This window comes from Anolis sagrei, chromosome 2, assembly GCF_037176765.1.
Source record: "Anolis sagrei isolate rAnoSag1 chromosome 2, rAnoSag1.mat, whole genome shotgun sequence".
Lineage (NCBI taxonomy): Eukaryota > Metazoa > Chordata > Lepidosauria > Squamata > Dactyloidae > Anolis > Anolis sagrei.
In genome coordinates this window covers 172,477,104-172,590,001 of record NC_090022.1, presented here as the reverse complement: position 1 = coordinate 172,590,001, position 112,898 = coordinate 172,477,104, and the positions used below count along the sequence as shown (strand labels likewise).

Genomic DNA, 112,898 nt, shown 5'->3' with positions numbered 1-112,898 from the left:
TTATTTACAACATTTATATGCCACCCTTCTCAGAGCGGCTTACAACTTATATGTAAATACAATGTATTATATTATTAGCAGAGCACAATATTAGTACCATATTGTACTACAGCACTAGACTGTAATATTGTTAGTAATACCACATGTAATATGAAATATATTGTATTACATTATAATATTATAATCAATATTATATGTGTATACAATATATTATATTATTTGCACAGGACAATATTGTACTACACCACTATACTGTAATATTGTTAGTAATACCACATGTAATATGAAATATATAATTATAATATTGTATTACATTATAATATTAGAATCAATATTATATGTGTATACAATATATTATATTATTTGCACAGCACAATATTGTACTACACCACTATACTGTAATATTGTTAGTAATACCACATGTAATATGAAATATATAATTATAATATTGTATTACATTATAATATTATAATCAATATTATATGTGTATACAATATATTATTAGCGCAGCACCATATTAGTATTATATATTATTATATTGTACTACACCACTATACTGTAATATAGGGATGAGCTTGCAGCACTGCGTAGGTTGGAAGAAGTCAGCAATGCCATCAGCCAACAAAAAAATAACAACAAAGCCAGCGGACCTGATGGGATCCCTGCTGAAATCGTTAAAGAAGGGGGACCTGAGCTGACACAACAACTCCACCAGCTCATTGAAAAAGTTGATTTAATCAACTACCAAGCTTACAAACTCTGTTTTGTCTGTTTGTTAAAAAATTGTTTAAAATGTAATACAATTGTCTGGTTGATACTGACACAATAAATAAATAAATTGAAAAAGCGTGGGTGACCGAGAAAATCCCAGCAGATTTCAAAGATGCCACCATCATCCTTGACCCATGGAAGCCTACAGAAGAAGACTAGCTAGGACCTCATCACACTACTAAAGCATGGATCCACTCTAAAGCCAGTTTCTGCCACCTGCAGAATTCTGGGGTTTGTAGTTTAGGGAGGGGCTTTTAAACAATGCAGCCAGAGAGGTCCTGGTCCTCACTAAACTGCAAACCGCAGAATTCTGCAGAAGGCAGAAACCGGCTTTAGAGTGGACCCATGCTCTAGTGCAGCATTTCTCAACCTGGGGGTCGGGACCCCTAGGGGGGTCGCGAGGGGGTATCAGAGGGGTCACCAAAGACCATCAGAAAACAAAGTATTTTCTGTTGGTCATGGGGGTTCTATTTGGGAAGTTTGGTCCAATTCTATCATTGGTGGGGTTCGGAATGCTCTTTGATTGTAGATGTACTATAAATCCCAGCAACTACAACTCCCAAATGTCAAAATCTCCCCAAACTCCACCAGTGTTCACATTTGGGCATACTGTGTATTTGTGCCAAGTTTGGTCCAGATCCATCATTGCTTGACTCCACAGTGGCTTCTGGATGTAGGTGAACTACAACTCCAAAACTAGGAGCCCCCGGTGGCGCAGTGGGTTAAACCCCTGTGCTGGCAGGACTGAAGACCGACAGGTCGCAGGTTCGAATCCGGGGAGAGGCGGATGAGCTCCCTCTATCAGCTCCAGCTCCTCGTGCGGGGACATGAGAGAAGCCTCCCACAAGGATGATAAAAACATCAATTCATCCAGGCATCCCCTGGGCAACGTCCTTGCAGACAGCCAATTCTCTCACACTAGAAGCGACTTGCAGTTTCTCAAGTAGCTCCTGACACGACAAAAATACAACAACTCCAAAACTCAAGGTCAATGCACACCAAACCCTTCCAGTATTTTTTGTTGGTCATGGGGAGTTCTGTGTGCCAATTATGGTTCAATTCCATAATTGGTGGAGTTCCAATGCTCTTTGATCCAATGCTCTTTGATAAATCCCAGCAACTACAACTCTCAAGTGACAAAATCAACCCCCTCCCCCCAACCCTGCCAGTATTCAAATTTGGGCATATTGGGTATTTGTGCCAAATTTGGTCCAGTGAATGAAAATGCATCCTACATATCAGATATTTACATTACAATTCATAACAATAGCAAAATGACAGTTATGAAGTAGCAATTAAAATAATGTTATGGTCGGGGGTCACCACAACCTGAGAAACTGTATTAAGGGGTCGCAGCATTAGGAAGGTTGAGAAACACTGTTCTAGTGTGATGAGGCTGTTAGCGTGCATCTACACTGTGGAATTTATGGGGTTTAACACCACCACTTTAATACAATGCCAAGAGCAGATTTCCTGAAAGAAGAACCAGGAAAAGAAGATTCTGATTATAAATAGAAGGTCAGCTGCTGTCCTCACCTTTTTGCCTTGTTTTTTACTCGTGTACTATTTTGAAATGGTCATATGACTGATCAAATAAATAAATATTATTATTATTATTATTGTTATTATTATTATTATAAACTTTGTGTTTTTAAAAACATTTCAACCGTACCCTTGATTTGCTTCTGATACGACAAATAAATAAACATAACTGTGCCTGCCATGGCTCAAAGCTCTGGACTTCTGAGTTCCCTTCTACGCAGCCATATAAAACCCAGAATATCTACTTTGAACTGGATTATATTACAGTGTAGACTCTCAGGACCCTCCTACTTCCAATATAATCCTGATTATCAAAGCAGATAATCCACATTTTCCGCTTTGAACTGGATCATATGAATCTACGCTGCCATATAATCTAGTTCAAAACTAAGTTCTGGATTTTAGAGGGCAGTGTAGAAGGGCATCTGTGAAGGAACTATACATGATCCTGAAGTGTCACAATCTATATAAATAAAAAGGTAATGTTCGTTTGTGGGATTAACAGAACTCAAAAAAGCACTGGACGAATTGACACCAAATTTGGACACAAGACACCTAACAACACAATGTATGACCTTCGCTCAGAAAAATAGATTTTGTCATTTGGGAGTTGTAGTTGCTGGGATTTATAGTTCACCTACAATCAAAGAGCATTCTGAACCCCACCAACGATGGAATTGAACCAAACTTGGCACACAGTTCTCCCATGACCAACAGAAAATACTGGAAGGGTTTGGTGGGCCATGTCCTTTGGTTTTGGAGTTGTAATTCACCTACATCCAGAGATCACTGTGGACTAAAACAATGATGTTTTAGTCCAAACTAGAGTTTGGACTATGCCCCTACTTGAGCAGCTACAATGGCTTCCGACAATTTTCTAAGCTCACTTCAAGGTGCAGGTTGTTACCTACAAATCCCTATATGAGTTTGGGCCAAACTCTACACGAATACCCAATATGCCCAAATGTGAACACTGGTGGAGTTTGGAGAAAATAGACCTTGACATTTGGGAGTTGTAGTTGCTGGGATTTATAGTTCACCTACAATCACAGAGCATTCTGAACCCCACCAACGATAGAATTGGGCCAAACCTCCCACGCAGAACCCCCATGACCACCAGAGTGGGCCACTGCAACGCGTGGCAGGGGGCGGCTAGTCTAGCACTAAATATTAAAATGAGTACAGCAAAGCCTAGAGAAGACAATTATGCTGGGGAAAGTAGAAGGTAAAAGGAAGAGGGGCCGACCAAGGGCAAGATGGATGGATGGCATCCTTGAAGTGACTGGACTGACCTTGAAGGAGCTGGGGGTGGTGACGGCTGACAGAGAGCTCTGGCATGGGCTGGTCCATGATTTCACGAAGAGTTGGAGACGACTGAACGAATGAACAACAATAGTCCATTCCCAGGTTCCCAACCACTGGCCCCCAAGGTGTTTTGGATTTCAGCTCCCAGAATGGCTGGAAACTGTCCAAGCTTGGTGGGCAGTCTTTGACAGCAGTCTTTGGCCGATAAGGTTTAAATCGACCTTGTAAAACTATAATTCCTATGATAATTCCTATGATTCTTTTGCAGGCATCCTCATACTGTAGCTTCCCAGCTGTTTGAGCCTCCAACTTCCAGAGCCTTAGCCAGCTTGTTCAATGATCAGGAATTTTGGGAGTTGGAGGGCTGCAATTTGAGGATGCCTGTTGTAGAGCATTGAGTTGCAGCACTTACAGTTGTATCAAACTGTGTTAATTCCGCACCCCAGGAGGAAAGAGAGAAAAAGACTAAGATGCAAATTCTGAAAAGAGATATGAGACGTAGTGCAGCATCAAGTTATTAATAGAATGAAATCCAGCTTCAGATCCCTACTTTTCTAGTGCATATTTTTGGGATAATCAGTATTTTCCATTCAACCCCTTCACAGATTGGCTATGACGATTATGAAGGGCGCCGGGGGGGGGGGGGGGGGAGTGCCCTGCTGCCAAGCCAATCCTGTTTGTATGTACGTGTGTGCTTCTGTTTACTTTGGTTTGGCAACTAAAGAAATAGGAACTTTGTATAGATAAGTTTCATAGACATGCACAATGGATTTCAGAAGTCCATTGTGCTTTCCCCATATTTTGAACTCCCTAAAAAAAGTAATTATGTCTATGTATTAAATTCTTGTCTGTTTAACTAACATGGATACCGCTAGTTTATCGGTTTCTATAGGTTGAACTGGCCCAGAAATCAAAATCTAATCAAACGGGGTGGAAATGTTTGCATTTGACAAGTGCATGACTCAGTTTCCTGTCTTCCGACAGGAAGCTGAAAGCATGAGTTTGGCGCTGCTGCTAACGGATATTAGAGGAACGCTTCTGCATTTCCATTCGCAGTGGGCTAAAGACACAGTGTTGTAATGTTTACTTGAAAATAACTCCTATTGCAGTGTTTCTCAACCTGGGGGTCGGGACCCCTGAGGGGGTCGTGAGGGGGTGTCAAAGGGGTCGCCAAAGACCATCAGAAAACATAGTATTTTCTGTTGGTCATTGGGATTCTGTGTGGGAAGTTTGACCCAATTCTATTGTTGGTCGAGTTCAGAATGCTCTTTGATTGTAGGTGAACTATAAATCCCAACAACTACAAAGCCCAAATGTCAAGGTCTATTTTCCCCAGACTCCACCAGTGTTCACATTTTGGAGTATTAAGTATTCGTGCCAAGTTTGGTCCAGATCCATCATTGCATGAATCCACAGCACTCCTCTGGATATAGGTGAACTACAACTCCCAAACTCAAGGTCAATGCTCACCAAACCCTTCCAATGTTTTCTGTTGGTCATGGGAGTTCTGTGTGCCAAGTTCGGTTTAAATCTATCGCTGGTGGAGTTCAGAATGCTCTTTGATTGTAGGTGAACTATAAATCCCAGCAACTACAACTCCCAAATTACAAAATCAATCTTCCCCCCAACCCCATTAGCATTCACATTTGGGCATATTAGGTATTTGTGCTCAATTTAGTCCAGTGAATGAAAATACATCCTGCATATCAGATATTTACATTACGATTTATAACAGTAGTAAAATGACAGGTATCAAGTAGCAACGAAAACAATATTATGATTGGGGGTCACCACAAGATATGGAACTGCATTAAGGGGTCACGGGATTAGCAAGGCTGAGAACCACTGTCCTATTGTGTGCAGTGGTGTTCACTTTCAGGGAAAATGGCATAGCATTGTGTCCTAAAGAAGTGCATCCACACACAAATGAATACAGTTGATTTTACTCTTAATTGCCATGGTTCGGTGGTATGGAATCATGGGAGTTGTAGTTTTGCCTTTTCTGCCAAAGAGTGCTGGAGACTCACCAAACTACAACTCTCTGGATTCCATAGCATTGAACCATGGCAGTTCAAATGGGCCCAAAAGCATTAATTATTAACAGTGTAGATGCACCAAAGCTCCCAAATCCAGGGCTTTGGTGCATCTACACTGTTAATAATTAATGCAGTTTGGGCATTGCTAGGACTTTCCCAAGATGCTACTTCAATTACTGGCCAGCATTTAATGCTTAAGATAACAGGCAGTCCCTGAGTTACAAACATCAAACTTCCAAACAACTTATAGTTAAGAACGGGGGCGAGACTGTACTGATTTCAGCTAGGACCGTGGTTAAAGAGTCCATGCTTGGTGAGCGTATGCTAAACCTGATAGACCAGGACAGAGAAACCCACCAGGTCAAAGACAAGCCACAGAGGTTTCCCAAGCTTGCAAGTGCAAGTAATTCCCAAGGTTGCAAGTACAAGTAATTTGCTTCAAAAGGTGCAAGAACAAAGATAGGCTATTTTTCCATATGGCTACGGCGGCGAGAATGGTCTTCGCAAGAAAATGGAAGCTCAAAGAGACACCAACCTTAGACAAATGGACGCTCAAGCTATTAGATATTATGAACATGGACAATTTCACTCAACTTCTGAAAACTAAACAAAACACAGATCCAATTGCTACAGAATGGTCTTCAATCAAAGGATACTTCAACCTCAACTAACCACAGCCCCGAGAGGAGAAAAATTCGTCAATCTAATACCACTACTAATAGCCACAAGGGGGAAAATGAATAAATACAAATAATACTAACCTTTCTTCACTCAATTCCGGCCACACTCACTTAACCGCTCCCCCTCACTTTACCACTTTTTTTTCTCTTCCCTTTTCTCTCTCTCTTCCCCTTTACTCCCTGTTGCAACCCAGAGCAGGAAACTGGACCCTCAGACAACAATCCACCACACTTGACTTCAGGAAAACAATCCTTTTTATTGATGAAAGATGAATACAAAATAGAAGAAATATGCAAAGGTAAAAAGTCACAGTAAAAATCAGGAACAAGAAATGTCCACAAACAAGATCCTGAAATCCACAGCAAAACTGCTGAATCCTGGAACCTGTTAGCAATCCACTAACTGTACTTGGGACAACTAGAAAACCACCTGAAGGCCACTTGAATCAGGAGACCTGGAAAAGCTTGCACATGAATCTGGAACGATGCTTGGTCTGAAGCTGCATTCAGGCCAGGCATACTTAAGGCCGAGAAATCTATTGCATGACATGCCTGAAGTTTTTGTTTGCATTTCTCTCAATCTGGCTGACCTACGTAAATTTTGTGCTTCACCCCGGCTCTGCCAAATCTGCCCCCGCCTATCCTCATTAGGGAGACCAGGTGTTAGATTCTCTGGAGAACTAAGACTGGGAGGAAAAGGGAGTGAAATGTCTCCGCTCGGCTCAGAATGCATGTTCTCATGGGAATTCTGACTTTCATTTTCCAAGGCTGTAGGATTTTCACTACTCAAACCATCATCATCTAAATTGGCCTCAGAATTCACATTGACATCTACAGTGGCATCAGGAAATACAATCAAAGAATCAGGTTCAAGTTCACACACCCCAACACTCCCTTCGTCCTTTCACCTACCCCCTATCCCAACCCCAAAACTTTTAACATAAAAATTGGAAATGCTGATGATTAACAACCCTTCAGATGTACTTTTGAAAAACTATAATAAAAAATGTTTTTTAAAACGTGCAAACTTAAACATACAGAGAAGTGCAAGATATCTTATACAGTGCTGACAGCCATTCAAATCTCCCTCTCTCCCTCCTGATTGGTTGAGAAAGAGGCTGGCAAGGATCTGCACAGGGATTGGCTGGGGGTTCCACCTCTAGGCGGGTGTGATCCTGGACTCATTGCTGAGCCTGTAACCTCAGGTTTCAGTGCTGACAGGGGAGCATTCGCACAATTAAAACTTGTGCGCCAGCTGTACCCGTACCTTGGGAAGTCTGACTTGACCACGGTAGTCCATGCTCTGGTTACATCCCATACAGACTACTGCAATGTTCTCTACGTGGGGTTGCCTTTGAAGACTGCTCGGACGCTTCAAATGGTCCAGTGTTCAGCAGCCAGGTTGCTAACAGGAGTGGCACTCAGGGAGCATACAACTCCTCTGTTGCACCAGCTCCACTGGGTGCCAGTTTGCTACCGGGCACAATTCAAAGTGCTGGCGTTAGCCTATAAAGCCCTAAACGGTTCTGGCTCTACTTATCTCTCCAAACACATTTCCTCCTATGGACCAACTAGGACATTAAGATAATCTGGGGAGGCCCTGCTCTCTGTCTCTCCTGCATCACAGGTGTGCCTGGCGGGAACAAGAGACAGGGCCTTCTCAGTGGTGGCCCCTTGGCTGTGGAACGCCCTGCCTACATATATCAGATCGGCCCCCTCCCTGTTGGCGTTTCGGAAGAAAGTGAAGACCTGGCTGTTCGAACAAGTATTTGATTAAGCAGTGTAATTGAATATAGGAATACGGAATAATGGATGATGAGATTGGATTCTGATTTTACTAATGAGACGCTAATGATCGTTATATTGATGTTTAATCGTTGATGATGCTACTGTTTTTAACTGTCCCATATTTGTTTTGTGATGTTTTTGCATTGAATTTTGCTGTTGTTAACCGCTTTGAGTCGCCTGAGAGCTGAGAAAAGCAGTATATAAATGAAGTAAATAAATAAATAAATAATTCCCAAGGTTGGGGAAAACATCAGCCAGGGATTGCTCTATGCAAGGAGCCAATCAGCTGCAGAGGTGCCCTCGGGAAGGGCGCAGTCCATGAGAAAACAATGGTACAGATATGCTGATGAATTTTGAAATTCCAGTTCCGTGCAAAATAAAAGGTGCCGGGCATAAAGACAAAGGTGTAAGGCTCGAGAAACAAGTGTCAATTTTGGACAATCAAGGACTTAGCTGCCACTATAGAATGTCAATGTGTGTTCTGAGTCCTCTCTTCTGTGGGAGCAGCAGATTCTCAGCCTCAGTTTATTTATTTATTTATTTTTAAATAGTTTTTATTGTGCATTTAAGTGATATTTACAGCAAAAGTGGGGAGGGGGGGGACGGGACATTTCATTGTAATAGTGAAGAAAAGAGGAATGGGACAAGAAGGGGAGAGAAAGAGAGAAGAGGTAAAAGCTTAGAAGGAAAAAGAAAAAGAAAGAAAAGAAGTTTAAATGACAAATATTCTGAGTGTACCTGGCTGATGGAGCCCCCGGTGGCGCAGTGGGTTAAAGCACTGAGCTACCGAGCTTGTTGATCGAAAGGTCGCAGGTTCGATTCCGGGGGAGCGGCATGAGCGTCTGCTGTCAGCCCTAGCTTCTGCCAACCTAGCAGTTCAAAAACATGCAAATGTGAGTAGATCAATAGGTACCGCTCCGGCGGGAAGGTAACAGCGCTCCATGCAGTCATGCCGGCCACATGACCTTGGAGGTGTCTATGGACAACGCTGGCTCTTTGGCTTAGAAATGGAGATGAGCACCACACCCCAGAGTCAGACATGACTGGACTTAATGTCAGGGGACTACCTTTACCTTTACCTTTTACCTGGCTGATAAAGTTTAAATGACAAATATCCCGAGTGTACCTGGCTGATAAAGAAGATCACCTATCTTTACCTACACTCAATTGTTTTGGTAGTTATTTGGCTTGGGAAATAGCCAGAGGGATTTGACCAAGTCCTTGTTCCCAAGAGATTATGCAGACAGGGTCACAGGAAGGTGGCTGCCTTCAAGTTCCATTTTAGATACATATATAAGAAATACTTCATGTCAAAAAATGATACAGTGTACTGTAAGAAAGATACAGAAACAATCAAATTGATACAATTTATCAAGGGTTAGAGTAGACACTATAGAGTTTATGGAATACAGCTACTGCTACATCTGTTCCCAATCTTAAAGCTTTGAAATTTCACAACTTCTAATCTCCGGAAAAGGTTTGTAATAAAAAGTATGTGTGTGTGTGTGTGTGTGTGTGTATACACACACACATACGTTTTTTGATGGGGGGGGGGGGAATACCGTAGCTTGATTACAAGACAACAGGAAGTGAGAGAAATCTACTCCTAGACAGGGATGTTCACTCCTGGAAGAGCTGTCATGGGGAAAAGCTGTCTCAGAGCCCTTCCAGAGAGGCCCTATATCCCAGGATCTGATCCCAGGTTTTCTACTTTAAACTGGATTATATGAGTCCACACTGACAGATAATCTGGGATAAGCAGAAAACCTGAGATCAAATCCTGGGATATAGTGCCTGCCTGAAAGAGACTGGAGCTTTCTCACCAATCCTTGTTTCCACAATAAGTTAATTTTTTTTCAAAATCCAATTATCACAGGGATACAAAGTGAAGGGGCACAGAGAGCAAAACAAACACTTCAAAGGTGTTAACATTCCCCTATTATATCCAAAGCTTACATAGACACACACACTCTCACACACATGCTCGCATATATATGGCTCGAGTTACACTTAAAAGATGTATATGTTCTGACTTACATACAATTTCAACTTAAAGAACAAACCTACAGAGCCTGTCTTGTGTGTAACTGACTATATTTGTGTGCATATTCAATTATAACTAAAGTGTTCAAGAATACTTTCACAAGTTGTTATTAGATTCAAGGCTCACAGATCATAATAAAAACCTTTTACAAATAAGAAGCATAGGACTGCAAGCTAAGGGTAACTTTTAGGTTTGTAATGTGAACTTAATTACTTACTTAGGCGATCCCTTGTTGTCTGAGTAAGAGTGCCATCCAAGATCACTGTACTGGAGGTGGGTCCGTAGGTGACTGTGGAGCTCTATTCTTGATCTGCATGTTCTCCCGCAGTGAGGGCATCAGTTTCCAGGTGGAAGGCGGTCTCGGTCAGGGTTGGCTTGACGTACCTTCCTCTTGGCACATTTCTCTCTTTCACCCTCCATTCGTGGCTCTTCAAATTCTACAGCACTGCTGGTCACAGCTGACCTCCAGCTGGAGCACTCAAGGGCCAGGGCTTCCCAGTTCTCAGTGTCTATGTCAGAGTTTTTAAGGTGGGTTTGAGCCCATCGTTAAGGTGTATAGCAGGGTTGGGAGGACAATAGCTTTATAAACAAGAACACTGGTATCCCTACGGATGTCCTGATTCTCAAATACTCTTTGCTTCATTCGGAAAAATGCTGCACTCATAGAATCAAATCATAGAATCAAAGAGTTGGAAGAGACCTCGTGGGCCATCCAGTCCAACCCCCTGCCAAGAAACAGGAATATTGCATTCAAATCACCCCTGACAGATGGCCATCCAGCCTCTGTTTAAAAGCTTCCAAAGAAGGAGCCTCCACCACACTCCGGGGCAGAGAGTTCCACTGCTGAACAGCTCTCACAGGCAGGAAGTTCTTCCTCATGTTCAGATGGAATCTCCTTTCTTGTAGTATGAAGCCATTGTTCCATGTCCTAGTTTCCAAGGAAGCAGAAAATAAGCCTGCTCCCTCCTCCCTGTGGCTTCCTCTCACATATTTATACATGGCTATCATATCTCTTCTCAGCCTTCTCTTCTTCAGGCTAAACATGCCCAGCTCCTTAAGCCGCTCCTCATAGGGCTTGTTCTCCAGACCCTTGATCATTTTAGTCGCCCTCCTCTGGACACATTCCAGCTTGTCAATATCTCTCTTGAATTTTGGTGCCCAGAATTGGACACAATATTCCAGGTGTGGTCTAACCAAAGCAGAATAGAGGGGTAGCATGACTTCCCTAGATCTAGACACTATGCTCCTATTGATGCAGGCCAAAATCCCATTGGCTTTTTGCCGCCACATCACATTGTTGGCTCATGTTTAACTTGTTGTCCACGAGGACTCCAAGATCTTTTTCACACGTACTGTTCTCGAGCCAGGCATTGTCCCCCATTCTGTATCTTTGCATTTCATTTTTCCTGCCAAAGTGGAGTACCTTGCATTTATCACTGTTGAACTTCATTTTGTTAGTTTTGGCCCATCTCTCTAATCTGTCAAGATTGCTTTGAATCCTGGTCCTGTCCTCTGGAGTATTGGCTATCCCTCCCAATAGAGCTCAGGTGGTGTTGTATTTCAGTATCAATGTTGACTTTGGTGGAGAGGTGGCTGCCAAGGTAGCGGAAATGGTCAACATTTTCTAATGTTACACCATTAAGCTGTATTTCTGGCATTGGAGAGGAATTGGCTGGTGACAGCTGAAAGAGCACTTTGGTTTTCTTGATGTTAAATGACAGACCAAGCTTCTCACATGCTTCTGCGATGGTGTTTAGAGTAGCTTGTAGGTCTTCTTCTGAATGTGCACAGACAACGTTGTCATCAGCATACTGGAGTTCTATAACAGATGTTGTTGGTTTTGGCTTTCAGACTGCTGAGGTTAAAGAGCTTGTGGAGACCAAAATCCACTGACTGTGGTAATATGAAAATAACTAAATTAACCCAATGTATATATTACAAATACACATATAAAAAAACTGCCACATTCACATTAAGTAGAAACAACTGGTTCTTCTCTTGAAGTATAAAACAAAGTCCTCGTTTGAGAAAATGTCCTGTTCTTTATTACATATGAGTAGACTCCAGTAGTCACATGAATTGACTGCAACCTGCAACCGGTTTCAACTCACAAGAGCCTTCGTCAGGCGGTTGGGTTTAAATTATCAAAAAAAGCTCAACTTTTGAGGTGAGAAATTCACCAACAGTCTTCTGGAGGGGTGGATCAGCTATTCTTTGTTGAGCAATATACCCTGCAATGAGTTTTATTCTGTGGCAATGGTGTTTAGAGTGGCTTGTAGGTCTTCTTCTGAATGCACATGGACAACGTTGTCATCAGCATACTGGAGTTCTATAACAGATGTTGTTGTAACCTTGGTTTTGGCTTTCAGTCTGCTGAGGTTAAATAGCTTGCCATCTGTCTGATAGATGTAGAGAGAAATTTAAACTACAAAAATAAGAATTGTTGTGAAGTATAGAACATTGATTATACGAAGCTATAGCCCTTTTTGAGTTGTTCTGTTGAAGTGTGTGTGTGTGTGTACATATAAACCTGGAACATTAACTGCAGTTGCAAGGCCCAGCCAAAAACAGTAATATAGTATGATCCTGTTTCTCAAAACTAATTATTAACTAGGAAATTGTTACCAGCAAAAACAACTCCAATGTAAATATACAGGCCACAGCTTTACAACTAGATAAATATTATTAGTAACAGTTATACCACATACGGGATAATGTTGTGTCTCATTAAGTTACAATTTTATTATGTTTTGACAGGATAAGGCTGCAATATCAAGTGGAAAAAACATAAACGAAAGCTCTCCGTTTCCAACAGGGGGCAGCCCGAGTACACCAAAAATACACTCAAAAATACACTCTACTTCCAACAGACCTCACTACCTCTGAGGATGCTTGCCATAGATGCAGGCGAAACGTCAGGAGAAAATGCCTCTAGAACATGGCCATATAGCCCGGAAAACCTACAACAACACACTCAAAAGACATTTAATCCCTATCTACAATTTCTTTGTTTCTTACTAGTTAAGCACACCCATTCATTATGCACATTTAGAAAAGACTGCACACCTTGATTCTTCGTATGGAAATAGCAGACATGTGGCTTCAGGCTGCATAATTCAGAGCTTGGAAGGAAATGATAGCAAATCGCTTGTTGACTGCAATTATTGCCTTCTATGGTGAAGTTACACCCCAAAAGCCTAATGTAATGTAATGTTTTTGGGGTTATTTCTGCCCAGGAGATATTTTATTTTAAAACAAGTGATGCAAAGTCACTTCCTTTTACAGAAAAGACTCCCTTTGACCCAATAAAAATGTATATATTTATTCATTACCTGGAGAAATTAGGAAAGACCCTACCCTAGAAACCTTTAAAAAGAACCTTAAAACCTGGCTCTTCCGCTGCACCTTTGGTGAGTAGGTATACAACCTCACACTATTCCTTAGCCTTAACGTTTTGTCATTGGAGTCTATGTCCCCACTCCGCTTGTGGGAAAGTTTGATTCCACAACCCCCGTTTTAATGAGCCCCCCTCCGCAAATAACCTGCTTCTCTGTATTGTCGAAGGCTTTCATGGCCACGCTCTGATTACATCCCGTTTAGACTACTGCAACGCTCTCTACGTGGGGTTGCCTTTGAAGACGGCTCGGAAGCTCCAACTAGTCCAACGTGTGGCAGCCACGATACTAACAGGAGCGGAGCGCAGGGAGCATACAACTCCTTTGCTGCACCAGCTCCACTGGCTGCTGATTTGCTACCGGGCTCAATTCAAAGTGCTGGCGTTGGCCTTTAAAGCCCTAAACGGTTCTGGCCCAAGCTACCTATCCGAACGTATCTCTGCTTATGAACCCACCAGGACTCTAAGATCTTCTGGGGAGGCCCTGCTCTCAATCCCGCCTGCATCACAGGCACAGCTGGTGGGGACGAGGGACAGGGCCTTTTCTGTGGTGGCCCCTCGGCTGTGGAACGCCCTTCCCATGGACATTAGATCAGCCCCTTCGTTAATGGTGTTTCGAAGAAAACTAAAAACCTGGCTGTTCGAACAGGCATTCGGTTAAACAATTGCAATGTACACGATGAATATAGGAAACGGAATTATGGAAGACGAATTGGATCATGGTTCTAGTTACGAGACGTTAATGTGTTGTTATTGATGTGTCATTTTGTATATTATGCTGTTAATGGTTTTTAAATTTTGTATGCTGTTGGATTGACTTTTGCTCTTGTTGTAAACCGCGTTGAGTCACCTACAAGGCTGAGAAATTGCGGTATACAAGCAAAGTAAATAAATAAATAAATGGCCGGAATCACTGGGTTGTTGTAGGGCATTTCAGGCTATATGGCCATGGTCTAGAGGCATTTTCTCCTGATGTTTCGCCTGCATCTATGGCAAGCATCCTCAGATGTAGTGAGGTCTGTTGGAAGTAGGAAAATGGGTTTAAATATCTGTGGAATGACCAGGGTGGGACAAAGGACTTTTGTCTGCTGGAGCTAGGTGTGAATGTTTCAACTGACCACCTTGATTAGCATTTGATGGCTTGGAAGTGCCTGGGGGGAATCCTTTTGTTGAGAGGTGATTTGATGTGCCTGATTGTTTACTCTCTGTTGTTTTGCTGTTGTTATTTTTGAGTTTTTTAATACTGGTAGCCAGATTTTGTTCATTTGTTCATAATCAAGGTGGTCAGTTGAAACATTCACACCTAGCTCCAGCAGACAAAAGTCCTTTGTCCCACCCTGGTCATTCCACAGATATATAAACCCATTTTCCTACTTCCAACAGACCTCACTACCTCTGAGGATGCTTGCCATAGATGCAGGTGAAACGTCAGGAGAAAATGCCTCTAGACCATGGCCATATAGCCCGAAAAAACCTACAACAACGCAACCTGCTTCTCCTTTATCTCACCCGAGTTCTTAATCAGTTTTTAATTAGTTTTTCTTTTAATCATTACATGTAGCCTGCCCATTGTCACTGTGATTGAGTTTACTGTAATTTTATATCGTTATGCATTCATATGTTTTATGTAAATTATGATGTTGTTTATTGCTTTTGTTTTGGGTTTTATTTTGCTGTAATGTGTTGTTTGAGCTTGGCCTCATGTAAGCCACCTTGAGTCCCCATTGGGGAGATGGTGGCGGGGTATAAATAAAGATTATTATTATTATTATTATTATTATTATTATTACTAGCCGTCCCCTGCCATGCATTGCCGTCGCCCAGTCTGGTGATCTGGAAAATAAAGGAATGGTTTCTAATATATGTAATTCCTTTATGCTTGTGGGTAAACAGTATTCCTTGTTTCTATGTCGGTGTTGATGTGGAGATTGTCTGGTTTGCCTACTATGGAACATGCGATATATAATTGTCCTTCTTTAGGGGTCCCTTTAAAATCTATGATACTATATCTGTGTGTGTGTGCCTGAACCGTTTAGGGCTTTATAGGTCTTATTGGTCTTTTGCCACAACACTTTGGCATTCTCGTACAGGAAGCCTTTAATTTAAAGTGTTTGTGGTTTGTGTAACCACGCAAAGTCTGGGAATGTATCCCCCATGAATATGGAGATTGTGCCATAGTGAAAGGGTCTTTGAGTGAATTTTGCAAATGCTAAGCAAGGGGCTTTGAATGAAATTAACAGCAAAAGAGAAATATACCCTTTCTCTGTAGAAAAGGAGCAACACGGAAAAAAATGTTTTTAAGAAACAAGATGTGACATGTAGAGGTCATACAAAGTTCAAGCCTACATAGGAAGTAGTTGTGTTGTGGTTAAGTTCAAAGGTTGTGGTTAAGCGCAGAGTCTGCAGGTACAAGAAGGTACTTTCCATCAAAAGGTCAAGGGAGAGGGGCTGGAAAGAGAGTACTTTCCATGACCTGTTACTTGAGTATAAAAGTCAGCAGAAACAGAGGAGGGGCACGGCAGTCTTTGAAAGCACAAACAGAAGTGCTTCTGTCCATGTCATGTTGATCAGCTTGATTAAATGGTGTCTTACATGAAACAATTGGATTTCTTCGAAAAGGGACCCCGCACCCTAAACCCGTGATCCCTTACAATAGTTTCAGAAAATCATCAAGGGTATATCCTTAAGTATTTTTTAAAAAACTGAATATTCTCCTCTCATTTTCTGTTTACTCACACCTGTTTCTGGGATTCAACACAGGAGTTGGATTGAGACTCCTGCCTGACGTTCCCTCTCATTCTTACACTCCCTGTTCTTTGGCCTCTTGTCACATTGACCCAATCACAAGACCTGGGTGGCAACAGGTTCTGACATGCTCGTCAATGAACCACTTGGAGCCCTGATCGAAGGCAAGGCATTATGTGGCATCATGTTGGTAGTGCTGGCATGTTATAGCTTGCCCACTGCAGAAGAAATTCCGGTAGGCAAACATTCGTAATGAATCTCCCACAAATCTTCAGGTGACCCAAGACACGTTGCTGTCTGAGGTAGAATAGAAAATAGCAACCTCATGTACACACAAGTTGCATAGTACCATAACACAGCCAAATTATTTTGTCACCAGAAAATAATACAGATGTGAATGCATCTCCCTCTATGAACCGGCACGGACACTAAGATCCACCGGGGAGGCCCTCCTCTTGCTCCCACTACCATCTCAAGCCCGGTTGGTGGGGAGGGGGGAGAGGGCATTCTCGAACTAAAATAGAATTGCATCCAACCTTGTTATTGTTGAGACTACCAAAAGTTAAGTTTTAAAACACTACGGATTATGGGGCTTGCTGCAAAAATGCTATATGCCCCTAAATGGAAGAGCACAGACCTACCCTTAAAGAGACAACTGCATTGTAAAACTGATGGGGAATAGCTGAAATGGATAAGCTATCTGGTTTGAAAAAAGGGAATGGCTAGGAACATTTTATGACTTCAATAAAAAGAACCATAGAATCATAATAATAGAATCACAGAGTTGGATGAGACCTCATGGGCCATCCAGTCCAACCCCCTGCCAAGAAGCAGGAAAATTGCATTCAAAGCACCCCTGACAGATGGCCATCCAGCCTCTGTTTCAAAGCCTCCAAAGAAGCAGCCTCTACCACACTCCAGGGCAGAGAGTTCCACTGGTGAACGGCTCTCACAGTCAGGGAGTTCTTCCTCATGTTCAGATGGAATCTCCTTTCTTGTCATTTGAAGCCACTGCTCCATTGCGTCCTAGTCTCCAGGGCAGCAGAAAACAAGCTTGCTCCCTCCTCCCTATGACTTCCTCTCACATATTTATACATGACTATCATGTCACTTCTCGGCCTTCTGTTTTTCGGGGTCAAATTATTTATTTATTTATTTACGACATTTATATGCCGCCCTTCTCACCCCGAAGGGGACTCAGAGTGGCTTACAAGGTATATATACATACAATATATTATTAACATAGTACAATATCAGTTTTAAATATTGCTATATTGCACTATATCAATTATACTGTAATATTATTAGTAATATTACATGTAATATAAATATATAATTATAATATCATATTATTATTAGTAGTAGTATTATATTGTATTACATTACAATATTATAAATACTATATGTATATACAATATATTATATATTATATTATAACATTATTAAAATAGCACAGGAGACAAGGTGGAACTGTCCCCTGGCCCCCCTTTCTTCACTCTGGCCCAGAGCAGCAGTTGGTGCTCTTTAAGCCGCTCCTCATAGGGCTTGTTCTCCAGACCCTTGATCATTTTAGTCACCCTCCTCTGGACACATTCCAGCTTGTCAATATCTCTCTTCAAAGAAAAAGTAAAGGTGCTAGTGGGATTTGTAAATTAAAAATTCTTGAGGATAAAATCACAATGTATAAGTAACATGCATATTTTTAACATAGAATCATAGAATCAAAGCATTGGAAGAGACCTCACGGGCCATCCAATCCAACCCCCTGCCAAGAAGCAGGAATATTGCATTCAAAGCACCCCTGACAGATGGCCATCCAGCCTCTGTTTAAAAGCTTCCAAAGAAGGAGCCTCCACCACACACCGGGGCAGAGAGTTCCACTGCTGAACAGCTCTCACAGTCAGGAAGTTCTTCCTAATGTTCAGATGGAATCTCCTTTCTTGTAGTTTGAAGCCACTGCTCCATTGCGTCCTAGTCTCCAGGGCAGCAGAAAACAAGCTTGCTCCCTCCTCCTTATGACTTCCTCTCACATACTTATACATGGCTATCATGTCACCTCTCAGCCTTCTGTTCCTTGGGCTAAACATGCCCAGCTCTTTAAGCCACTCCTCGTAGGGCTTGTTTTTGACAATCAGATGTTTCTTGTAAAATATATTCTTTAAAACAAAAGGTTTATTCCCCGGGCGTATAAGCTCGAAATGCAAAAGGCGAGATAGTAGATAGTGTTAAAATCAAGCTAGGAAAAATATAGTGACTGGACTGACCTTGAAGGAGCTGGGGGTAGTGACGGCCGACAGGGAGCTCTGGCGTGGGCTGGTCCATGAGGTCACGAAGAGTCGGCGACGACTGAACGAATGAACAACAACAACAGGAAAAATATGCCATCAAAATGGAGGTGATCCGCCATCTCACGGATACTGGGGCCCCAAAGGGGAGACTCAGTATCCGCGGTTTGGCTGAGCGCAGATTCGGCCTCCCTGGAATGCCAGGAAGGCATCCCGGGCAGGCCTGCAGTCTCCCGCTTAGTTTCATTAGTTTCATGCACTGGGTTAGTTTCAGGCAAGAAGAAACACAAAGTATCAAGCTAGAGAGCCAAAAAGTTGCAATTTCGTTAATCTTTATTTGGGGATTTGTTATAAAGTTGGGACTAGGTAGGAAAGTGAAAAGGGAGAGAGAATAGGGCTGTGTTGAGTCCCTGGTTGAGCTTGCTGTTGGGGCACATTTCATCAGTTTGGCCCAATCTTTGCACCCAGGAACTGCGGAACTCCCTGCTGCATGTCAAATAAATTTAAAGGCAGGGGTCTGAGCAGTGCTCAGTATCATAAAGATGATGTGTAGCACATTAAATATTATGATAGTTATCCTTTAGCAATCAAAATAGTATTTTTAAAAAAGTGATTTAGGTACCTGAAGCCAGCGATTCTCACAAGTGCCTCTTGCAGGATTTTAAATAATAATAATAAATTAAATAGTTGGCAATTTGTTGCTTCACTATGGTGTCCGCCTCCAAGAACTGTCTCTCTAGTGAAAGGGTCACCACCATTCAGAATATCTCATGGTTCAGCCAAGATTGCTGTTAGACAGAAGCTGCATGTTCTTGCTTCGACCCTGTAAAGGCCAATTGACACAGCCAAACTGGCATATGGAAAATCTTAATAGAGTCCAACACGGCTGAGCTGAGCTATGTAAAAAGGCATGTCTGATTCCATTCGGATTTGTATTTCAGTGCCAAAAAGGGATATTGTGAGACAGAAGGTCCCACTGTTATACGCTTTGTTCTCAGCAGCAGTCAGCATGGGTTTCTTATTCGGTGCTGGGAATTGCACTAATCATGCCAAGTAGTCTTTCCAAAGTATTCTGTTGTTGACAAGTAAAGAATATGTGATAAACAATCACCAGTCTCTCTAATGAATTACAATGTGTTGAATTAATATTTCCCTTTAAATCGTTTATTGGTTTCCAAGGAGTCCTCTGAGAAACTGGTAACTAGAGCAGCTTTTCTCCTATTAGTCAGTGTTGGGGATTGAGAACATTATGCATGTTACAAAGTTTCTGTTAGTTTCCTTTGAGTTATAAAGTTTTCAGAGTTGTGAGATCCTCTGTAACAGTGTTTCTCAACCTGGGGGTCGGGACCCCTGGGGGAGGTCACAAAGGGGTGTCAGAGGGGTCCCCAAAGACCATCAAAAACCACAGTATTTTCTGTTGGTCATGTGTGATTCTGTGTGGGAAGTTTGGCCCAATTCTATCATTGGTGGAGTTCAGAATGCTCTTTGATTGTAGGTGAACTATAAATCCCAGCAACTACAACTCCTATTTTCCCCAAACTCCACTAGTGTTCACATTTGGGCATATTGAGTATTTGTGCCAAGTTTGGCCCAGTCCACAGTGCTCTCTGGATGTACGTGAACTACAACTCCCAAACTCAAGGTTTCTTCCAATATATTTCTGTTGGTCATTGGAGGTCTGTGTGCCAAGATTGGTTCAATTCCATTGTTGATGGAGCTCAGAATGCTCTTTGATTGTAGGCGAACTATAAATCCCAGCAACTATAACTCCCAAATATCAAAATCAATCCCCCTTCCCAACCCCACCAGTATTCAAATTTAGGCATATTGAGTATTTGTGCCAAATTTGATCCAGTGAATGAGAATACATCCTGCATGTCAGATATTTACATTACAATTCATAATAGTAGTTCTGAAGTAGCACCAACAATAATTTTTATGTTTGGGGGTCACCACAACATGAGGAACTGTATTACGGGGTCGTGGCCTTAGGAAGGTTGAGAACCACTGCTCTGTAATATTCTGAACATCTAAGTCGATGGTTTTCAACCTTTGGTTTTCCGGATGTTTTGAACTTTAGCTCCCCATCAAAAGCAATGTTATTTTGACTTATTAGACTTATTTTGCATAGAATTAAGGAAAAAATAGACCCATGTCTGATTCCACAGCAAGCTGGCTTCAGGAAAGGCAAAAGCTGTACATCGCAAGTGCTGAACCTGACTCAGCACATAGAAGATGGCTTTGAAAGGCAGCAGATCACAGGAGCCGTCTTCATAGACCTGTTAGCAGCTTATGATACTGTAAATCACCACCTCCTCCTGAGAAAAAGGTATAATATCACAAAGGACTACCATCTCACCTGCCTCATAGGAAACCTTCTACAAAACAGGAGCTTTTTTGTTGAGTTCCAGGGCCAGAGAAGCAGATGGTGGAAACAGAAGAACGGCCTGCCTCAGGGAAGCGTGCTTGCTTCATCAATGTTCAACATTTACACAAATGACTAGCCACTGCCAGAAGGGACAGAGAGTTTCATCTATGCCGATGATCGTGCCATTACCGCTCAAGCAGGGAGATTTGAGATGGTTGAACAGAAGCTCTAGGTGCTCTTACTGCCTATTACAGAGAAAACCAGCTGATCCCTAATCCATCTAAAACACAGACATGTGCTTTTCACCTTAAGAACAGGCAAGCATCCTGAGCTCTGAGGATTACCTGGGAAGGAATCCCACTGGAGCATTGCAGCACACCCAAATACCTGGGAGTCACCCTGGACTGTGCTCTGACCTACAAGAAGCACTGCTGAACATCAAGCAAAAAGTGGGCGCTAGAAGCAATATCATACGAAAGCTGACTGGCACAACCTGGAGATCACAACCAGACACAGTGAAGACATCTGCCCTTGCACTATGCTACTCTGCTGCTGAGTACGCATGCCCAGTGTGGAACACATCTCTCCACGCTAAAACAGTGGATGTGGCTCTTAATGAGACATGCCGCATTATCAGGGGTGTCTACGCCCTACACCACTGGAGAAATTACACTGTCTAGCCAGTATTGCACCACCTGACATCCGCTGGGAAGTGGCAGCCAATAGTGAAAGGACCAAGGCAGTGACATCTCCGGCCCATCCTCTGTTTGGGTATCAGCCAGCACGTCAACGACTTAAATCAAGAAATAGCTTTCTAAGATCTACAGAGACACTCGCTGGAACACCCCAGCAAGCGAGAGTCCAAAAGTGGCAGGCTCAAACCCAGAAACTCAATCAATGGATGATACTAAATGAGAGACTCCCTCCTGGGCACACAGAAAACTGGGCAACTTGGAAGGCGCTGAACAGACTGCGCTCTGGCACCACGAGATGCAGAGCCAACCTTCAGAAATGGGGCTACAAAGAGGAATCCATGTCATGTGAGTGTGGAGAGGAGCAAACTACAGACCACCTGCTGCAATGCAACCTGAGCCCCGCCACATGCACAATGGAGGACCTTCTTTCAGCAACACCAGAGGCACTCCAAGTGGCCAGATACTGGTCAAAGGACATTTAATCAACTACCAAGGTTGCAAACTTTGTGTTTCGTCTGTTTGTTTCTTTGTTTTGTTAAAAATGTAATACAATCTGTCTGGCTGCTCCTGACACGATAAATAAAATAAGCTATGTTGGTGGAGGCTTCTTGGAGTAAAAGTACAAAATAGTTGGAGGACTGAATCATAGAGTTGGAAGGAACCAACAAGGCCATCCAGTCCAACCCCATTCTGCCATGCAGGAATTCATCATCAAGGCACTTCTGACAGAGTTTGTTGAAAAATCTCTAAACAAAGAGACTCCGGTGGGTCTATATTGTAGAATTAGCACAGGATTATGTTATCAAACACAGGAACCCCACCCCACCTCCCCCCCCGCCCAAAGATTTATAGTTTCCTAAAGGACATCAAGCTAAAATGTTGGAATGAAGGGTAGTCATATCATCCAGTTGGAGCAAAATTCGTGTCAGGCCTCCGCACTTCTGTAGGCAGAGAGGGTTGCTGTCTTATCCTTTGTCTCATCTTGGACAGCTCAACTAGACACTTAGTGTGATAATTTGTACCAATGATGAAGATAGCAATCTTCTCTCCAACTTTTCATGTGACTGTCAGATCCCCTGGTCGCGCAGTGGGTTAAACCCCTGTGCTGGCAGGACTGAAGACCGACAGGTCACAGGTTTGAATCCAGGGAGAACATGGATGAGCTCCCTCTATCAGCTCCAGCTTCTCATGCGGGGACCTGAGAGAAGCCTCCCACAAGGATGATAAAACATCAAAAACATCCGGGCATCCCCTGGGCAATGTCCTTGCAGATGGCCCATTCTCTCACACCAGAAGCAAATTGCAGTTTCTCAAGCCGCTCCTGACATGACCAAAATAAATAAATAAACTGACTGTCCAGGGTTGTTGAGATGCCCATACTATCATTTCTGTTCATCCCGCTTTATTTTATTTTGGTTCATTAGAGTAGATTACATAGCAAGTTTGGCAGAAGCGGGTGCCAAAGCTCTCCAGAGGACTCACACCCTTTGATAATGAATTACACAGTGTGCTGGTATGGCTGTACCAGGAGCTCCAACTTTATTTGCTTTGTCTTAAACAGACTGCTTGCAGTCCAAGGTTTCAGGGATTCTGCAGATAGGTGGCTTCCTTTGGTTGCAGTCATAGGGCAAGTCACCTGTCCATCATAATTAAGCTTTGGTTCCGCCCCTTGTTCAGGGCTCTGGGAGGGAAAGGAGCCATTTTTGGGGCAGTCTCACACAAGGAAGCTATACTATAGGATGTAGACCATCTCGTCCCATAGAAAAGCTTCTTTTCTCAAAAACATCTGGGAAAACAGAAATTACAGGCAAAAGGTCCCAAGGCTCTGGCTGAGAGCTCACAGCCTCTCAGCCTCACAGCAATCAGAGGGAAAACAGCCCTGAAGTTTCAAAGAATTCTCTGAGGGAGGACAGCACTACAGATCCACGGAACTCCAGCTGAAATATTATCAAGCCTTGGCTGGTAGGTCTACTCAATACCCAGACACATTTGGAATCGGTAGTAGGACCCACACCGATGAGGCATAGATAGTAAACAGCCTGGTGTTGCAGTCATTAGGGAGAAAATAATTATAATTTAAATGAATTTAAAATGAACAGTAAAATCTTACCTTAATGCTGGAGCTTGAAGGGAGATTTTTAGAGTAAGAGAAAATCCACAGATGGTATGAGTCAATAAGAGGTCGGGGTAGCTTGCTCCATAAACAAATATTTGAAGAAGCCAAAGGCTAAACATAAAAGGCCAGAGGCCTAATGAAAATCGATAATATTGATCTAAGACTGGAACATCTAAGGTCATATAGTAAGAGAGCGCCATCTCCTGTCTATTTGATGTAAATAGCAGGTGATTTTAGACGCATTCTATAAACTGACAAATTCCAGTAAAACAAGATTATGAAAATAATTACAGAAGAATTAATAAGGAAATTACTTTGAATAAGTTTATGTTAAAAACATATATATGAAGTTATGATTCATTTTAAGATCTAAGAAAATTAGGAACACGTCATCTGGGGATAAGGCTAAAAGGTTGATGGAGAGACAAATATTTGGGGTCATGATGATTTGCCAAAAGTGTTCTTATATAAGAATTCTGTTAATGATTATGTATTGTGTATGTGGCAGAGTTGATATACGCATGTGCAAACTGGTAATTCTCTCTATAAATACCGGGCTAACTTGGACAGAGCTTTGTGCTTCATCAGCCATCTTGAGGAGCTAAGCACCCTTACCCGGGTAAGAATAAAATACTGGAATTCTGCCAAGCTGTCTCTGTCTTCTTCCTTCCCCATCGAAACCCATGGAATCCTGGTAAATGGTTACCCTGCTGCAACACTGGGAGAGGTTAAAAAGGTTTTTTTTTCTACAAAGAAAGTACAGTTAATCAAAGTCAGGTACCAGTCCATTGAGGACTAGACTAAGAAAGCCTTGAAGTGTTGTTTGAACCATTGAAGATTTATATTAGAGCAAGGTCGGAGTTGCAACCTTTTGCAAAGGCGCTCAAGACTTGGCTGTTTGGTTGTGCATTTAAGTAACCGGATCAAATTTTGCCATAGTCACTGCTGAATGTTTTTATGTTGAATGTTTTTATATTGAATGTTTTATATTGTGTATAAACTGTTTTAAATTGTAAGTCGCCCGGAGCACCTTGGTGGAGAGCGACTAGTTAAGAAATAAAGTGATGATGATGATTTGTTGTTTGTTCCATAATAAAGACTTTGTTGTTTCATTAAAGACTCTAAAGACCATCACTTCAGGAAAATCCTTGAGAACCTCTCTTTGAGGCACCCCTGGCTTCCTGCTGGACTTAAAGTATACGTCCTATAGAAAAGTACAGCTGTTACAGGCCCAGCGCGTGACAGAACATACAGGGTCTTGAAGGAAGAAATGTAAGCAAACAGAAACAGCTTGTTAAAAAATCACAAACCTTTAATGTATAGATATTAAAAGATTTATTTGTTTTTTTAAAAAATATTTTCTATTGCATAACTGCACTGCCAGGCATGTCTAAAGCAACTTCTCATGCTACTACATTTTCAGTCTTCACGTTAAAAGGCTCAAAGGGTCACCTGCAGTTTTTCCGAGTACTGTACATGAGCCCTGTCCTCTCTTGTATCAGGTTAGTTAGCTCATAATCAGGTCGCTTTCGAAATGGAAACAGCAGAAGAACGAGCTTTATTTCATTTCTCGTGGTGTCTCTGGAGCATCAGACTCTCATGTCACATATCACTCTGAACTATGGGTATGTGAAGAGTATGTGAAGAGTGTCCTTCGTCCTTATCTCTGAAACAGACAACCTGTACCAGGATGCACCAGAAAATAGGTGGTAGGACAACAGGCAACTCAGCACCTCTTTGCATATTAAGAGTAGGTGGCAGTACTGGATGATAAAGAGCTTTGGAGACTGTGCATGGTATGCCACAAGCTTGCCTGTTAAGTAAATACCAGGCTTTCTGAACACTGCAAGGTTGGGCTTTCTAGGTATGACATGGCCTTTGGCATGCGTATCTCTATAGGGATTTTCTTCCATGTGCCAATGGATGTGACTCCTAAGCTGTGTTAAGCGCAAGCCTTGCTGAAGTGCTTGTCCAACTGCATCCTGTGGACACATGCACATTCCACATCACTTTATGTTTGCACACAGCATGCAGAGCACATGACACTCTCCCCAGAATGGTTGCCAGTGCGCTCCGGGGTTGTGCCACATCAATGCTCGGCCATGAGAATGCTGTGAAAGGCTGCACAGATATATTAAGAACTCAAGGACACACAACAGATAAGATGGGAAGCAACCACGTCTTCTTCAGCAAGCAATTTAATGTGTACCTTTCTCTTTCATTTATTGCATCTTGCGACCTGCTCGAGAGAAATCTGAGTGTGCTTTCTCGCTTCCTTCTCCAATATTTTTTTTTTGTCAACAGTAATTTTATGAGGGTGAGTTAAAAATTAGGCACAGTCTTGTCATGTTAAAACTTTTCAGTGTTTTCCAACAAGATGGCTGTCTTCTCAGTCTCTGCTGTGCAGTTTTGAAAGTGTTGTGTTGGTTTATTTGTGACTGTGGTGAAAGAAAAAATGGCTGTCCTCTTGGAGATTTGTATGAAAGAAGATCTTCCAGGAAGGCCCTCCTTTCGCTCCCACCAGCGTCACAAGCATGGTTGGTGGGGACGAGAGAGAGGGCCTTCTCGGTGGTGGCCCCTCACCTCTGGAACTCAGCATAGATGAGAGTTTCATCTATGCTGATAATCGTGCCATTACTGCTTAAGCAGGGAGCTTTGAGATGGTAGAACAGAAGCTTTCCAAAGCTCTAGGTGGTCATACTGCCTATTATAGGGAAAACCAGCTGATCCCCAACCTATGTAAAACACAGACATGTGCCTTTCATCTCAAGAACAGACAAGCATCCCGAGCTCTGAGGATCACCTGGGAAGGAATCCCACTGGAGCATTGCAGCGCACCCAAATACCTGGGAGTCACTCTGGACCGTGCTCTTACCTACAAGAAGCACTGCCTGAACATCAAGCAAAAAGTGGGTGCTAGAAACAATATCATACAAAAGCTGATTGGCACAACCTGGGGATCACAACCAGATACAGTGAAGACATCTGCCCTTTCGCTGTGCTACTCTGCTGCTGAGTATGCATACTCGGTGTGGAACACATCTCACCACACTAAAACAGTGGATGTGGCTCTTAATGAGACATGCCAGATTATCACGGGGTGCCTGCGCTCTACACCACTGGAGAAATTACACTGCTTGCACCACCTGACATCCGCCGGGAAGTAGCAGCCAATAGTGAAAGGACCAAGGCAGTGACATCTCCAGCTCATCCCCTGTTTGGGTATCAGCCAGCACGTCAACGACTTAAATCTAGAAATAGTTTTCTAAGATCTACAGAGACACTCGCTGGAACACCTCAGCAAGCGAGAGTCCAAAAGTAGCAGGCTCAAACCCAGAACCTCAACCAATGGCTGATACCAAATGAGAGACTCCTCCCTGGGCACACAGAAGACGGCGCGACTTGGAAGGAGCTGAACAGACTGCACTCTGGCACCTCAAGATGCAGAGCCAACCTTAAGAAATGGGGCTACAAAGTGGAATCCTCAACATGCGAGTGTGGAGAAGAGTAAACCACTGATCACCTGATGCAATGCAACCTGAGCCCCGCCACATGCACAATGGAGGACCTTCTTGCGGCAACACCAGAAGCACTCCAAGTGGCCAGATACTGGTCAAAGAACATTTAATCAATCTACCAAACTCACAAATTTTGTATTTTGTCTGTTTGTTTGCTTTGTTATGTTAGAAATGTAATATAATGTAATCGATTGGTTGCCCTGACACGATAAATAAATACCTCTGGAACGCCCTTCCTGGAGAAATAAGACAGGCCCCATCCCTCTCCTCCTTTTGTAAGTCACTGGGATTGTGGCACAGCTGGCTGAGTGTCAGCTGCATTAAGATCACTCTGACCAAAAGGTCATGAGTTCGAAGCCAGCCTGGGTTGGAGTGGGTTTCCAACCAATTGTGTGTAGCCTGTTGTCGACCTTTGCAACCCGAAAGACAGTTGCATGTGTCAAGTAGGAAAATTAGAAACCACCTTGAAGTGTGGGGAGGCTAAATTAACTAATTTATGAGACCATAAAGAAGACTCCAGCAAAGCATTCCAGCGGGGAAGCATGCGGGGAATGCGGAAGTGCTTCATCAGCGTCGCAGATGGACGATGAAAGTGACAGCTCCCCTGGCGGCCAGAAAAAGTGAAATAGCCTCTGGGTATGTCTGTATATGTTGTATGTCAAAATTGGCATTGAATGTTTGCCATATATGTGTACACTGTAATCCGCCCTGAGTCCCCTGCGGGGTGAGAAGGGCAGAATATAAATGCTAATAATAATAATAATAATAATAATAATAATAATAATAGAGCCTGAAGACCTGGTGGTTTAAACAAACCTTTGAGAATGACTAGTTCTAGCTCTGCCCCAGATATTGTTGAAATTGGCCATATCTTCTACCAATTACCCAAGTCACTTTCTTCTGGAAATGTACAGCCATAGACTCTACTTAATTTCCCAGGCCCTTTAAAATCGCACTAGCCTGGCCCGGCCTTTTGAACTGCCTTGAACAGGCAGGATTATTTTAATATATGTGCTATTGTGGTTTTAATGCTTGTATTGTCTTGTTAATTTTATGTTTATGCCGTTTTCTTTGTATGTATTGATTATGTTACTTGGAAACCACTCTGAGTCCCCTTGGGGAGATAGAGCGGTATATAAATAAAGTTTTGTTTGTTTGTATATAGTATATTCGTTCAACACTCAATAGTATTCATTACACTGAGATGCTTACTAAAGAGCTAAAGTTTAAAATTCGGACAAAATGTGTCCGAATCCTTGTTATCCAAGGATGTTGTGTTATTTCATGACAATGCACATCTGCACACCAATGCCCATGCTGTCAACACTATCCAAAATCTTTCTTCTGAACTGCTAAAGCATCCTCACTATAGTCCTGATTTTGCCCCATTGGACTCTTGAAAGAAGGTCTACGTGGAGGAAGATTCATATCTGATGAAGCGGGGAAACAGTGGTGCGTTTGTGGCTCACAACTCATAGAATCACAGAGTTGGATGAGACCTCATGGGCCATCCAGTCCAACCCGCTGACAAGAAGCAGGAAAATGGCATTCAAAGCACCCCTGACAGATGGCCATCCAGCCTCTGTTTAAAACTCAGGCTAAAACATTTTAAATAGAATCATAGAATCAAAGAGTTGGAAGAGACCTCATGGGCCATCCAGTCCAACCCGCTGCCAAGAAGCAGGAATATTGCATTCAAAGCACCCCCGACAGATGGCTATCCAGCCTGTTTAAAACTCAACCTAAAACATTTTAAATAGAATCATAGAATCAAAGAGTTGGAGAGACCTCATGGGCCATCCATTCCAACCCCCTGCCAAGAAGCAGGAATATTGCATTCAAATCACCCCTGACAGATGGCCATCCAGCCTCTGTTTAAAAGCTTCCAAAGGAGCCTCCACCACACTCCGGGGCAGAGAGTTCCACTGCTGAACGGCTCTCACAGCCAGGAAGTTCTTCCTCATGTTCAGATGGAATCTCCTCTCTTGTAGTTTGAAGCCATTGTTTCGTGTCCTAGTCTCCAGGGAAGTAGAAAACAAGCTTGCTCCCTCCTCCCTGTGGCTTCCTCTCACATATTGATACATGGCTATCATATCTCCTCTCAGCCTTCTCTTCTTCAGGCTAAATATGCCCAGCTCCTTAAGCCGCTCCTCATAGGGCTTGTTCTCCAGACCCCTAATCATTTTAGTCGCCCTCTTCTGGACACATTCCAGCTTGTCAATATCTCTCTTGAATTGTGGTGCCCAGAATTGGAATGCAAAATTCCATGGAATTCCCATATTGGAAATATGGGAATGCAAAAGCTTGCCGATTGATGGATAAAGTAATTTGAAAAGCAGAGAGATAATGCTGAAAAATTATGTATTTGTTGTTTCTGAACGTTGATTATGATTACCATAAATTCTGGAGCCCCCGGTGGCGCAGTGGGTTAAACCCCTGTGCCGGCAGGACTGAAGACCAACAGGTCACAGGTTCGAATCCGGGGAGAGGCGGGTGAGCTCCCTCTATCAGCTCCAGCTACTTATGCAGGGACATGAGAGAAGCCTCCCACAAGGATGATAAAAACATCAAATCATCCGAGCGTCCCCTGGGCAGCGTCCTTGCAGATGGCCAATTCTCTCACACCAGAAGCGACTTGCAGTTTCTCAAGTCGCTCTTGACACGACAAAAAACAAAAACAAAACATGAATTCTACAGCCAGAGTGCGGATAATTTTTTACTCACCCTCATATGTTTTTTGTTTCATTTCAATGCAGAAGGAAGCTAGGTAAGCCAAGCCATGCTCATTAGCAGGGGCATGCTGTGTCTATGGCCAATTGAGAGAAGGTGAAATTGCCTGCCAAGAACAATATGCTTTCTGTTGCAAATGAACAAAAATCTGTATATTATAGCCATTTTATGGCATTGGTTAGCATGTTTAGTTGCATGCAACACACAAGAACAAGTGGCTCTTTCAACCCACATGTCTCCCATACAGCTTGCCAATTCTGTGTTTGCACATGACAGCTCTCATGCAGGTTGTGGTTGGCACTAGCAGAGTGAAGAATACTATTGCATGATGGATAGCTGACCAGAGAAAAGGGGCACCAGCCTGGGTAGTCTCAGGGTGGCATGAGGCACCAATGGAGTTGGCCGGGTCCAAAGGGTTGTGGGGCCATTGCATAGGCCAGGGAAGGAGCAGAATAACTAGTGTTGCTTAGCTGTGTAGGCCAGGAAAATATTCAGCAGCAGCATGGAACGGGCAGCGGTGAGAAGGGGCATTGGGACAATGTTTTTCAACTTATTTCCAAAGATGTGTCCTCCAAATATGTTGGGCCACTAATGTTGTGGCTCAAGACTTTTGGAGGGCACCAGATTGGGAAACGCTGCTCCACAAGTATCCTTAAGGGGGGGAAAAACCAATGAAAATAATTATTTGAGATTTCCAGCAATGGTAGACAAGCTTCCCTTGAACTGTCCATCACTACCAATAATCAACTCCGCTATATGGTGTAGTCATGGGGGAGTGTCTTCGATGTGTTATAGTGTGTGTGTTCCAGTTTTTAGGGGACAACAGTGAATTCCAGTTTCATATGAATTGAGTGTACCCCTTAAAACAGGGGTCCTCAAACGTTTTAAACAGAGGGCCAGGTCATAGTCCCTCAAACTGTTGGAGGGCCGGATTATAATTTAAAAAAAAAACATGAATGAATTGCTATGCACACTGCACACATCACATTTGTAGTGCAAAAACCACTTAAAAACAATACGATAATTAAAATGAAAAACAATTTCAACAAATATAAAATTATTAGTATTTCAATGGGAAGTGTTGGATGGTCATGATTTTGGCTGATGTGATAGGATTGTTGTTATTGTTGTGTGCTTTCAAGTCGTTTCAGACTTAGGTTGACCCTGAGCGAGGGCCAGGTAAATGACCTTGGAGGGCTGCATCCGGCCCCTGGGCCGTAGTTTGAGGACCCCTGCCTTAAAAGATGGTTAGGGAACATGCTGGTCCTGCAGAACTTGTTGGATTGCAACTCTCCTCAGCCTTAATCAGGGTACTCAATGGCTGGGCATGATATGATTGGCAGGCATATCATAGGACACAGGTTTCCCTGTCCTGTACATGTCCGAGAGCCTTCAGAATCACACATGGACCAAAATTTATATAATCCCAGAACACATTAAATGTATAGTATGCTCACATCACACAATCCCTACACTGAATTGCCCCAAGGTGTTCATATATAGAATCATATATAGTCCTGATTCCTATAGTCCTGATCTTGCCCCATTGGACCGTATAGTTTTCTATAAATAGTTTTCTAAGATCTACAGAGACACTCGCTGGAACACCTCAGCAAGCAAGAGTCCAAAAGTGGCAGGCTCAAACCCAGAACCTCAACCAATGGCTGATATCAAATGAGAGACTCACTCCTGGGTACACAGAGGACTGGGCGACTTGGAAGGCGCTGAACAGACTGCGCTCTGGCACCACAAGATGCAGAGCCAACCTTCAGAAATGGGGCTACAAAGAGGAATCCTTGACATGCGAGTGTGGAGAGGAGCAAACCACAGACCACCTGCTGCAATGCAACCTGAGCCCTGCCACATGCATAATGGAGAACCTTCTTGCGGCAACACCAGAAGCACTCCAAGTGGCCAGATACTGGTCAAAGGACATTTAATCAACTACCAAACTCACAAATTTTGTATTTTGTCTGTTTGTTTGCTTTGGTCTGTTAGAAATGTAATATAATTTGACTGGTTGTCCTGACACGACAAATAAAATAAATAAATTGGACTGTTGAAAGGTCTACGAGGAGGAAGATTCATATCTGATGAAGTGGGGAAGACAGTGGTGCATTTGTGGCTCACAACTCATAGAATCATACAATCACAAAGTTGGAAGAGACCTCATGGGCCATCCAGTCCAACCCCCTGCCAAGAAGCAGGAATATTGCATTCAAAGCACCCCTGACAGATGGCCATCCAGCCTTTGTTTAAAAGCTTCCAAATAAGGAGCCTCCACACTCTGGGGCAGAGAGTTCCACTGCTGAACAGCTCTCACAGTCAGGAAGTTCTTCCTCATGTTCAGATGGACTCTCCCTTTTTGTAGTTTGAAGCCATTGTTCCGCATCCTAATCATATGTGTATAAATGGCTGACCTCCTATCCCAGACTGTGCATTTACATGCTACTCTGTGAACCTTAATGAGGTAGCACATGAGCAATGGTTGCATATGCTGAACAAAACTGTTACACATTGCCCATAAAAATGACTTCACTTGTGTAGTCCAACATTCACCTGCATAGCAGGTTTCTTCTCATAGGGTCCCTGAGTAGATACCAAAGAGTTCCATTCAGTATATGAGTCAAGATGGGAAAAGTTCATTGATTTCTCGAAGTCTGCGATCAAAGGTGCTTAAGGCTGCAGACACAGTTCTTGCACCAGCAAAATGATTTTTTTGCAAGCCTATTAAGTAGCTTTGGTTACAAAAGTGGAACTGGCCCACTTTTTCCACTGTGCTTCCAGGCTGAGTGAGGCTTCACATTTATGCCCCCCCCCCAGGCATGTAGCCGGGGGGGGGGGCTTGAGAGGCTTCAGCCCTCCCCGAAATTCTCATGGTGGTTCGCGAAAAGGCCTTACTGGTGCATTATTTAAACTGTTATGTTTATTCATATCATGATCTGATCACCATACTCAATATAACCCATATGCATGGGGGTATTGGGGTAACGATGCAAAAGGTTTGCTAGGGTAGACCCTCTTTCACTCAGACTCAGCCCCCCCCCCCCGAAACAAACTCAACACCCTCCCAAATCGAAATCCTGGCTACGCCCCCCCCCCCCCCCAATTCTTATCCACACTGGCATTCAGTGAGTTTGCTGAACAGAGAGCCAGAGGTCATTTGTTTCAAAGCACCTAATTCCACAGTGATTCAAGAGTTGTGTGTCTGCCATGGAATATTTGCATGTTGCAGAGAAATCTGGGCCTGGATTGGTACCAAGTCCCAAATTCCTGTTTGTCTTTTCCTAGCCCTGTGGAAACTGAAAGCTAACTCTAGAACACACCCGACACTCCTCCACTACAGCAACATACATTGTGGGCAACTGGTCTGCCATTGCTGTTGTTTTCATTGAGGGGACATCCACCCCATTGAGTTCTTTCTGAAGCCCAAGTTTCTTAGAAGCAAAGTCTTTAAAGCAGGGGTCCACAAACTTTTTAAACAGAGGGCCAGGTCATAGTCCGTCAAACTGTTGGAGGGCCGGATTATAATTTGGAAAAAAAATATGAACGAATTCCTGTACACAGTACACATATCTTATTTGTAGTGCAAAAAACACTTTAGAACAATACAATAATTAAAATGAAGAACAATTTTAACAAATATAAACTTATTAGTATTTGGGTTGTTGTAGGTTTTTCGGGCTGTATGGCCATGGTCTAGAGGCATTCTCTCCTGACGTTTTGCCTGCATCTATGGCAAGCATCTTCAGAGGTAGTGACCTCACTACCTCTGAGGATGCTTGCCACAGATGCAGGTGAAACGTCAGGAGAGAATGCCTCTAGACCATGGCCATACAGCCCGAAAAAACCTACAATAACCCAGTGATTCTGGCCATGAAAGCCTTCAACAATACATTATTAGTATTTCATTGGGAAGTGTGGGCCTGCTTTTGGCTGATGAGATAGGATTGCTGTTGTTGTTGTTATTGTGTGCTTTCAAGTCGTTTCAGACTTAGGTTGACCCTGAGCGAGGGCTGGGTAAATGACCTTGGAAGGCCGTATCCGGCCCCCGGGCCGTAGTTTGAGGACCCCTGCTTTAAAGTATTGTGCTAGAAGATTGTCATCCAAGAAAGCTGGGAGACCACAAAAAGGGGGTCAACCCCCACTGCAGTCTTGTGGGGTGGGTATGGTTAGCATCAGAAGAATGAAAGTGGGGAAGATGGTATTGAGTAGTGGGGGTATGGAGAGAGACTGGAAACCATCAAAGATACCATTGCATAGTGTGGATGTGAGGCATGTTGTGTGGGCGGAGCAAAATGAAAGTTACCATTGCATAGTGTGAATGGAGGTGGGGGTGGAATCATACTGCATAGGTCCGGATGGGGGTGGACAGTGCCATTGCCCCAGGCACTGAGTAGTTCCCAACGATGGCTGCAGAGAGCTGGGTCTAGCTTCGCCTTTTCACCTCCATGCTCTTTCCTCTCCCTGGGTCTCCCTTCTGCTCTTCCTCCTCCCCCTGGCCCATGCAGACACCCCACAGAGCCCGGGACAGGCGTTCCTTACTGGGTACCAGCCAGGGACCAGGGACCAGGTCCGAGCGTAATTTCCGGCTCGGCCTGGGGGAAAGGAGCTTGCTGCTCTCCTCCCTGCCCTCTGAGTTCTTCCCTGGCTCCCGCTGTCTCCAGCCCCGTTCCCTGTCTTCTTCTTCCTCGACCTGAACCTTGGTGGATCCGTGGTGCTGCCGGCCAGACGGGCGTGCTTTGAGGAGCTGCTGTCTGCCACTGGGTGAGGTCTCCTGGCCACCCCCATCGCAGGGGCTCTGTCCCTGGTATTGGGGGCCCCCGGCCGGGTTTGATCTCCGGTGTCGGTGCCTGACTCTCTCCTCAGCTTCTGGCACCTGCAGTGTCTTGGCGGGGCTCTGGCTGTACTCGCGGTCTAGGAAAAAGATGGGGTGGGAAGGTAGAACAAGAGAGATCAGGGTTTCAGGAGGAGAGGACATGAAGCATTTGGGTTTGAGAACAGCAAACACCTTCACCCCTAAACCACACCTTGCCTCTAGGTAGAGTTGCCAAATTGCAATTTCAAAAATGCTGGCATTGTGCGGAAGACCTGGAACCGGAGCAGGTGGAGCCTGGATTCACACTGGCTTCTTCAGGTACATGGTTCTTTCCAAGAGCATGGATTTACTGCTCAAACCAACTAGAGCAGTGGTTCTCAACTTGTGGGTCTCCAGACGTTTTGTCCTTCAATTCCCAGAAATCCTAACAGCTGGTTAACCGGCTGAGATTTTTGGAGTAGTTGTAGGCCTATTTATTTATTTATTTACGACATTTATATGAAAGAATTGGCCGTCTGCAAGGACGTCGCCCAGGGGACGCCTGGGTGATTTTTGATGTTTTATCATCCTTGTGGGAGGCTTCTCTCATGTCCCCGGATGAGGAGCTGGAGCTAATAGAGGGAGCTCATCCGCCTCTCCCCGGATTCGAACCTGCGACCTGTCAGTCTTCAGTCCTGCCGGCACAGTGCTTTAACCCACTGCGCCACCGGGGGCTCCAATATCATTGCTATATTGCACCATACCACTATATCGTAATATTATTAGCGTGCTGGAAGAAGCAAAGACCACCAGCATTGAAGTGATGGTCCTCCGCCATCAACTCCGCTGGACCGGCCACGTAGTCCGGATGCCCGACCACCGTCTCCCAAAGCAGTTGCTCTACTCCGAACTCAAGAATGGAAACAGAATGTTGGAGGACAGGGAAAGAGATTTAAAGATGGGCTCAAAGCCAACCTTAAAAACTCTGGCATAGACACTGAGAACTGGGAAGCCCTGGCCCTTGATCGCTCCAGCTGGAGGTCAGCTGTGACCAGCAGTGCTGCAGAATTTGAAGAGGCACGAAGAGAGGGAGAAAGGGAGAAGCGTGCCAAGAGTAAGGCGCGTCAAGCGAACCCCCCCCCCCCCCCGAGACCGCCTTCCACCTGGAAACCAATGCCTTCACTGCGGAAGAAGATGCAGAGCAAGAATAGGGCTCCGCAGCCACATATGGACCCACAAGAATATTGGAAGACAATCATCCTCGGAAAACGAGGGATCGCCTAAGTAAGTAAGTAAGTAAGTAAGTAAGTAAGTAATATTATTAGTAATATTACATGTAATATAAATAAATAATTATAATATCATATTATTATTATATTGGAGCCCCCAGTGGCGCAGTGGGTTAAACTGAAGACCGACAGGTCACAGGTTCAAATCTGGGGAGAGGCGGATGAGCTCCCTCTATCAGCTCCAGCTCCTCATGCGGGGACATGAGAGAAGCCTCCCACAAGGATGATAAAAACATCAAATCATCTGGGCGACCCCTGGGTAACGTCCTTGCAGACGGCCAATTCTCTCACACCAGAAGCGACTTGCAGTTTCTCAAGTTGCTCCTGACATGACAAAAAAAATTATTATATTGCATTACAATATTATAAATATTATATGTATATACAATATATGCCAAAACACCGGGGGACCCATAAGTTGAGAACCACTGACCTAGAGGTTGAGCCATCCTACCTGCCTCTAAGAAATATGCTTCCCTGGAAATCCACACCCCACAGGACTTTCTATATGATCCTTCACCCCTGAATCCTGTGAGACTTGGGCAGCTCTCTAAAAGCTGTTGAGACCAAAAGTCCTCAGTAATGAGGAATGTTGGAACTCGCAGTGAAGTCCAACAACTTCACTGTATGACCCCTTCAACTTGACTGAAGGAGATCTGCTGCCTCTTGGGGTACTCAACAAGGGCTTCTGGGTTTTTCAGCCCACTGAGCCTTTGGTATCTAGAGATGGTAAAGTGTGGTCCACCAAATGTTGTGGGATACCACCTCCCAAGAGCATTGCTAGTTTAACCAATGTGGAACAAGAATAGGAGTCAACACCAATAAAAGTGGAAAACCAGCACTTTACCCTCACCCTAATCCAACCTCTAGGAAGCACTGCAGTTTAATTATTTTGTGACACCAGCTCTGGAATGATTCCACTGAAGAGACAGCACTAAATGTAACTATCGTGGCTTCCCTCCCAAGCAACCTTGGGGAACAGAGCATCCTAAGCTCCCTGAAGGGAAAGATATAGTTTCCAAGCTTCCTTTCTGATTGTGAGATTTCCAAAGGCCTTTGAAGCAAGGGACTTTCCAAACTGCTCTTCTGTCGTTGTTGTAGGTTTTTCGGGCTATATGGCCATTTTCTAGAGGCATTCTCTCCTGACGTTTCACCTGCATCTATGGCAAGCATCCCAGATGTAGTGAGGTCTTGTCGAAGGCTTTCATGGCCGGAATCACTGGGTTGTTGTAGGTTTTTTCGGGCTGTATGGCCATGTTCTAGAGGCATTCTCTCCTGACGTTTCACCTGCATCTATGGCAAGCATCCTCAGAGGTAGTGAGGTCTGTGGAACTAGGAAAAGGGTTTATATATCTGTGGAATGACCAGGGTGGGACAAAGGAGGAAACCATGAAAATGAACAGAATCTGGCTACCAGTATTAAAAACTCTAAAATTGCAACAGTACAACAACAGAGAGGAAGCAGGCAGGGACATATAATTACCTCTCAACAAAAGTTTGCTCCAGGCACAGTCAGCCCATTGTATGCTAATCAAGGGGGTCAGTTGAAACATTCACACCGAGCTCCAGTAGACAAGAGTCCTTTGTCCCACCCTGGTCATTCCACAGATATATAAACCCTTTTTCCTAGTTCCAACAGACCTGGGATATTTGCATGTTGCAGTGAATTCTGGGCTTGGATTAGCACCTAGTCCCAAATTCCTGTTTCTCATATCCTAGCCTTGTGGAAACTGAAAGCTAGCTCTGAGGATGCTTGCCATAGATGCCGGCGAAACATCAGGAGAGAATGCCTCTAGACTAGGGGTCCTCAAACTTTTCAAACAGAGGGCCAGGTCACAGACCCTCAAACTGTTGCAGGGCCAGGTTATAATTTTTAAAAAAATGAATGAATTCCTATGTACACTGTACATATCATATTTGTAGTGCAAAAAACACTTAAAAACAATACACTAATTAAAATGAAGAACAATTTCAACAAATATAAAATTATTTGTATTTCAATGGGAAGTGGGGCTACTTTTGGCTGATGAGATAGGATTGTTGTTGTTGTGTGCTTTCAAGTCATTTCAGACTTAGTTTGACCTGAGCGAGGGCCGAGTACATGACCTTGGAGGCCGCCTTCGCCCCCAGGCCTTAGTTTGAGGACCCCTGCTCTAGACCATGGCCATACAGCCCTGAAAAACCTACAACAATCCAGTAGTGAGGTCTGTTGGAACTAGGAAAAAGATTGATCCAGCAATAACAAGCCACACCAAACAGCCAGGCCATCAAATGCTAATCAAGGTGGTCCGCTGAAACATTCACACCTAGCTCCAGCAGACAAGACTCCTTTGTCCCACCCTGGTCATTCCACAGATATATAATCCTTTTTTCCTAGTTCCAAGGGACCTCACTACCTCTGAGGATGTTTGCCATAGATGCAGGCGAAACGTCAGGAGAGAATGCCTCTAGAACATGGCCATACAACAATTCAGTAGTGAGGTCCTTTGTCCCACCCTGGTCATTCCACAGATATATAAACCCTTTTTCCTAGTTCCAACAGACCTCACTACCCTCTGAGGATGCTTGCCATAGATGCAGGCGAAACGTCAGGAGAGAATGCCTCTAGACCATGGCCATACAGCCTGAAAAAACCTACAACAATCCAGTAGTGAGGTCTGTTGGAAGTAGGAAAAAGATTGCTCCAGGCACTAACAAGCTACACCAAACAGCCAGGCCATCAATGCTAATCAAGGTGGTCAGTTGAAACATTCACACCTAGCTCCAGCAGACAAGAGTCCTTTGCCCACCCTGGTCATTCCACAGATATATAAAACCCCTTTTCCTAGTTCCAACAGACCTCACTACCTCTGAGGATGCTTGCCATAGATGCAGGGCGAAACGTCAGGAGAGAATGCCTCTAGACCATGGCCATACAGCCCGAAAAAAACCTACAACAACCCAGTAGTGAGGTCTGTTGGAACTAGGAAAAAGATTGATCCAGGCACTAACAAGCACACCAAACAGCCAGGCCATCAAATGCTAATCAAGGTGGTCAGTTGAAACATTCACACCTAGCTCCAGCAGACAAGAGTCCTTTGTCCCACCCTGGTCATTCCACAGATATATAAACCCTTTTCCTAGTTCCAACAGACCTCACTACCTCTGAGGATGCTTGCCATAGATGCAGGCGAAACGTCAGGAGAGAATGCCTCTAGAACATGACCATATAGCCCGAAAAAACCTACAACAAACCAGTGATTCCGGCCACAAAAGCCTTTGACAATACATTGCTCTTCTGTCTTTGGGTGCTAACATAGGCCACTGTCAAACAAACAACTTGTTTTTATTTATGTTGACGTACCCAGTTTGTTGAGTGTGGTGGTGGTGGTGCAGGATAGGTTTCTAGAGGTTGGAGATGCTACTTAGGGAAGTTTCACTGGGGTAATAGGGAGAGGAGGGGTGTGGGGGAGTCCAATCTACAGACAGGGGTCCATAATGTTTCACAATGTACTAACAAGTGGAAGAAGGGTTCCAAATAAACCACTGAGACACGGAGAACAAGGAAGGTAATTGGAGTTAATGGTAGCCATGGGCAGAGACAAAAATATCACAACTCTGCACCATGAGTTCTGAATTATGCAAAGCTGCACATTTAAACAGCATAATTCATTCCACCTTGAGTCAATGACTCAAGCAGAGCAATGAAATTTCACCTTCTTGCCATAGGATATTTTGCCCAATGCCTTTTAAGATGGTATCAAGCATTGCTCACATATTTTAAAACCCTATCTTCCAAACCCTAAGGCAGTGGTTCTCAACCTTCCTAATGGCGCGACCCCTTAGTACAGATTCCTCATGTTGTGGTGACCCCCAACCATAACGTTATTTTCGTTGCTACTCCATGTAATGTAATTTTGCTACTGTTATGAATTGTAATGTAAATATCTGATATGCAGGATGTATTTCAGTCACTGGACCAAATTTGGCACAAATATCCGATACGCCCTAAATTCGAATACTGGTGGGGTTGGGGTGATTGATTTTGTCATTTGGTAATGCTGGAGTTGCTGGGATTTATAGTTCACCTTAAATCAAAGAGCCTTCTGTACTCCATTTAATGATGGAATTGAATCAACATGGCACACAGAATTCAAATGACCAAGAGAAAATATTGGGAAGGTCTGGTGGACATTGACCTTGAGTTTTTGGAGTTGTTTTCACCTATACCCAGACTGTGGACTCAAGCAATGATGGATCTGGATCAAACTTGGCACAAATACTCAATATGCCCAAATGTGAACACTGGTAGAGTTTGGAGAAAATAGACCTTGCCATTGAATTGTAGTTGTTGAGATTTATAGTTCACCCACAATGAAATAGCATTCTGAACTCCACCAATGATAGAATTGGACCAAACTTTCCACACAGAACCCCCATGACCAACAGAAAATACAGTGTTTTCTGATGGTCTTTGGCGACCCCTCTGACACCCCCTTGCGACCCCCACAGGGGTCCCGACCCCCAGGTTGAGAAACACTGCCCTAAGGGCTAGAGACCTACTTTTTAAAAAGAAAGAAAACCACTAGTTGTGAAGACTCATGATAAAAGGTCTGGAGAACAATCCCTATGAGGAGCAGCTTAAGGAGCTGGGCATGTTTAGCCTGAAGAAGAGAAGGCTGAGAGGAGATATGATAGCCATGTATAAATATGTGAGAGGAAGCCACAGGGAGGAGGGAGCAAGCTTGTTTTCTGCTTCCCTGGAGACTAGGACGCGGAACAATGGCTTCAAACTACAAGAGAGGAGATTCCATCTGAACATGAGGAAAAACTTCCTGACTGTGAGAGCCGTTCAGCAGTGGAACTCTCTGCCCCGGAGTGTGGTGGAGGCTCCTTCTTTGGAAGCTTTTAAACAGAGGCTGGATGGCCATCTGTCAGGGGTGATTTGAATGCAATATTCCTGCTTCTTGGCAGGGGGTTGGACTGGATGGCCCACGAGGTCTCTTCCAACTCTTTGATTCTATGAATGGGCCTTCAGTTATTAGAAAAGGTAATGTGATGCCACTGAGTATTATCAATTAGTGGAATCAGCTAAGAATATAAGGAACAAGTAATTTCAGAGCTCCGACCTGAAAAATATTAAATCGGTTTGGATTAAGTAGCATGAAGAAGGGCAACCAAATAGACCCAAAAAAGTCTAGTCTTCGCAGCTAATTCCAAATCCTGGCTTTTCTGATGCACTTCTGGAGAGTAGCCATACTATCATACATAGTTGCTCCCCCTCAATGCTTTTTTTTTAATCCCCAGAGTATGTTTCCCCACTTGTATGAAGGTCTATATTTATGACCCCGTTCCTTTACGAGTTTCTCCCTCACAAACAATCTGCTCCATCCCTGTCTCATCCTGATTTTAGTATCTTTAGTATTTTAGTTTTTTATCTCGAACATGCGGCCTGCTCATTGTTATTTTATCGTGTATGATTTTGTATGTTGTATGTATTTTATTGTGTTGCTACTGTGTTTTGGTTTTATTTTGCTGTAATATGCTGTTGGGCTTGGACTCATGTAAGTCGCCCCGAGTCCCCATTGGGGAGATGGTGGCGGGGTATTACATAAAGATTATTATTATTTTTACTAGCCGTCCCCTGCCACGTGTTGCTGTGGCCCAGTCTGGTGATCTGGAAAATAAAGTAATGAGAAAGTGTGGTTCCTAATATATGTAATGTCTTTCTGCTTGTGGGTAAACAGCATTTCTTGCTGTTTCTTTGTCAGTGTTGATTGTCTGGTTTGCCTACTCTGGAACATGCAACATATCATTGTTTTTTAGGGGTCTCTTTCAAATCTATGATACTATATGTGTGTTTGAATCATATCTATCTATCTATCTATCTATCTATCTATCTATCTATCTATCTATATCTATGACTAGATAGCTCTTTGTCAGGAGGGCTTTGATTACATTTTCTTGCCCTGGTGAAGGGAGCTGGAGTCGATGGCCTTAAGTATTTTCTGTTGGTCATGGGGGTTCTGTGTGGGAAGTTCCCCCAATTCTGTCGTTGGTGTGGTTCAGAATGCTCTTTGATTGTAGGTAACTACAACTCCCAATTTTCAAGGTCTCTTCCCCCCAAACTCCATCTGTGTTCATATTTGGGCATATGGAGTATCCGTGCCAAGTTTGGTTCAGATCCATCATTATTTGAGTCCACAGTGCTCTCTGGATGGAGGTGAACGACAACTTCTAAACTCAAGGTCAATGCCCACCAAACCCTTCTAGTGTGTTCTGTTGGTCATGGAAGTCCTGTATGCCATGTTTGGTTGAATTCCACCATTGGTGGAGTTCAGAATGCTCTTTGATTGTAGGTGAACTATAAATCCCAGCAACTAAAACTCCCAAATGTCAATGTCTATTTCCCTTAAACTCCATCTGTGTTCATATTTGGGCATATGGAATATTCGTGCCAAGTTTGGTCCAGATCCACCATTGTTTGAGTCCACAGTGCTCTCTGGATGGAGGTGAACTACAACTTCTAAACTCAAGGTCAATGCCCACCAAACCCTTCTAGTGTGTTCTGTTGGTCATGGAAGTCCTGTATGCCATGTTTGGTTGAATTCCACCATTGGTGGAGTTCAGAATGCTCTTTGATTGTAGGTGAACTATAAATCCCAGCAACTAAAACTCCCAAATGTCAAGGTATATTTCCCTTAAACTCCATCTGTGTTCATATTTGGGCATATGGAGTATCCGTGCCAAGTTTGGTTCAGATCCATCATTATTTGAGTCCACAGTGCTCTCTGGATGGAGGTGAACTACAACTTCTAAACTCAAGGTCAATACCCACCAAACCCTTCTAGTGTTTTCTGTTGGTCGTGGAGTCCTGCGTGCCACATTTGGTTCAGTTCCTTCATTGGTAGAGTTTAGAATGCTCTTTGATTGTAGGTTAACTACAAATCCCAGAACTGCAACTCCCAAATGAAAAAAAATCATTTTTATGAGTGATGGTCACTCCTGGGGTTAGTAGGTGTCTTGTGGTCAAATTTGGTATCAATCCATCCAGTGGTTTTTGAGTTATGTTAACCCCACAAACAAACATTGCATTTTTATTTATATAGGTAAAGGTAGCCCCCTGACATTAAGTCCGGTCATGTCTGACTCTGGGGCAGTGTTTTTCAACCTGGGGTCCCCAGATGTTTTTAGCCTTCAACTCCCAGAAATCCTAACAGCTGGTAAACTGGCTGGGGTTTCTGGGAGATGTAGGCCAAAAACATCTGGGGACCCCAAGTTGAGAACCACTGCTCTAGGGTGTGGTGCTCATCTCCATGTCTAAGCTGAAGAGCCGGCGTTGTCCGTAGACACCTCCAAGGTCATGTGGCCGGCATGACTATATGGAGCGCCCCTACCTTCCCGCCGGAGCGGTACCTATTGATCTACTCACATTTGCATGTTTTCGAACTGCTAGGTTGGCAGAAGCTAGGGCTGACAGCGGAAGCTCACGCCGCTCCCCAGAATCGAACCTGCGACCTTTTGATCAACAAGCTCAGCAGCTCAGTGCTTTAACCCACTGTGCCACCGGGGTTTTATTTATATAGATTATTATTATTATTATTATTATTATTATTATTATTATTATTATGTAAAATTGCACACCCCTGGCTATGGGGAAAGGCTCATTGGGGAGATGGTGAGGAAAGGGAGCAGGGGGACTATGGAAAGGAACTCAATGTTGGGGTGAGGGGAAAGAGGCAGAATGGGGTGGCTCCAGCAGGATCATCTCCCCCTAGAGAATGAGGCCTCCCCTACTACCTGTGGCAGAACTGGACAGTGGTTCCCTGGGGGACTAAGGGAGAGAAGGGAACTGGGCAGAGCAGTGTTGTTGGTCTCCATGGGAGAGGGGACTGGGCACCCACCATTTATGTTCGACCCGTCCCACGAGGCAGAAGCAGGGCTCCCCCCGGGGGGAGTTGGTCACGCAGAGAGCCAGGCTGGCCAGCGGCTGCCCTGTGGGGCGGAGACAGATGGAGACTTGGGGGAGAGGAGGGGAAGGGGGAGTTACAAGGCCGGCACAGAACAGGGGTAGGGGTGGGGGATGAAGCCATCACAGACCAGAAAGGGAAAGCGGACCAGAGAGGTTAAGACAAAATTGGCACAGATTGGAGGGGGGTTGGCGGGTGGGTGGGAAATCAGACAGCACCATAGACGGGTTGGAGTAGCATATGAAGGGTCAGACAGACGAAGGACAACAGGGAAGGAAAGAAAAAGAGAAGAGGAGAGAGGGATGAATATTGAAGACTGAGACTCTGCCTCTGCAGAGACTCTCTGAGGGGAAGAGGCAATGGAGTACCCATTTGTAGGAGACGTTTGTTACAAGGTCTACCACCATGGCTCATCTCATCTGTCTTGCAAATGGGGGCTGTCTTCCCTCCTTTTGGAAGAAATCAATTACCTGGGGGAAACAGTTGCTCAAATGCAACTCAGAAGTGCAAACAAAAGTGTGAAGGGACCAAAGATCTCACATCTAAACTGCAACGACTGGTGTAATGGTTGGATAAACAGCAGGGTCAGTTTGAGTCTTTCTCCTACTTTTACTCTGGAGGGTAAGAGGGAAAGGGTTGAGAAAGGAGAGGAGGCACAGACCTACCATAGTCGGGAACAAATCCGTTGCCTCTCTTCAGCACCAGGTGTATCCGGCTCCCTCCGTTGCGGATGTGCTCCACAGCTTGCGCATGTGTCATTCCGGATGTAGACTCCCCATTGATCTCTACTAACTGGTCACTCACCTGCCATGCAGTAAGCATAAAATGGACTATCGTGAACATGGGATCTACTTACAACTTGATGTCTATTCAAGGACACATCACCACCATCATCCTCGTATTTAACATTCATGTAGTGCAGAGGTCCACAAACTTTTTAAACAGAGGGCCAGGTCACAGTCCCTCAAACTGTTGGAGGGCCGGATTATAATTTGAAAAAAAAAATGAATGAATTCCTATGTGCAGTGGACGTATTTTATTTGTAGTGCAAAAAACACTTTAGAACAATACAATAATTAAAATGAAGAACAAATTTAACATTTTTTTTTGTCGTGTCAGGAGTGACTTGAGAAACTGCAAGTTGCTTCTGGCGTGAGAGAATTGGCCGTCTGTAAGGACATTGCCGTCTGCAGGGGACGCCTGGATGTTTTGATGTTTTATCACCCTTGTGGGAGGCTTCTCTCATGTCCCCGCATGAGGAGCTGGAGCTGATAGAGGGAGCTCATCCGTGCTCTCCTCGGATTCAAACCTGTGACCTGTTGGTCATCAGTCCTGCCGGCACAGGGGTTTAACCCACTGCGCCACTGGGGGCTCCATTTTAACAAATATAACCTTATTAGTATTTCATTGGGAAGTATGGGCCTGCTTTTGGCTGATGAGATAGGATTGTTGCTGTTGTTGTTGTTGCTGTTGTTGTTGTTGTGTGCTTTTAAGTCTTTTCAGACTTAGGTTGACCCTGAGCGAGGGCCAGGTAAATGACCTTGGAGGGCCGTATTTAGCCCCCGGGCTGTAGTTTGAGGACCCCTGATGTAGTGTATGGTACTTCTAGATCAAAGGTCCTCAAACTATGGCCCACGGGCCACATGCGGCCCACCAAGGACATTTATCCAGCCCGTTGGGTGTGGAGAAGGGTGTGGAGTCCCCCACCTCCCCAAGATGTGCTGGGCCTCATCAAACAAGTGAAGGAGGAAAATTTCTGCCGTCTTCCCACAACTCAAAATCTGTTAACGGAAAAACTATTGGTTGCATTCTTGGATTTGTTGCATGTGTGGATTTACTGGAAAAGTAATGCATTTGTTGTACATGATTTGGGATCAGGTAATTTGAAAGATTCCTTTCAGATAATTTGAACGATTACTTTCTTTCAAATGAACCAACAAGATTGAAGATCTTAGCTTGGTCCTGTGACAATTTGAAACAGGATTGGCGGTGCTTTACAAACAGAAAATGTACTAGCTGTTCAAAAGTAATCTCTATCGTGATTATGTCTATTGGAATTTTATATGATTATTATTTTATTATTATTTTAATATCATTTTGATAATGTTGTTGTTGTTGTCTGATGTATATGCTTTGATTTTATTGCTGTATTATGTTGTCCGGGCTTGGCCCCATGTAAGCCGCTCCGAGTCCTCATCGGGGAGATGGTGGCAAGGTAGAAATAAAGATTATTATTATTATTAGTAGTAGTATATAATTTAAAAAGAAAAATGCATATAAAAAGCCATTTTTACAGTTTAGACTCAATTTACTTCTTTATATAATGCAACCTCTACAATTTAATACCTATCTCTACTTATGTAAGGATTGTATGGTTTCCCAGCGCTTCTCTTCTATGTCATTTTAGGAGCTTAAGTGTTTTGCCCCAAACAATGGACAAATATCTAGGCTGCAGACAGTCTTGTGTTTTCAAAAATAAAGTCCCACAATTTCTTCCTTGCCTCTGTATGCATGACTGACCAATAACTCATTCAGTATGTAATCTTCATTTTGGCCATGAAAACACGGCCCCAACCCCCCACCCCTGACTTTTTTATGCTGCCTAGCCTCAGGAAACGTTCTGGGGAACTTGATTGCTTGCTCAGGTTTGAGGAATTTTACCTAATAAAGGTATTGCCTGCCTGTGGATTTTGGTTTTGTTCTGTTCTTAGGGACGAACAGAACTACCTTTGTTTATATCCAAAACAACCCTGTAAACCTCAGGAACCCGTGACCTTCCCGAAAGCTGAGGACAAAGAGACAACTTTTTGAAAAGGAACAATTTCTGTCATTGGCTAAAGAAGAAAACTCTGGTTTCATAGCAAAAAACCAAAAACAACAACAACAACAACAACAAAAAACAAAACAAAACAACACCCCAAAACAAACAAACAAAAAACAGGATTTCTCAGCTTTGTTTTGTTTTTGGAGAACTGTGGAACATCATGCTGTGTGTTCACATATGTACTACAATATTAAATTTCTTCATAATTTTCCCACTACTACTTTGAGAAAGAGAGAAAATGGAGGAGGCAAATAAAACTGGGGGAAAGTGAGCAAAACATGAATTAAAAAAGGAAAATGCCTGCTTAAGCTTCTGGAAGCACAGGTTAAAAAACAACAACCTAAAAAGCTCCTACCCAAACTATAATCTCTTTCTGATCAAATGCTATATGATAGTAATATGATAGTAATATGATAGGATTGTGGCGCAGCTGGCTTAGTGTCAGCTGCTTAAAGATCACTCTGACCAAAAGGTCATGAGTTCGAAGCCAGCCCAGATTGGAGCGGGTTTCCAACCATTGTGTAGCCTGTTGTCGACCTCTGCAACCCGAAAGACAGTTGAATCTGTCAAGTAGGAAAATTAGGTACCACCTTAAAGTGTGGGGGAGGCTAAATTAACTGATTTATGAGGCCATAAAGAAGACTCCAACAAAGCATTCCAGTGGGGAAGCATGCGGGGAATGCGGAAGTGCTTCATCAGCATCGCAGATGGACGATGAGAGTGACAGCTCCCCTGGCAGCCAGAAAAAGTTAAATAGCCTCTGTGTATGTCTGTATATGTTTGTACGTCAAAAATTGGCATTGAATGTTTGCCATATATGTCTACACTGTAATCCGCCCTGAGTCCCCTGCCGGGTGAGAAGGGCGGAATATAAAAGCTGGAAATAAATAAATAAATAATGTGTTTAGCTTTGGACAACCAAACATGAATCCTCTAACACAGGGGTGGGGAGAGTGTGCAGTCATCCAAAAGCCATTGGACTGCAACTCCCATGCTCCTTTGCATTGGCCAACACTATCTGGAGGGCCACATGTTCTCCACTCCTACAGCTCAGAAGCAGAAGGTTTCAAGGGAAAGTAAATAAAGGAAATAAAGAAAACTGTCTATTGCAGCCCCTCTGTTGACAAAATCTGAATATATTCCTGCTGTCTTTTGCTCAGGACATTCAAGTCTCCTCTCATTCAATGACAGCACATCGATGGGCTCCATCTACACTGCCATATAATATAGTATTACAATATATTTTAACTGCATTCAAGTGATTAATATAGAATTAGGCTCATTAAAAAATTTTCGGGCTGTATGGCCATGTTCTAGAAGCATTCTCTCCTGACGTTTCGTCTGAATCTATGGCAGGTATGCTCCGAGGATGCCTGCCATAGATGCAGGTGAAACGTCAGGAGAGAATGCTTCTAGAACAGGACCATACAGCCTGAAAAATCTACAACAACCCAGTGATTCTAGCCATGAAAGCCTTCAACAATACAACGCCATTAAACTGCATTACGAAACTGCACTATATGGCAGTGTAGATAGGGCCTACGACTCCTCCCAGTCATATCACATCATTGGGTGCTCCCAAGTCTTCCCCGAGACGACCACATACTTGGATCTTGCCACACTGCTGGGCTGGTCCACCCTCCATGAGAGCTAAGACATAGATATCCATGTTATATTCACTTCCACCTCTCAGGCTGAAGCCAAAGCCATTGGGTCCTCGGAACAGCTCCACCGAATATTGGCCCATCTCCTGTGGAGCAGAGAAAGGCCACAAACAGATCAATAATGCTGGTCAGTTATTTTGATATATTGTCTCTAAATCATGGCGCTTCTAGGAGCTTGCAAGTTTGGGTCGATGTGATGCCCTACTGCCTCTTTTTTGCTTTAAGGCAGTGTTTCTCAACCTGGGGGTCGGGACCCCTGGGGGTTTCAGAGGGGCAGGGGCGACTCAACCCATTACGCAAAGTAAGCATTCGCAGTACAGTTGATTTTGCCCAGGAGCGCTCTTGAGGCGTTATTGGGGGAAAATAGACCTTGACATATGCGAGTTGTAGTTACTAGGATGTATAGTTCACCTACAATCAAAGAGCATTCTGAACTCCACCAATGGAAGGGAGGGAAGGAGGGCCCATGCGAGGCCCCGGCATGGCAGAGGAGGGTAGGTCTAAAAGCACGGCTCGATGCTGTGGGATCCTGGGATCCGTAGTTTGGCGGGGCACCAGTCCTCCTCGGCAGAGATAGCTTCAGCAAGGCCACATGAAAGTACAGCTCCCAGGACCCCAACACATTGAGTTAAAAGTGGGGCCAAACTGCATCTGTTCTACTATGTGTATCTGAGCCACAGCCTGAACCCATGGCTAAGCCTCACTCAGTGCCAGCAGGGATTGCCAGCTTGCAACGGATAGTTGGTGCATTGTTTCTCCTTTGTGTGTGTGTGTATGGGGGGGGGGGGGGAGACATTTGTGCATGCACTGTTACATATTCTTGGTTTTGGGGTTTTTTAATTTCTTTCCAGTTTATTTATTTATTTATTTATCTTTTTGAGTGAAGGACATACATTGGTTTAGTTGGTGTATTGTGGCCAAATTTGATGTCAATTCGTCCAGTGGTTTTTGAGTTATGTTAATCCCACAAACAAACATTGCATTTTTCTTTATATAGATACTAGCCATCCCCTGCCACGCGTCGCTGTGGCCCAGTCTGTGTATATGTGTTTTTGTGTGTATATATGTGTTTATGTGTGTGTATATTTGTGTATATATGTGTGTTCGTGTATATATATATGGGTGTATATATGTGTGTGTATATATTTGTGTATTAATGTGTTTATTTATATATATATATATATATATATATATATATAGTTTTATCATAGTTATTACATTTGTTATACATTTGTTTATAGCAGTTACGTATTATTCAACACACTCTTTAACATATAGTCTTATTATTCTGCTTAAGCATTCCCCCCCCCTTTTTTCCCACCACTGTGCTCCCCTCCCCCCATCTCAAGCCACAACTTTTACATATCATCTGTCCAAAATCTCATTTCTTCTTGTGGCGGTAACTTTCCTTCTTTATTTTTTAAACCATTTACAACAATTTTTCCCCATACAACATCAAAATCACTTTGTTTCCATATACCTTTTTTTAACTTTTAATATACATGTAAGCTTATCATTTATTGCCAGTTAATGTGTTTATATGTGTATATGCATATTGTGTATATGTGTGTGCATGCGTATATTTGTGTGTCCATGTGTATATGTATATACATATGTATGTATGTGTGTACATGTATATTTGTGTGTGCTTGTGCATATATATACATGTGTGTATGTATGTATGTATGTGTATATGTGTATATGTATATGTGTGTGCATGTGTACATGTGTATATATGTATATTTGTGTGTGTGCTTGTGCATATATATATGAATGTGTGTATGAATGAGTGTATGTATATATGTATATATGGTGTATTTTGGGGTTTTTTAAAGTCTATTCCGCTGGGGGGGGTGTTGTGTCTGCTTTTAGGGGTGATGGACAGTCGTTGGACTGTTACGTGTATTGTGTCAAAATTTCATGTCAATTCGACCCATGGTTTTTGAGTTCTGTAAATCCCACAAACGAACATTACATTTTTATTTATATAGATGCTGCTCATCAATATCCCCTCTCCCTGCCTCTAATCAAACTGGAATTTTTGTAACTTTTTATATTGACAATTTTAGTATAGAAAATCTGGATTCCAGTGTAAACGAAGCACTATAATAATAATAATAATAATAATAATAATAATAATAATAATATAAACCTTTATTTATACCCCGCTACCATCTCCCGAAAGACTCGGTGTGGCTTACAAGAGGCCGAGCCCACATACAACAGTAAAAACAACAACAATACAGCAAAATAAATCAAAACAAAGCAATAACATTAACAACACACAATGATGCAATTAAAAACTATGGCAGGGCCAAATGTAATAATTAAAATTAAAAAGTGCTGGGCATGACTAGGAGAAAAGGGTAGGTGTTTGGAGAGGGATGGGTCTGCAGATATCCTGAATCTCTGATAAAGTGCATTGGGGACAAAATGCTTGGAGTTTCCTTATTCTGGGAAGGCACACTGGAACAGCCACGTTTAAGCTCCTCCTAAAAATTGCCAGCAATGGGGCTTGCCTGATATCCTTAGAGAGAGAGTTCCAGAGTCGAGGGGCCACCACCGAGAAAGCCCTATCCCTCGTCCCCACCAATCTCGCTTGCGATGCAGGTGGGATCGTAAGTAGGGACTCTCCAGATGAATGAAGAGATCGTGTGGGTTCGTATGCAGAGATGCGGTCACGCAGGTAGGCAGGTCCCAAACCGTTTAGGGCTTTGTAAGTAAGAACCTGCACCTTGAATTGGGACCGGAAAATGAAAGGCAGCCAGTGGAGCTCCTTAAACAGGAGGGTATTTAAATCATCATGGCATGTAGTCACCTACTCCCCAGAAAGCCCAGGGTTTGGGTGGGTTGGTTTAAACAAGGACCCGTACCAACAGGCATGTAGCCGGGGGGGGGGGGGGGGGGCTCGGGGGGCTTCAGCCCCCCCCGAAATTTTCATGGTGGTTCGCGAAAAGGCCTTAATGGTGCATTATTTAAACTGTTATGTTTATTCATATCATGATCTGATCACCATACTCAATATATCCCATATGCATGGGGATATTGGGGTAATGATACAAAAGGTTTGCTAGGGTAGACCCTCTTTCACTCAGACTCAGTCCCCCCCCCGAAACTCAGCCCCCCCCGAAACCCCCCCTGAAAAAAAATTCAGCCCCCCCCCCGAAACGAAATCCTGGCTACGGGCCTGCGTACCAAAGAGAGTTATTTTAACCTGCTTCGCTGGGGGTTTTAGGGTTGTGTAGAAGCTGCCGAGACACACAAAACTCTCTTTGGACATAAAAAGTAGAGCTTGAAAAGTTACTTTTAAAGAGGAACCAGTATTGTTACTTGTCAATGGAATTTGCCCCTCAATTTCTCATTATGTTGCTCCTGACTTTCCCTTCTGGTACTTGTGGAGCCCGGGGGTGGGATAAATCTATCTAAAAAAGTAAAAAAAATGCCTACAATTTGGACACAGGAATGTTTATCCAAAGTATGCGAAAAATAACAGTTAAAAAAGAGGACATTGTTGCTTACTGATTTTAGCAGTTTGATTTTTTTCTTGGCAAAAGGAACTCCATTCTTCCCTCACTGCCCTCAAAAATAATGTGCGCCAGATAACATTGTTCCTTGTGAAGTATTACTTCAAAGTTCTGATAATAAGGAAGTAACCAACATCAAAAAGCACATTCTTGTCCATAATCCCAAACCAGGGGACAGACATTCCTCTCGATTTTTCTAAAAAATAGGCATGCAATCTAGGGCAAGGACTTGTGGCTGACTGTTGAAAGACATTGTAGATCTGATCCCAGTTTATACCTGATCAGAAGCATTTTATTTTTCTGTGTCGACTGGTTTTGATTTCTAGTTCACTTTGTTACTAGGATTAAATTACAGTTCTGAGTTCCATTGAAATTGGCATGGGTGCTCAAAACAGTTCAAAGTATAATTCTAATTGAAAAGCAGTTCTTTAATATCCCAAATGAAACTGAGGCCCCTTCAACAATATTCTTATATCCCAGGATCTGATCCCAGATTATATGGGAGTGGAGACTCATATACCGTATATTCCGGTTTATAAGACTATTTTTTAACCCAAGAAAATCTCCTGAGGATTGCCAGCATGGGGGCTTGCCTAATGTCTCTGGGGAGTGAGTTCCAGAGCCGGGGTGCCACCACAGAGAAGGCTCTATCTCTCGTCCCCAAAAGTCGCACTTGCGATGCAGGCGGGAGCGAGAGAAGCGCCTCTCCGGAAGATCAAAGAGGTTGTGTGGGTTCGTAGATAGAAATGCGGTCTACCTTTACCGGACTCAACCTGTCTTCCACTTCCCCTTTCTGTTAATACTGTCTTGGGCTCTATTTCTGATCTGATCTGGCCATGGTGGTCCACCCTTTGGTTACATCCCGTATAGACTACTGCAATGCTCGCTACGTGGGGTTGCCTTTGAAGACTGCCCGGAAGCTACAACTAGTCCAACGAGCGGCAGCCAGACTACTAACAGGAGCAGGGTACAGGGAGCATACTACTCCTCTGTTACGTCAGCTCCACTGGCTGCCAATCAGTTTCCGAGCACAATTCAAAGTGCTGGTGTTGACCTATAAATCCCTAAACGACTCCGGCCGAACAGATTCTCCCCTATGAACCATCAAGGTTATTACGATCTTCTGGAGGGGCCCTGCTCTCAGTCCCACCACCCTCGCAATCGCGTCTGGTGGGGACGAGGGACAGGGCCTTCTCGGTGGTGGCCCCTCGGCTCTGGAACTCTCTCCCACTGGAGATTAGAACTGCCCCTTCTCTCCTGACTTTTAGAAAGCTGGTGAAAACTTGGCTCTGGAATTTAGCATTTGATGAGTGAGTCAATAACTCTTGACCACACGGACAGATGGTGTTGAATTGTGATTTCATTCTGATGACTTGGTCTTATGTAATTATATAATTGTATTTTAATGTATTTTATGTATTAGTGCATTATGTGAGGTGATATTATGTGAGGTGACTATTGTTTATGAATCTTTTGTTGTGAACCGTCCTGAGTCCCTCTGTGGAGGTTGAGAAGACCGGTATATAAAAATTCTAACTACACTTGGCATCCAACATATCTCTTTCCCATCCAAGATTCCCATAACTGTCCATTCTTTCAATACCTGGGGCTGAGGGAGGCGGTAGGTGGGGCTCCGGGGACATTCACCCACATCAATATCAGCTGTGTTCATATCGCTGGAAATTCCTGGAAGCAAATAGAGAGAGTCAGCCTGAGGAGGAGATCCTATCTGTTACCCTTCATAGAATCATAGAGTTGGAAGAGACCTCATGGGCCATCCAGTCCAACCCCCTGCCCTCCTTCTCTTTCCTTCCTTCTTTCCTTCTTTCTCTCTCTCTCCTTTTTTCACACCCACCCCCTCCAGTGCGTCCCCTTCCTCCTCCCTCAGGCCTCTGGCTTCTAACTTCCCTGCCCCTTCCCAATGTTCCTGTTATGATTCCAACAGTCACCACCACCGGCAGACTCCTTTCCACTCACAACTTTTTTGCCTCTGCCCTTCCCTTCTACCAAAGTCCCCTTCCCCATAATCACTCACCTGTGTCTTTGCGATTTCGGATTTTCATTCGCACCCGGCTCCCCGCCTGCCGGAAGACTCCCCCAACGTCAGTGTTGGACAACCGTGCCAAAAGCCCACTATCTTCTTGATGGGAGAGGCCTTCCTCCTGATGGGGCAACAGGGAGCTGGCTGGGAGGAAAGTGCAGATGGGTCAACAGAGATGCCCCCCATTCTTTACGTTCCAAAGTTTAGAACAGCTGTCTTCCACCACAAGTATTCCAAAACTCATCTTTCTGGTGGCAAAGGCTCAATTCTCTACACGTTTTTTGCCCAAACATGTATTTGAAGACATCTAAATATATATAAATGTATTGTCGAAGGCTTTCATGGCCGGAATCACTGGGTTGTTGTAGGTATTTTGGGCTGTATGGCCATGGCCTAGAGGCATTCTCTCCTGACGTTTCGCTTGCATCATGGCAAGCACCTCACTACCTCTGAGGATGCTTGCCATAGATGCAGGCAAAATGTCAGGAGAGAATGCCTCTAGACCGTGGTCATACAGCCCGAAAAAACCTACAACAACCTATATATAAATGCTCTGTGCATAATGAGTACCTTAAAAACAAAAGAACCAATGAACGAAATCACACCAAATTTGGCAACAAAACATCTCACAACACAAGGAGTGACCATCACTCCAAAAATTATGATTTTGCCATTTGGGAGTTATAGTTGTTGGATTTATAGTCCACCTACTATCAAAGAGCATTCTGAACTCCATCAGCGATGGAATTGAACCAAACTTGGCACACAGAACTCCCCTGACCAAAAGAAAACACTAGAAGGGTTTGGTGGGCATTGACCTTGAATTTGGGAGTTGTAGTTCACCTACATCCAGAGAGCACTGTGGACTCAAACAAGGATGGATCTGACCCAAACTTGGCATAAGCACTCAATATGCTCAAATATGAACACAGATAGAGTTTGGGGAAAATAGACCTTGACATTTGGGAGTTGTAGTCACTGGGATTCACAGTTCACCTACAATCAAAGAGCATTCTGAACCCCACAAACGACAGAATCGGGGCAAGCTTCCCACACAGAATCCCCATGACCAACAGAAAATTCTTAAGGCCATCCAATCCAATTCCCTTCATCAGGGCAAGAAAACGTAATCAAAGTTCTCCTGACAAAGAGCCATCCAGCCATAGATAGATAGATAGATATAGATATGATTCACACACACAGATATAGTATCATAGATTTGAAATGGATCCCTAAAGAAGGACAATTATATGTTGCATGTCCCAGAGTAGGCAAACCAGACAATCTCCACATCAACACTGACAAAGAAACAGCAAGAAATACTGTTTACCCACAAGCAGAAAGACATTACATATATTAGAAACCAACACTTTTTCATTACTTTATTTTCCAGATCAACAGACTGGGCCACAGCAACGCGTGGCAGGGGACAGCTAATTTTTTTTTCTTAATATTTTTTTTCTTAATATTTTTTATCATGAATTTGCTTAATGGTAGCACAGTTGATCTGTTTAATGGAATGGATCATGATACATCAGTTGAGGACCAGAAGAACAGCCTCTCTCTTCCAGTAACAAGAAGGCAGGACCAGCTCTTTCACCAAAGGTGGTCCCCAAATCATTTGCCCATAAGACTAATTCAAGATTGTTAGACTGGCAGTTTTGAGGGCATTTTCTAAAGACATTTCTCAAAAGCAGGAAACATTACAACAAGTGCTCCATCATCACCTCTCGCGAGATCCAGATGGCGGTGTGGCTCTTGCTGCTGGAGAGAGCTGGCCAAGCATGCCGTCTCTGAGGGCACCAAGGCGGTCACCAAGTACACAAGCTCTAAGTAAGCCTTGCCCCACTCACTGAATCCAGATAGGGAGCTTCAGTTCTTACTAGAGGAAAGTCCCCAAATCTCAAGGCCTGGACCAAACATAGCAACATCCTGCATATCAGATATTTACATTATGATTCATAACAGTAGCAAAATTACAGTTATGAAGTAGCAACAAAAATAATTTGATGGTTGAGGGTCACCACAACATGAGGAACTGTATTAAGGGGTCGTGGCATTAGGAAGGTTGAGAAACACTGTGTTAGAGACTTATGGTTGTCTCTCATTCATAAGGTGACCAAAAGTCAAAGCCAGCTTGAATGCAAATGGAAAGACCCCTCCACATTCACAAGGGTTAGGGACACAGAACTCCACAAAAGTGAGAAAACACAAATTAAAACACTATTTTTTATCTGAGAGGACACCTCTCTAAGAATCTCTAGATCCTCCAGTGCAATTCTATAGTCTGCTGGAAACTGACCACTGAATTCACATTAGAGGATCTGCAAATGCCTAGAGAAGTGTTCTGTGTAGGAATATCTAGTTCTACATCTCCAAAACTACAACTCCAAAACTCAATGCCCACTAAACCCCTCAAGTATTTTCTGTTGGTCATGGGAGTTCTGTGTGCCAAGTTTGGTTCCATTGTTGATGGAGTTCAGAATACTCTTTGATTGTAGATGAACTATAAATCCCAGTAACTACAACTCCCAAGTGACGAAATCAACCCCCCACCCCCCAAACCCACCAGTATTCAAACTTGGGCAAATCAGGTATTTGTGCCAAATTTGGTCCAGTGAATACATCCTGCATATCCGATATTTATATTACGATTCCTACCAGTAGCAAAATTACAGTTATGGAGTGGAAATGAAAATAATTTTATGGTTGGGGGGTCACCACAACATGAGGAACTGTATTAAGGGGGCGCAGCATTAGAAAGGCTGAGAAACACTGCTCTACATGAACTGGACATGAACTGGACAGGGAGCAAAGCTATCCTCTTGCCCCTGTTATTTAACATCTATGTCCGGCCACTTGCTGGACTGGTGCGGAGCTTTGGCATAGAGTGCTACCAGTATGCAGATGATACCCAGCTACTCTTGTGTCTCGAACCTGGGACAACCGCGATTCCTGAGAACTTTAGGATGTGTTTGGAAGCAGTGATGAGTTGGCTGCGAGCGAGCAGACTAAAAGTGAATCCTGCAAAAACTGAGATACTCTGGCCTGGCCAGAATTAACCCAGTCTCTGCCTGATTTCGATGGGGAAGCTCTGGTTCTGTCTGCTACTGTTAAAAGCCTTGGGGTTGTGTTGGACTCATCGCTGACGATGGAGGCCCAGATCACTGCCATAAGTAAGCAGGCCTTTTTTCATCTTCGCCAGGCAAGGAAATGGGCATCCTACCTTTCGGTAGAAGCATTGGCAACAGTAATCCACGCAACAGTCACCATGAGGTTGGACTATTGCAACGCCTTATATGCTGGCCTTCCGAAGTCAACAACCCAGAAGATTCGGATGGTCCAAAATGAAGCAGCCAGGCTGCTAGCGGGATCATCTCTTAGATTCCATATTACACCGATTCTGCAACAACTGCATTGGCTACCAATAGAACATCGGATCTCTTACAAGATACTGATCCTGACATTTAGAGTTCAAAACGGCCAAGGCCCTTTATATCTTAGGGACCGCCTCATTCCTTTTCTCCATCAATGGTCACCTCGATCCACCCAGGAAAATCTCCTATACATACCGGGCCCTAGGGTGTTACACCTGGAAGCTACAAAGCGTAGAGCTTTTTCGACCTATGCTCCAATTCTGTGGAACTCATTGCCTCCATACATTAGAGCAATGTCGGAGTTGCAACCTTTTGTAAAGGCACTCAAGACTTGGCTGTTTGGTTGTGCATTTAAGTAATCAGATCTAATTTGCCAAATAGTCACTGTTGAATGTTTTTATGTTGAATATTTTTATATTGTGTAAATGCTATTTTAGATTGTAAGTCGCTCGAAGCACCGTGGTGGAGAGCGACAAATTAAGAAATAAAGTGAAGTGAAGTGAAGTGAAGAAGCAATGTCTCGGGCTAGTCCTGATTCATACAACCCAAACCTAACCCCACAGCTTGTTTCCTGGGCCTTTTTTTCATGTGCCTAACAGGCTTCCGGCTAGAATGCGGTTCATTCCTAAGACATTTTGGTGCTGGAGGTGGAAAATGCAACATGCTATTTTCCTCACAAAGTAAAGCTATTTACAGAAACGAATCAGGTGAAAAAACACACACGCATTTTCAAGGGCTTTAACAATCACTCTGGGATCTCCTCCTGCGTCCCTGAATGTGAATAACCAAAGTTGACAGATTCTGTTTTGCTTGCGTTAAATATCACCGCACCCCCTCAAGCTTGTGTAGACGAAGATGTCCCAAAAACTGCCAACTTTGGAGGTTGTTCAATATCAAACTGTCCTGTCACTAGGCTCTAAAGCAGTTTTTCAAACTGTGTGTCACAACACATTAGTGCCCTGATGGCGAACCTATGACACGCGTGTCAGCACTGACACGCGTAGCCATTTTCTATGACACATGCGGCTGCATACAGAAAGGTATAGGGCAGGCATCCTCAGAGGTTTGTTGGAAACTAGGCAAGTGGGGTTTATATCCCTGTGGAATAACGTCCAGGGTGGGAGAAAGAACTCTTGCCTGTTGGAGGCAAGTGTGAATGTTGCAACTGGCCAGCTTGATTAGCATTGAATGGCCTTGCAGCTTCAAAGTCTGGCTCCTTCCTGCTCAGAGGAATCCTTTGTTGGGAGGTGTTAGATGGGCCTGACTGATTCTTGTCTGGAATTCCCGTTTTTTAGGGTTTATATATCTGTGGAATAACGTCCAGGGTGGGAGAAAGAACTCTTCTTGAGGCAAGTGTGAATGTTGCAATTGGTCAGCTTGATTAGCATTGAATGGCCTTGCAGCTTCAAAGTCTGGCTCCTTCCTGCTCAGAGGAATCCTTTGTTGGGAGGTGTTAGATGGGCCTGACTGATTCTTGTCTGGAATTCCCGTTTTTTAGGGTTTATATATCTGTGGAATAACGTCCAGGGTGGGAGAAAGAACTCTTCTTGAGGCAAGTGTGAATGTTGCAATTGGCCACTTTGATTAGCCTTGAATGGCCTGGCAGCTTCAAAGATTGACAGATGATGTTAGTAGCACTTGTTTGGGATTGAAGTGTACAAAATACCAACCTTCAATTGAACATTTAGTCAATGAAATTCAGCAACAAAAAAGTCACTAATAGGCAGCTTAGTTAAAGAATTTCTCCTCCCACTCAGTTATCTTAGTTAAATAATATCAAGACCAACAAAAGAAACCGACTGAAGGATGAACAGAGAAGTCACTAAACAGGTAAGTTAAATAATTAGTTTTTGGGTTATTGAATACCGTGATATATTGCAATTCTGCATTTTTGTTATATAAACTATAAATATAGCAAAATTATGGTTTATTTCTCAAAGTGGCACCCCACCTGAATTATGCTCGGTTTTTTGGCGAATTTTGACACACCAAGCTGAAAAGGTTGCCCATCACTGCATTAGTGTGTCAGCTACAGTGTGCAGGTGTGTCATGCGAATCTAACTAGAAATGACAACGATCTTGGAAACGTATCTTATCACCTTATATATCTATATATATAAAAAATGTAATGTTCGTTTGTGATATTAACAGAACTCAAAAACCACTGGGGGAATTGACACCAAATTTGGACAGGACACAGCATTCAGAGCAATCTATGTCCTGCACTCAAAAAAATTCCTCCCAAAAAACAGCAAGACCTTAAATTTTAAAAGAGAACATTGCGCATGCGTTCAAACCCATTCTCTTCCCGCCACACCCGTCGCGCAAGCACAGCCAGCGCGATAGGCACCAACGGCATGCCCAACCGGCAAACAGGCGAGAAGGCGTCCCGCAGCCATGGCCCGCGCCTGGCTCCGAGGATCCTACCTTCCAGCGCCCAGGCAAGAGGTAAAGAAGGGAAGGAAGGGAAGCGGCAGAGAAGAAAGGAGAGAGAGAAAGAGGGAGAGAAAGAAAGCAGGAAAGAGAGAAGGAGGGGTGGAAGCGAAGAGCAAGGGAAGGAAAGGGAGATAAGGAAGAAAGGAGAGAAAAAAGGAAAATAAAAGAAAAAGGGGGAGGGAGGGAGGAAAAAGAGAAAGAAAGGAAAAAAAAGGAAGGAACGAAGGAAAGAGGAAGAAAAGGAAGGAAGGAAGGCGAGAGAGAAAGAGGGATGGAGGGTTGGCCACAGCACCTACTAACCCAAGGAGTGTCCATCACTCAAAAATTATGATTTTGTCATTTAGGAGTTGTAGTTTCTGGGATTTATAGTTCACCTACAATCAAAGAGCATTCTGAACTCCACCAACAATGGAATTGAGTCGCCCTTAAAGGGCTGAGAATTGCGGTATATAAGCGCAGTAAATAAATAAATAAATAGAACCAGTCTTGGCACACAGGCCTCCCATGACAAACAGAAAACACTAGAAGGGTTTGGTGGGCATTGACCTTGAGTTTAGGAGTTGTAGTTCACCTACATCCAGAGAGCACTGTGGACTCAAACAATGATGGGTCTGGACCAAACTTGGCACGAATGTTCCATAAGCCCAAATATGGACACAGATGGAGTTTGGGGGACATTGACATTTGGGAGTTGGAGTTACTGGGATTTATAGTTCACCTACAATCAAAGAGCATTCTGAACTCCACCAACAATGGAATTGAACCAATCTTGGCACACGGGACTCCCATGACAAACAGAAAACACGAGAAGGGTTTGGTGGGCACTGACCTTGAGTTTGGGAGTTGTAGTTCACCTACATCCAGAGAGCACTGTGGACTCAAACAATGATGGATCTGGACCAAACTTGGCACGAATGTTCCATAAGCCCAAATATGGACACAGATGAAGTTTGGGGGACATTGACATTTGGGAGTTGTAGTTACTGGGATGTATAGTTCACCTACAATCAAAGAGCATTCTGAACCCCACCAACGACAGAATTGGGGCAAACTTCCCACACAGAACCCTCATACCGAAGGCCATCCAGTCCAACTCCCTTCACCAGGGCAAGGAAATGTAATCAAAGCCCTCCTGACAAAGAGCCATCCAGCCATAGATTAGATAGATAGAAATTATTCACACACAGAGAGATATAGTATAGATTTGAAAGGGACCCCTAAAGAAGGACAATTTCCATGTTGCATGTTCCAGAGCAGGGAAACCAGACAATCTTCACATCAACACTGATATAGAAACAGCAAGAAATACTGTTGACCCACAAGAATAAAGACATTACATATATTAGAAACCAACACTTTCTCATTACTTGATTATAATTTCTGCATGTGTCTGTATCTCTTATAAGGAGTTCATTTAAGTTCCAGTTTACTGGTAAAACAGAATTACTGTGTTGCAAAATGATGCAAGTTTCACCAACATGAAGTGTTTGGAAAGCTCTTCTCTAAAGCAGTATCTTTAGCATGCTAGCCCAGCGCACCATTTCCTCCACTGTCTACTTTCCAGTCAAACTGGGATTTGTCAGTTCCACAAATACAGTCAAAGTTTTTGACAGGACTATGTTGACTTTTCCTCTCTCCACAAAATACTAAGAGCCAAAAGAAAGCAAAATCAGTGGATTCCAACATGCACCTCTCTGTCGCAGATAACACAGGTGCCCCTGGCAGATTGCATATTTGTTCAAGTCAATGTTTACCTCGGGAATATTTAACTCAGTGGGGCACTGGAGGGGGAACATACCCGACCACATAACCACAGACAAATTGATAGTGGGCACTCCTAAAAAGACACCTCTATATCCTTAATGAAAGAAATAAATCTATATGCACCCACTAAGATCCACTGTCATTTAAAAAATATTTTTATTGAGATTAAAATATTCCAGAAAAGATTCCAGAGAAAGAAAAAAAAGCAATAATAATTATCTATATAAATAAAAATGTAAAGTTCATTTGTGGGATTAACAGAACTCAAAAACCACCGGGGGAATTGACACCAAACTTGGCCACAAGGCACCTAACAACCCAATGTATGTCCACTCAAAAAAAAATTTGTCATTTGGGAGTTGTAGTTGCTGGGATTTATAGTTCACCTACAATCAAAGAGTACTCTGAACACCACCAACGATGGAATTGAACCCAACTTGGCACACAGTTCTCCCTTGAAGGGTTTGGTGGGCAGTGTCCTCAGCCCCCCCCCCCCCCCCCGCTACATGCCTGGTGTCTTGTGTCCAAATTTGGTGTCAATTCGTCCAGTGGTTTTTGAGTTCTGTTAATCCCACAAACGAACATTACATTTTTATTTATATAGACCATCCGTCCCTTGCCACGCGTTGCTGTGGCCCACATGGGGGGTTCTGTGTGGGAGGTTTGGCCCAATTCTATCATAGGTGGGGCTCACAATGCTCTGTGATTGTAGGTGAACTATAAATCCCAGCAACTACAACTCCCAAATGTCAAGATTCTATTTCCCCCAAACTCCACCAGTGTTCACATTTGGGCATATTGAGTATTCGTGTAGTGTTTGGTCCAGATCCATCATTGTTTGAGTCCATAGTGATCTCTGGTTGTAGGTGAGCTACAACTCCAAAACCAAAGGACACTGCCCACCCAACCCTTCCAGTATTTTCTGTTGGTCAAAGGAGAACTGTGTGCCAAGTTTGATCCAATTCTATTGTCGGTGGGGTTCAGACTGCTCTTTGATTGTAGGTGAACTATAAATCCTAGCAACTACAACTCCCAAATGACAAAAAAAATTGAGTGAAGGACATACATTGGGTTGCTAGGTGTCTTGTGTCCAAATTTGGTGTCAATTCGTCCAGTGGTTTTTGAGTTCTGCTAATCCCACAAACGAACATTACATTTTTATTTATATAGATTATTATTATTATTTTAGGTCCCAAAACTGAGTTTAACATTCTCCCGCACACAAATCCACTCCTGGTTTTCTTCATTACACCAGCCTAGGTTAAGAACTGGAAGGAAGCCTGATTGTTTGTTGTTACAGTTAAACAATTGGCAATGAAAAACCCTGGTTGATTTACGCAAATGCTTGCGGAGAGCAACAGGTAGATCCAGATCAACATTCTGCCCTATTCCTGGGCTGCGACACCTGATTTATTTATTTATTTATTTCAAAGTTTTATATACCGAGCTTCTCACCTCATAAGAGGGACTCAGCCCGGTTTCCAACCATAAAAACACATACAATCGGTAAAATATCAAAATACACATTACAATAAGACATTTAAAAAGCACATATATTTAAAACTACAGTAGTCAGTCGTCACACTAAAATCGAATATACACCGTCTTCCATACAGATCATTGTCTCATTCTTCGAAAGCCTGTCTCCACAACCACGTTTCCTGAATGTCAGGATTGTTGGCGTGGTTCTAACCTCTGGCGGAGAGAGTTCCAGAGTCGCGGGGCCACTACCGAGAAGGCCCTGTCCCTCGTCCCCACCAGCCGTGCTTGTGAGGCCGGCGGGACCAAGAGCAGGGCCCCTCCAGATGATCTTAGTAATCTTGATGGGGAGATATAGGGGAGAATACGTTCGAAGAGGTAAACTGGGCCGGAGTTGTTTAGGGCTTTATAGGTTAACACCAGCACTTTGAATTGTGCTCGGAAGCTAACTGGCAGCCAGTGGAGCTGGTGTAACAGTGGAGTGGTGTGCTCCCTGTACCCAGCGCCCGTTAGTAGTCTGGCTGCCGAGCGTTGGACTAGCTGCAGCTTCCGGGCAGTCTTCAGAGGCAACCCCACGTAGAGAGCATTGCAGTAGTCTAAACGGGATGTAACCAAAGCGTGGACTACCGTGGCCAAGTCAGCCTTCCCAAGGTACGGGCGCAGCTGGCGCACAAGTTTTAGTTGTGCAAAAGCTCCCCTGACCACCACCGAGACCTGGGGTTCCAGGCTCAGCGATGAGTCTAGAACTCCCAGACTGCGAACCTTCACCTTCACCCCCAACATTTACCCTCTCCATCGCTTTGGCCTCACCCCAACTTCCAACCAGAAAGTGTCCCCAACCAGAAGAACCAAAGAGAGTTCCTCTCCCAAAGTAGGGCACTTGTGACTCAACACTGAGACATCACCTCCACACACACCCCTGCACATTCTTGGTGTGAGCCAATATGCCACCACCCCGCCACATAAAATCCCCAAAACAACCATCTTCCACCTGTGCAACAAACCACAACTATTCCTGTAGTCTCCCCAAATCATAAGGAAGAAAGGGAGAGGCCCCTCCATCTCCCTTTCCTTTATGGGAGGTAGAACTCCCACCCTCACCCCATAACCTCCAAGGCAAACACATCAGCAAAGTTGGTATTTACGCTTGAAGTCCTGGATGTGGCGTAGAAAGGTCTGGACTTGCTCGAACATTTTCAGCGTGGATGGAGAAAGGGGAGAGTGACCAGGAAATAGGATTAGAAAGGGAGCAGGGGATCTCTTCCCTCTGTGCCTGCTCTCTCTTTCTTTCCACTCCTCTCTCTGTCCCGCTCTCAGGAATTTCTCCCTTGCCTGATAAGCCAAGGACTTTTAGGGGAGGGGATGGAGTGGCTGAGGCTTAACCTGTTCACAGCCAGGAAGGACAGGTCCTGCTGTTGTGTATACATGGAGAGTTCCTGGCTACTCTGATCTCTTGAGTCCAAACATTTCCTGTTCCCCGGCCAAAAAGCTGTGGGTTTTTTTTAAAGAGTGCAGTGCTTCCTCAAATTATCCAAAACCAACTCTACCCAAACAGGGGCAGTAAACAAAGAGCCTATTAAGTCCACAAAGTTAAATTGATACTGCTGTTCCCAAGGAGTTCTGAAAATAATGATAAAGTTGCTACTAACTGTGCTTTGCTATCTCTATTCTACTCCCCCCCATCAAAGAGCTGCAGTTCCCAGGGTTCAGTACAGATGGATGTTAAATCGGTTGGATCAGCAAGGCATCTTGGGGAACTTTGAGAAGTAAACTATGTATTGTGGTGTAAATATTTGTGGGTGAACATGTCATAAAACGAGGGTTATCAGAAAAGTAAGGTTACAAGGGTTTCTTTCAAAATACAAAAAATTAATATCTATATAAATAAAAATGTAATGTTCGTTTGTGATATTCACAGAACTCAAAAACCAATGGGCCAATTGACACTAAAATTGAACACAAGACACCTACTAAACCAGTGTTTCTCAACCTGGGGGTCGGGACCCCTCTGGGGGTCACAAGGGGGTGTCATAGGGGTAGTCAAAGACCATCAGAAAACATAGTATTTTCTGTTGATCATGGGAGTTCTGTGTGGAAAGTTTGGTCCAATTCTATCGGTGGGTTCAGAATGCTATTTCATTGTGGGTGAACTATAAATCCCAACAATTACAACTCCCAAATGGCAAGGTCTATTTTCTCCAAACTCTACCAGTGCTCACATTTGGGCATAATGAGTATTTGTGCCAAGTTTGATCCAGATCCATCATTGCTTGAGTCCACAGTGTTCTCTGGATTAGGTGAACTACAACTCCAAAAAATTCAAGATCAATGTCCACCAGACCTTCCCAGTATTTTCTCTTGGTCAAGTGAATTCTGTGTGCCAAGTTTGATTCAATTCCATCATTGGTGGAGTTCAGAAGGCTCTTTGATTTTAGGTGAACTACAAATCCCAGCAACTCCAGCATTACCAAATGACAAAATCAATCACCCCAACCTCACCAGTATTCAAATTTGGGCGTATTGGGTATTTGTGCCAAATTTGTTCCAGTGACTGAAAATACATCCTGCATATCAGATATTTAGATTACGAATCATAACAGTAGCAAAATTACAGTTGTGAAGTAGCAACGAAAATAACATTATGGTTGGGGGTCACCACAACATGAGGACCTGTACTAAGGGGTCGCGGCATTAGGACGGTTGAGAACCACTGCTCTAAATGGTTCAGGACCTGCCTATCTGCGCGACCGCCTCCTCCCTTACGAGCCCACATGGTTCTTAAGATCTTCCGGGGATGCTCTTCTCTCACTCCCACCCCCATCACAAGCACGGTTGGTGGGAATGAGAGAGAGGGCATTCTTGGTGGTGGCCCCCCATCTCTGGAACTCCCTCACCCAGGAAGATTAGGCTGGCACCCTCCCTAGCCACATTCTGTAAGGAATTAAAGATGTGGATGTTAGAACAGCACAACAACAGAAAACAGCACAACAACAGAGAGGAAACAAACAAGGACATCTAATCGCCTCTCAACAAAGGGTTGCTCCAGGCACTGCCAGGCAATCAAATGCTAATCAAGGTGATCTGTTGAAACATTCACACCTGGCTCCAGCAGACAAGAGTCCTTTGTCCCACCCTGGTCATTCCACAGATATGTAAACCCCTTTTCCTAGTTCCAACAGACCTCACAACCTCTGAGGATGCTTGCCATAGATGCAGGCGAAACGTCAGGACAGAATGCCTCTAGACCATGGCCATATAGCCCGAAAAAACCTACAACAACCCAGTGATTCCGGCCATGAAAGCCTTTGACAAAAAATTATTATTATTATTATTATTATTATTATTATTATTATTTGTAGTACAAAAACACTTTAAAACAATACAATAATTAAAATGGAGAACATTTTAACAAATTTTAACAAATATAAACTTATTAATATTTCAATGGGAAGTGTGGGCCTGCTTTTGCTGATGTGATACGATTGTTGTTGTTGTGTTCTTTCAAGTCATTTCAGACTTAGGTTGACCCTGAGTGAGGGCCGGGTAAAAGACCTTGGAGGGCCGTATCTGGCCCCCGGGCCTCAGTTTGAGGACCCCTGCTTTAAAGCATGTTAAGCAAACATAAGAAATCGTTTCAAAGCACATCATTAAGTGCAAAACCTAGAACTTCTGATGAGCTGGAACACAGACTGTTCCCTTCTCTGCACTTGTGGGCCTTCAACACATCCTCACCTCCTTTGCTAATTCCACCTCCGTCCGTTGCTATGGCTGTGCTGCTGCATCCAAACTCTTCTCGAGGACCATCCACACTTCCTATGGGGTCCCCAGCGCCTCCTGCTGGCCTGGGCCTCCTTGGTCTCTGGGAACAATGTGCGGGACACACAAGTACATCACGGGGCTCAGGGCCCACAAAACTGGTCACAGCTAAAGTGTCCCCTGAGGGACCTCCCCACGGGTTAGGAGCATCCCGAGGAACTCTCTTATTGTGAGAGGAATCTGGCAAGAGGTTTTCCCGTCGAAATGTGCAATTTTCCTGGGTATGTCTCCTGGAGTGATGACCTGTACGGACAAGAAGAGAGCAGATGTATTAGTAGTGAGTTGTAGTAAACTGATCTCCTCTCCTTGGCTCACAAAACTACTACAGGCCGGAGGTTTAGCACAGCTGGTAAATAATCAGCAACTATAAGATCTATCAATCGAAAGGTTGCAAGTTCGAAGCCCCAGGTCGGCATGAGTGGCTGACCGTCAGCCCTGCTCACTGTTTACCTAAGCAGTTCAAAAACAGCTTTAGCTGTAATTAGAGAAATTGAGTACCGCTAAAAGTGGGGGAGGTGTTTTACAACACCATAAAGAAAAAGAAGATCAGAAAATGCTGGAATGAGGAAGTCCTGACGGCTCTTCGTCATAGAGGATGAAGCGACAGTACCCCCTGTGGAGATTATTGTCATGCTCTGACCTACAAGAAGCACTGCCTGAACATCAAGCAAAAAGTGGGCGCTAGAAACAACATCATACGAAAGCTGACTGGCACAACCTGGGGATCACAACCAGACACAGTGAAGACATCTGCCCTTGCGCTATGCTACTCTGCTGCTGAGTATGCATGCCCAGTGTGGAACACATCTCACCACGCTAAAACAGTAGATGTGGCTCTTAATGAGACATGCCGCATTATCACAGGGTGTCTGCGCCCCACACCACTGGAGAAATTACACTGCTTAGCCGGTATTGCACCACCTGACATCCGCCAGGAAGTAGCAGCCAATAGTGAAAGGAGAGACATCTCCAGCTCATCCCCTGTTTGGGTATCAGCCAGCACGTCAACGACTTAAATCAAGACATAGTTTTCTTAGATCTACAGAGACACTCACTGGAACACCCCAGCAAGCGAGAGTCCAAAAGTGGCAGGCTCAAACCCAGCACCTCAATCCATGGGTGATACCAGATGAGAGACTCCCCCCTGGGCACACAGAAGACTGGGCGACTTGGAAGGCGCTGAACAGACTGCGCTCTGGCACCACGAGATGCAGAGCCAGTCTTAAGAAATGGGGCTACAAAGTGGAATCCTCGGCATACGAGTGTGGAGAAGAACAAACCACTGACCACCTGCTGCAATGCACCCTGAGCCCTGCCACATGCACAATGGAGGACCTTCTTGCAACACCAGAGGCATTCCAAGTGGCCAGATACTGGTCAAAGGACATTTAACCAACTACCAAATTTGCAAAATCTGTGTGTTTTTCTTTTTCTTTTTAATCTGTGTGTTTGCTTTGCTCTGCTAGAACTGTAATACAATGGTATGGTTGCTGATGACACGATAAATAAATACCCCCTGTGGATTCGAGCCCAACCATCCATAGCATTGAAACAACACCTCCTTCTGTGCTGTCTGTCTGTGTACTGTCTATACAAACGGTATTTAATGTTTGCCGTGTATGTGTACTTGTGATCCGCCCTGAGTCACCTTCGGGATGAGAAGGGCAGAATATTTATATAAATAAATTTGTAATGTTCGTTTGTGGGATTAACAGAACTCAAAAACCACTGGGGGAATTGACACCAAATTTAGACACAAGACACCCAACAACCCAATGTATGTCCTTCACTCAAAAAATTGATTTTGTAATTTGGGAGTTGTAGTTGCTGGGATTTATAGTTCACCTACAATCAAAGAGCATTCTGAACCCCACCAACGATGGAATTGAACCAAACTTGGCACACAGAACTCCCATGATCAACAGAAAATACTGGAAGAGTTTGGTGGGCAGTGTTCTTTGGTTTTGGAGTTGTAGTTCACATACATCCAGAGAGCACTGTGGACTCAAACAATGATGGATCTGGACCAAACTCAACACGAATTCTCAACATGCCCAAATGTGAACACCGGTGTAGTTTGGGGGAAATAGAATCTTGACATTTGGGAGTCGTAGTTGCTGGGGTTTGAGGTCTCACAACCTCTGAGGATGCTTGCCATAGATGCAGGCTAAATGTCAGGAGAGAATGCTTCTAGAACATGGCCGTATAGCCCCAAAAAACTACAACAACCCAGTGATTCCAGCCACAAAAGCCTTCAACAATAAATCTATTGGTTTCAGGATGTTTAGGCAATTGATTCCTGCATATGTGTGTAAGTGCCTTCATGTTGTCTGTCGATTTATGATGGAAGAATTTCACAGGGTTTTCTTAGGCAAGGAATATTCAGAGGTGGTTTTTCCAGTTCCTTCCTCTGAAATATAGCCTGCAGGACATGGGTGGCTGTTACTTTGCTTCCAAGATCAGATGGGATCTGGTGCCTTTAGGGCAGGGGTCCTCAAACTTTTTAAACAAAGGGCCAGGTCACAGTCCTTCAAACCGTTGGAGGGTCGGATTATAATTTGCAAAAAACAGGAACGAATTCCTATGCACACTGCAAATATCCTATTTGTAGTGCAAAAAACCATTTAAAACAATACAATAGTTAAAATGAAGAACAATTTTTGTGCAGGTACAACTGCACCAGGAGCTCCAATTTTGTTTGCTTTGCATTGAATGTTTGTTGTAGTCCTAAGTTTCAGGGACTCTGCAGATAGGTGGCTTCTTTTGGCTGCAATCATAGGGCAAGCCACCTGTCAATTATAGTTAGGTTCCTTGGTCCTGTCCCCTTTTTGGGTTTTGGAGGGAATAGGAGCCAGTTTGGGTTCAGTCCACACAGAGAAGCCTTTCGTGCAGGACATAATACCAAGAGCTCCTGTAGAAAGCTACAGCTTGGCCGGGGTTATACAGCCCACAGCTTGGCCGAGGATCATTCAGCCTTACAGCTCCTTTGCTGAGGGACTTCAGCCAGCCATCACTGAAACCTGAACTCCTTTTTCCCTGGAAGTCTACAAAGCTCTGCTTGGTAAGGGTCGCTCGTGGAAGCCAGACGCAGTTGGTACTGGGTGTAGGGGCTCCACGCCAACAGAGGCAAAGAAAGACTGCCCAGATTAGAAGTTAAGGATTTCCCCATTAGTTAAAATACCAGTCATAAAGATAGTGCCTGTTCCCTGTGGACAAGATTGAAAGAGCCAATAGACTGTTAAGAAAGCCTTAAAGTACCTGTTTGTTTTCATTAATAAAGAACTTTGTTGAACCTTTAAGCATTCTAGAGACTGTGTTTTAAGGAAATCCAAAGGCCTTTAATCTGAGGCAGCCCCAGCGTCCCGTTGGGCACACAGAATTTATGTCCTGTCTACAGTCTGATGCACAGGCCCAGCGTGCGACAGCACAATTTTAACAAATATAAACTTATTAGTATTTCAATGGGAAGTGTGGGCCTGCTTTTGGCTGGTGAGATAGGGTTGTTGTTGTTGTATGCTTTCAAGTCATTTCAGACTTAGGTTGACCCTGAGCGAGTGCCGGGTAAATGACCTTGGAGGGCCGTATTGAGGATCCCTGCTTTAGGGTATTTAGATGTATGTCCATATCTGTAGAACTACCAGTCTGCATGCGCTTAGCACCAAATCTATCCTCCACATCTTTCCTACTTGTTCATACCACCCAGCTTTGCACACTTGTGATGTCTTTGTTTAAAAATATGCTGTTTCATTGGACACATAACATTTTCATTTCTGGATTTTTGTTCTGTCATTCTTCCCTCCCACAGACAGATCAGACTTCCTTTGGCACAGATGCGACTGTATCTTGCCTGTTCAGGCCTTCTGCCTGAGCGTATGCTTGATGAATATTTGATATTCCACATCAGCACTCATCATCCAGTGATCTTTTCAGAAGCTGTCAGACTTGGAGTACCAGTCAGCATTTGACAGCATCTGGCAGCTGACATGTAACCAACATCACAGAGTTGGCAGTATGTGACAGGTAACAAGCTACATTTGACTGGAGTCTGCTCTGAACAAAATGTTAAGCCAGCCCTCACCAACTTGGTGCCCTCCAGATGTGTTGGTCGAAAATTCATCTAGTCACAAAATAATCCTCATCATCTTCAGCAAGCAATGTCATCTGGGATGACGCACATTGCAGTCTAAACACCAACTCAGATTGTGGAAATCTTTACAAGAGCAACATTTTATTGAAAGGATGGGTAAAGAGCCTTTTCCTCTGTGGCCCCCCGACTCTGGAACTCATTGCCCGGAGAGATTAGGAAAGCCCCTACTCAAGACCTGGCTCTGCTGTTGCGCTTTTGGAGAGTAATCACATAATTTTGTGCTATTGCAGACGACACCAAATTGGGAGGGATAGCCAATAGTCCAGAGGACAGGAGCAGAATTCAAAACGATCTTGACAGATTAGAGAGATGGGCCAAAACTAACAAAATGAAGTTCAACAGTGACAAATGCAAGATACTCCACTTTGGCAGAAAAAATGAAATGCAAAGATACAGAATGGGGGACGCCTGGCTCGAGAGCAGTACGTGTGAAAAAGATCTTGGAGTCCTCGTGGACAACAAGTTAAACATGAGCCAAGAATGTGATGTGGCGGCAAAAAAAAAGCCAATGGGATTTTGGCCTGCATCAATAGGAGCATAGTGTCTAGATCTAGGGAAGTCATGCTACCCCTCTATTCTGCTTTGGTTAGACCACATCTGGAATATTGTGTCCAATTCTGGGCACCACAATTCAAGAGAGATATTGACAAGCTGGAATGTGTCCAGAGGAGGGCGACTAAAATGATCAAGGGTCTGGAGAACAAGCCCTATGAGGAGCGGCTTAAGGAGCTGGGCATGTTTAGCCTGAAGAAGAGAAGGCTGAGAGGAGATATGATAGCCATGTATAAATATGTGAGAGGAAGCCACAGGGAGGAGGGAGCAAGCTTGTTTTCCGCTTCCTTGGAGTCTAGGACGCGGAACAATGGCTTCAAACTACAAGAGAGGAGATTCCATCTGAACATTAGGAAGAACTTCCTGACTGTGAGAGCCGTCCAGCAGTGGAACTCTCTGCCCCGGAGTGTGGTGGAGGCTCCTTCTTTGGAAGCTTTTAAGCAGAGGCTGGATGGCCATTTGTCAGGGGTGATTTGAAGGCAATATTCCTGCTTCTTGGCAGGGGGTTGGACTGGATGGCCCATGAGGTCTCTTCCAGCTCTTTGATTCTATGATTCTATGATTCTATGATTCAATGTTCTTGCCCCAGGAGTTCTCCCCACGCCCCCCCCCCCCCCCCCCGCCCCATGTTTGAACTTTTGTTTATTTTTCTGTCTCCCTATGAGTTCTCCCCTACAAATAGTTCTGCCCCTTTATCTCACCCTGTTTTTAAATTATTTTATGTACATGCGGCCCACCCTCTGTCATTATGTTTGGTCTCTATGTTTTGTGTATATTGTTTATATGCTTTGATGTTTTATACTTTGATGTTGTGTTGCTTATTTTATTGCAATTTGTACTTTTTGTATTGTAATTTGTTGTTCGGGCTTGGCCCCATGTAAGCCGCTCCGAGTCCCCATCGGGAGAGATTGTGGTGGGGTATAAATAAAGATTATTATTATTATTACTAGCCGTCCCCTGCCATGCATTGTTGTGGCCCACTCTGGTGGTCATGGGGGTTCTGTGTGGGAGGTTTGGCCCAATTCTATGGTTGGTGGGGTTCAGAATGTGATTGTAGGTGAATTATAAATCCCAGCAACTATAACTCCCAAATGTCAAGATTCTAGGTTCTTGTGGGTTTTTTCGGGCTATAGGGCCATGTTCTAGAGGCATTTCTCCTGACGTTTCGCCTGCATCTATGGCAAGCATCCTCAGAGGTGAGGTCTGTTGGAAATAGGACAATGGGTTTATATATCTGTGGAATGGTTGGGGTGGGGCAAAGAGCTCTTCCTTGCTAGAGCTAGGTGTGAATGTTTCAACCTTCATTAGGCTCAGGCAGGCCTTCAAATGCTAATGGAGGTTGAAACATTCACACCTAGCTCTAGCAAGGAAGAGCTCTTTGCCCCACCCCAGCCATTCCACAGATATATAAACCCATTGTCCTATTTCCAACAGACCTCACCTCTGAGGATGCTTGCCATAGATGCAGGCGAAACGTCAGGAGAAATGCCTCTAGAACATGGCCCTATAGCTCGAAAAAACCCACAAGAACCTAGTGATTCCAGCCATGAAAGCCTCCGACAATACACGTCAAGATTCTGTTTTCTCCAAACTCCACCAGTGTTCGCATTTGGGCATATTGAGTATTTGTGTAGAGTTTGGTCCAGATCCATCATGGTTTGAGTCCACAGTGCTCTTTGGATGTAGGTGAACTACAACTCCAAAACCAAAGGACACTGCCCACCAAACCCTTCCAGAATTTTCTGTTGGTCATGGGAGAACTGTGTACCAAGTTTGGTTCAATTCCATCGTTGATGGGGTTCAGAATGCTCTTTGATTGTAGGAACTATAAATCCCAAGAACTACAACTCCCAAATGACAAAATCATTTTTTTTGAGTGAAGGACATGCATTGGGTTGTTGGGTGTCTTGTGTCTAAATTTGGTGTCAATTCCCCCAGTGGTTTTTGAGTTCTGTTAATCCCACAAACGAACATTACAATTTTATTTATATAGATGATGATGATGATGATGATGATGATTATTATTATTATTATTAAGGGGAGCCAGCATTATGTTTTGGTGGTTTGAGCATCAGATGAAAATTTTGGAGACCAGAGTTTGAATCCCTGTCCAGCTATCAAAACTCATGGGCTTACCTTGGGCAACGAATATACATGGCTTATTGGCCTATGCATTTTGACTAACCCTGTATTATCAGTTGTTCTCACCTGTGGTGAGAATGGTGACTTGCCCATACTCTGTTATTCTCATCACAGGCGAGAACTGGCACTGTCCGTTCCCAGGCAAGTTTGGAGAGGCAGGTGTCCCACAGCGGCCACTAAATCAGTTCCTCCAATAATCATAATCACCCTCATCCTGTGTGTGCTGGTACGGCTGTACCAGGAACTCCAACTTTATTTTATTTCTGTTATCTGTTTGCAGTCATAGGGCAGGCTTCCTGTCCATCATAATTAAGCTTTGGTTCCACCCCTTGTTCAGGGCTCTGGGAGGGAAAGGAGCCATTTTTTGGGCAGTCTCACACAAGGAAGCTAAACTATAGGACGTAGACCAGCTTGTCCCGTAGAAAAGCTTCTTTTCTCAATAGCATCCAGGGAAACAGAGCATCCGGGGAAACAGAAACAGAAATTCCAGGGAAAAGGTCCCAAGGCTCTGGCTGAGAGCTCACAGCCTCTCAGCCTCACAGCAATCAGAGGGAAAACATCCCTGAAGTTCTCAAAGAATTCTCAGAGGGAGGACAGCATTACAGATCCACTGAACTCCAGCTGAAATATCTTCAAGCCTCGGCTGGTAGGTCTACTCGATACCCAGACGCATTTGGAATCGGTAGTAGGACCCACACCAATGAGGCATAGATAGTAAACAGCCTGGGAGAGGTTGAAAAGGGTTTTTCCTACAGAGAAGGTTCAGTTAATCAAAGTCAGGTACCAGTCCATTGAGGACTAGACTAAGAAAGCCTTGAAGTGTTGTTTGAACCATTGAAGATTTGTTGTTTGTTCCATAATAAAGACTTTGTTGTATCATTAAAAACTCTAAAGACCATCACTTCAGAAAAATCCCTGAGAACCTCTTTTTGAGGCTCCCCTGGCTTCCCGCTGGGCTTAAAGTATACGTCCTATAGAAAAGTACAGCTGTTACTGGCCCAGCGCGCGACTGTGATTGTACCAGGAAAGCGAACTGGATGAACCCCCACAAGGGTATTCCTCCGGGGCAAACCAAGAATGGGCAACTTGGAAGTCCCTGAACAGACTCAGAAGTGGAGTGGGCAGATCAAAAGACAACCTGCCAAAATGGCACTACCTAAAAGAATCCCACATCTTGTGTGACTGCGGAGCAGAACAGACAACTCCGCATCTGTATGCTTGTCCACTAAGCCCTGCCTCATGCACAGAGGAAGAATTGTTGGAGGCTACAGACAATGCCATTACTGTTGCCCGTTTTTGGTCAAAAGATATTTAGCCACCTGCGCTCCTCGGTTTTATATTTATTTATTTATTTTAAATATTTATATCCCGCCTTTCTCCCCACAAGGGGGACTCAGCGCAGCCTCACATGAGCATCAGAGGATGCTAACAGCATAAATACCATAAAAAGTACAATTCACAATAAAATTATTTTAAAACATTATACATCACCAGTAAAAATTAACAATAAATTAATAGATTAACGTGCCAGTAAAAACCAAGCTGAGTCAGGAGAATCCATGTCACAAAATCCAAATTTCCTTTTCCTATTGCCGTTGGCCTCTAATTGAATGCCTCGCCCCAGAGCCAGGTCTTCAGTTGTCTTCTAAAGGACAGGAGGGAGGTGGCCAACATGATGTACCGGGCACAATTCAAAGCGCTGGCCCAAATTACCTTTCTAAACGCATCTCCCTCTATGTACCATCGCGAACATTAAGATCCTCCGGGGAGGCCCTGCTTTCCGTCCTGCCATTGTCACAGGCGCGATTGGTGGGGACGAGGGGCAGGGCCTTCTCGGTGATTGCTCCCCGGCTATGGAACTCCCTTCCTGGTGAGATCAGGTCGGCCCCTCCCTCCTGTCCTTTAGAAGGATGGTAAAAACTTGGCTGTGGGACCAAGCTTTCGGGACAGGGCAATGAAGCGACAATGGGAAAGATGACAGGGCCAATTGGATTTGATGTGGATGGCTAGGACGGTTTTAAATTGTGCTATTTTAAATGGTGTATTTTAATATTTAGATAAATGTTGTTTTAATGTTTATGTATTGTACCCAGGCATTGAATGTTTGCCATGTATATGTTGTGCTCTGCTCTGAGTCCCTTTGGGGTGAGAAGGGCGGAATATAAGTGTTTTAAATAATAAATAAGTAAATAAATATCCTTAGGGAGAGAATTCCACAGACGGGGGCCATTGCCGAGAAGGCCCTGTCTCTCATCCTCACCAACCGCGTTTGCGAGAGTGGTGGTATCGAGAGCAGGGCCTCTCCTGATGATCTTAAGCTTCGTGATGGTTCATAGCAGGAGATACGTTCAGACAGGTAATCTGGGCCAGAACCGTTTATGCAATGCTTTTGATACAAAATAATTAATTAATTAAATAAAATCCTGTGATTGTAGCCATTTGGTTATCCAACCACACAAGTTTAGCTAGTTTAACCGCATGCAGTTATTTAATTGAATTATTTTATAAATCTGCAGTATTTTCTATGCAGAACACTCTGCCCTAAGCAATGACCTTGTTTCTTATTTGTGGAAGGCCCGACCTCTCCATAAAGGCAAAACAGAAAAACAGCCTCACATTGTCTGCCAAGATTCCTGGGGTGCCTGCTTCAGCTTAATGGATGGCTGAGGAACTGAGGGAGTCACTGACTTTGTATCTGGAGGAGGTGCAAAAAGGTACGTTGGCAGCTCACTGGCTGGCATTTGCTGCATTTTAGGAGATATGACTCAGTATCTGCAGACTAGCTGCCCAGGGCATAAGTAGAGTTATAAATGAGAGGAAGCAAAAGAAATGACAGGCATTGGTAGATGACTGTTGCATGGTTTTTAACATTTCTAGAATGCATCGGTCTCATTTAGTCTTGCTTACTATTACTTGTAATATTACTAATAATATTACAATATAGTAATGTATAATACCGATATTGTACTATGCTAATAATATAATACACTAGCCATCCCCTGCCACGCGTTGCTGTGGCCCAGTCTGGTGATCTGGAAAATAAAGTAATTAGAAAGTGTTGGTTTCTAATCTAGGTAATGTCTTTCTGCTTGTGGGTAGACAGTATTTCTTGCTGTTTCTTTGTCACTGTTGATGTGGTTTGCCTATTCTGGGACATGCAACATATAATTGTCCTTCTTTAAGGGTCCCTTTCAAATCTATGGAACTATATCTGTGCGTGTGTAAATCATATCTATCTATATCTATAGCTGGATGGCTCTTTGTCAGGAGGGCTTTGATTATGTTTTCTTGCCCTGAAGGGAGTTGGACTGAGTGGCCTTAATTATGGGGGTTCTGTGTGGGAAGTTTGCCCCAATTCTGTCGTTCGTGGGGTTCAGAATGCTCTTTGATTGTAGGTGAACTATAAATCCCAGTAACTACAACTCCCAAATGTCAAGGTCTATTTCCCGCAAATTCCATCTGTGTTTATATATGGGCATATGGAGTATTTGTGCCAAGTTTAGTCCAGATTCATCATTGTTTGAGTCCACAGTGCTCTCTGAATGTAGGTGAACTACAACTCCCAAACTCAATGTCAATGCCCACCAAACCCTTCTAGTGTTTTCTGTTGGTCAGGGGAGTTCTGTGTGCCAGGTTTGGTTCAATTCCATCGTTGGTGGAGTTCAAAATGCTCTTTGATTATAGGTGAACTACAAATCCCAGTAACTACAACTCCCAAATGACAAGGTCTATTTCCTGCAAACTCCATCTGTGTTTATATATGGGCATATGGAGTATTCGTACCAGGTTTAGTCCAGATTCATCATTGTTTGAGTCCACAGTGCTCTCTGGATGTAGGTGAACTACAACTCCCAAACTCAATGTCAATGCCCACCAAACCCTTCAGGTATTTTCTGTTGGTCAGGGGAGTTCTGTGTGCCAGGTTTGGTTCAATTCTATCGTTGGTGGAGTTCAAAATGCTCTTTGATTATAGGTGAACTATAAATCCCAGCAACTACAACTCCCAAATGACAAAATCATAAAATTTTGAGTGATGGTCACTCTTTGTGTTGTGAGACCTTTCATTGCCAAATTTGGTGTGATTTCGTTCATTGGTTCTTTTGTTTTTAAGGTACTCATTATGACCAGAGCATTTATATATATATAGATTGTATGTGTGTATATGTGTATGTGTGTATATATGTATGTGTGTGTGTGTGTGTGTGTGTGTGTGTGTATATATATATATAAAGTCTGAGTCTCCTTTGGGGTGAGAAGGGCAGTATATAAATGTTGTAAATAAATAAATAAAATTTCTGTTAGTTGTCATAAGTTACCAACAGGGAAAATCGAAATGAGAACAGTACCTTGGTCATCTCTTGCTCATTATGGAGCATGTTAGGGCAAAACATAATAGGGTAGGAAAGGGGTGAATGAGTTCCAGAAGTGTTTTAACCTCACTGGGGCTGGTCCTAAATAATAATAATAAAACTTTATTTATACCCCACTACCATTTCCGCAAGGGACTCGGTGCAGCTTACATGAGGCCGAGCCCACAATACATCTATATAAATAAAAATGTAATGTTCATTTGTGCTATTCACAGAACTCAGAAACCACTGGGGCAATTGACACCAAATTTGGACACAATGTCCCTAACAACCCAATGTATGTTCTACACTAACAAAAACCAAAAGCAGAAAGGACTTCTAAACTGTATGTCCACAAAGGAGAAACTGCATGTCTACCGAGACCCATGACCACGCCTCCTCCTCCTCCTCGTGAGGAAACAGCCGTTAAAGCCAGGCGCACATGCACGGCCACACACACACACACACACAAGCGAGTGGAATGGAGGAGGTGGAGGCAGTCTCCTCCTCCTTTCCCTGTTGGAAGAGGAAAGGGCGGATGAGTGCCAGCAGCAGCAACGGAGCAAGGAAGAAGGGGAGGAGGAGGAGGAGGGGGAGGGGGAGGAGGCGAGGAAGGTCCATGGTGCTTGAATGAAGGACCTTCCTTCTCTCCCTCCCTTCCCTTCTTTCTTTCCTCCCTTTCCTTCCTTCCTTCCTTCCTTCCTTTCCTTTCCTTTTCTTCTTTTCTTCTCCTTCCTTTCCTTCTTTCCCTCCTTCCCTTCCTTCCTGTCCCTCCTTCCATTTTCCTTTCCTTCTTTTCCTTCCCCTTCATTTCCTTCCCTCCCTCTTTTCTTCACCCTCCTGCTTTCTTTCCCTCCTTCCTTCCTTCCTTCCTTCCTTCCTTCCTTCCTTCCTTCCTTCCTTCCTTCCTTCTCCTTCCTCCCTCCTTCCCTGTCCCTCCTTTTTTCTTTTCCTTCCTTCCCTTCTTTCCCTCCCTCCCTTCCTTTTTCCTTCCTTGATGTCCCTCCCTCCTTCCTTCCTTCCTTCCTTCCTTCCTTCCTTCCTTCCTTCCTCCTTTCCTTCTTTCTATGTAAGATATAAATACAATATTAAATGGGACAGTCAAGAAGTAACGAGAGAAGGAGGGAGAGAGGAAAGGAAGGAAGGAGAGAAGCAGGGAGGGAGGGAAAGAAAGAAAGATAAAGAAGCAAGGAAGGAGAGAAGGAAATAAAAAAAGGGAAAGGAAAAAGAGAGGGAAGGAAGAAGAGAAGGAACAAAAGATAGGGAAGGAAGGAAGTATGTAACCAAAGAGCAAAGAAAGAGAGGAAAGAAATTGGTAGAGATGGAAGAAAGAAGAGAGATAGGGAAAGAAAAAGAGGAAAGGGAGGAAAGATGGAAGGAAGGAGAGAAAGAGGGAGGGAAGGTTGGCCACAGCAACGCGTGGCGGGTATAGCTAGTCAATAATAAAAACAATAACAACAAGTAAAACAAAACAATAAAAATAAAACTCATAACAGAAAATAAGCAATAAACATTAACAGTAACACAACAATGTTTAAAAACCTATGGCTGGGCCAAATGTAATAATTAAAATTTAAAAATAATGTTGGGCATGAACAGGTGAAATAGGATAGATTTTTCAGAGAGGGATGGGGCATGCAGACACTCCTAGATCAATAATAAACTGCATTTAGAGGACGTATTGCTGGGAGTTTCCTTATTCTGGGAAGGCACACCTGAAACAACCACGTTTTCAGGCTCCTCCTAAAGATTGCCAGATTTAGGGCATGTCTGATGTCCTTGGGGACTGAGTTCCAGAGTCGAGGGGCCACCACCGAGAAGGCCTCTCCCTCGTCTCTACTAATTGTGCCTGCGATGGAGATGGGAGCGCGAGCAGGGCCTCCCCAGATGATCGAAGGGATCGTGTGGGTTCGTACACAGAAATACCTGCTCGTCACTCACCTTTCCTCTCCACCAGAAGGATGACGTCACCGGTCCGCGTGTGTTCCTGCAAGACACTCTCCACTTCTCCAGGACTCAAGTCTCTGACATCAGCGCCATTCACCTTGGCAATGACATCCCCTTCCTCCAGCAAAGGGCATCGCTGCCGGTCCCAGATCTTTACAACACGAGCTCCCGGCCGCCCCCCGCTGAGTGATCCCACTCCAAACCAAGGCCCGGAGGGGCTGCGGGGCAAGGGCACTGGGGTGAGACGGCTGCAAGATGGCCCCCGATGGAGGTGCCGGTCAGTGTGTTCCTCTTCATCTCCCAGGCAGGCTTTGGTGCAACAGCGGACACTGAGTCCACGAGTCCTGCGGGACGGGGGTGGTCCTGCTTCTTGCCCGCAAGCTGGTCCTCGGGGGATAGTGGGGCTGGGGGGCACAGTCCCATAAGTTGGCGGAGGGTGTCGGGGCAAGAGAGGCTCCCCATCGGAAAGGCAGGAGCAAGGTGATTGCCGGTGGGTGTATTGGAGGATGCAGTTTCCGTCCACCACTACTACGACATTCACTGCAAGGTGGAAGGAAAAAAGAGAGAGCTATCTTTGTCCATGAATGACAGGCAGCAAGACAGTACCCGTTAGAGCCAAAAGGAGGGCGATTTTTCTGCCATAAAAATCTCTTCCAAATCGGTATGTCAAATATTCTCCAGATACAATCATTTGTCAAATATTTTCCCAATATTTGATATTATCTGCATTTGAGTTCCTAGGATATTTGACAGGTGACATGTAATGGATTTAATAACTGACATGCAACCATATTTTTTCAGTATTTAATAGGATTTAATAGCTCATAAGCAATGGAATTTAGTATCTGATGGTTAGCAAGCAATAGTATTTCGTATCTGACTGTATTTGAGAAATGATATGTAATGGCATTTAGTACTGAAGAGCATTTGATAATGGCATGTCGGGGGTTTAGTACTTGATAGCTGAAAGATTAAAAGATTTCGTATTGGTTTATATTGTATTATTGATGTATGTCATGAGAGGCTGAGTAGCTATGTGAGAGTGGTATAAGTGGGTAGAGATATGTAAACAAACAAATAAATGCCTGCCAAAAGCACCAAAAAAGATGCCAGCGTATCTAAACCATTTCAATCGAGGCAAAATGTCACATTCAAAATGCACACTTAAATGGTGAAATTGGAAATTTCAGTGAATTTCAAATACCCATTTCAGCTCTAGCCAAGATGAGGCACTGCTATGGAATGCAAGGCCATAAACTCGTTATAAACTAGCCATTCATACATTTAGAAGGACTAATTTTCTGGAATCGTCTGCTTGGGGCAGTTGCAGGAGCCAAGATACCCATTGACTGCAAAACAGAATTGGATACATTGGTAACAGGTATATTATGATTTTTAACAATGCAATCCTATACATTTCTTCTACTCAGAAGTAAGTCTCATTGAGCTCAATAGAGCTTACTCCCAGAAAAACGGGTGTAGGATTGCAGACAAAATCCGGTATCTCAGGTGAGACCTTACAGAGCTAAACGGATATTCTCCTCCTTCCTCAGGAACAATAGAGACGACTAAAACTAGACATAGGATGATGTGATTTGTTCTCAAGGTTATACACTTACGTTTAATCTAGTTGGTGCTATACGATGGCAGGGGGCAAGTCTGAAACGATGAGGGTGAAAAGTGAGTCTGGCCACTTTGCATCCCCACATTTCCACTCTGCCAGTGGATCAGATTATTCTTGCCAGAAACAAGATCTTATATCTTGTAGAGAGCTTTTAAAACTACTGTATATTCCGGGGTACTAGACGACTTTTTAGGCATGTAAAACTTTATAAAATTTTGGGGGCCGTCTAGTACGCCAGGTATAAAATAAAAATAATAATAAAATTACTTAACATGGCTGCCTTGGCCTCGGGCTCCCCTCCTCCTCCTCCTCCGCCTTGGCTCATGGCGGCCTCCCGGGCAGGCTCCCCATCCTTCCTGGCCGCCTTCCTTGCAGAGGCCCAGGACTCTCCTTTGTTGGAGGCCGGGCCCCTGGACTGCTTCCCGCGCTCCTCAGGCCGCTCTCCTCCTTCCTGTCCATGCCTCGCACGAAGTGCCCCTTCTCCCGCGAGACGACGTTGTCTTGTGGGAGAAGAGGCACTTCTCGCGAGACCTGGACAGGAAGGAGGAGAGCGGCCTGATCAGAAGGGCCTCTGGCACTCCTCAGGCCGTTCTCCACCTTCTTGTCCAGGTCTCGCGCTAAGTGCCTCTTCTCCCTTCTCGTGGGAGAAGAGGCATTTCACGTGAGACCTGGACAGGAAGGAGGAGAACGGCCTGATTGGAAGGGCCTCCGGCGCTCCTCAGGCCTCTCTCCTTCTTCCTGTCCATGCCTCGCGCGAAGTGCTTCTTCTCCCGCGAGACGACGTCTCGTGGAAGAAGAGGCACTTTGCGAAAGACCTGGACAGGAAGGAGGAGAGCGGCCTGATCAGAAGGGCCTCCAGTGCTCATCAGGCTGCTCTCCTCCTTCCTGTCCATGCCTCGCGCGAAGTGCCCCTTCTCCCGCAAGATGACGTTGTCTCGTGGGAGAAGAGGCATTTTGCGCAAGACCTGGACAGGAAGGAGGAGAGCGGCCTGATCAGAAGGGCCTCCTGCGCTCCTCAGGCCACTCTCCTTCTTCGTGTCCATGCCTCGCGCGAAGTGCCTCTTCTCCCGCGAGACGACGTTGTCTCGTGGGAGAAGAGGCACTTCGCGCGAGACCTGGACAGGAAGGAGGAGAGCGGCCTGAGCAGAAAGGCCTCCAGCGCTCCTCAGGCCGCTCTCCTTCTTCCTGTCCATACCTTGCATGAAGTGCTTCTTCTCCCGTGAGACGATGTCTCGTGGAAGAAGAAGCACTTTGCGTGAGACCTGGACAGGAAGGAGGAGAGTGGCCTGATCAGAAGGGTTTCCGGCGCACCTCAAGCCACTCTCCTTCTTCCTGTCCATGCCTCGCGCGAAGTGCTTCTTCTCCCGCGAGATGACGTTGTCTCGTGGGAGAAGAGGCACTTTGCGAAGGACCTGGACAGGAAGGAGGAGAGCGACCTGATCAGAAGGGCCTCCGGCGCTTCTCAGGCCGCTCTCCTTCTTCCTGTCCATGCCTCGCACGAAGTGCCCCTTCTCCCGTGAGACGACGTCATCTTGCGGGAGAAGGGGCACTTCGCGCGAGGCATGGACAGGAAGGAAGAGAGCAGCCTGATCAGAAGGGCCTCCAGCGCTCCTCAGGCCACTCTCCTCCTTCCTGTCTAGGTCTCGTGCGAAGTGCCTCTTCTCCCATGAGACGATGTTGTCTCGTGGGAGAAGAGGCACTTTGCACGAGAACTAGACAGGAAGGAGGAGAGCGGCCTGATCAGAAGGGCCACCGGCGCTCCTCAGGCCGCTCTCCTTCTTCCTGTCCATGCCTCGCGCAAAATGCTTCTTCTCCCGCAAGACGACGTTATCTCGTGGGAGAAGAGGCACTTTGCGAAAGACCTGGACAGGAAGGAGGAGAGTGGCCTGATCAGAAGAGCCTCTGGCGCTCCTCAGGCCGCTCTCCTCCTTCCTGTCCAGGTCTCGCGCAAAGTGCCTCTTCTCCCGCGAAACATTGTCTTGCGGAAGAAGACACACTTCGCACGAGGCCTGGACAGGAAGAAGGAGAGCGGCCTGATCAGAAGGGCCTGCTTTGGGTAGTCGTCTTAAACAGCGAGTATACCCCCAACTCTAAATTTGGTTGCTAAAATTGGGCGGTCGTCTTATAGCCCCAGTCGTTTTATACCCCGGAATACACGGTAGTCTAAAAGGCCAGATGAAATCAAACAGAAGGCCCAAAGCTTCCCATTTTATGTAATTTCCTCACCGGATACACCTGATTCACTGGCATTTCTAAAGGAAGTTAAACTTATGAAATGTAAATATTTTGATTTTTAACAACCTGGAGTAGATCTTGCCAAGACATGAGAGTTCTCCTTGATGAAAAAGACGGCCAGGCTCTACTACCCCAGAGGAAGGTTTTCAAACTATGTGTAGTTGGTCTTCTTATGACTTATTCAATTTTTAATTGTGTAAGAACCCACTTTTCACATTCAGTACCAGCCCAAGGCCTTCTGGCCCCTTCATTCATGTATTTCAGGGGGAAAGTTTGCAAATCTGACAGTAATACTCAGGGATACAGATATCACAAGATGGCTAAAACAAACGATAATATTTGCACTGAAACAAAATCTGCTATATATATAGAATACAATTGTAGGCGCTTCCAGACAGCTGTATAAAATTATTATTATTATTATTATTATTATTATTATTATTATCTGTATTTATACCCCCCTCTTCTCAACCCCGAAGGGGGCTCAGAGCGGCTTACAGATTCTGGCAACATTCAATGTCGCATCACACAAAAAATAATAAATATAACATATCAAATTATAAAACAATTAAAACATATAAATGCAGTAAATGCAACAATAAATAATAAATATAACATATCAAATTATAAAACATTTAGAACATATAAATGCAATAAAACATATTAAAAACAGTTTTAACAGAGCAGATGTTCCATCAGGGGAAGAATGAGATGGCAAAATCCACATTGAACTGAATTATATGGCAGTGCGGACTCGGATAATCCAGTTCAAAGTAGATATTGTGGCTTATCTGCCTTAATATTATCGTTGTTTTATATATCGTTGTTATTATTGTTGTTATTTTATACTGTCTTAATGTTTTAACTTGTTTTATGATATTGTGTGTACTGTGAAACCGCCTTGAGTAGCTGATTGGCTGAGAAAGGCGGTATACAAATACAGTAAATAAATAAATAAATAAATAAATAAATAAATATTCTGGGTTATATGGCTGTGTGGAAAGGCCTATAGTTTTAGCACTGGAATAGTCCATTTGATCCACTTGGGCCGAAAAAAGGCTATATTTTGGAACACGTAGCAAAATTGAATCCTAACATGACTTTTCCTAGCCTACCCACCCACATCTGGCTGTATAAATATTACCAGTATATGATCTCAAAGTGGGGCAAGAAGGGAAAATAGAATCACCTTTTACTTCAAGTGATTTTCACTTTCCATGGGTTGTTTACAAGCTGGCTTGACTGGGAAGAAAATAGATTTTCCTATCAGTGGGAATGAATGGTTGCATATGTTTGCCCAAAGAAATGGACTGGATGGGGTCTTTTCAATTTCTATGACCCTAAGATAATTACATTAATTCTATAGTATAGATCAGGGGTCCTCAAACTACGGCCCGGGGCCGGATACGGCCCTCCAAGGTCATTTACCTGGCCCTCGCTCAAGGTCAATCTAAGTCTGAAACGACTTGAAAGCACACAAAAACAGCAACAATCCTATCTCATCAGCCAAAAAAGACCCACACTTCCCATTGAAATACTAATACGTTTATATTTGTTAAAATTGTTCTTCATTTTAATTATTGTATTGTTTTAAGTGTTTTTTGCACTACAAATAAGATCTGTGCAGTGTGCATAGGAATTGATTCATGCTCTTTTCAAATTATAATCCGGCCTTCCAACAGTTTGAGGGACTGTGACTGGCCATCTGTTCAAAAAGTTTGAGGACCCCGGTATAGATGCACCCCAATTTTTCCATTCACAGATTCTCACACTTAACCCCCAACCCCTGACTCCTTTCTGCATCTCACCATTTTCACCTTGGCCAAGAGAGCTTTTGTGTTTTTAATGTTTGATTTTATATTGTTGTATCACTTATTATATTAGTTTTGCATTTTATGTTTTTCTTTTTTTTGGTTATACTATGTTTTTGTGTTATATTGTGTAAGCCGCACCGAGTCCCCCTGGGGGAGATGGAGCGGGGTATAAATAAAGTATTATTATTATTATTTGAAACACAACAAGATGAGTCCACAGCAGACACTCTGCTGGCTGTTACACTGGATCACACGTCGGACCAGGCCCGTAGCCAGGATTTCGTTTCGGGGGGGGGGGGGATTTTTTTCAGGGGGGGTTTCGGGGGGGCTGAGTTTCGGGGGGGGGCTGAGTCTGAGTGAAAGAGGGTCTACCCTAGCAAACCTTTTGTATCATTACCCCAATACCCCCATGCATATGGGATATATTGAGCATGGTGATCAGATCATGATATGAATAAACATAACAGTTTAAATAATGCACCAGTAAGGCCTTTTCGCAAACCACCATGAGAATTTCGGGGGGGGGGGGGGGGGCTGAAGCCCCTCAAGCGCCCCCCCCCCCCCCAGCTACATGCCTGCGTCAGACACTTCTCAAGTGTCTAGGACTGTGTGATGTATTGGCGAATAATGCCTGCAGATCCCAGTAAGGTGGCCTTCTGCAGCTGGCAGATGGTAATTTTGTCAGCGCCGATTGTGTTTAAGTGCAGGCCAAGGTCTTTAGGCACTGCACCCAGTGTACCAATCACCACTGGGACAGGAGCCCCCAGTGGCGCAGTGGGTTAAACCCCTGTGCCGGCAGGACTGAAGACCGACAGGTCACAGGTTCAAATCCGGGAAGAGGTGGATGAGCTCCCTCTATCAGCTCCAGCTCCTCATGCGGGGACATGAGAGAAGCCTCCCAGAAGTATGATAAAAACATCAAATCATCTGGGCGTCCCCTGGGCAACGTTCTTGCAGACGGCCAATTCTCTCACACCAGAAGCGACTTGCAGTTTCTCAAGTCGCTCCTGACACGACAAAAAAACCACTGGGACCACCTTTACTTATTATTATTATTATTATTATTGTTGTTGTTGTTGTTGTTATTATTATTATTATTTTGAACTCTTTGCCCCATTTTGGACAAGACAAGAGGGTTAGATAGAATGCTCCTTTTAAAACATTACTTGCAGTCACGTACAATCTAGCCACAAAACAAGGGAGTGATCATGAGCCAAAGGAAGGGTCCATTGGCAACTTCTGGGGCCATGAAGAGATGGGCTATAGAGCCCTTTGACTCTATCTGGACATGGGTAGCAGTCAATCAGCATTGCTATCGTTTTCTCCTTTCTGACTGAAAGTTAAAAATCAATCGGAGACCTAGTAACACGACACAGTCATAACACTACGATTCTACTTTAATTGCCATGATATACTGGGATTTGCCATTTAGGGAGGAGTACTTAGAAAATTCTTGCCAGAGAGCTGATCAGAAATGTAGTATATATTATCAGTGTTGACCAGGCATGGGCAAACTTCAGCCATCCAGGTGTTTTGGACTTCAACTCCCAGAATTCCTAACAGCCTACCGGCTGTTAGGAATTCTGGGAGTTGAAGTCCAAAACACCTGGATGGCCAAAATTTGCCCAAGCCTGGTGTAGACCCATATAATGCAGTTCAATGCAGTTCGGTCTCCATTGACCATATACTGCAGATCCAGCCCAAGTGACAAACACCAGAATTCAACTGGATGTAGCTGCAGAAGTCAAAGTATGAAATTGTACATTGTGGAAAGGTTCAAGGCTTGGACCATCTCTTTCTTCTCAATGGGCCATCCATTCGGGCACCCTCCCCGCCCCCAAAATAAAGGAATCCTACCCCTTCACTCACCTCCTGCAGCTGGGGTAGTCTCTGCTGAGGGGATCCGAGCTTCACATGTCACCTGAGGACTTTGCCGTGTACTGCAGCTTTGAGGAGATGGAGGACAAGGAGACCTTAATGTTAAGCTTCTCTTCCCACCTCCTTCCTTCCCTCCCTCTCTCCCTGTTTCCATTTTTTCAGCCCTTGCAGGTTAAGGGATAGCAAGCTGGACTGACCTGATGCCACAGGGCTCTATCCGTTCTGATCCCCAATCGTGGACATGGGGGCCGGCACCCCCCATGACTGCCTCACAGTCAGCACAGCCAGGGATCTCACTACGGGGGCCCAAGCTTAGCCCCCCACAACCAACAGGGGGGCTTCGCAGGGCCCCCAGAGGTTGCCTCAATTGGTCCTGCTGGGAGACACAAACATTTATTTATTTATTTTGCATAAATTAGTATAAAACTGATAAAAATAGAAGGGGCGCAGGTGGCTAAATATCTTTTGACCAAAAACGGGCAACAGCAATGGCATTGTCTGTAGCCTCCAACAATTCTTTCTCTGTACATGAGGCAGGGCCTAGTGGACAAGCATACAGATGTGGAATTGTCTGTTCTGCTCCACAGTCACATAAGGTGTGGGATTCTTTTAGGTAGTGCCATTTTGCCAGGTTGTCTTTTGATCTGCCCGCTCCACTTCTGAGTCTGTTCAGGGACTGTGCCGTCGCGCCTGGGGTCTATAAATCTTAGTGAAAGAAACATGGAGGTGACATCTCTCCCCAGGGGATTGCTTCTTGCCCTCCTATAGGAAACTGGAACTCCCAAGGACCAAGACACAACAGATAACTCAAAATGGTATTTATTGTTCACAATGAGTTATCTTTCTTAGGTATAAACTTGATGTTTCAACAGGGATAAAGAAAATATATGTTACAATCTCTGAAATCCTGGGTCCAAGGAGTTTTGCAGCTGAGAAGCTTTTCCAAGTTCCCTCTTTCTCAATGGCTGTGAATGTAGGAACAATCACAACCCCAATTCCAATGGCCTATATTTAAAGGCACAAAGCCTTCCTCTGGTGCCAAAGAACTGGTTTGAAGGCGCTTGAGACTTCTCAACGTCGTCCAGGTAGATCTGGGCATGAAGTATAAGTCTCAAGGATAAAAAACCTGAGAACTGGTGATGAGAGATAGCTTAAAACAAGGGCTTTAAACCCAAGTCTTTTACACATCCATCACATCACAGCTTGGGTGTGATCCTGGACTCATCGCTGAGCCTGGAGCCCCAGGTCTCGGCGGTGACCAGAGGAGCATTTGCACAGCTTAGGCTCGTGCGCCAGCTGCGCCCATACTGTCTGACTTGGCCACGGTAGTCCACGCTCTGGTTACATCCCACTTAGACTACTGCAACGCTCTCTACGTGAGGTTGCCCTTGAAGACGGCCCGGAAGCTTCAATTGGTCCAACGTGCGGCAGCCATGTTACTAACAGGAGCGGGACGCAGGGAGCATACAACCCCCCTGCTGTACCAGCTCCACTGGCTGCCGATTTGCTACCAGGCTCAATTCAAGGTGCTGGCGTTGGCCTATAAAGCCCTAAACGGTTCCGGCCCAAGATACTTTTACGACCGCATCTCGACCTACGAGCCCACCAGGACTTTGAGATTGTCCGGGGAGGCCCTGCTTTCGATCCCGCCTGCCTCACAGGCACGCTTGGCGGGGACGAGAGATAGGGCCTTCTCGGTGGTGGCTCCTCGGCTGTGGAACACCCTTCCTGTGGATATCAGACTGGCTCCTTCCCTGATGATATTCCGCAGGAAATTAAAGACCTGGCTGTTCAAGAAGGCGTTCGAACAAGAAATGCAATAATTGGTAATGACGACAGGAATGGAACAACGGAAAATGATACTGGATTGTGGTTTAGACAATGAGACGACGTGGAATGGCCTTTGTATTATTGATGATGTTTTTGATGACGATGTTTTTGGTTAACGCTATTGATTATTTTAGATTGTGTCTTGAATTTGAACCTGTTTCTATGTTGTACACCGCTGTGAGTTGCCCCCGGGCTGAGAACAGCGGTATATAAGCAAAGTAAATAAATAAATAAATAAATAAAGCTATCTGATGGTAGAATGAAGAAGGAAACACTGCCCACCTCTTCTAGGAAGAGGTGGGGCCAAACAATTGAGCGGGGGGAGCAATTCAACTGGTACAAACAACATTGAGTTCCCCTAGGGGTGAGAAAAGAAATACTGTAAATAAATAAATAATAATAGTAATTTTTTTATGTTGTACACTGCTTTGAGTCCCCCCGGGATGAGAAAAAAGGTATAAATAAATACTATTTTGGTGTTTCTGGAGTAGGTCAGAAGAACAGTTATGTGTGGGTGTATGTACAGTTATTCAAACTCGCTCTATGATACCCTTAAAATAGCCTGCTTTTAGTTCTATCACCACCACTGATAAAGCTTTTGTCTCTGCACACTGAAAGCTAGCATGTCAGGAAGGGGAAATTCTCTATCTAGCCTTTATTTTGATTATCGATTTTCTACATAAAGTGAGCTGGGGAAGGGTTTGAAAGGGAAGGTATCTATTCACAACTGTGGTATAGGAGAAGGACATATTATTCTGTTAAGTGGTATTATACAAAATCATTTTATGTCAGTATTTTCTATATCAGTCATATTCAATTTCTGAACAATCCCATGAATAATAATAATAATTTTATTTCTTATCTACCTCTCCCCATGGCTCAAAGCAGGTCAGAGTATAGAATAGAAATATGGGCAAAGGTGTTATATTTTATCAGACCACATTTTTGAAAGAGGTAGAGCACAGCATAGTGACTATAAAGTGAACCTATTATCCTCAAAATACTTTGCTCAAAATGATATCAGAGGTGCCCCGATATCATTTTGTTGTAGGTTTTTTCGGGCTATATGGCCATGTTCTAGAGGCATTCTCTCCTGATGTTTCGCCTGCACTCTTATGGACTTTCTATGAACTTTTGGAAACCTTTAATAAACTTTTCATGGACTTTGGAACTCTTAGGGACCCTACACCAAACCCTTATGAACGTTTATGATATTTCACTAATCTATATGTGCCTTTGGTGGAGCGTGGAGGGAGCGAGGGCTGACAGGGCTCCCTTGACCTTGCATGGTTTATCCCTTAGGATTTCCTTGTATGTTCCCTTTTCCCACTATATGTGTGTATGTCTATATTTATGAAATATGAAGGAAAAGCCATTGTTTTCAAAATCCAGCAACTCACCTAGCTCAGGAAGTCTCCTCATGCTTCCTGAGCTACTAATCCCCTAACAAAAGGTTTCACCACACCCATTTGCATGGACAATAAAACAAATGGTTCTTTGTATTGTCGAAGGCTTTCATGGTCAGAATCACTGGGTTGTTGTAGGTTTTTTCGGGCTATATGGCCATGTTCTAGAGGCATTCTCTCCTGACGTTTCGCCTGCATCTATGGCAAGCATCCTCAGAGATAGTGAGGTCACTACTTCTGATCTCACTACCTCTGAGGATGCTTGCCATAGATGCAGGCGACACGTCAGGAGAGAATGCCTCTAGAACAGGCCATATAGCCCAAAAAAACCTACAACAACTCAAATGGTTCTTATCAGCCAGATCTTGGAGGGCACAAGGCTAGTCCATCTGGAGATAAGACCTCTGGGCATCTTGATCCACCGACACAAAAGGTGTTTTCCTATCTGCAAGGAATTAGGACTTCACTACAGCTTCCTCCATTATGTCAGCCCTGTTGGCCGAAACCAGTTCCAAAGTTCATCAACACACCCCATATCTCCGGATGATAAAACAAAGGACTTAGCCATTTGGGCCGAATACAGATGATGATTCCAAGGAACTTAAACAATAAACCCTGGCCAGCTTGAGGGCTTACACACTCGCTGAGCCATTTTGCAAACATTAGTCATTTAAACCAGTCAACTGGACATTTCTTCATTGTTTTCCTGTTGCCCGCCTCCCTTCCACTCCGTTGGCTGAGAGGCCAAAGCAGAGCTCAGGCCACCATTGGCTATCCTGCTAGCTTGCCGATGTCACAGCCAATGACAACGAAGATGCCTCAGGGAGTGGGCATGGAAATGTTTGAATCTGAAATCTATATATTCTGTATTTACCTGCCTAGGAGACATGTCAATTTGTTTGACAGAATTACTGCAATCATCATCCTTTCCAGCTGGAATGAAATAAACATCTTGGTGTTTTTCTCTTCAACTTGGTGAGATTTATTCTGGAATATTGGCTTCCCTTTTCTCACCAGGCTATCCATAATGGCTTGGGCCTAATCAATGGCCATTGCACCAGGATTGTGGTGCAGCTGGCTGAGTGTCAGCTGCATTAAGATCACTCTGACCAAAAGGTCATGAGTTCGAAGCCAGCCCAGGTTGGAGTGGGTTTCCAACCAATTGTGTGTAGCCTGTTGTCGATCTTTGCAACCCGAAAGACAGTTGCATCTGTCAAGTAGGAAAATAAGGTACCACCTTAAAGTGTGGGGAGGCTAAATTAACTGATTTATGAGGCCATAAAGAAGACTCCAGCAAAGCATTTCAGCGGGGAAGCATGCGGGGAATGCGGAAGTGCTTCATCAGCATCGCAGATGGACGATGAAAGCGACAGCTCCCCTGGCGGCCAGAAAAAATGTTAAATATAGCCTCTGTGTATGTCTGTATATGTTTGTATGTCAAAAATTGGCATTGAATGTTTGCCATATATGTGTACACTGTAATCCACCCTGAGTCCCTTGCGGGGTGAGAAGAGCGGAATATAAAAGCTGTAAATAAATAAATAAATAAATTCTAAAACGCCCGACAACAAAAACACAAATACAGCAAGCTCTCCTCCACTGGCAAAGCTGGGATAGTAACACTAACCTACCTTACGAAACTGTTGTAATGATTTCTGAGACCTCTTCAATTCAATATACACATCACGACACTGGCCAGGGCTGGACTATTTAAGCACAGTATATAATTTTACTCATTTGGTCTACGTTAGGGTGGATTGCCTCAGAGAATGCCTCATGGAACAAGAAAAGCTGCACATGGAAAGCTTGTTAATAAACCCAGCACAATCTGTTCACATAATACAGATAAACCCACTTGCCATGGCCCATTTTTTTCTTATCTGGAACCAACTTTGTGAACAGATTCCTAATGTTGTGGACCCTCTCTGAATTTCTGACAGCTAGTGCTGCAGTAACACAGACAAGACCAGTCCTATCACGATTCCCAACTCTCTTCGCACAACAGCTGCGACCAGGCTGAGGTCAAATCGACAACATGATTATAAAAAGATTTTGTAATTCCGCCCGGCATTTCCTTATCACATCAATGCTGTGCCTGATCTGCCCTTTCACTGCCTGATCACACTGACAAAAACAGAGAGACACCACCTCCTTCAGGCCTTTGGGTTTCATTCTCTTGAGTCATGTGAAAGATCACAGTCTCGGTTTCAGTTATGGAGGCAAATGTTTTGGAGGGGAAGAAATGTGATCGCTTTGCTGCTAGGGCCCCTTCCACACAGTTGAATAAAACCCCATATTATCTGCTTTGAACTGGGTTATATGGCAGTGTAACCCAGTTAAATGGCCCTTCCACATAGACATTTAACTCAGAATATCAAGGCAAAAAATCCCACAATATTAATTATTTATTTACAATATTTATATGCCTCCCTTCTCACCCTGAAAGGGACTCAGAGTGGCTTACAAGATATATATATATATATATATATATATATATATATACACACAATATATTATATTATTAGCATATTGCAATATCAGTATTAAATATTACTATATTGTACTATACCATTATTAGTAATATTACATGTAATATAAATATATAATTATAATATCATATTATTAGTATTATATTGCATTACATTATAATATTATAAACATTATAGTTACATACAATAGATTATATTATTAACTAGGCTTGGGCAATCCATGGTTCTAAATGGTTCTAAAGTACTTACAAAACTAAAGTTCTGGTGGTGAAAATTTCAGAACTCTAACAAAACTCTCAAAATTTCATAATAAATGGCAGTTCCTAATTGGTTCTGTCATTAAAATCACCAATAATGAAATAATAATTAAATTTTGAAAGTTTTGTTAGAGTTCTGAAATTTTCACCACCAGAACTTTAGTTTTGTAAGTACTTTAGAACCATTTAGAACCATGGATTGCCCAAGCCTATTATTAACATATTACAATATCTATTAAATATTACTATATTGTACTATACCATTATATTGTAATATGATTAGTAATATTACATGTAATATAAATATATAATTATAATATCATATTATTATTATTAGTATTATATTGCATTACATTATAATATTTTAAGTCTCTTCTGCTGTGTTTTTTAGTGTTTTTATGAGTGATGGTCACTCGTTGGCCCGATAGGTGTATTTCTTGTATTTTTAGCGTTTTAAGTCTCTTGTGCTGTGTTTTTCAGTGTTTTTATGAGTGATGGTCACTCATTGGCCTGATAGGTGTCTTGTGTCCAAATTTGGTGTCCATTCGTCCAGTGGTTTTTGAGTTATGTTAATCCCACAAACTAACATTACATTTTTATTTATATAGACTACCCGTCCCCTGCCACCCGTTGCTGTGGCCCAGTCTGTGTATATGTGTTTTGTGTGTATATATTTGTGTGTATATATTTGTGTATATGTGTGTTTGCATACACACGGTTTTGCACATGTGTTGTAATTTGTTTGTGGCTTTTTAAGTCTCGTCTACTGTGTTTTTTAGTGTTTTTATGAGTGATGGTCACTCCTTGGCCTGATAGGTGTATTGTGTCCAAATCTGGTGTAGTTTTTGAGTTATGTTAATCCCACAAACGAACATGACTTTCTTATTTATATAGATTAGAATAGCACAGGAGACAAGGTGGAAGCACATTATCTGCTTTGCACTGGGTTATCTGAATCCACACTGCCATATACTGCAGTTGAAAGCCGAAAATGTGGGATTTTATTCAGCTATGTGGAAGGGACCTCAGAGCCCTTCCACACAGCCGTATATCCCAGAATATCAAGGCAGAAAATCCCACAATATCTGCTTGGCACTGGGGTATCTGAATCCACACTGCCATATATTCCAGTTGAAAGCCGAAAATGTGGGATTTTATTCAGCTACGTGGAAGGGACCTCAGAGCCCTTCCACACAGCCCTATATCCCAGAATATCAAGGCAGAAAATCCTACATTATCTGCTTTGAACTGGGTTATATGGTAGTGTGCACTCTGGGCCCTTCCACACAGCCATTTAACTTGGAATATCAAGGTAGAAAATCCCACAATATTTGCTTTGCACTGGGTTGTCTGAGTCCATACTGCTATATACTTCCAGTTCAAAGCATAAAATGTGGGATTTTATTCAGCTACATGGAAGGGACCTCAGAGCCACACAGCCCTATATCCCAGAATATCAAGGCAGAAAATCCATAATATCTGCTTTGCACTAGGTTATCTGAATCCACACTGCCATATATTCAAGTTCAAAGCAGAAAATGTGGAATTTTATTCAGCTACGTGGAAGGGGCCTTGGAGCCCTTCCACACAGCCCTTTACTCCTGAATATCAAGGCAGAAAATCCTACATTATCTGCTTTGAACTGGGTTATATGGCAGTGTACACTCAGGGCCCTTCCACACAGCCATTTAACTTGGAATATCAAGGCAGAAAATCCCACAATATTTGTTTTGCACTGGGTTGGCTGAGTCCATGCTGCCATATATTCCAGTTCAAAGCAGAAAATGTGGGATTTTATTCAGCTACATGGAAGGGACCTCAGAGCCCTTCCACACAGCCCTATATCCCAGAATATCAAGGCAGAAAATCCTACATTCTCTGAGTGTGGACTCAGATAACCAAGTTCAAAGCAGATATTATGGGATTTCATGCCTTGATATTCTGGGTGAGTGTGGAAGGGCCCTCAGTCCCGGGCAGAAGCGGCCCTAGGTAATTTTCAACGGTAAGTGAACAGTATTTTGGTCCCCCCACCCCCCCAACCAATCACTGTTTGTCATGGGAGTTCTGTGTGCCACATTTGGTTCAATTCCATCATTGGTGGAGTTCAGAATGCTCTTTGATTGTAGGTGTACTATACATCCCAGTAACTACAACTCGCATATGTCAAGGTCTATTTTCCCCCAAGAGCGCCTCAAGAGTGCCCCTGGGTGACATCAACTATACTGCAAATGCTTACTTTGCGTAATGGGTCGAGCCGCCCCTGGTCCCGGGACTTCCATACCAAAGGAGAGGGCCTCCTGGCAGTATTTGCAAGACCCAAACATTTTGGAGGAACTCTCTAGAGCAGTGTTTCTCAACCTTCCTAATGCTGCGACCCCTTAATACAGTTCCTCATGTTGTCGTGACCCCCAACCATAACATTCTTTTTACTACTTCATAACTGTAATTTTGCTTTTGTTATGAAACATAATTTGGGAGTTGTAGTTGTTGGGATTTATGGTTCACTTACAATCAAAGAGTATTCTGAACTCCAACAACGATGGAATTGAACCAAACTTGGCACACAGAATGCCCACGACCAACAGAAAACACTGGAAGGCTTTGGTGGGCATTGACCTTAAGTTTGGGAGTTGTAGTTCACCGACAGAGAGCACTATGGACTCAAACAATGATGGATCTGGACAGGCCCATAGCCAGGATTTCGTTTCGGGGGGGGGGGGGGGGGCTGAATTTTTTTCAGGGGGGGTTTGGGGGGGGCTGAGTTTCGGGGGGATTGAGTGAGTGAAAGTGGGTCTAGCCTAGCAAACCTTTTGTATCATTACCCCAATACCCCCATGCATATGGGATATATTGAGTATGGTGATCAGATCATGATATGAATAAACATAACAGTTTAAATAATGCACCAGTAAGGCCTTTTCACGAACCACTATGAGAATTTGGGGGGGGGGGGGCTGAAGCCCCCCCAGCCCCCCCCCCCCCCCCCCCGGCTACATGCATGGATCTGGACCAAACTCAGTATGCTAAATGTGAACACTGGTGGAGTGTGGGGAAAATAGGCCTTGGCATTTGGGAGTTGTAGTTGCTGGGATTTATAGTTCACCTACAATCAAAAAGCATTCTGAACACCACCAATGATAAAATTGGGCCAAACCTTCCACACAGAACCCCCATGAACAACTGAAAATGCTGTGTTTTCTGGTGGTCTTTGGTGACCCCTCTGGCACCTCCTGGCGACCCCTCCAGGGGTCCTGACCCTCAGGTTGAGAAGCACTGCTCTAGAAAGCAGGGGACCAGCAAAGGAAAAGATTCAGAGGACAGGAGGGGAAGGAGAGAGATGGGATTCCCAGAACAGAGACTGACCTCAGCACTTATCTAAGCAGGCGGAGAGGGCCGGAGGCAGAGGACACCCTCTCTCACTGCTATCTGTGCTATAGAGATGGGAGGCCAGAAACCACATCTCCCCACCCCTGGAGATGATGAGATCCACTGTCATGGAAGAATCCTAGGATTTGGGCCGGGATGCCCCATCCTGGCTCTATGTCCAGACGCGGTGACTGAGCTAAAGCCATGCTGGAGTAAAAGGTCTGCTGAGGTTAATCCCCCCTTCATCTGCCCGCCTGGTCACCCTCTTGGAGGGAGAGGGCTTGGGCCAGAGGAGCCTCTGCGCAGGGAGTTCTGCCACATCCCTTCACAGCAGCCACCCTTCCTGCTGGCTGGCCTTGTCACATCCCATCCATCTCCTGCCACTGCACTCCTCCTCTGCTCCTATGTCTCCTTGGACAGTCCATCCCTTCATCTTCTTGCCCTCCCTTCCCCACCCTTTCTTTCTCTCCCCCCTTGCAGAGTAGACTGGTGTGGGATGGGGATAGAATCCTATTAGAAAGGCTCATCCCTCCAGCCAGCTTTGATACTGGGAGCCTGGGGAGGGAGAGAGGGAGGAAGAGGAGGAAGATGCCCTTACCTCTGGGGCTGCTGCTCCAGTCGCCAGCTCTGTTCTGGCTTGCCCCAATCCCCCGCGGTCTGGGCTTGCCTACCTGCCAGCCACCCTTGGCCAAGCAGGAGCAGAGCTTGCAAAGAGGACAGACAGAGAGAGAGAGAGAAAGAGAGGGAGAGGGAGAGACAACCTTGGTGGCAGTGGCGGTGCTGCTGCTGCTGCTGCCCGAAATAGCAGCGCTTGAGCCGGGGAGGGACCATCGGTGGTAGCCAGGGCAACGGGGACAGCTACCCTCCTCCTCCTCCTGCCTGGCGAAAGTGATGATAGGGATGAAGGACAGGTGGGCCGGCCAATCGGAGGGCGCGGCGCTTGATAATCCGCAGGGCTGTGGAACGCTGCTCCTCTCTTTCTCCCGCTGATGCTGAGCCTGCTGTCCCTGCTTCTCCCGCTCTGTCCGGCCCGCTGCTGCAGTGCCCACGTTGGCCTCTAGGGGCCGCTGACGTGCAACCCTAGCTTCTCGGGCTTCTATCTCTCTCTCTCTCTCTCTCTCTCTCTCTCTCTCTCTCTCTATCTATCTATCTATCTATCCATTGTATCCATCCATCTAGTATCAATCAATCAATCTATCAATCTATCTATCTATCTATCTATCTAGCTAGCTAGCTAGCTAGCTAGCTATTGTATCCATCCATCTAGTATCTGCCTACCTACCTACCTACCTACCTACCGACCTACCGACCTATCTATCTATCTATCTATCTATCTATCTATCTATCTATCTATCTATCTATCTATCTATCTATCCATTGTATCCATCCATCTAGTATCAATCAATCAATCTATCTATCTATCTAGCTAGCTAGCTAGCTAGCTATTGTATCCATCCATCTAGTATCTGCCTACCTACCGACCTATCTATCTATCTATTGTATCTATCTATCTATCATCTATTGTATCTATCTATCTATCTATCTATCTATCTATCTATCGTATCCATCCATCTACTATCCATCCATCTATCTATCTATCCATCCAGTATCTATCTATCTATCTATCTATCATCATATCCATCTAGTATCTATCTATCTATCTATCTATCTATTGTATCCATCCATCTATTATCTACCTACTGACCTACCGACCTATCTATCTATCTATCTATCTATCTATCATCATATCCATCTAGTATCTATCTATCTATCTATCTATCTATCTATTGTATCCATCCATCTAGTATCTACCTACTGACCTACCGACCTATCTATCTATCTATCTATTGTATCTATCCATCTAGTATCTATCTATCTATCTATCATCTATCTATCTATTGTATCCATCCATCCATCTAGTCTCTATCTATCTATCATCCATCTATCTATCTATCTATCTATCTATTGTATCCATCCATTTAGTCTCTATCTATCTATCTATCTATCTATCTATCATCTATCTATCTATCTATCTATCTATCTATCTATCTATTGTATCCATCCACCTAGTATCTATCTATCTATCTATCTATTGTATCCATCCATCTAGTATCTATCTATCTATCTATCTATCTATCTATCTATCTATCATCTATTGTATCCATCCATCTAGTACAGTGGTTCTCAACCTGTGGTCCCCCAGATGTTTTTGGCCTTCAACTCCCAGAAATCCTAACAGCTGGTAAACTGGCTGGGATTTCTGGGAGTTGTAGGCCAAAACACCTGGGGACCCACAGGTTGAGAACCACTGATCTAGTATCTATCTATCTATCTATCTATCTATCTATCTATCTATCTGTTGTATCCATCCATCTAGTATCTATCTATCTATCTATCTATCTATCTATCTATCTATCTATCTGTTGTATCCATCCATCTAGTATCTATCTATCTATCTATCTATCTATCTATCTATCTATTGAGTTATAAAAGTTCCCATAAAGTTCATGAAAGTACATAAGAACTCATAAGAGTTCATGGGGGGGGGGGGCATGGAAGTTCAGGGGAGCACTGAGTAGTCAGAGTCCATTCATAAAAACAGGAGAGATGGGGGATTATGTGATCATTCCAGCCTGGTGTCCTTGGCAAAACGATGAATTCCCTCATTTTGAACTATCTTTTACAGAGTCCTGGGGGAGGGGGTCATCTCTGATCACAGTGGGACAGAGAGAAGGCCTCCCCAGTAGATCGTTGATGTTTGCCAGATTCATAGGAGGAGATACTGTCCTTCAGATAACCTAGACCGGAGCCATGTAGGGCTTTGTAGGTCAAAGTCAGCACTTTGAATTGTGTCCAGAAACATGTTGGCAGCCAGCGGAGCAGTTGCAACAAGGGAGTTGCCAGCTCCATGAAGCCACCTCCCAGCCCCCAGCCCTGATACACACTCCAGCATATTTGCCATATGTGATTGCTCACTTGTTGATTAAAGAGTGGGATGATTAACGAATGAGCACTATAATCCTGAGCATTTCCGTTCAGAATGAGCCCTGATGTGTTTGATGGGATTTGTGTTTGATGGGATTTGTTTCTGGGAAATGCATACAGTATGGGGTTACTGTCTAAGAAATCCTCAATCAAGAGGTGAAGAAGCTTTGAGACCTCCCAGTGATTTGAGCAATGAGTCCAGTATGGCCACGTTGTAGGTGGGCTGATCAAAGTTGTAGACTCCAACGTCTGAGGACCAAATGTCCTTCCTACACCAGTGCCTGAAGCCATTTAGTAGGAGTACAGCAAAGGCATGAGGATCAAATCACCATAGTGGCATTGCTCCAGATTTCCTTTATAAAACCGGATAGAAAGACTTCCCAGTTTGTCACTCTGCTATAGATTTATTTCTATAGTGCACTTGTTCCCCTGATGCAGTGCAGAAGCTGAACAAGGAAGATGTCTGTAACCCAAGCTATTCCAAACTCCAGCTTTATGGCTGTTCACTCCATTTGGGTAGGGATGTGAAGCAGGTATCTGAGGCTACATTGCCCTATATCCCAGGATCTGATCCCAGATTATCCTTTGAACTGACTTATACTGTGCTGGTGCGGCTGTACCAGGAGCTTCAACTTTATTTGCTTTGCATTAAATGTTTGCTTGCAGTCCAAGGTTTCAGGGACTCTGCAGAAAGGTGGCTTCCTTTGGTTGCAGTCATAGGGCAAGTCATCTGTCCATCATTATTAAGTTTTGGTTCCGCCCCTTGCTCAGGGCAATTGGGAAGGGAAGGGAGCCATTTTTAGTTAGTCTCAGCAAGGAAAGCTGGACATGTGCAAGCTTCCCCTGAACAAAAGCTTCAACCCTTAAGACTTTCCGGGGGGAAACAGTCTTAAGAGCATCAAGACTTTCCGGGGGGAAACAGTCTTAAGAGTCTCCAAAGATTTCCAGGAAAACAGCCCTAAAGACCAAAGAACTCCAGCTGGAGAATATCTAAGCCTTTACTGGTAGGTCCACTCTGTGCTTCGAGACGCAGTTCGACCCGGTAGCGGAGCCCACATCAGTAAGGGTTAGATTACAGTCAGCCTAGGAGAAGTTAAAAAGGGGATTTTCCATTTAAAGTAGTTATTGAAGACAGTTGCCTGTCCTTCGTGGGCAAGATTAGGAAGTCACCAGTTGCATAAAGCTTGGAAGCATTTGTTTAGCTTTATTGAAGGCAAGAGAAGTTTCTGTTTGATTGATCATTAATAAAAGAATTTGTTATACTTCACAAGCCATCTAAAGGTCATTTGTGGTGGAAAACCTTTGAGAACTTCTCCTTGGGCCCCCTGGCTTCCCGCTGGGCAAAGGTTGCACGTCCTTTTCTAAAGACAATTATTTACAGGCCCAGCGCGCGACAGAACATATACACTCCAGTTGGAGGTCAGCTGTGACCAGCAGTGCTGCAGAATTTGAAGAGGCACGAATGGAGGGCAAAAGGGAGAAACGTGCCAAGAGGAAGGCGTGTCAAACCAACCCCGACCGGGACCGCCTTCCACCTGGAAACCGATGCCCCCACTGTGGGAGAAGATTCAGATCAAGAATAGGGCTCCACGGTCACCTACGCACCCACTGCCAGGATACTACACTTGGAGGACCATTATCCTCGGACTACGGGGATCACCTAAGTAAGTAAAGTACGTGTCTCCGCTGCCATATAATCTGGGATAAGAAGATAATGTGGGATCAGATCCTGGGATATAGTGCAGTGTAGAAGGAGTCTGACTTCATCTCCCATCAACCACTATGATCAGTGGAAAGGAATGATGGGACTTCGATTTCAACTGATATCTGGAGACTCCATGATACTCTGTTATTGCTGGTATTTGCTTTAATGTCAGATCTCACTTATGGTGACCCTGTCAGAGGATTTTCTTATCAAGGTTGTTTCGGAGGTTTCTCACTACCTTCCTTTGAAGGTTCCCTTTACCAGAATTCCAAACCACTCCAAAAATCAACATGAATGGCTGAGATAGTGTAACTTTTGCTTTCAATGTACACAAACTTAATTTTGTGCACATAATTATTTAAAATGTTGCATAAAACAGGCTGTGTGTTTGGAGTGTTTATGAAACATAACTTAATTCTGTGTTTAGACTTGGGCCCCAACTCCAAAATATTTCACTAAGTTCTTGGTGGTATGGGCATACCAACTCACCTTGTCTCTCTCCTGAGGAATCTGTATAAGGACCAAGTAGCAACAGTCAGAACTGACCATGGAATAACAGACTGGTTCAAGATTGGGAAAGGCGTACGGCAGGGTTGTATACTCTCTCCCAACCTATTCAACTTGTATGCAGAACACATCATGCGATATGCGGGGCTGGGCGAATGCAAGGCTGGGGTGAAAATTGCTGGAAGAAACATTAACAACTTTAGATATGCAGATGACACCACTTTGATGGCCGAAAGCAAGGAGGAGCTGAGGAGCCTTCTAATCAAGGTGAAAGAAGAAAGCGCGAAAGCTAGGTTGCAGCTAAACATTAAAAAACCAAGATTATGGCAACAAGAATGATTGACAATTGGAAAATAGAGGGAGAAAACGTGGAGGCAGTGACAGACTTTGTATTTCTAGGTTCAAAGATTACTGCAGATACAGACAACAGCCAGGAGATCAGGAGAAGCTTATTTCTTGGGAGGAGAGCAATGTCCAATCTTGATAAAATAGTGAAAAGTAACAAAGATCCTCAGAGTTAAAGCAATGGTATTCCCCATAGTCACCTACGGATGTGAGAGCTGGTCCATAAGGAAGGCTGAGCGAAGGAAAATAAATGCTTTTGAACTGTGGTGTTGGAGGAAAGTTTTGAGAGTGCCTTGGACCGCCAGAAGATCCTGTCAGAGATAGACTCTGCCCAGCGGAAGGAATGCCAGATCAAACAGACACTGAATTGCAAATAAGGACTCTGCAGGCTTTGAGTTACAAAAGAAAACTAGAATTTTACTAAGCACACACAGCAAACACACATCTTTCCACAGCGAGCTACATTCAGGAAGAGAATAGTCAAAACCGAAAGCTCAAACACTTCTTCACATTTGCTTATCTTCTCTTGCTAGAGGCTGGCAACTCCCTTCAGTTTCTTGGTGGTATGGGCTCTTGTCACATCCCGTATAGACTACTGCAACGCACTCTACGTGGGGTTGCCCTTGAAGACTGTTCGGAAACTCCAGCTGGTCCAACGAGCGGCAGCTAGACTGCTTACTGGAGTGACATACAGGGAACACACCACCCCCCTGTTATGTCAGCTCCACTGGCTGCCGATTCAGTTCCGAGCACAATTCAAGGTGCTGGTTTTGACCTACAAAACCCTTTACGGTTCCGGTCCAGCGTATCTGTCCGAACGTATCTCCCTCTACGTCCCATCTCGGAATCTGAGATCATCTGGGGAGGCCCTGCTCACGACCCCACCGCTATCACAAGTGAGGCTGGTGGGGACGAGGAGCAGGGCCTTCTCAGTGGTGGCCCCCCATCTGTGGAACTCACTCCCGGGGGAAATCAGGGCTTCAACTTCCCTCCTTGCCTTCAGGAGGAAGGTAAAGACCTGGCTCTGGGACCAGGCCTTTGGGCACCCTGACAATTAGACATGGAACCAGAATGATAGGACCAACAATGTGTGGAAAGTAGAACCTAACTATGAGTCGGTTAAACACTGACCAGCAATGAGGTTTGTATTGTTTTTATTGTTTTAATTGTTTTTATGGGTTTAGGGCTATTCCTGCCGATAATATTGATTGTTTACGTTAATTGTTATCAGTGTTATAATTACTGTTGTTACTGATGTTATGTTTTTGATATTATGTTTTTGTAATACAGGCATCGAATTGTGCCTTGTGTGTGTAAGCCGCCCTGAGTCCCCCCCGGGTGAGAAGGGCGGGGTATAAGCAACCGCAATAAATAAATAAATAAATTTCTCACCAGAACAAGGCTTATCTTACTTTCTCAAGATGACTTAATCACAGCCTCATTCTAAACATTTCTATACAGCATTTACAATACACAGTGGCATCCATCTTTGCAATACATAGAAGCACATTTAAAAAGCATACATAACTAAAATAATCCTGACAGATCCAACCAGTCCATACTTCAGGAAATAAAGCCCGACTGCTCATTGGAGGGAAGGATAGTAGAGGCCAAGATGAAGTACTTTGAGCACATCATGAGAAGAAAGGAAAGTTTAGAGAATGATGCTGGGGAAAATAGAAGGAAAAAGGAAGAGGGGCCAGCCAAGGGCAAGATGGATGGATGGTATCCTTGAAGTGACTGGTTCGACTCTGAAGGAGCTGGGGGTGGTGAGGGAACTCTGGCGTGAGCTGGTCCAGAGGTCACGAAGAGTCAGAACCGACTGAACGAATAAACAACAAGTCTGGTAATAGTGGCAGTCTCCCATCTCAGTACTAACCAGGGCTGACCCTGCTTACTTTCTAAGATCAGACGAGACTGATGCACATTTAGGGTATTTAGACCATGTAGGCATATACATTAGAAAGTGTAAATCTTGCTTCAAGTCTTTGATGGGAACGGTTCGGGCCCCGCCTATCTCCGCAATCACATCTTCTTTATGAACCGGTGCGAGCTCAAAGATCTTCCGGTGAGGCCCTCCTCTCGGTCCCACTACCGTCTCAAGCGTGGTTGGTGGGGACGAGAGAGGGCCTTCTCGGTGGTGACCCCCCCCCCCCGCCCCCCACCTCTGGAGCATCCTTTCAAGGGAAATAAGACAGGCCCCATCCCTCCCCTCCTTTCATAAGAGCTTGAAGACCTGGTAGTTTCAACAAGCCTTTGAAAACGTCCAGTTCTAACTCAGCCCTACACATTGTCAAATGCGGCCTTATTCTTCCTGCCAGTTACCCAGATCATTTCCTCTCATTGGCCCCGGAATGAACAGCCACAGACCCATACCTAATATTATTGTTGCCTGCCATAGCATTGTACTTAATTCCCGGGCCCCCTAGAATTTTTGGGCTTGCACAAATCTTGGCCCGGCCTTTTAAATTTTTTAAATTGCCTTGAACAGACAGGATTACTTTTAATATATGTGTGTTATGGCGACAATTTTATGCTTATATTTTGTTTTGTTACTCTTATGGATATTTTTTTTACTTTGTTTATTACTTTGTATGTTTTGTGATGCTACCTGGGAACCGCTCTGAGTCCATGAGGTCACGAAGAGTCGGAAACGACTGAACGAATGAACAACAACAAAACACATATGCAAATACTGGGATTCCAAAATTTGAAAAAATGAAGTATTTGGATAAGGAATAGCCGACCTGTATAGATAGATAGATAGATAGATAGATAGATAGGTAACGGCGCTCCATGCAGTCATGCCAGCCACATGACCTTGGAGGTGTCTACGGACAACGCTGGCTCTTCGGCTTAGAAATGGAGATGAGCACCACACCCCAGAGTCAGACATGACTGGACTTAATGTCAGGGGACTACCTTTACCTACCTTTTATATAGATAGTTACAGCATCTTATATTTCCTGGTTATTTCAAGCACTATTCAAACTTTAAAATAGTGCTGCCTCCAGGGTATTTGAGTTTTCTGCTGTAATAAATTGGATTTTCCCACTTTGAACAGGAAGTAAATTTTCTCTGGGAATTTGCCACAATCAAAGTGTTATGCCCTCAGTTCCCAGTAGACGGCAGCAATAGTCTGCATCTGATGAATTGTGTTGCACTAATGATCATGTTTGGACATTTTGGTTTTGTTCAAAGGTTGAGAAAAGTAGTTTTTTGGGCTAAACCCACAGTGGCCATGCTGGTTGGAAGATTCTGTGTGTAAGTTGTCATTGAAATGGAGAGGGAGGTGTGAGTTTGTGTCTAAATAGGCTGTTGTGGGTGTGAGGGGAACAAATATGTGTCCAATGGTTTAAGAGTTAATTGAGTACAGGGAGTGCAGGCCAACCACTGCTGATCCTAGTTTCATCCACAATCCTGCTTTGCTTATTTGTGTGGATTCTGACACCTGTGTAGAATGGCTGCTCACTAGAAATTCCAGCTCTAGGTTTTTTGGGTTTTTTTTGGTTGAGACAGATTATCCTGATTTATTTCAATCTGGCTTCAGAACTGTCTATGGGGCAGAAACAGTGGGTTGTTGTAGGTTTTTTTCGGGCTGTATGGCCATTGTCTAGAGGCATTCTCTCCTGATGTTTCGCCTGCATCTATGGCCAGCATCCTCAGAGGTAGTGAGGTCTGTTGGAAGTAGGAAAAAGGGTTTATATATCTGTGGAATGACCAGGGTGAGACAAAGGACTCTTGCCTGCTGGAACTAGGTGTGAATGTTTCAACTGACCACCTTGATTAGCATACAATGGGCTGACTGTGCCTGGAGCAAACTTTTGTTGAGAGGTAATTAGATGTCCCTGCCTGCTTCCTCTCTGTTGTTGTACTGTTGCAATTTTAGAGTTTTTTTTAATACTGGTAGCCAGATTTTATTCATTTTCATGGTTTCCTCCTTTCTGTTGAAATTGTCCACATGCTTTTGTATTTCAACACACAACACACAGTAGAAGCAGACTACTTCAACCAGAGAAATCAGCCATAGCAGAGCACCTGATGAACCAACCTGGACACAGCATTTTGAGAACACAAAAATGCTGGACCACTCTCACAACCACCATGTCAGACTATACAGAGAAGCCATTGAAATACCAGTAAGGCCTTCTCGCGGACCACCATGAGAATTTCGGGGGGGGGGGGCTGAAGCCCCCCAAGGCCCCCCCCCCCTTGGCTACATGCCTGCTTGACAGTAAGCACAGTTCACAATTGGAGGTGATGGGGTCTCTTGTCATCAGAAAGAAGATGGACAGCTCCCTGCTGGGGATGCTTAGCTGGAGATCCTGCAATGAGTAGATTAGATTTGATGGCCCATGAGACACTTTCCAGTTGTATGCTTCTCTGATTCGTGACAATAAAAATGCAGTAACAATGTAAAAATTAATAACTATCATTTCATGCTATTCAAAGTTGGCCATCTGACGTAGTTGTCTCATTCTAATGAGTAAGCATTGGACCCAGGCCCTTAGTCAGGATTTTGATTCGGGGGGGGGGGGGGGGGGGGGGGCTGAGTTTGATTCGGGGGGGGGGGGGGGGCTGAGTCTGAGTGAAAGAGGGTCTACCCTAGCAAACCTTTTGTATCGTTACCCCAATACCCCCATGCATATGAGATATATTGAGCATGGTGATCAGATCATGATATGAAAAAACATAACAGTTTAAATAATGTACCAGTAAGGCCTTCTCGCGGACCACCCTGAGAATTTCGGGGGGGGAGGGTGCTGAAGCCCCTCAAGCCCCCCCTCCCTCCCTCCCACCCACACCCCCCTCCCGGTTACATGCCTGATAGGACCAGTACTTTTTGAGTGAGAATACCCGAAAAGCATCTGAGAGGAAAGGAGAAAACTTCGTGCAAACAGGAAGTCAAAACAGCAGAAGTCATTGATTCATCTCTTTAATTTATTTCATAGTTCATCACTCCAACACAACAATATATTTCTAGAAGAAATGACCATATGAGCAATGCTGATCTGGAGCCTGCAGGATTAGCAACCAGAGCACAGCTTCAAAATGACTCTACACTGCAGGATTAATGCAGTTTGAAACCATTTTAACTGCACAGGCTTAATGCTATGGAATCCTGGGCAGAGGCAGTTCAACCCATTACGCAAAGTAAGCATTTGCAGTATAGTTGATTTTGACCAAGGGTGCTTTTGAGGCGCTCTTGGAGGGAAATAGACCTTGACATATGCGAGTTGTAGTTACTGGAATGTATAGTTCACCTAAAATCAAAGAGAATTCTGAACTCCACCAATGATGGAATTGAACCAAATATGGCACACAGAACTCTCACGAGGAACAGAAAATATATATCAGTGATTGGTTGGGGGTGGGGGGCTTACCATTGAAAATGATCTAGGGCCACCTCTGATCCTGGGAGATGTAGTTTGGTGATGCACAAGCCCCCTGGCAGAGAAAGCAAAAAACAAAAAACAAAACAAACAAACCCTTGTAAAACTACAATTTTCATGATTTTATAGCATTGAGCCATGGCACAGCAAGTGGTGTCAAACTACATCAATTCTATAGTGTTAATGTACTCTAAGTCTAAAATAGCTTTCTGTAATCCAGCATCATTTAGAGGTGTTGAACTGCAGCTCCTATCATCCTTAGCCAACATGATCGAAGTGTGATGTGATCTGTAACCCAACATTTCTGGAGCATATCCAGTTTAGGCAAACATGGCTTAAATGAAAGACACATTGTCACAGCAAAACAACAAGGTGTTTCCGTAACTCTGAGGCATTGGTTCAGCAGAATCCTTTAACTATTGACAAGGTCACAGCATCAATGTAAAGATTATCACAGCTCAGAAAAGAGAGAAAGAGAGAGCAACCCTGCCTTCTTGATGTTTTGTTAGTTGGATGTTGAATGGAATAGTTATAGAACGGCATTAACTGGATGACATTTCAAGGTCCAAGTGGAATTTGTTTGCAGCATTGACAGATTAGAGAGATGGGCCAAAACTAACAAAATGAAGTTCAACAGTGACAAATGCAAGATACTCCACTTTGGCAGAAAAAATGAAATGCAAAGATACAGAATGGGGGACGCCTGGCTCGAGAGCAGTACGTGTGAAAAAGATCTTGGAGTCCTCGTGGACAACAAGTTAAACATGAGCCAACAATGTGATGTGGCGGCAAAAAAAGCCAATGGGATTTTGGCCTGCATCAATAGGAGCATAGTGTCTAGATCTAAGGAAGTAATGCTACCTCTCTATTCTGCTTTGGTTAGACCACATCTGGAATATTGTGTCCAATTCTGGGCACCACAGTTCAAGAGAGATGTTGACAAGCTGGAATGCGTCCAGAGGAGGGCGACTAAAATGATCAAGGGTCTGGAGAACAAGCCCTATGAGGAGCGGCTTAGGGAACTGGGCATGTTTAGCCTGAAGAAGAGAAGGCTGAGAGGAGATATGATAGCCATGTATAAATATGTGAGAGGAAGCCACAGGGAGGAGGGAGCAAGCTTGTTTTCTGCTTCCTTGGAGACTAGGACGCGGAACAATGGCTTCAAACTACAAGAGAGGAGATTCCATCTGAACATTAGGAAGAACTTCCTGACTGTGAGAGCCGTTCAGCAGTGGAACTCTCTGCCCCGGAGTGTGGTGGAGGCTCCTTCTTTGGAAGCTTTTAAGCAGAGGCTGGATGGCCATCTGTCAGGGGTGATTTGAATGCAATATTCCTGCTTCTTGGCAGGGGGTTGGACTGGATGGCCCATGAGGTCTCTTCCAACTCTTTGATTCTATGATTCTATGATTCTGTTGAATGTCACTGAGTTGGGGACATCAAACTAGTTTCAAGCTTATGAATTGGCCTTACTTCACATAATACAAATATAATCAGATCACCATATTCATGGATTTTGCACCCATGGATTGAATCATCCATGGGTGCATAATCCGAGGAGGACTGTCTTCCAGTATTCTTGTGGGTCCATATGTGGCTGTGGAGCCCTATTCTTGCTCTGCATCTTCTTCCACAGTGAGGGCATTGGTTTCCAGGTGGAAGGCGGCTCCTCCATGATGACATGATGGCAACAGTTTTGGACAGCAATGACTCCCAAAGTGACCCATTTAAGGTGGAATCCGGTGTCAAACAGGGATGTGTTATTGCCCCAACTTTATTCTCCATCTTCATCGCTATACTTCACCTTGTTGATGGGAAGCTTCCCACCGGAGTGGAAATCATCTATCAGACAGATGGCAAGCTATTCAACCTCAGCAGACTGAAAGGTTACAACATCTGTTATAGAACTCCAATATGCTGATGACAACGTTGTCTGCGCATTCAGAAGATCTACAAGCCACTCTAAACACCTTTGCAGAAGCATAAGAGAAGCTCGGCCTGTCATTTAACATTGAAAAACCAAAGTGCTGTTCCAGCAGACACCAGCCAACCCCTCTCCAATGCCAGTGATACAGCTTAATGGTGTAACATTAGAAAATGTTGATCATTTCGGCTACCTTGGCAGCCACCTCTCCACCAAAGTCAACATCGACACCGAAATACAACACCGCTTGAGCTCTGCGAGCGCAGCATTTTTCCGAATGAAGCAGTGTTTGAGGACCGGGACATCCATAGGGATACCAAGGTGCTTGTTTATAGAGCTATTGTTCTCCCAACCCTGCTATATACCTGTGAGACGTGGACTGTCTACAGGCGTCACATGCAACTCCTGGAACGATTCCATCAGCGCTGCCTCCTGAAAATCCTGCAAATCTCTTGGGAAGACAGGCGGACAAACATCGGCGTGCTGGAAGAAGCAAAGACCACCAGCATTGAAGCGATGGTCCTCCGCCATCAACTCCGCTGAACCGGCCACGCTGTCGGGATGCCAGACCACCGCCTCCCAAAGCAGTTGCTCTACTCCGAACTCAAGAACGGAAAACGGAATGTTGATGGGCAGGAAAAGAGATTTAAAGATTGGCTGAAAGCCAACCTTAAAAACTCTGGCATAGACACTGAGAACTGAGAAGTCCTGGCCATTGACCACTCCAGCTGGAGGTCAGCTGTGACCAGCAGTGCTGCAGAATTTGAAGAGGCACGAATGGAGGGTGAAAGGGAGAAGCGTGCCAAGAGGAAGGCGCATCAAGCCAATCCCGACCAGGACCGCCTTCCACCTGGAAACCAATGCCCTCACTGTGGAAGAAGATGCAGAGCAAGAATAGGGCTCCACAGCCACATACGGACCCACAAGAATACTGGAAGACAATCCTCCTCAGAAAACGAAGGATCGCCTAAGTAAGTAAAGTAGGTAAGTAATTCATGGATTATGCACCCATGGATTGAATCATCCTGTTGGGACTCAGCCTGTGTGTGAACCTGAGCCTGAATCTCTGATTGTATTGCCTAATGCTGATGCCAATGTCGATGCTAATGTTGATGTTAATGTTGATGCTAACGTCGATGGTCCTAGTTTGGATAGTGAGGCTGGAGTGATCAATGAGGACGAGGCTCAAGATGGAGACACTTTGGGCAGTAAAAATCCTACAGGCTTTGATTTAGAGGTTTCAAGGGAAAAACCAAGTTCTCATGAGAAAGTTTCTGTCAGACCGAGAGAAGAAAATTCACTCCCTTCTCCTTCTGGCCTGAGCTTGCAAGATAACTTGACACTTGGTCGGGTCAATGATAACAGCCGCAGTTTGGAGATAAGCCAGAACCACAGAGAGGCTCAATGTTTATGTAGGTCCAAGAGAACCCGAGTTAGTTAGCCGGAATCAGTTTTTTGGGATTTAAGAGTGGCCGTGAGGGGGATTTCCTCAGACCAAGCATCGTTTAGTATCAAGTACAAACCTCCTGGTTTTTCCAGTTTCCAGTGGTATGGTCTCTAAGGGAATTTCTGGCTTGAAGTGAGATTAGCAAGAGCTAATCTATTCATGGATTTCTATTGAGAGTTTTCTGGACATTACTGCTTTGGATTTTCTGCAAGCTTTCTGGACATTGCCGTTTGCAGTTTCATTTTGGCTTTTTTACCTTTGGACTTCTATCTATTTTATATTCATCATTCAATAAAAAGGATTGTATTTTTCCTAAACCAAGGTGTGTTGTATTAATGACAAGAGGGCCTTGTTTCCTGCTCTGGAATGCAACACATCCATAAATGGAAATATTTTTTATAAATTTCAAAAACAAATCTTCATTTTGTCGAAGGCTTTCATGGCCGGAATCACTGGGTTGTTGTAGGGTTTTTTTGGGCTATATGGCCATGGTCTAGACCAGTGGTTCTCAACCTTCCTAATGCTGTGTCCCCTTAATACAGTCCCTCATGTTGTGGTGACCCCCAACCATAATATTGTTTTTGTTGCCACTTCATAGTAGTCATTTTACTACTGTTATAAATCATAATGTAAATATCTGATATGCAGGATGCATTTTCATTCACTGGACCAAACTGGGCACAAATACCCAATGCACCCAAATGTGAATGCTAGTGGGGTTGGGAGAGGATTGATTTTGTAATTTGGGAGTTGTAGTTGCTGGGATTTATAGTTCACTTATAATCAAAGAAAATTCTGAACTCCACCAGCGATGGGTTTGATCCAAACTAGGCTCTCATGACCAATGGAAAACACTGGAAGGGTTTGTTGGGCATTGACCTTGAGTTTGGGAGTTGTAGTTCACCTATATCCAGAGAGCACTGTGGACTCATGCAATGGTGGATCTGGACCAAACTTGGCACGAATACTCAATATGCCCAAATGTGAACACTGGTGGAGCCTGGGGAAAATAGATCTTGACATTTGGGAGTTGTAGTTGCTGAGATTTATAGTTCATTACAATCAAAGACAGGGAGCTCTGGCGTGGGCTGGTCCATGAGGTCACGAAGAGTCGAAGACGACTGAACGAATGAACAACAACACAATCAAAGAACATTCTGAACTCCACCAACGATAGAATTGGCTCAAACTTCCCACATGGAATCCACATGACCATCAGAAAATACTGTGTTTTCTTATGGTCTTTGGCGACCCCTCTGACACCCCCTCGCGACCCCCTCAGGGATCCCGACCCCCACATTGAGAAACACTGGTCTAGAGGCATTCAACAGAGAGGAAGTAGGCAGGGACATCTAATCACCTCTCAACCATTGTATGCTAATCAAGGTGGTCAGTTAAAACATTCACACCTAGCTCCAGCAGACAAGAGTCCTTTGTCCCACCCTGGCCATAGATGCAGGCGAAACATCAGGAGAGAATGCCTCTAGACCATGGCCATATAGCCCGAAACCTACAACAACCCAAATTTTTATTTTGTCATTTCACTGTGCCATTGTTTACAATGGTATTTGAGCATCCACA

At 44.1% G+C, this 112,898-nt stretch overlaps 1 protein-coding gene and 1 long non-coding RNA gene across 5 annotated transcripts; both read right to left on the bottom strand.

Moving 5' to 3' along the window:
- Positions 1 to 25,060: 25,060 nt before the first annotated feature.
- LOC137096104 (uncharacterized) lies at positions 25,061 to 31,102 on the bottom strand. Its single transcript, XR_010909269.1, has 2 exons — positions 28,244 to 31,102; positions 25,061 to 28,213 (listed from the first exon to the last, which is right to left on the bottom strand). It is a non-coding gene; the product is annotated as an uncharacterized lncRNA (long non-coding RNA).
- A 2,717-nt stretch (positions 31,103 to 33,819) lies between these two features.
- On the bottom strand, positions 33,820 to 97,987 carry MAGIX (MAGI family member, X-linked). Of its 4 annotated transcripts, XM_067464145.1 has the most exons (11): positions 97,613 to 97,987; positions 87,864 to 88,042; positions 87,658 to 87,734; positions 80,110 to 80,655; positions 66,895 to 67,221; positions 54,101 to 54,250; positions 53,669 to 53,751; positions 48,484 to 48,627; positions 44,719 to 44,857; positions 43,988 to 44,102; positions 34,846 to 34,934 (listed from the first exon to the last, which is right to left on the bottom strand). In XM_067464145.1, coding segments are annotated over exons 2-11 (1,647 nt in total). In that variant the 5' UTR covers positions 87,929 to 88,042; positions 97,613 to 97,987; the 3' UTR covers positions 34,846 to 34,933. The 4 variants fall into 4 exon arrangements, with proteins under 4 accessions (XP_067320244.1, XP_067320245.1, XP_067320247.1 ...); XM_067464143.1 differs by lacking the exon at positions 43,988 to 44,102 and having other exon boundaries at positions 33,820 to 34,934; positions 97,613 to 97,912; XM_067464146.1 differs by lacking the exon at positions 43,988 to 44,102 and having other exon boundaries at positions 34,800 to 34,934; positions 44,715 to 44,857; positions 97,613 to 97,986.
- Positions 97,988 to 112,898: the final 14,911 nt, after the last annotated feature.

Bases quoted from the DNA above. Each gene is read 5' to 3' on its own strand.
- MAGIX (XM_067464143.1), bottom strand. From the start codon at position 87,928: ATGGGGGGTGCCGGCCCCCATGTCCACGATTGGGGATCAGAACGGATA. The intron at 80,656-87,657 runs GTGAGTGAAGGG...TCCACCTTGCAG, and splicing joins GACTACCCCAGCTGCAGGAG to TGAATGTCGTAGTAGTGGTG. The intron at 44,858-48,483 runs GTATGTGGTCGT...ACTGCATGGCAG, and splicing joins AGCAGTGTGGCAAGATCCAA to GTGAGTGACCAGTTAGTAGA.